This window comes from Pinus tabuliformis, chromosome 6 (genome assembly GCF_031772625.1).
Source record: "Pinus tabuliformis cultivar Carrire ecotype Pingquan chromosome 6, CPIR1, whole genome shotgun sequence".
NCBI lineage: Eukaryota > Viridiplantae > Streptophyta > Pinopsida > Pinales > Pinaceae > Pinus > Pinus tabuliformis.
In genome coordinates, this window is record NC_142292.1 from 1,081,811,802 (window position 1) to 1,081,955,980 (window position 144,179).

At 37.9% G+C, this 144,179-nt stretch overlaps 1 protein-coding gene and 1 pseudogene across 1 annotated transcript; one reads left to right on the top strand and one right to left on the bottom strand.

The window, feature by feature from the left end:
* Positions 1-9,844: 9,844 nt before the first annotated feature.
* LOC149262666 (COP9 signalosome complex subunit 5b-like) lies at positions 9,845-90,600 on the bottom strand (annotated as a pseudogene).
* A 42,099-nt stretch (positions 90,601-132,699) lies between these two features.
* Positions 132,700-135,731, top strand: LOC149262667 (uncharacterized). The gene is made up of 2 exons (XM_089386012.1): positions 132,700-135,304; positions 135,429-135,731. The coding sequence occupies exons 1-2, from the start codon at positions 133,100-133,102 to the stop codon at positions 135,621-135,623; spliced, it is 2,400 nt and encodes a 799-aa protein (XP_089242138.1). The 5' UTR covers positions 132,700-133,099; the 3' UTR covers positions 135,624-135,731.
* Positions 135,732-144,179: the final 8,448 nt, after the last annotated feature.

A 144,179-nucleotide genomic window follows, 5' to 3' on the forward strand; every position in this document is an offset into this window, starting at 1 on the left:
GTTGTTGTGTTGTTGAGTGATGGTGTGTTCTCAGTATAACATGTCCTCATCTCTGCATGGCAAAGTGCATGGAGTCTTCGATGGTCTTGTTATTTTCTTTATGGTACATGGGCGTGTGTCCCTTTAGCTCGCTTGCTCAATGTTCTTCATGTGTTCATTCAACCACAAGAAAGTCTTCAAGCATGCTCCTCTTTTCCATCATGTTTGTCGTAGCACCATGTTTCATCGATGTACTTGTTCCTGCAATCATTCATGATGAGATGACATCAAATCCAAAAATCTCCTAGTCTACCATGATGCATTGTTTTCCATTTCGGTGCAGGTGACTAGGAGCGGGACAAGGCAATGAGGTTTCGGGAGCATAGCATAGGCTAGGATACAGGGCTACGAAGCACTATCGGGAAAAACTACGCAGATGTCAATGGGAGACATATTTTCACAATCCAAGATAATAATGACAGTTATGGGGAAAAACACATATGGGAGGCAAAACTGCATAATTTCCGAGAGGAAGGCTAGGCAGGGTGTCAGGGAGATACTAGGCCAATATTTGTAGTTTTTCAGGGGAGCACTAGGTAGGTCACCCAGCTGGGATCTGTACAATTTCTCCAAGAAGGACAGTGTGGGTAGCAAGAGGCACTGGCAAAAAAATCTGCGCATTTTTCCAAAGGAACACAAAGTCGGGTTGCAGGAGATGATGGTGAAAACTGCACAATCCTGAGAGATAGTGTGGGCATGGATAGTTCTGTGCAATTTCTGAGATGATTGTAGAGCGGGGAAGAAGGCTCGGACAGGAAAGCTTTACATAATTTCTAAGTTGTTTCCAGAGAGGGAAAGAAGGGTTGGTTGTCACGATAGCTCTACACAATTCTTGGGTTGTTTGTAGAGTGGGCAAGATGGGTTGGCTGGACAGCTTTGTGCATTTTCTGAGTTAGATGCAGAGCAGGAAGGATGGGCAGGACAGGACAACTCTATGCAATTTTTTATCCAGGATTTTGTTTCTTATAGATGCATTGGATTACATGTAACTGAGCTTATTAAAATCATGAAACATAAGCTTATAAACGAAGAGTAAAAACATAATCATGCATGAGATCAAGACATAGAGATTTGATTACGGAGTTCGTCCAATTTGGACTACGTCTCCAGGCTCGACTCAATAGTGGGGAGGCCTTCATTTATTAAGTGGCATGAAAAGAGAATAATTACAAGTAGATTTTACATAAACACCCTTATACCTCCAATCTAGAAGATAGATGACAAATTGAGAACCCATCTCTAGAAACAGATAGCATCACCGAAATCCTGGTGAAAAATCGTGCCGAAATGCTTGTCCGAACGTGCAATTCTGATAATCTGGCTTCCTGCACCTCTTAGAACCTTTAGAGCCAAGAGAAAGTGTTGCTGCTCTCCAATGGTATTCTCATAAATCCCGCAGTTGCTCTCCCTTTCTATGACGTGGATAGTTCTTTATATAAGCTGGCTGTAAATCTCTCAATTCCTAGGCAGTTCTAAACCAACGAAAATTTTAGCAGGAGAGTCCTTTTTCTTTAATACAGAGGATCTCGGGTTTCACATAATATGTAGCAACAAACCTCATAAATATGGAAAAACTCTTAACCACGCATTTAACCCGACGACCTTTTACTATTGGAATTTTTCACATCGATGTTTCCAATTGGTGGACAAAATAAAATCCCATACATCAAGCACCTTATGATAACCATGGACCTGACAAACTATTAACCATGATATATAATATATCAAATCGGAGAGTCCATATCACAAATTGCAATCGGCGAAAACCAAAATTAATAGAACGTGCAACTCCTTCCCCTTTGTGAAACGTAATTGTGATATCTCAAATCGCAACATAAATCTCTAATTGCAATATATCGCATTGCAACCAGGACTTGCTTCGGGGGTCAATTCTTTCACCTTGTCCTTTTGCGATGGGTGATTGCGATTTGATCGCACCACAACCATGGCTTGCTTGGGGCAGATTTTCTTTAAGCCACAGCCTCTTCCTTTTGTGATCTGTGATATGCAGGACCAATGGTAGCTTGTCACTTGTCGCTTCCCCATTTGTTGAGAGTGTCTGCCACGTGATCTCCTCTTGCCACCTATCCAAGTCAAACATAAACTTTGACTTCCTCTAACTTCTTCATATGAACTCGGATTTGAGTGGCATTCACACTGTTGGAATCAGAATGATGAGCACTTTGATCTAATGCTAAGTTTATCCAAATTCTACCACTTTGAATTTTTCCTCCTACCATGCCACTAGTACTTTTTGAATATCCACTAGGATCAATCCTTCCCATTGAGAAGCTTTTGGTCCTCCAAAAGAATTAAAATAATCTGCAGTTGTTGTATACTTTTTTTGTACCACAAGTGTCCTAACAAGTCCATCCTTCCTTCTCCTTCACCTTTGTCCTTCAGAGCCATAAGTGACAAGCCAACACCTGCATCCCCTGCAAACCTGTAGTACAATACTATTGCAAATTACATTCTTAATTCTATTACCAATAATGAGCCAAGCATCCCATACTTGCCACGAGCTTATAACACATACTCTATGGTCAAGTTTACATAAAAATGGAAACAATACCCCAGCTATCAATACAAGGCCAAACATCATGGTTGCTTCAACAATTGATGGAAAACACATCATCACTACAACACAACACATGATTTACAAAATAAGGCCAAACACCTTTGTTTCTTTAACAAGTGATGGAAAACACATCATCACTGCAACATATGATTTACAAAAATAAGGCCAAACATCATTGTTGCTACAACAAGTGATGGAAAGCACATCATCACTTGTATAGTTTAACACGCTACACATGATTTTAAAACCAAGGCCATGACATTCTACCACACCTAGAAAAACCATCTTCCACCTTCAAAGTGAATGGGTCGTCTCCCTGTGGCTTATTTGTTGGTCGAACAATTGTTTCACATGGTTCGTGCACGGACACTTTGTCCTTGCAACGCTGCTCTAGATGGAGCCTCCGACACGTGGTTCTTTGATGACCACCTCTGTCGTAATGACTACAATAAGTCTTATTCCTCTAGATCTTCTTCACCTTCTTCTTTGCCTATTATTGAGAGGGTCTTTCACACCTCATCCTCTTTCATGATGCTATTCTCCTCTAGCACTCAGCAAACACATGGTTATGCAATATGCAAATACCGCAAGTTCTTCTATGCCATGATTTCTGTTCATTATTAACAATATGGTTGTAATCAAAATGAATATTAGAATATCGAGATTTATTATACCTTTCATGTTGGTCTCTGGTACGATCATGAGAACGAGAGCTTGCCTCAGCTCTTTTTCTGCAATGCATACAGACATAGGTTGATGATGATGTATTGCGATCATCCTATTTCCTCGATGGGTTCAACAATGTCGTGGAAGTTTCTGACACCTTTGAGCATTCTCCTTCAGTGTACCCCAAACTTGCAAATCGAGGTTTTTTCTCAACCTCCAATGGCCAAGTTATGCCTTGGCCATAAACACCAAGTCCTTCTCCCTTGTACCTCATCTTGGTAAGGAGTCTCATGCTTGTCCATGTAATGGGTATCTCCACATTTCCAAAAGAGATTATATTATGTGAAGATGAAACTGATGATATATAAACATCTTTTACCTCCACGGTCGATTTGGAAAGAATTAGTGAGGGCTTCTCTTCATCTGTCATTGATGGTTCACTGGTTGTTTTAGCGCATTCCCCAATCTCCTTCCTAACATGCCCAAGTCCTATATGTCAGGGTAATTCCACTAATTTTATGGGGTTTATGATGCCCTAGCCATTAATGTTGAGGCCTTTCCCCTCATATCCCATTCTCTTTAACAGTTTTGAGACGATACCTGTGGTATGTTCTTCAAAAGTGGCAAAAATCATTATCAGAAAAAACACGGAGTTGAATTGCTCTTTACCTCATGGGAGTTACGTTGTAGCTTTTCCAAAGCCTCGTCCTTAGCTTGCAGCTGGCATAGCAACCTTTATTTCTCTTCTTTCTCTTCCCGTAGTAGCCTCTTTAATTTGGCATTCTCTTCTTGAAGCCTCTAGTTAATCTCCTTATTCTATGGATGAGAAGACAAGGAAGGCGGTGAATAAAATGCATAAGCATCAGAAGATGTGGATGAAGCATCGCTTCTGGATCTTCCTTTCTCCTCCTCTCTTCTTTCCTCATACGCGCCATACATGATGTCCACCATTTGGGACATTCTCAGGAAGGTTTTGTGCATTTATTTATCATCCTCCATGGCTGCACATTCGGTCATTCATGCACGCAATTTCCTCTCAGCAAAAGACTACTTCTCTTCCCAACATGCTTCAACATCTGCCATGTCTCCTCTTAGTAGTGCACATCCTTTGAAGTTTGTTTTTAGTTAGCATACTCATGCAACTCACATCAACTAAGACTTGCTCTGATACCACTTGATCTAGGATTTTTTCTCTTATAGATGCATCGAAATTACATGTAACTTAGCTTATTAAAAATCATGAAACATAAGCTTACAAACGAAGAGTAAAAACATAATCATGCATGAGATCAAGACACAGAGATTTGATTATGGAGTTCATCCAATTTGGACTACGTCTCCAGGCTCGACCCAATAGTGGGGAGGCCTTCATTTATTAAGTGGCATGAAAAGAGAATAAGTACAAGTAGATTTTACATAAACACCCTTATACCTCCAATCTAGAAGATAGATGACAAATTGAGAACCCATCTCTAGAAACAGATAGCATCACCGAAATCCTGGTGAAAAATTGTGCCGAAATGCCTGTCCGAACGTGAAATTCTGATAATCGGGCTTCCTACACCTCTCGAAACCTTTAGATACTTGAGACAAGGTTCCAACCACCTTCCAAGAGCAAGTGTCGCTGCTTTGCAATGGTATTCTCAGAAATATCGCAGCTTCTCTCCCTTTCTCTGACGCAAATAGTCCTTTATATATGTTGGCGGTAAATCTCTCAATTCCCGGGCAGTTATAAACCAACGACAAGTTTAGCAAGTGAGTATCTTTTCTTTAATACAGAGAATCTCAGGTTCCACATAATATGCAGCAACAAACCTCATAAATACGGAAAAACTCTTAATCACGTATTTAACCCGATGGCCTTTTACTATCGGCATTTCCAATCAGCGAACAAACTAAAATCCCATACATCAGGCGCCCTGCGATAACCGTGGACTCGATGAACTATTAACCGCACTATATAATATATCGGGTCTGGGAGTCCATATCACAAATCGCAGTCAGCAAAAACCAAAATTAGTACAACATGCAACTGCTTCCCCTTTGGGAAATGCGATTACGATATCACAAATTGCAACATAATTCTGCAATTGCAATATATCGCATCGCAACCAGGACTTGCTTCGGGGGCCAATTCTTTCACCTTCTCCTTTTGCAGTGGGCGCTTGCGATTTGATTGCATTGCAACCATGGCTTGTTTAGGGCCAATTTTCTTTAAGTCATGGCCTATTCCTTTTGCGATATGCAAGACCAATGGAAACCTACCACTTGGTGCTTCCCCATTTGTTGAGAGAGTCTGCCATGTCATCACCTCCTGCCACCTGTCCAAGTCAAACATAAACTTTGACTTGCTCTAACTTCTTCATATGAACTTGGATTTGAGTGTCGTTCACACCGTTGGAATTAGGATGACGAGCACTTCGATCCAATGCTAAGTTTATCAAAATTCTGCCAATTTTATTTTTTGAGCCTTTTACCATGCCACTAGGACTTTTTGAAGATCCACCTGGATCAATTTTGGAGCTCAGTACAGCTCCAGGTCACAGCTCAAGTTCTTTCTTCGGCTGACCAGCGCGAGGCTTGATGGGAGATCTTGCGGGAAGTGAAATTGGATTGGATTTTGGGACAACTTTTGCGTAGTATGGGAGTGAGTCAGCTGGCTCATTTCCAGAATTGCATATAGTAGGCTGCCCGGAGGACAACCTCAAGCTCTACGCAGTTCTGGGCAACAGTGCAAGGTCATTGAGATTGGTCCCAATTGACGGAGGGATGCTCGGTTGACATATTTTTAGGAAAACTGGATAAGTGTGAAAGAAAACGTATTTGTGCAGACATGACACAGTGATCACACACTCAGCACGACTCGATGACAAAACACCTCAAACCAACAAGACAACATATGCTCAGTGAGACTGACTCGAAGGTTGAGAGAAACAAGTGTGAAAGTTGAAATATGTCTTCAGACGACCGTGACGACACTTATGTGACAGTATTTACAACTTAGGTTCTAAGTGCGACTGATGTCAACAGAGCGAAAACAACTCATACACACAAAGACAGACCTTGAAAATGCTAGAACAAACTCGCAAGGATGACCTAGCAAGCAACATGCCAAAATACGACTGGTGATCGATCAAGCGAAAAGGGTGTGAAAACTCAACAAGAGCTCATGGGATGAGCTCGAGTGTTTGCGACCATCAAGGGAAAAAACAAGGAAGGCTCCGAAATTTGGATGCAGGTCAAAATTTTGGAGGGTGTTACAGCTGCTACAACACTTTGCAGTACACTGGTTGAATACCAACTTCTTCGTTTTTGTTTATTTGCAGCACAGGGCCTTGGCCTTTTAGGAATTATTGATTCGTTGTTTAGGTTACTTTGGCTCCCCACTTACCCCATGGACAGACGTGGTTCACCTTGTACCAACTCAATCAAACACAGCAAAATTTTTAGCTAGATCATAGTGTTTCAAAATCGGGAAGGGTGGTTTGGTTCACGAGCTTATGATTCATAGAGTATAAGTTTTTGTCTGTGGTGTTACTCCACTGCCAGGAAGCCTAGATAGTACCCCGGTGGAGTCACGCAAGAACACAAGCATTTATCCACTACCAGCGAGCCTGGTCAGTACCTTGGTGGAGCTGCTTGCTTCACCTCTCTGCACAGGAAGCCTTTCTCTTCTTTCGCCTTTGTATCTTTTTGAAAAGAGGATTGTGTAGAGGCACTTATTTAATTTTGGGGCAGAATAGGAATCTTGACTTATTAAGAGTAGAAGAGTTTGTTCCTTCAGAGAAGCATATAAGATCTTTGATTTAGGTTTGCTCATTTAGGTTTTTCCCCTTCTCCGTCCTTACTAGTTGGATTAAGCTTGAGCACACAAAGGAGAAGACTGAGTACATGCATGGGGTTCCCAGCTTTTACATAGGTTCATGGTTTGACCAGAGCTTCCCTTACAGACAGTTCGTATTTTCCATCGAGGCTTCATCAGCCAAAAGTTACAACCAAGCACATAAAAGATAGACACAAGACTGGCCAAGTGTTGCAGTGTCACAAGACTCTTTAAACTCAGCCACATACTGATTCAAAAGCCAGAATAGTATAGGACAACACTTATTTACAAAAAAAAAATGACAAGGGAACCAAAACAAAACAAAGCAAACAAAGAAAAAAGACAAAAGTAAAGCAGCAAAACAAGACATCAAAGTAACAGAGCAACAGTAAGCATGCTATGTACATGGGTGGGGCACAACCCCAGATCACTAAAAATGTCATTTTAAATCTTGGCCATTAACAGGAAGGTTTTCAATCCTCTTGTCAAGTGATTGTAAGAAATACATGTGTTGGCCAAGTTTTTCATGAACCGTATATGGAGCAATCCATAGAGATTAGAACTTCATTTGTTTTCCTTTGTCTTCATGGGGTTTATCCCATTTCCCTGCAGACTTATGATCAAACCATATCTTGATATGGTTCTAGATTTGTTATAGTTCATACATCATTTTTTCCCTCAAGGGAACATACTTTCAGCAAGATTTGACAGGTGAAAAAGTCAAAAAACCACCTTTCTGCCACCATGTTGAAGGCCATGCTGCATTTTCTAGAGTACCTATGGGAGAATGCAATTTTTAGGGGCTAGGAGCAACCTTTTTGAGCTCCTAAAGAGTCCATCTTGTAGCATATATCCTCAGCTTTCCAATGATACATCAAGCTCAGAATTTGGGCTTTAGGAAGGCCTTCAAAAACTAGTTTCTCCAAATTCGTTGTGTTTTCTCCAATTTCGCAATGTTTTCTCATAAATTCATTGCATTTTTGCCTCTCGTAGTTTTTATCCAGTTTGGTCAGTTGGATTCGAATTTATATGGTGTAATTGATTAATCCTAATTTAAATCTGATGTAAAAGTGAGTAATTAGTATTGTTAAAGTTGTTTTTATGTAAATTTAGCCTCATTTATGAGAGTGGTTGGAGTCAAAATTAATTGGAGGAGTTGTTTTAACCTCCCTAGTCTTTAGGGTTTTGGTTGGAACACCTCATGGAGCAGTTCCTAGACTCATGGATTCAACCCCTGAGATCAGGGAGATGTTGTTTTGGTCTTTATGTGTCATTTTCTCAGACATAGAACAAGTTGGACATTAGAGGAGAGAACTATTGTAGCTTGTACTTGGACATTTATTGGAAATCAAAGGATACAGTTTGCATCTATTATCTGGGAATTCATGTGCAGTAAGTTTGTGATGTTTTTTTTTTCTCTATTATAGCTTCATATGAAAGATATTCATCTTCTCTTTCCATTCATCAGTTCTTCAGTGGTTTTCCTTAAAATTTATAAACAGAATTCTTTGCATAAAGCTCTGTTTTTATGGGAATATCATTATGTGTTAATTTCCTTCATGTTTAATGAATTCATGTGCATTTCTCATGCTCATTAGGACCCTTTTTCATCTTCCAAGCACTACACTACATCTAAAAACCCTAAATCCATCAAAGAATAATTGCTACCTTGCTCCTCCATATCTTTGTTGTTGTAAACCCTTGATCCTTTGACCTAGCTACCTAGTTTTTCTTCCTTATCCAGCATCAAAACCCTAAAAAATTTCAAAACCTATCTGAGCCTAGTATACCTAGCCTAAAATCTATTCCTTTTCTAGTCAATTCATTAGTTGTGATCATAGAGAGAACCCTCTCTGGTTTGGTAGGGGTAACTACCAAACTGAAAGTTTGGTTTGTGGTTACCTCCATCGATCTCCTCTTAATCTGGGACATTGTGGGGGAAATAGCAGTGTTGCCTTGATGAATTGGGGAATATTTCCCCAATTATTTCTAAGCCCCGCTGTTGGAATGGTTCACTCACTACAACAGGATGCAACAGGGCTGTTGACCTTCATGTTCTGTCATCGCATTGCTGACGGACTAGGCACTTGCGGGCACAAAATTGTGCATCCTTAAATAATGTAGGCCAGTAGAAAACGGATATCATGACTTTATGGGTAGTTGTGTTACCCACAAAGTCACCTCCAGTTGGTCTCTCATGCATGTCATGTAGTACTCTCTCTGAATCTTGTGCATCTAGGCACCTGAGCAAAATTATGTTATTGTGCTTTATGTAAAGTACTCCATGCACCAACTAGTAAGATAAGGCTTTGGGGTGAGGTGCCCTCTTCTGTCACATGGAAAATGGAGAGGGAAAGGTGTCATTCTCAAGGTACTAGCGCACTTCTTCATACCAAGAGCTACTGTGCGAAGTGGATGGTGCTCGCTCTATATTGTACATCTTGATTTCTTACTCCCAACCAGTGAGCTCTTCTTCTTCCTCTTGGACATGTACTGCTTCTGCTACAAGTCTGCAAAGACCATGACCCTTAACAGTGTGAACTAGCTTCATATCAAGATCATACTCTTGAAGTCTTGTCATCCATTTCGCATGCCTTTCACCCAACTCTTGTTGAAAAAGCAGCGCTCTGACTACTGGGTGTGGCACAAAGATTACGCAGTGATTTTTTAGCAGGTAGGGTCTGAAATGTTTCACCACCTTGTATACAACATATGTTTATTTATCCATGGTGGGATAGTTAAGCTCGAGTCCCTACATTCTCACGCTCATGAAGGAGATGGGATGTTCGTTCTTCTGCAGCGAGTGAATTGTTGGAAGCGAATGTATACAACAAGAAATCTTTGCTAAAATATGGGTTGTACAGCGCAGGTGCATCTGCTATTTCCTGCTTGATACTGGAAAACACATCCTTTTCCTTCTTACCCCAGTTGTAGATTGCATCCTTCTTGATCATATCTTGGATAGGTTTGATAGTCTGTGCATAATCTGAGATGAACATCCGGAGGAAGTTTATCTTTCCCAAAAAGGACTGAAAAGCTTTCTTATTGACTAGGTGAGGAATCTGAGTGATAGTCTGAATCTGTTCGGATCAACCTTGATCCCACTCTTAGATAATATTCCCAAGGAGGTTCCCCTCAGACACTGCAAATACACTCTTCTTGTGATTCAAGGATATCCCGTACTTTTGACATCGCTCGAATATCTTCTTAAGGTGGCATAGGTGGTCTGACCAATTTCTTGAAAATATTGTCACTTCATCAAGGTAGACCACCACGCTCTATCTGATGAGCCCATGGCAAGTGATGTCCATAGCTTGTTGAAAGGTTGCACTTGCATTCACAATCCCAAATGGAATTCTTCTGTAAGTGAACATACCCCTCTTGGTACGAAAAGTAGTTTTGATACTATCAGGTTCTGCTACTAGAAAATCTATCAAGGAGAGGAAACATTTCAGCTCCAGATACTGTCTGCAATATATGCTCCATAGACGGCATAGGGTAGTTGTCTTTGTCTGATTCTTTGTTAAGATTTTGGAAATCAACGCATAGGTGGATCTCCCCAAACTTATTTCTTAAAGGAACTAAATTCAAAATCCTCGTAGAATGATGAACCTTGTATATGATCCGAGCATCCAACAACTTAGTCAGTTCTTTCTGTATGAGGGGTTCAAGTGACGAATGGAATTTTCTGAGTTTCTGTTGAAATGGCTTGACCTTCTCTTTGATTGGAATGACGTGTTGGATTATTTGCATGTCATATGTTTTCAATTCATCGTATGTGCATGCAATTCATCCCAATACTGTCTAAACAGGTGAACAAAGGCTTGTCGCGCCTTTAATGTGCAACATGTACCGAGATTTAAAAACTTCAGATCTTTTTCTGTTCCCAAGTTGATATGTTCATGCATTAATGTGGAACTATGGGTTTTGGTGTTCCTGGGCCCTTTGAAGTGGTTCTGCAAGTCATAGAACTTTTCAAGCATCACCACACCCTTGGGGATGGGGTTTCATTTGCTGCCATCAGGTGTGTCTTGCAGAGACTGCTCATGAATGTCTTCACCTATGGTTGCGTCTTTGAAAATGTTAGCATTAGCCATAAAGTGTAGTATATGTTCATCATCATCAAAAACATGCAAGCTAGTTATGTTGTCGAGGATAGATTGATTATACAAAATATCAATAGTAAATCTATCCCTAAGTGGTGTCATCCTAGCAGCTACATTTGCCAGAGCATCTGCAACTGCATTGCGCATTCTTGGTATAGATATGATATTTAAAGCTTGAAAATTAGAAATAAGTTGTCATACTTCTTGTTGGTAACCTTTGAGATTAGGTGAGACACAGTGTATGGTGTTATGTACCTGTCTTACCACAATCTCTAAATCACCTACCACTTTAAGCATAGTTATATTGAGGCTGACGACTTTGTGCAAACCCAAGACGAGTGCTTCATATTCAACAATGTTGTTTTTACACTCAAACTCTAAGCGGCTTGAGACTAAATTCTTTCTTTTCCTTGGGTCAATCAAAACACACCTGACTCTAGAGCTGTCTTGTGTCTTTGATACATCAAAATACAAGGTCCACAAACCATCTGTATAGGGACCTCTTGTCATGTTGGTACTGATTACACTACTGTTACAAAGTATGGTTCAAGTTCCATTTTCACCAGTTAGGTAAGGAAGGAGACCCAACTATGTATCTGGTGGTGTGGGGTTCATTTTTGCAAGATAGCACCCCAGCTGCGTTTCCAAAAAACAATTGCCGAACAAAAGTTTTGCAAACTCCAACGGTTCATTCTAACCATCGAAGGGGGCAACATTATGCTTCATATACCTCTTGGACAACAGTCGAATATAGTTGCTTATGTCCTGATACGGAAGCCATAAGTGTGACCAGTATGTAGCAAAATATCCTTGCAACTTGCTGGAACAGTCTCTACAAAGCAGTAATCCATATGCTTCTGATATGTCCATTATCACAATGTTGATGCACTGGTGAACTAAATCGTCGGATGATAATTGGATGATCACATCTCGGAGTTCACCAATGGTTGGTACACATGTTTGATCAAGTTGGATGATCTCTACGGTTGTACTGCTCTGTTCTGCATTGATATTTTTAGAAATGGAGAGTGGCATGACATTGACAGATGTTCCAGAGTCAGTCAAACACTTGTGGACATTAAAGTTGAAAATTTTGAAAGATAACAAAAATGGTGGGCAGAGCGAGTTTTCTTGTTCTCTGTGAAGCGCATTGAGTACAGATGCAAGTGATCTGGGAGACTTACTTGATCACTTCCTGGAAGTGGCAGCATTGTCTATGGAGGTCTGCCCCATTGTGTGCAACAAAATATCCCGTTGACTCGTGAGTTTGGTGAGTTCGTACAGCGAGATGTCTGCACGAGTCATCTTCATGTCTTCGACAATGTTGTACTCTAAAGCTGGAAGGCTCACCGAGCTATCCAGGGGAAGACTTGTGTTTGTGTTTTTCGATGGAGTGTTCTGAGTGAGCTTCTCATGGACATATCTTTCGTTGGAGCTATATTTACAGACTTGTTTTGTGTTTTCTGTGTCGATGGTACCGGTGGGTCAACTTTTCTGAAAATTTGCTTGAATTTATCTTTCGGTACATCAATCATAGTAGGAGTCCCTTGACTTCTTAGGTTATATCGACCATTCTATTTTGGGGCCTCCTTCTCAGTGGGTATCTTCTTTTGGGCAGCGTTTAGACATTGATACACGTTGACCAAGTGCCTAGAACTAGGAGCTTCATCAGATGCAGTATCCTCTTCATCATCTTCATCTTCCAACTGAAACTTCTCACTGGCATTAAGATGATCGTTCATCCTTGAAGCCACGAAGCCCACAACTCAGTTCCAATCTGTACAGGTATTCTCTGAGTTCCATGCTTGGTGGAAATCACAGAAGTTATTGTTACCAAGTTGTTCCACTTGGAACACAACATTGGAACCCTGTGCAAATTTAGTCGGGTGACTGTTGCTGCTACCTGACGTCCCATTATTTATGTGCGCAAAACTAAAAGGTTTGTTGTTCACTGGTGTCTCGTTTGTTCCTTGCTTAAGTTCTACTACTTCAGTTGTCAAGGACTTAAGGAGATGAGTAAAGGTCTCAATTTCACTTGTTTCTTTTTCCTTCACCCTACTCACAGCAGCTTGGGACTCCCTGCCCGCATCTTTGGAATCCTTCATTAATTCATCATCCATAATGATTCCAATTGCGCCCAGGTCTTTCTCCACATCAATTTCCTCTTGGAAATTTTCGGATAGTGTTGGTTTCACAGCTCACTTGACGAATTATGAAATGTTGGTTTGCAGTGTAGATGTGTAGTAGTCGATTGTGATGGAGTCATGAGGTTTAGTATCTGTAGTGAACTTGTTCAAGATATGGTTAAACCTCTGGTTGAAGTCTTTCACTTTCTCTTTTGGCTCCATCTTAATACTACCCAACTCTTTCAACAACATGGCGGTGGTTTTATCATCAACAAATTTTTCAAGGAAACTTCTTTTGAGCATCCCACAATTCTAAATGGAGTTGATAGAAGGTTGTGGTACCATACCATCCAAGGTACCTGGAAATAGTCTACATGTAACGTCATCATAACGTACCTCGAGTGTTTGCAGATGTAGGTAAAATGTATCTAGATGGTCTTTCGCCTTCACTTCACTGTCAGGCTCATATTTTGTTAACAACTTCTTTGTTTTCCTTGGCATCTTGTGCAAGGAACCATGGAGTGCAAATGGGCCCTATGTCATCCATTCCAAATCTTGATTATGTTGGGTTTTGTTATATTCTTTCCACGACTAGCCCACGTAGTTAACAGGGGGTTGAGGGGCACCCGCAACCCCACTTTATTGGATGCAGGGCAGTGCCCCAGAAAATTTTGGTTTTGGACCCTATGTTAGGTTGGGTGGACCCACCTATGGTTTTGTGCATGATTTTTGCACATGTTTTTTGGACGCGATGGTTTTTCAGTCCATGGTATTGGACGCAATGGTTTTTGGTCCATGGTATTGGATGCTTCGACATGTATAAATATGTATTGTAACATTGAAAGGAAAATAATGAAAATCAAGCTAGTAGTCTCGGTTTTGGTATCCAGGGGAAAATCTCTGTGTATATGTGTTTTATGTGTTCTGCTTTTGCATTGTTTATTTTTTGTGTTTTACAATTCGTATGCAAGTAATTTCTGTACGGGGTTAAAACCTACATTTGGTATCAGAGTAGATTTGGCTTCAAGGGGACGCCTTTGTTGCTGAGGGGTTTTGCTCGGGCCTGCGGTAGACCTTGTTCAGTGGGAGATCTGCAATATCGATTCTAGTGGTGAAAGAAGATGGCGACCAGTGGAAAGATAGAGATCGAGAAATTTAATGGTCAGAGTTTTGAGTTGTGGAAACTCAAGATGGAGGATCTGTTGGTGGATAAAGATCAGTGGATCACGGTAGATCCGGGTACTAAACCAACGGGAGTGTCCGATGAAGAATGGAATAATTTAGATCGGAAGGCAAAGAGCACAATATGATTGTGTGTCTTAGATTCAGTATTGTTGAATGTATCAGGGGAAGCTACGGCAAAGGCTTTGTGGGACAAGTTAGGGACTTTGTACCAATCTAAGTCTCTGGTGAATAAACTGTTCCTGCGGAAAAAGCTATATAACCTGAGGATGAAAGATGGAGACTTGGTGGCAAAGCATCTGAATGCATTTAATACTATGGTAAGTCAGTTAGCATATGTTGATATTAAAATTTCAGATGAAGATAAGTGCATCAGGTTGTTGTGTTCTCTACCAGATTCGTGGGATAGTTTGGTTATTGCAATAGGTAGCAATGCAACTGCCTTGCAGTTTGATGAAATAGTCTCAGCCTTGCTGACAGAGGAGATGAGATGGAAAAATATGGAGAACCAAAATGGTGATGCCTTGTCTGTACGAGGACGGTCCCAGAACAGAAACAAAAATAAGTCATCGAGTGGGAGATCTAAATCTAGAGGGAGATCTAAATCTCCAGGAAAACCTGTAAAGGTGGTGTGCTCGAAACGCAGAAAGGAAGGGCACTTCAAAAGGGACTATAAATCTAAAGCTCCTGATAAAGGAAAGGGATCTAATGATGCTCCTTCTGTAGAGGTGAAAACCACCTCAGATGAAGGTGGAGATGTGTACTTGGCTTCTTCAAGTACACATGTAGATCATGAGGCATGGTTGATTGACTCAGGTGTGTCCTTTCACTTCACTCCCCATAGAGAGTGGTTCTATGAATTTGAGAAATATGATGGTGGTGATGTCTTCTTTGGGGATGACAGGAAGGCTAGAATCACTGGTCGTGGAAAAGTAAAGTTGAAGCTGCAATATGGAAGGGTTAGAACACTTCCGGGTGTTCTACATATTCCTGCATTAGCCAGAAATCTGATTTCTGTTAGTAAGCTAGATGATGCAGGTGTAAAAACAGTGTTCGAGAAGGATACCTACAATATGGTTCGAGGAGAACTGGTATTGATGCGGGGAGTTCGGATTGGAACTCTGTACAACCTACAAGGTAGCACTGTTGTTGATGGGTGCAACAGTTCCGTGGTTCCTGAAAGTGGAGAAGAAAATCTAGTGGTCTTTGGAGAAAATACCATGGTGTGGCATCAAAGGCTTGGACATATTGGAGAGAAGGGCCTTCGAATACTTCATGTTAAATGTATGGTAGAAGGTATGAGTAATAGCTCTTTGGATTTTGATTTCTGTGAAAATTGTGTATATGGGAAGCAGAATCAGGTGAGTTTCCCCTCTGGTAGTAAGAGGGCGAAACAGATATTAGAAATTGTGCATAGTGATGTGTTTGGACCTATGAAGGTTCCATCACTGGGTAAGTCTGTGTACTATGTATCATTTATAGATGACTTCTCAAGGAATACATGGATATATTTCCTTAAGAAGAAATCTGAAGTCTTTGACAGGTTTAAAGAATTTAAGGCTCTAGTGGAAAACCAGACAAAGAAAAAGGTAAAGGTGTTGAGGACAGATAATGGTGGAGAGTTTTGCAGTAAGGACTTTGAACAATTCTGTAAGAAGTGTGGTATAGAACGACAGAAGACTACTCCATATACACCTCAGCAAAATGGAGTTGCGGAAAGAATGAATAAGACATTGATGGAAAGGGCAAGAAGCATGCTCAGTGGTGTCGGGTTAGGACAGGAATTCTGGGCAGAGGCGGTGGATACTGCATGTTACCTGGTCAACAGATCACCTTCATCAGCGTTGGAGGATAAGACTCCACAAGAGGTATGGAATGGTAAGAAACCCTCTCTTTCACATCTCAGGGTATTTGGATGTGATGCATATGTACACGTTCCAAAGGAGAAAAGAACAAAGATGGATAGTAAATCTGAAAAGTGCATCTTTATTGGGTATAAGGATGGTTTAAAGGGTTATAAGCTTTGGAACCCAATCACACGGAAGGTTGTGTATAGCCGAGATGTGGTGTTCAGAGAGGTGAAAGATGTTATTAAACATGAATTCCAACGAAAGGAACCTGAGAAGATAGATTTTGAGGTAAAGGAGGAAGAATCAGACTTTGCAGCAGAGGAGGAATCAGAAGATGAAGAGCCACAAACTCTGGCTGTGAGAAGATCAGTTCGAGAAAGAAGGCAGCCTGAAAGGTATAGTCCATCTGCTTTCTGTTCAAATTTTGCTTTATCTATTACTAAGAATGATCCCAGAACTATGAAGGAAGCAGTAGATTCAGAGGATGGAAAACTCTGGAAAGAGGCGATGGTTGATGAAATGGCATCTTTGCACAAAAATGAGGCTTGGGATCTGGTGGAATTGTCGGCTGGAAGGAAGCCCATTGGCAGCAAATGGGTGTTCTAAAAGAAGACAAATGCAGAAGGAAAAGTGGAGAAATACAAAGCTCGGTTGGTAGCAAAAGGTTATTCCCAAGTGCCAGGAATTGATTTTGGTGATATTTTTTCTCCTGTTGCCAAGGTAACTTCTATTATATTACTTTTATCTATTTCTGCTGCTTTTGATTTTGAGGTAGAATAGATGGATGTGAAGACAACATTTCTTCATGGGGATCTAGAAGAGGAAATCTACATGAAGCAACCTGAAGGCTTTGCAGCGAAGGGTAAGAAAGAACTGGTATGCAAGTTAAAGAAGTCTCTGTACGGGTTAAAACAGTCACCAAGGATGTGGTATTAGAAATTTGATACATTTATACAGGGACTTGGCTTCACCAGAAGCAAAGTAGATCACTGTGTGTATTTTAAATTAATTTGTGACTGTGTTATTTATCTAGTCTTGTATGTGGATGATATGTTGTTAGTTGGAAATGACAAAGAAATTATCCAGGATTTGAAGATCCAATTGTCCTCCAAATTCGACATGAAAGATATTGGTGCTGCAAACTATATTTTGGGCATGGAAATTAAAAGAGACCAGGAAAAGAGGAAGCTCTAGTTAAACCAGAGTAAGTATGTCGAGACAATATTGCAGAGGTTTAATATGTAGGATAGTAAACCGGTGAAGGTTCCTTTTCTTGTAGGTTTGAGGTTATCTGCTGAACAGTGTCCCAAGACACAAGAAGAGGAAGAGGACATGTCCCGTGTTCCATATGCAAGTGCACTTGGTAGCCTGATGTATGCAATGGTCTGTACTAGACCAGACATTGCACATGCAGTGGGAGTATTGAGCAGGTTTATGTCAAAACCAGGAAAGGAGCATTGGACAGTAGTGAAGCAGGTTTTCAGGTATTTGTGTGGCACTAGTGATTATGGTTTGTGCTACTAAGGAAGATCAGGATTGGATAGAATGTTGGATATCCATGGCTTTGTTGATGCAGACTGGACTGGAGATCTGGATAAGAGAAGATCTACAAGTGGGTATGTGTTTAACCTATTTGGAGGTGCAGTCAGTTGGATGAGTAAGAAATAATCTGTAGTGGCATTATCAACTACAGAGGCAGAATACATGGCAGCCACTCATGCAAGCAAGGAAGCAGTTTGGTTGTAGAGATTATGTTCAAGTATGGGGTTAGTACAGGAAGCTATAAGGATAGATTGTGATAGCCAAAGTGCAATTTTCTTGGCAAATAACCCAACATATCGTTCAAAGACAAAGCACATTGATGTTCAGTATCACTTTGTGAGGGATATGATAGAAGACAAAAAGGTGTTGCTGGTAAAGGTGGACACTTTGAAGAATATTGCAGATGCATTGACAAAATCTGTGAGCTCTGAGAAGTTCTCTTGGTGTAGAGAGACAATGGGCATTTCAGGGCCGGAAAAATGACTAAACTCTCTTGTGGCCCCCTGTGGAAAGAAAACAAAAAGTGGGAGAATGTTGGGTTGTGTTATATTCTTTCCACGACTAGCCCACGTAGTTAACAGGGGGTTTTAGGGGCACCCGTAACCCCACTTTATGGGGTCCGGGTCAGCGCCTCGAAAAATTTTGGTTTTGGACCCTATGTTAGGTTGGGCAGACCCACCTATGGTTTTGTGCATGATTTTCCCACATGTTTTTTGGACGCGATGGATTTTCGGTCCATGGTATTGGACGCGATGGTTTTCGGTCCATGGTATTGGATGCTTCGGCATGTATAAATATGTATTGTAACATTGAAAGGAAAATAATTAAAAATCAAGCTGGTAGTCCCAGTTTTAGGATCCAGGGTAAAATCTCTATGTATATGTGTTTTATGTGTTCTGCTCTCGCATTGTTTATTTTCTGTGTTTTAGAATTCATATGCAAGTAATTTTTGTACGAGGTTAAAACCTACAGATTAGCCATGTATTCTTCTTCTTCGTACTCATCTTCTTCTAAATCGGACAATTCAACCTATGAATCTGTTGATTCGTCTCTGCCTCCACCTCCTTCGATACCTTCTCCTCCACTACTTCTGTCAGAACCTGAGCCCAAGAGTATGTTGTTAACTTCTTCTCCTTGTAATAAAACATGAGGTTCCTCTTCAGTCTCAATAGCTTCAGCCAACTCTTCAATAGTGGTGAGGATTACTTCTTCAACAGACAAGACTACCACTCCTGTGGGTGTAGTCTTTTATTTCCTTTACGAAGAGGGAAGTTTATGTACCCTTGGGACCAGTCCAACAGCTTTGGAAAACTGAAAGGTGATGGGACAGACTAAGCAAAGGTGATGATATGATATTTCTTGTTCTGGTCTGGGAGTTGAGGAGTAACCAACTTTAGAGTTGTGCGTGGGAGAGAGGGAGTTCATGTTACTGCCTTGACCAAATGATAGATGCATGGGGTTGAGAAGTCATTCAGCCATAAACAACTGACAGCCCTCCTTCTAGGACTAGAAATGTTGACGGTGCTCGACCCACCAACATTCAGGGGATCTCCCCGATATGAAGTCCCAACTAGACCTCACACCATTTGGTAGGAGTCCTATCTGGTACGATGGCTCGGTTGTCATTACCTTGAAGATATGCCTTATCTCTTTCTTGTCAGCACATGAGAGTGATATACTTGGTCTTCAAAAAGTGAGGTATGTGTGCTTGATGAATGCTTAGTGTAACTTGTGTCTAATTTCTTTCACTGTAGAGGGAGAGGGTGAGAGTGAGTCTCAGGTAAATACACACAACACAGCAGGATCTGCACAGCTTTCAGCAGAGTAGTCCACATGGATGCAGAAGTCACAAACTGATGCAGGAGCATTCAGCTCAAAAGAATCATTGTATTTTAGTAGACATAGGGGGGTCTTGTGTTTTAAGGAAGTTGGTTTCATAAGTGTTGAATTAATGTAATTATTAAGGTTTTGAGTGATTTTAATGAGAGAAGCTAGAATATGGATTTAATTAAGTATAGTGAGGCATATTTGTAAATGTTCTCGAGTGTTGGAGAACATGAGAGATTTAGGATAGTTGAAAGATTTCAGAATCAGTTGTAAATGTTAGATTAGGAGTTGGTTTCATGATTTGTGGATTAAAGAGGGTCCTTAGGGATAAAGATGAGATTTTAGGATTTTGTTGAGAAGTTTATGGATATAAACCAAGAATTGGTTATAAAATCCTTTTATATAAATGTAAGCCTGAAAGGTATAGTCAAGTTAGATAGATAGCTAGTTAGCTAGTTAGAGGTTATGAGTTAGAGGTTTTATTGTAAGCCTACAGGCAATTAGGAAAACAAAGGCCACTGATACAAAAGATCAGGCCAAGGAGAGAGTTCTTGTGCAAATACCTGTTTATTAATACAAACAACTCGATTCTGAGTTTGTGTGTGTGTATGGAGTAATTTAGTTATAATTTGTGTGTGAACTAGAGTAATTTCTGTGTAACAGAGGTTGCAGGTGGAATTCAAGCATAACACAGAGGAGAAGAAAGATATGAAGGATCGTAATGGATCACTTGAATCGATTCAAAGGATCACAGTTGAGATTCAGGAGTGACTGTGTTAAGAGCATGCAGAGTTAAGCTCAGGAGGAGTTGTGTTGCAGGATAACTAAATACTGAAACCCTCGAGGAACCCGAAACCATAGGGAACTTTGAGAAACACGTAAATGTGAAGAAAGTAAAGGCAGGAAGGAAGGAATTAAACGTGCACAAGAGTCGTCATATTGTTTAGATCGATGGATATTAATGGTGGAAGAAGAATGGCAGAGGAATAGAATTGGATCGTCAGATCAACAGATCTGTTAGATCGACTGTGATCAGCAACTGCGGGGTAGGATTGTACGGATTTCTTGATCGCAGCTGAAGCCCTGCACTCACTTCTAGCCATCGATCTCATATTCAATGTTTTAGATCACAGTCAACTATGGGGGTTAAGCCCATTTTAATCCGTGCGTTAGTTGAAGTCCCGCAGACCGTAGAATTGATTGCCTCTTATATCCAACGGATATCGGGTCTTAAACTGGTCAAACTTTAATTTCAAAAATAGGCCCGAAAATTTATACATCAAGGATTTATATTCCTTATCGACTCCATAAGGGCAGGTAATCCTCGTGCATGTGGTCTGTCCGATATCGTTGTTAACCGTTGGATCAAATGGGTTTTTGATCAATGGTGGAAGATCATTGATTAGTTATGTTGATCGAGTAATCCAACAACCATCAAATTGAATGGTAAGATCGACGATGGAGATTGAAGTTGATAAGGCTTGGGCCTAAGCATACCCAAGAAGTTTATCAACGTGAGTTAAGTGATTTGAGTTCCAGCGGATGAATGGGTTTATGTGGCGATACGACATGACAGCCGTTGATCTGATGGAGTAAAATCAATGGTGGAGGATGAATGCGATAAACGTGAGCATTGGAAAATGTGCAAGGTCATGGAATGGTGGAAAGGTAAGGTTTAAAGCAGTTTATGGAATATTTCTATTATACTAGAGTTATAATAGAAATTTCACAGTCAAAGATATTATGGTTTAAGTCGGGTTTTACCAAAGTCTAACCATGGTATGGTTAAGACGAGTGGATATTAAGAATTAACCAAAGGTTAAGAAGGGTTGAATAAAGTTCCGCTCAAAAGGATTAATTAAGATTAAGAGTATGGACAGTCAATTAAAACATTTTTGCATGAGATTTAAGAAAGGGGCCTTAAACCTTAATTTATGAAGGTTTGACTAGGCAGGGTAATTGAAATACCTGGGAAAAATGAGATTATTCATTTTATATGCATACTGTGGGTATTGTTGGCTTAGGTTGGCATCATTTTTGGTATCAGAGCAGAATTGTGGTTGAAACATTTGATATTAGAACAGTACAAAGAAATTCTGTGTGAAAATTTCTTTGAGAAAATTTAGAACAGAATTATGTTTTGAAGGTGCGTATATAGGTGAATGGTGATGAAAGCAGGCAAGAAGAGATCAGATTTTATTCTGACAAATAGTAGGCACACAGAGATAAAGTATAGCAGAATATTGGGAGAATTGCAAATGCAAGGGAACAGAGGACAATCCATTCAAAGTGCAGGTGAATGGTAGAACAATATCATGCAGAGATCTTGAAGGTGAGATGATATGTTTTTATTTTAATTTGATTTGAAGATTGGAGAGTGTGTGGTCTTTATATTGATGCATAGGTAGTAGCATAAGAAGGTTATCAGATTGCAACAACCTAGAGCAAGGAGTGCTCAATTGGTTCCAAAGGAAAGAACCAAAGAGAAGCCAAAAGACTGAGCTCAGAGGAGAGAAGCTTAGTGAGGCATATGTAGCAAGAAGGAGACTTGTTACTGCAGAGGTATTGTTGCAGCTCACAAAGGAAATTCCACAGAGGATGTGGGTAGACTTGCTAAGTAATGACGGAAGCTGATAAGACTTTCTAAGTGAAAGAAGAGGTGGTCAAAACCAATTATTTCATTATGATTGAAATACAAGAGGACGGTTGTGTTCTTAGAAGGTGCAGATGAGTTGAAGCCTAGAAGGAGTAGAGAGAAGTACTGAAAAGAGGTTCCAGAGATAGAGAACCAAGGGCTTGCCAAAATACCAAGTATAGAGGAAAGCTTGGTGAGGTAAGTGGCAGCAGGGAAGACTTGTTGTTGCAGAGGCTTTAGTGCAGCTCATAGTGAGTGAGTGAAGAATTCATAGAGATGGAGAAGAAGATGACTACTGATAGTCATAACAGAGGTTCTGAGGAATACCACAACAGAAGAAAAGTGAAGAAGGAGGATGCCAAGGCAAATGGTAAGAGAATGAGTAAAGAGGAGGTTGACAAGGAAATTGCAAAGGTAAAAGAACAACTCGATGCATTAAGGAGGATATCGGAGGAAAGCCAGAGACAAGGTTGGGTCTTGAGGAAAAGGGCAGTAAAGTGGCATAAGTTACAGAGAAGGCTACAACAGAGGCAAGTAAAGTGGCTGATGGAAAAACTTAGAGAAGATGAGTTGGAAATGGAAGTTTCCATTTGTGAACCAGAGCAGGATGAAGTTCTAGGTGAAGAAGAAGGAATTATTTTGTGATTTTTTGAACTGTTGGACAAATGCATACCAGTAGGAGAATGTAAAACCTTATATTGTTGAATCTAATAATTTTGATGTGATTACAGGTTTTGCATAGGATGAGCAATATTTTGAAGCTATCAAAAGTATGGAAGAGTATCTTTTAGAAGATAAAAACTTTGAAGTAAAGAATGATGGAGAATGTCTCTTGAATGAGAAAAGCAGTGAATTATTTTAACAGAAAGAATTTAGTAATATATTGATGTTTGAAGTTGTGACAACATAGGAAAAATTTCTTGTGAAAGGAGATGAAATTCAGTCTGAAGCACTGATATGTGAAGCAACAGTTGAGACTGTTGAACCTCGTAATTTTCAAACTCATAATTTGTGTATAAATACAGGAATCATAAGTAATGATGAAGTACTTATGAAGTGTCATGGAGAAATTGAGTTGCTGGAGTATTTGCTGGGAAATTCAGAGTATGACAGTGTGATTGCAGAGGAAGGAGTTCACTACAATGCACAAGAGTAGAAAGACATCATTAGAGCAGATGATGTAGAGGGGAGACTAACTGATAGTCTTGAGAATACATTAGAGAATTCTTTAAAGAGGTTGAATCAGCATACTAATGTGATGATAGAAGAGGAGAAATCAGAGCATCATACTGAAGTGTTTCCAAAGGAAGAAGAGGCACTGAGGCCTTATGTTTTTTATTTTAATAATTGTTTTGTGATTGCAGGTTTAGTTGCAGATGCTGGAGGAAATTTAGCACAGATGAGCAGCCAAGTAAAGATGGTAGAAGAGGATTTTGTGGAAGAATTGAATCCATGGAAAAATGATGTTCAATTGTTGGAGAGAATGTTGGAAAGTCAGGATTCAATGCAGAAAGAGATAATCATGAAAGAGGGTAAGGATGAAAGGAAGGCAGAAAAAGTAAGAGTAAGAATTCGACAACTTCGAAGAGAAGACCAACAATTTGAAGAGTTAGTGCACAACAGCAACAACCTGAAACAAAGAGAAAGAGGTAGAAGTAAGTGGCAGAGTATGGACCAGTCCAAGGATGTGCTGGAAATGGAGATTGAAGAATTATGGCAATTGATGATGAAACAGTCCATATGGAGAAGATTGACAGCAGCAAGATGGATGATCAATTAGAACTTGAACCTGATTGACAAGAAGAGGAAGATGAAATAGAAGACAGAAGACATACAGCAGCAGCAAAGGCGCAGAGCATTCAGACAACTACAAAATAAAGTTTGGGACCCTAGATGTTTTCTATCAACATATGAAGACACATGATCAGGAGATCATGAATGTTTTCTACTTTGGGAGCCTGATGTAGGAGCATTCAGCTTAGAAGAATCATTATATTTTAGTAGACATGGGGGGTCTTGTGTTTTAAGGAAGTTGGTTTCATAAGTGTTGAATTAATGTAATTATTAAGGTTTTGCGTGATTTTAATGAGAGAAGCTAGAATAGGGATTTAATTAAGTATAGTGAGGCATATTTGTAAATGTTCTCGAGTGTTGGAGAACATGAGAGATTTATGATAGTTGAAAGATTTCAGAATCAGTTGTAAATGTTAGATTAGGAGTTGGTTTCATGATTTGTGGATTAAAGAGGATCCTTAGGGATAAAGATGAGATTTTAGGATTTTGTTGAGAAGTTTACGCATCTAAACCAGGAATTGGTTATAGAATCCTTTTGTATAAATGTAAGCCTAAAATGCATAGTCAAGTTAGATAGTTAGTTGGTTAGTTAGTTAGAGGTTGTGAGTTAGAGGTTTTATTGTAAGCCTACGGGAAGCTAGGAAAATAGAGGCCATTGATATAGAAGATCAGGCCAGGGAGAGAGTTCCTGTGTAAATACCTGTTTATTAATACAAACAACTAGATTCTGAGTTTGTGTGTGTGTGTATGGAGTAATTTAGTTATAATTTGTGTGTGAACTAGAGTAAGTTCTATGTAACAGAGGTTGCAGGTGGAATTCAAGCATAACACAGAAAAGAAGAATGATATGAAGGATCGTAATGGATCGCTTGAATCCATTTGAAGGATCACAGTGGAGATTCAGGAGTGACTGTGTTAAGAGAATGCGGAGTTAAGCTCAGGAGGAGTGATGTTGTAGGAAAACTAAATACTAAAAGCCTGGAGGAACCCAAAACCATAGAGAACTTTGAGAAACCACGTAAATGTGAAGAAAGTAAAGGCACGAAGGAAGGAAGTAAACGTGCACAGGAGCCGTCGGATTGTTTAGATCGACGGATATTAATGGTGGAAGAAGAATGGCGAAGGAATAAATTTGGATCGTCAGATCGACAAATCTGTTAGATCGACGATGATCAACAACTGGAGGGGTAGGAGTGTACGGATTTCTTGATCGCGGCTAAAGCCCCACGCTCACTTCTAGCCGTCGATCTCATATTCAACATTTTAGATCACAGTCAACTGTGGGGGTTAAGCCTATTTTAATCCATGTGCTAGTTGAAGTCCCGCAGACCATAGATTTGATGGCCTCTTATATCCAACGGATATCGGGTCTTAAACTGATCGAACTTTAATTTCAAAAACAGACCCGAACATTTATACATCAAGGATTTATATTCCTTATCAACTCTGTGAGGGCGAGTAATCCTCGTGCAAGTGGTTCGTCTGATATCGTTGTTAACCATTGGATCAAATGGGGTTTTGATCAACGGTGGAGGATCACTGATTAGTTCTGTTGATCGGGTAATCCAAAAACCATCGGATTGAATGGTAAGATCAACGGTGGAGATTGAAGCCAATAAGGCTTGGGCCTGAGCGGACCCGAGAAGTTTATCAACGCGAGTTAAGTGATTTGAGTTCCGACGGATGAATGGGTTTAAGTGGCGATATGACGCGACAGTCGTTGATCTAATGGAGTGAAATCAATGGTGGAGGATGAATGTGATAAAGGTTAGTGTTGGAAAATGTGCAAGGTCGTGGAATGGTGGAAAGGTAAGGTTTAAAGAAGTTTATGTAATATTTCTATTATACTAGAGTTATAATAGAAATATCAAAGTCAAAGGTATTATGGTTTAAGTCAGGTTTTACCAAAGTCTAACCATGGTATGGTTAAGACAAGCGAATATCAAGAATTAACCAAAGGTTAAGAAGGGTTGAATAAAGTTCCACTCAAAAGGATTAATTAAGGTTAAGACTATGGATAGTCAATTAAAAAAATTCCGCATGAGATTTAATTAAGGGGCCTTAAACCTTAATTTATGAAGGTTTGACTAGGCAGGGTAATTGAAATTCCTAGGACAAATGAGATTATGCATTTTATATGCATACTGTGGGTATTGTCGGCTTAGGCTGGCATCATAAACACAAAGTGAACAGATAGTACGTACAACACCTAGCGGAGTAGTCCACACGAGTGTGGAAGATGTTGTAACAAGTTTGCAAGAATGAGTCTATCTAGTGTCCGACAAAGTAGTCTGCATGGGCAAGACATCGATAAAATTTGATACAACACATTTCCAACAGTGTATGCACTAAAACAACCGAAATAGTTCAACTATCTTAGTATAAGTTAGAGCAACATGTATTACAAGCGTCCAACGAATAGTCTTATAAATGAAAACAATACATGTGTGAAAACGTGTTGGCTTGTTAACAAGATTTTGAATCGAGCGAAAGTTCCAAGACACATCTATACACCATAGATCACTAACCCCAGTAGTGGGGCAGTGGAGCCACTACTTGCTCCTCAAAGAAAAGACTAGAGACTCTCAAGGCTATGTGGGAGGAGCCAAGGTGAAAAGTCCTTTGCTGATACAATGAGGGGGTATATATAGCCAAGGGGGTATAACTGACCCTTGTGACTCTTTGTCTTCCCTCATGACCATTTGACTTCCTATGACTTTTCGACTTTACATGACTCTTCGATTTCATATGCGGGTCTCTTGTACTTCCACTTTACATTACAATGATTACAACAAGTATATCCCATAGTAGTGATGTGGCCAACATAACTCATGACACAACTCGACATGACACTGCTGACATGTACTAGCTGAATTTCGTGTATGTGTCGAGTTGTTGTGCTACTGAGTGATGGTGTGCTCTCGGTGTAACATGTCTTCACCTCTGCATGGCAAATTATGTGGGGTCTTCGATGGTCTTGGTCTTTTCTTGATGGTACATGGGCATGTGTCCCTTTCGCTCGCTTGATCGATGTGCTTCATGTGTTTGTTTGATCATGAGAAAGTCTTCTAGCATGTGCCTCTTTTCCATCATGTGTGTCGACGTACCATGTTTCATCAGTGTACATGTTCCTGCAATCACTCATGACGAGACGACATCAAATTCAAAAATCTCCTAGTCTACCATGATGCATTGTTTTCCATTTCGGTGCAGGTGATTGAGAGAGGGACAAGGCACTGAGGCTGTGGGATCATAGCATAGGCCAAGATGTGGGGCTCTGGAGCACTGTTGGGAGAAACTACGCAGATGTGACTTGGAGATAGATTTTCACAATCTGAGATAGCAATGATAGCTACAGGGAAAAACCAAGATGGGAGGAAGAACTCTGCGATTTTCGAGAGGAAGGCCAAGCGGGGTGTCGAGGAGCTACTGGTCCAATCTGGATAGTTTTTTAGGGGAGCACTAGGTAGGTCACCCAGCTGGGATCTATGCAATTTCTTTGGGGAGGATAGTACGGGTAGAAAGAGGCACTGGCAGGAAAATTTGCATAGTTTTCCAGAGGAACACAAAGTCAGGTTGCGAGAGTTGTTGGTCAAAACTGCGTAATCCTGAGAGACAATCTAGGCCCAGAGAGTTTTTTCAATTTCTGAGTTGATTGCAAAGCAAGGAAGAAGGGTTGGACACAACAACTCTGCACAATTTCTGAGTTGTTTGTAGAGTGAGCAAGAAGGACTGGTTGTCAGGACAGCTCTGCGCAATTCCTGGGTTGTTTGCAGAGCATGCAAGAAGGGTTGGCTAGATAGCTCTACGCATTTTTTGAGTTGGTTTCAGAGAAGGCAGGATGGGTAGGACAAGATATCTCTACATAATTTTGGAGCTTTTTACAGCCCGGGGTCACAACTCAAGTTCTTTCTTCAGTTGACCAGCAGGATGCTTGACGGGAAATCTTACGGGAAGCGCAAAGTGGATCGGCTTCTGGGAAAACTTATGTGCATTTCTGGGAGTGAGTTAGCTGCTTCATTTCCAAAATTGTGCAGAGAAAGCTACCTAGAGGACAACCTCAGTCTTTGCGCAGTTCTGGGCAGCAGTGCAAGGTCACTGAGATCGGTCCCGGTTGACGAGGGTTGTCCGGTCGAAAAAATTTCAGGAAAATTGGCTAAGTGTGAAAGTGAGCGTATTCGTGCATACAAAAAAATGTGATCACACACTCAACATGACTTGACAACAAATCACCTCAACCAACAAGACAACATATGCTCAGTGAGACTGACTCGAAGGTTGAGAGCGACAAGTGCGACAGTTGAAATATGTCTTCAAACGACCGTGACGACACTTGTGCGACAGTGTTTACAACTTAGTGTGTGAGTGCGATCGATGTCGACAGAGCGAAAACAACTCATACACACAAAGATAGACCTTCAAAATTCTAGAACAAACTTGCAAGCATGACATAGAGATCAACATGCCAAAAGATGACTGGTGATCAATCAAGCGAAGAGGGTGTGAAAACTCAACAAGAGCTCATGGGATGAGCTCGAGTGTTTGCTACCATTAAGGGAAAATCCAAGGAAGGCTCTGAAATTTGGATGCAGGCCAAAATTTTGGAGGGTGTTGCAGCCGCTACAAAACTCTAGTACCATGTTGAAAAATCTAGGGCATTATAATTAGTTGATTTCTCTTATTTGGTGATTGCTTGTGAATGATTTTACTTGATTAAATTGTGATCTTCTTTACATTATATTATTAGTTTTCTTATTCATCAAACAGTAACCAATACAAGAACATAAATAGACAAGAGAAACAGCATGTAGGCTATGAGCTAGGTCCAAAACCTCTTACTCTCTGAGAGGAAAACCCGCACAAATTCTTCGTCTAGATATTTCAATTGATGAATACCAAGACCAAGACCCTTAACCTATTAGCCACTCCATGATCAAGACACGAGTCCTCTTCTGCTTTTTTCTTCTAGATTCTTCTTCCATTTCTGAGGCTACACTAGAGACTTTCACCAAGATAGAAATCTGAAATCCATCAATGTAATATCACTGTATTGTAAGCATGTCCGAGCAACATCATTGAGACTATGACTTAGCACTGAATCCTTCTTCCTGTGACAAAACCGAGGTTTATAAACAAAACTTTATCCAAAACATAGTTTTCTTATGAACAATGGACTCTCCTCAACATTGAAACAGTGTTGCTGCATTCCCCTTATCTTCTGCACTTAGGCAACTGTCCTTGTCTTCTGAAGTCATAGTTAGAGGCCACCGAAATTACAAATGTAGTTTCTCCTTCTTATCCGTCGTTACTGTGATCTCTAGATGAGAGGGATATGAATTCCCTTATAGAATTGTAACATCCTTGTCACCTTCACCGAAACAGAGATAACCGAGACTCCTTTTCCCTCTTCCCAAATTCAAATATATGTGAAGTTTATTCTCTGTGATTAGCCATCTGAACTTTTCATTGTGATTACCCACCGAAAACTACATAGGTATCCGAATTTTTGAACTATACTTATGCAAAGATCATACCCACCTATTTATAGTAGTTGTTCCATATACCCAAGCTGACATTACCATTTGAATCGATGTGACACTTCAGGTGAGCCAACATAGGTTATTACTTTATATTGCAAACCGACATCGAGTCAATAGGACTATGCTCTTCTTTTGGAGGGCTTTCTAGACACTAGATTGACTCATATACATTTTACATATGCTCAAGAAGATATCTTCATACATGACATTAATTCATTGATCTTAATGAAAAATCCTAAGGCTCTCAATGGGAGCCACCTAAAATAAAATCACTTGCTCATGAAACCCATGAAGCAAGGCAAAAATAATTTTATTATATCATTTACGAAAGTCACAATTACATGACATTACGAAGATCAAACCTAGTTACACGTTTTCAGCACATATTGCCTTCAGGTAATCTCATTCATGACTCAATATGATTAGAAACACCATATCGATTGAATATAACTAATACTTATTGTGCAGCACATAACACAAAGTATGTTACAGTAACAACACCCTATACAACATTGTAAACTTTTATGCAGTATTAGTAGGTGACAATGCAAATATCAAATGGGAGGCAAATCACAAGTTTCACTACTAAATGATTATCAATTCCTCTTCTTAATTGTATCCATGATATTGTTAATCGAATTAGTGCAGATATTACACTAGCTAAAGCTTCTATTAGGAATCTTGCAAGGAAAAAGCTATGGTAACTTCAGTTATTATACCAGCCAAGGAGATGATGTGTTAGGGCTGATATGGCAAAGGATTAGGTGACCTTCAGAGCAAAAATAAAGATCCTTTATCCTAACCTCAGGTAGGAACAATGCATTATCTAGGTGGTTGAATCAAAACACATTGGGACACATAATAGTTCAGCTCCATGTCCAATTACCTGTGGTTCAAAATTTAAGGTTTTCGTGGAGCCTAACACAGGAAGTGTGAATCAATATTGCAACCCTGAAACTATGTATAGATGAGTGACTTGAATATAGTTGAAAATCCCTGACTATTCAGACCCTCGACAGTGGAACTAGGCTCACCATTCACTATATCACAATTTGAGGATTCAAAGCATGATAGAGGGGTCAAATTCAGAAATAAAGGAAGATTCATTAAGGCCTAGAAGATTTCACTAAACTAGGGCATGGAATGTATTACACAGTTCAAGGAATGATTGTGATTAGTAATTAGTCACTACATGGTGCTGTGATTTTCTAGTGTCTCTCATCTATAAGCATGAATTGGAAAAAAAAAACAAGGATTATTTATGTTCCCATTGAAAATAAGAGGTACAGGTCTACATGGGAGGGCATTTACCTTGACAAATTTTGCAAATAATTTAATAAATGAATGTTACAAAGTTTAAAATCATGTAGCAAAGGCCAACATAGTAGATATGTGATCTTAGCGTCTTTGAAAACTCATTGTATAACAAAAAATGTTGTTAGCGGATGTTATAAAATCCAAAAAAAAAAATGTATATTGCTAAAGCCCAAGACTTTTGCATCATCCAAGATTTTTTGTGAAAGAGAATTTGTTTGTGAAAGAGAATTTTTTTGTGGAAGAAGATAAACAACATACGTGCTTGTAGTGTACAAAATCCTCAATTTTATTCAGAGTCATTATTTGATACTCATAAACAAGATCATTGGGAGGCTTGCACCTTTAAGGGTATGTTTGAAAAGCACCAATCTCAACTTTGCTAGCAGATATAGTTCTTGTGGGGTCTATAACTACAACTAAAAAAGGTTCCTTAAACTATTGATTAAGAATCTCTATATTCACATCAATACCAGAAAGCCAAAAACCATACCTAGGATGTGAGTGATACCACCCTACAACATTCTCCAAGTGTCCAACCAGCACATGTTAGATGCAGGAAAACAATCACTGGTCAATATTTGATAATGATAACATTTTAACAAGAAAATACTCTCACACCCAATGAATACTCACCACAACATAATCAATATACATATTCAAGAAAGATAGACAAATAACCTCCATGAATAGGAAATCATTTCATGGAAACTCGGATAACGCTGATAATGATGAATGTTTGATGAGTTCTTTATTAAATGCAAACTGGATCCATTTGCAATAGGCTCAGTTAGAAACCAGACCCTAAATGTCATGTTTTCATGGGATTATAAAGTTATACCATGGAGATTTTTGGATGAGGCTTTGACTAGAAATTTTTGAATGCACAATTGAAATGGAAATAGGGAAAGGAATGTAAGTAAAGGAGAAATTTAAATTGTTGAGAGATGAACTGAGAGACAAACTTAGCTTGGTGGAGATAAGAAAAGATTATTTTGTTAATGTGTAATGAATAGCCACAAAAGTATGTCAATGGGTGTGGCAACGCAAAAAATAGCTCCTTATTAAAGCAAGATGAAAAATGAAAAGTACTAATCTAAACTAAAAAAACCCAACATCTTAACCCTATGAGCAGATAGCAGAAGTCAAAGAAAAATGTACTATGAGATTTATCTAAAATCATGAATACATTGTAAACATATCAGGGTCCACTAGAGTTAGCTCCCTTAACATCCAAGGCCTAATGTGGAAAACGTCATACAGATGAATCTCCTGAAGAGGACCTAGAAGAATAGTTGGATTGCAGAATATGTTGTTGCCTAGAAAATGTAGCCTGCCACTGAGGCCTGTAAGGACTAGTCTTTCTACTAGTGTGAGATATAGAACAACGTTATTACTAGGGTGTTTGGGAAGTAGATATGACCCCAATATCCTCATCAATTTAGGGTCATAAGAAAGGCCACTATTGGTCCATTGTTTTGTCCCCCTCGTAGATGGGAACATCATAGCAAAGTAAGTAATCATGTGGGTGGAGATTGGTCTAGGTGTAGTTGAAGGATCTAATAAATTAAGCCAGAGCATCTTTGATCAAGATACTATAAGAAACCATAGAGGGTATATGACTCTTTAAATAGACAATAGATCCTCCCTCGGATCTAATAATAAGTAGGAAAAAATAATATTGAATGCACCTCTATCTCAAACTTATCACAACAACAACGAAGTGGAAAACTATGCAATTTTAAATTTTCTGATTCACAATACCACACTAATACACGAGTGGCAATGGTTAAATAAAAATAGAGACCCAAAAAAAAAAAAATCATGTGAACTTTAACTTTTTAGATGATATCTAGAGTTATTTAGAAGACATACTGCACTGAATATAACTCATTGTACAAGAGTACTAAAATACAATAATGATATTAATATGATGATCACAACTACTATAATTCTAACATTAAAAGAAACTTGGGAACAAATCACTCAAATTTGACCAAGTCAGTAAATAATTATTATGTAAATTATATGCTCAGTGTTCCTAAAGATGATGATGGTAAAAATTGTTCAAAACATGCAGCTAGAGGGTAAATCTGCCACTATTCTATCACTGAAATATGGATGTAGTTAAAATGGAAATAGATCCTATTTTAGGAACAATTCGATCAAAAATAAACCAAAATACCAAGAATCATATATAGATCCAAGATTCCAATATTCTCGAAAGAATTAGATTTGGATGCAAATGAAGGGTTCCCTAAGGAAAATCTAGTAACTATGGCACTATATTATCGAGCATGTGGATATGGAAGAATTCTTTCACATGTAACATTTATGGACAAATGTTTATAATAATACAAGACCACCTAGAATAAATTGCTCCCATGATAAAGGACACATTAATTGCCTCTTATCCAAAATGTACTCTGGAAACTACAAAAAGTAGTTAACTTGCTTGGTCATTTATAGAGTACTATATCTTTTTTTAATGTTTTTTGTCATTGAATTAATCAATATTTTTTTTAAAAGTCCAATCGTTTTTCAATTTTTACATCCAACTCTCTCTCAAGAGTCATTGTCTTGCAATATAGGTAATATGTGGTTGGTAGTTATTCTACTTTTAATCTAGATGTGATACCAATTTCACAATATCACATGAGATCATTAGTCAATCAATTATTATCTCCTTCAACACATAACTATCCTTCAATTAGCTTTCAATTTTTTAGCTTTAAGCTTTGGAAGTTACGCAACACAATCCACACAATCATTCATAACATCAATATCCCTACATTATGGATGGGAGCTTTAGGGTTTCCATGCCAAAGGAAATAGCAGGATTAACACACAACTTGAAAGTAACATATTTAACCAACCATTTCGAAGCACAGAGTTTCTCATTTTTTAATTGTCCATCTAAAATATCAGTATGGATCACTCCAAATGCAATAGCAAGCTAAATACAAATATTGAAAGCAGTATATGTGACCAAGAATTTTCAAAAGTGAGACAGCTCAAAGGTTAAAGTTAAATTTAATACTTTTCACAAATTCAACGCCCATAGATATATTAGGTGTCATGTCATCTATTGGAAATTAAGCAAGCCAAATCAGGATTATCTCATTTATTTCACTTTCCCCTTTATTTAGGAGTAACTCTTTTGCATAAAGCTAATGCAAATGCACACAGGGTGGCCTAATATGATTTTTCCATTAGTCCCCCTCCCCCTTAGTTACATTGAATCCCCAAGTTTCGTCAATTCCAATCAAATACAAATTGCAATTTCGAGCAAAAAAAAATTTGTGGTATATGCATACTTGACCATAAGAAAATAGATAATAAACAAATTGCAGATTCAAGAAATAAGAGATTATCACCAAGAAACCCTCAGAAAATAACTAAATAATTTATGGAGTGAGGAGAGGGAGGATTACTAGGGAAATACCTTCTTGTTAGTTTGGGCATAATCCACCATATATTCATAAGCATTCACCTGAGCATTGACTCTCATTCCAGTTCCCTCCTTGAGAAGGAAAAATGCATCCATGACAATTATGGTGCCCCCGTCAGTGTTTCCCTACATATGACCCATGACCTATAATGTACCTCCAGACCTAAAATGCACCAACATCTTCAACAAAGCTAGTGTTGATATCTTCACTTTCTTGAAGTAATGAGGATCCTTGGCCCATGGCTTGTCCTGCTAAATATTTTTCTGATAAATTTCATCATAGTAATATATTGAACCAAACTTTGGAGAAGGACCATCCATGTTAACAATAGTATTCTCAATCTTCCATGTTTTCTATATTATTTTAGCAGAAAAGAGAAGCACTTGAGACCTCCATGTGATCAGTGCCTACTTTCAAATTAGAATAACCTGATCAGAATGTACAAAATGAATCAATACCCACTTCAAAATTACAAGACTCGCATAAGAATTTGTGAAGAAACTCAGTCCCCAATTCAAATCATGCCACCCTATTCAAAAATCTTGAGCACCCAATACAATTTGTGAAAACACCTCAATGCCCACTATGATTTGGCATTAAACTTTGGATGCACACAAAGTCCTTCATAGGAGTAGAGGAAAATAACAATGATGGATAGGGAAATTTCAAAGCTTTGCACTGGTTTTCATTCAAATTTTGGTATAGAGGTTTTCCAAAAGAAATTTGGTTTTCCTATGTAACTAATTTTTGCACAGCACACAGGGTATAATTCAATTGGTGATCAACTTGTTATGAAGTAATATGTAAAGCATGAGATTCAAAGTTCAAATTCTTGTGGGTTAGACAAAAAAAATAAATCATTTCATATCTCACCCACTCGTTTCTACAACCATATATAATTTAAAACCTAATATTAAAGATGGACTTTCGTGAGCTCATGTCCTTGATTTTACTTAAATTGGAAAAGGGATTGATTCATCATTGGATGTATGAAACTTAAACTAGTTTGATTTTTCCCGAGATTGAACATACATAAAATTAAAACCGCAACAAAATTTTCAATTGGGCTTCTAGATGTTCCATAATTTAAAGCCTTGAATGTGAAGGCCTTCGACTTCACACATACCTAAAGGACTCTTTTGCAATAGTAGATTTTACTGGAATTTTCAAGGCCAAAGTAGCATTTTCCCTTTGGAATTTGATCTCCAAGTTCCTTTTCCATTCTTAAGTTGGTGGTTCCCATGACCATATGCTCACTCTTTGATTGTTGGGGTTTTGTCATGACTTCAAAGATCAGATCTTTAAGCCCATGTGTTACATGATTTTCATGAAAAAAGGGGGTAGGGATGTAAATATAAATGAGTCAAATTTGATTTATAAAGTGTTATATGTATTAAGTTTATATATAATATAAAATTTTGTGTTACAATTACATAGTAAATATTTTATTTTAAATATAATAATTTATTAATTATATTAAATTATATATTATAATAATAATAAAACATATAAAAACATTTTTTCATTACAATATTATATTAAATTAAGGTAACTATGAAGGTATGCAGTTTCACTAGCTTAACTATGAAGACACAAGGTTTTAGTAGGTGTGACAGAAAACTTCCATAAGTGAATAGACTCCATATTTGATGGTGAAGTTTCATAATGGGGGAAATCTATCGTGTAGATCAATTTTGGTTTAATCAATATAATTTCATTGCTTAGGAATATGCCATGTATCAAGCCAAATAGATGTCGTAGATTTCCCTCTAGTTTATATGTTATAGTCTCCTTCTTGTTTTTTGAAGAATAGATTACCAAATGGTCTAATATAATGAGACCTTAATATAAACCATAAGGCATATAACAAGAAATAATATATATTAATTTCCAGCTTACCAAATCTTATATAATTTTTATTTGTAAACAAATTTCTATTAACCGTTAAAACCCTTCTATATCGGTTTCAAACTCTCTTTCTTGTCCCTCCTTCCAAAGGGAGTATAAAGTTATTATATATTGTAAATTTATACTCTATATTATATCGATTATTATAATTTTATCACTATAGATGGATTCATAAACCCATTTAAGGGGGTCATGAATCCATTTACCTAAATTTTAACATTACAGACAGATTTAGAGACCCCCTTAAAGGGGTATCTAAATTTTAACACCGTAGATGGATTCAAAGACCCTTTTAAGGTGGCTCTCTGAATCCATCTGCAATGTGAAGAAGAATCACAAAGCCATATAACCATATGCACAGCAAATTAACACACAAAAAATAAACTGGCGGAAAAGGTAGAGAGTCATCATGTGGTCTCTCACGCTCATGTACTTCACATTATTCAAAAAGGGTAATAATACATTTAAATACATGAGTAAGTGGTCTTAAGATAGTGTGTCTATCTTAGACTCACTTGGTTGAGACAATTTCTCAACTTACACACTAATTTAGGAGAGCTAGTTGGAGAGAATCTCTCATCCAAACTAGACTCCTTAGTTTGAGGAATTCTCATGATTTTATTTATTTAATTTAATAATTGGATTTATTATTGATTTTTAAGAGAGTGAGGCTAACATTCCCCCCCTAATGATAAATCAAAAATGAACAAGGAACCATCTTCCAAGTTATCAAGTTGATCCTCAAAAAACATTTTCTTGAAAAACCACCAAACCTTGATGTTGAAGAAACTACAATATGAAGAGACCATGAGTCAGCTGCATGACTGATTCATCTCTGAATGTCTCTTGACAACTCCATCATGTGTGAAGGCACAAAAGGATCCAACTGTCCTTTGCTTGAAAACAACATCCGATGTCCACTGACACAATTTGATGAACGCCCATTGGCGTATTTGCTGATGATGATCACCCACTGGCTGATGGAGATGCCCACTGGCTGCTTCGCTGATGTTGTCGAGACTTTCAGTCTGACAACCACTTGTTAATTTCATTGACATTTTCCCCCCTTTGTCAGCTGAAAGGAGAGGCAATCTTCTCCAAAATATATCTAAATTCCCCCCTTCAGGTGTAGGAGTATTTCACTGGTGTACTCCCCCGTTCAACTACATGAGAGTACCATCTTCATTTTTATTGTTCGCTGCAATATGTGTGGGTGAAGTCAATTGTAAAACTTATACAATTTTTTTACAGTTGACGACCATTCCTAATGATCAATCCATGCATAATTGATCTTTAATCTGATAGATTGGTCTTGTTTGCAACAATTCTCTGATGAATGATCCTTCTTGCCACAATGGTGACAAGGATGGACATCAAAACATTGATCTTCCAGATGACCAGTTCTTTGACAATGAAGGCATTTTGGTTTGAATGCAACTTCAGTTTGTGTACATGTCTGTTTGTCTGCAACTTTCTCATGGCTTGTTGATTGTATTTGATCAAGAAACCCTGCACTGATGAACTTGATCAGCTTAGAATAATTGGGGATATGCAAGTTGTTTTCATCTTTGTCATATCCTAATCCTCGTCGATTTTTGTTACTTTGAAGTTCTTCCCATGGCTTGATGATTGGTTTGGAAGAAAGTTGAACTGGATCAAGGACCACTTCGACACTTGAAGTTGGTTGGATCAGTGACTTGGAATCATCATTGGTATCTTCATTTGGACGAATGAAAGACTTGGAAACATCACTCTTCTATTGCAACTCATCTCTTTGAAGTTGCGACTCCAGTTGAAGAAACTTAATCATTTCATGTGCATGTTGAAGATGCACTTGAATATTAGCAAGAGTTGTTTTGTTGATGTTCACCATGTCACTCGCTGATGATAAAATCAAATTGTTAAGAATTTGGGACAGTTGAATGCGTGTTGCCATGTTAGCTTCCTCACTTTGAATTCAGGCTCGCAGGTATTGTTGCTTATTGTTGATGCTTTACTTGCTAGAGTTTTATAACTTGGTTGTTTGAACTCTTGATGTCACACTCGATTGATGACGATCACTTTGCTTGAATGCTTCACTGACACTTTGTGAATGCTTCAATCAACTTCACACTGGCTCATTTGTTGTAGATGTTGTGTGTTGAACTTTCGCACTTGATTTTGACACGCTCGCTTGATTTGTTACTTAAAACATTGTCTTGATTTGATGCTTACTTTGAAGAATTCACACTTGTTTGATGATGATTGCTTGCTAGATGGCTTGCTTGAACTTACTTGATTTATTACTGACACTTTGTGCTTTATTGAATGTACTCACTGAATGTGTTGATTTAAAAAAGGAAGGCTGTCAAACACTGTCAAAAATGCACCCAAGATACAAATGACAAGTTCAATCTTGATGACTCAGTTTACCTGACTTAATATATTCACCTTAACAATTCAAATTAGGATGTCGGTTAAAACCGAGAATGCACCCGTACAATTCAGTTAAAAAATGTTTATCTGCAAGTGATACAAAAAGTGTTGATGATGTTGATGTTGTTAGGCTTGAAATGCTTGATTTTGTAGCATCCTTAACTTGTTGGCATGAATTATCTGTTGTGAAATGTTGTTGTAGAATATTATTTTTATCAGGTCGATGATGTGACGCTTTGTGCTTGTGTACTTAAGCTTGATTTCAAGAGCTTGATTAAGCATAATAAAAAGAGAGTGATTTGATAATCTAAACACAAGTCATGCACACGCATTCATTACACACGGTGTACCTAAGATCCCCTTATTCAATTTCGAGTAGATCTAGGACACAAGAACCACAAAAAAAAAAAAAAATATGATTTATTGAGTAGTGAATTACATCAACCTTCAACTTCCCAAGAAATGATAATGCCAAACTCGTAACCCTTTGAAGCAACTTGTCTTTAAAAACTGACTCAACCTTCTAGAAAAAATATTCACTTATCTCTCCAAATACAAAATACTTATAACTCCAAAATGAAAAAATATACTCCTTATTTCTCCAAAATGTACAAAAATCACCTCTTACTTCTCACTCCAAAAAACTTATCACTCCATAATACAAAACACTTATTTCTCCAAAAAAAAAATTACCAACATTTATTATCTAAAAAAAACTCCTCTCTCCAATAATAAAATTTTTCTTTTCAAAAGTAATAACATTAATGTCTTCCACTGTATTATGTAAGAGGCCAACTGCAATTGATTCCCAATTTAATTCCTGCACTTCAACAATTTAATTCAGTAAATTCGCTTCCACACACTAACGACTCCATCGATCACAATGCTCCAAGAAACAAATCTAACTGATCCAATGGTTGTGGCATTCGAAGAGAGTAGTCGTAGAACTTTGGTGCTCCTTATGCAGCATGCACTTTATTGCAATCACTCCACCGAGGAATTGACTAAAAGAAACAACATGATGAACAAAAGCCAAAGTTCTAAACTGAGAATGGAATTGGGTGTCATACCTTCCACAAATTCTGAGAGATATACATTGAGATTAAGGATCATGCAACCATAGGGCTTGACTACTAAATTCTCGGACTTGGGCGATTTAAAAGTGAAGCACAATCTTTCTTCTGACAATATTTCTAAGATTTAAGTTCAGAGATGGGGATTTTCCTTCCGTCAATCTCCTCAACTGACCTGCTCATGCCATGCTTCAATCACTTTCACGATTTTATTATTATTGAACAAATCCGCTTAGTCTTATGAAGGCCTCCATGGAAGAAAAAAGTCCATTACACAAAAAAAACCAACAAATTCCTGAAATTTTGAAAAGAAAAGGTTTGTGTCTCTGAGGAGAATATATAAAAGAACCAGTCTTTTTCCGGAGTAGGAGCATATATAGATAGGGTGATCTTGTTCTCTCTAGAAGTGGTATTATTCCCGGTATTCTAGATCCACTGTTACTTCTGGTGAATTAATTTCCTGAACCTCCGCAGCTAGAGGTGATCTCTACTTCAATTCTCAGCATAATAAACTTCTGGAAAAGTCCCAGAAATTGAAAACCTTAATTTGATTGGCACTTTGAAATACACGAGAGGTGGTCTAGTTGAGCTGATGAACTCAAAAGATGTTATAATATCGAATCTTGTTCTGATGAATTCACCTTTCTGGAATGTACATCCCGTCTACTACAGCAACGTTGTGGTCCAGGGATTGATGACTATAGCTCAATCAGCGGAGGATACACACTGAATATACATATCATACAGAGGCAGTATACACATCGAAGGTTAATAGTTGCGCCCTCATTCGATCCGCTTATACCAATTGTTTTGTACACCCATTCGATCCATGTCATCGTTCGAAGCTCAATGTAGGCCTTTGCACGCTGCTCCTCTAGCTTACTACACCAAGAGCTCTGAAAATATTCAACAAAAAAGTTCCACCATAAATGCAGTGCTTAATGGCATGATATTTGCTCTTTCATACTCACATTAAAATTTCTCGCAGTCGACTGCACACATCTGTGACTCCGCAGATCCAGAGGCACACCTGGCTGCCCTCACGTGGCTCCAAAATAATCCACGATCTCCCTCAAAAGGACGACTTAGCATCTGGTGTTGTGGAACTCAGGGGCGATTTCACTGGCATCACACACTGGTCAAGTGGCTCAGATCTTTCCATAGTTCTGTGGCTCAACGCACAAGACAGTCAAACTGCTCCACCAAAAGAGAATACATAGTATTTGAATGCACAATCGATTCCTCAACAGGCTACAACTCTGATACCACATGAAGAAGAATCACAAAGCCATATAACCATATGCACAACAAATTAACACACAAAAATTAAACTAGCGGAAAAGGCAGAGAGCCATCATGTGGTCTCTCATGCTCATGTAATTCACATTATTCAAAAAATTTAATAATACATTTAAATACATGAGTAATTGGTCTTAAGATAGTGCGTCTATCTTAGACTCACTTGGTTGAGACAAGTTCTCAACTTACACACTAATTTAGGACAGCTAGTTGGAGAGAATCTCTCATCCAAACTAGACTCCTTAGTTTGAGGAATTCTCATGATTTTATTTATTTAATTTAATAATTGGATTTATTATTGATTTTTAAGAGAGTGAGGCTAACACAATGTTAAAATTTAGTGAAATATAACACTTTAGTATCAAAATTTCATTTTTCGATTTCCTGAGTGACAATTAAAAATGACTACCATAAATTACTAATTCATATATTTGTTGTACTTGTTAGTTGGTCATATTTTTATACTTGGACTATAGTAGTCGTTTATGTTAATCTTTTTTTTATTTTGTTACTTATTATCTAGTCATATACTATATTGGGTCACTTATCATCCAAGCGTATACTTTATCTCTAGACTAAATTAGTCATTTAAGTTAGTCGCTTTTAGTTGGGTCACTTAAAATTTCTCAAATTTATTAGTAATTCACTTGAAATAATTGTGGTGACTAGTCACTAATATCTCATTTTTTACTAGTGCCACATCCACCTGGACCTTTCCATCTTCCTCTTAGGCACCTCACCTTGCTTCCAAATTGTCTCTGAATTCACTCTGTTAAGGTAGATGAAGGACATTGTGGGCATCAACTCTAGTTCAAGGTAGAACTTTGAGGGATACTAGGCTTGGCTAAGGGGTTCCCACACCCTTCATTCACCTCCTTTTACCTTCATACACCTTCCTTTGCCTTCAAGACACCATTTTTGTCCTCAAAAATCTCTCAGACTCTCCTTCTATAGCAAAACAAGGCCTCTTGTAGCAATATAAGACCTCCTGTAACACCTCATATAGCATACATGTAGCACTGTTTTCTTCAACCAGTTTTGCTCCATATTTTGACTCTGGCATAGTTAAGTTGAATAATGGCCCCCACACTATGATTTGATGATTAGGGAAGACTCTAGGACCACTCCAACCTCATCCTTTCATCACTGCAACCATCAAATAACAAAACAGAGTTAGAATTAGTATTTTTCTTCATAGGTATGTTAAAGATTGGATTCCTCATTTTCAAGCAAGTGTGAGTAGATAAATGATGTATGCAAGTAGGTTATTGATTTAAATTAAGTGTGCAAGTAAAGTAGCATGATTTACTTTTGCAAATAGATTATCCTTTTTCCTTTCATGCAATTTCAATCAGCATTTACATTTGATGAATGGAATTTTCACCTTTGTAGTTAGAATCATGTTTGTTTATGCTTTCATAAGAAGTTTTCACTGTAATTAGTTGGAGGAGTGGTCTCTGAACACCTTAATCTGATTTCATGAATGAGGGTGACATGAGTAGAACCTAACTTGTTGTGCATATAGCATTGTCACCTCTAAGTTTGTATGAACCTCAGGTTGATAATTTAAGTTGAAAAGCCCTTGGGAGTTGTAACATCCTTGGTGCAATACCAGGGCTCAATAATGTGCTCCAAACGAATATTGTATGAAAAAATTTTCCTCTAGGAAGTTCAATTGCCAACTAACCACTTTGAGGAACACAAACCTTTTGGTGATTCATCTTCTAGTGTTAGGATTTTAGACCTATAATGTTATTTCTTTATTTTAAAATACCATTCTTTCATCCTCTTGTAATATTTTTTTCAAATGCATGTAAATTCCATCTCTCTCTCTTTAGAGGTAGCTACCACCATTGTAGCCAATTTGTGTTCTACAATATTTTTTTATTTTATTTATTAATAGAAGTTGGGTTTACACTATATTATTATGCTCTCTATTATACTTCTCTTCGTTTGTATTTCATTTCCTTTCCTATATTTTTTTCATTCCTTGTACAACCCAGAATAGTGGTATTAGAGAATTCTTACCCTTTTTGTTTCTTCATGTATGTCCAATATGAGGTCAAGGTATATATAGTTGGTTCTTGAGCTAGTTTCACTTGGAAAAAATCACTCTTTCAAAACAAATCAACCTCTCATTGAAAAGGAAAATAGAGATGATAGAGTAGGACATCCCATCAAGTTGTTTCTCTATGGAGCACTCACGTGATGATGAACGATTTCACCCAAATTCTTTGTAAACTTCCCACAATGACCAAGGCACCTTCAAAAAGAGGAAATTTTGGAGGACACCATTAAGTTACAATTTAACTTTGATATCCCATTGTTTGAAGGCCAACATAAATGTTGATGCTTTGGATAAATAGTTAAATATGTTGAAGGGCTATTATTTTGTCCCAAAAAATTTGACAAGGAAAAGATCAACTTCTTGCTCTTGAAATCCCTTCCGCATGTTAAAGATTGGTGGGAAGGTTATTGGGATAGACACAATGAAGATGACTTACAAAATTCAACGAAATACCCACTTATGAAGCTTTTGTTGATGCCCTCAACGAAAAATTCTACCTTTTATATAATTATGATGACGAGTATACAAAATGGACAACTCTATGACATGAGATATACTAGCTAGTGATGAAGTACGCCAATATTTTCCATACCTTGCACTTAAATTTGCATATCAGAGACTCCAAGTCACACTTGGTTCCAAAGTATCGTAGTGGTCGACATAGCTACATCCAAATGAAGATGGATTTCTTGGACATCTTCTCAGTAGGAGTTGCTTATTAATATACTATCAAAATTTAGCAAAAATTGAAGTAGTGGAATAAGAGAGTCAAAGTCTACAAATCCATAAAAATAAAATCCTAAAAAAGGTAGCCCAAACTCATAGAACAAGGGACAGAGAAAGGAGATCCAACCTTGAGACAACCAGGACAAGTCACAGGAAAAGAAGGGTAATGGGAAGTCGAAAAAGGACACTAAAAAGTGGTGTAAGTTTCAAAAAATCCCTTGGATCAACACTGATGAATGTTGCTTGAATCATTCATTGTTGGCTAATATTAAATGAAAAAAATATACTTTGTCTTTTATTTTGATTCAAAATAGGATAAAGGAAAGTGGGCCATCAATGCAGAATCTAGTGCTACCGTTGTAAATGCAAAGATCCAAACAGAAGAGCCAAAGGATCATAAAGAAGGGGGTCGACTCTTCCATTTAGAGATGTGGGTGAAGGGTACCCCACTATATTTCACTATTCACAATCATTATCCAAAAGAACCTAATCTCGATTGAGCTCATCAAGAGACTGAGGCTATAAACAATGCCACACCCCCATCCATACATCATTGGTTGGTTGAACCATGGGTGAGATATCTATGTCAGTCATCAATGCTTCCTATCCTATAGAATCAAGACCTTCTAATATGAGGTACTATGTGATGTAGTCCCACTCAAAATTTATGTTTTTCTTTTAGGACAACCTTATATGTGGAAATTTCATGTTTTTTATGAGCCTTGTCACGTAGTGTCATTGTTACTCTAGGAGGTAAGCTCTATAGCGTAACAAAGGCAGTTTCAACAACAATAATTTGTTTGATATTGACAAAGAAATTCCAAAAGGTAACCTCTCATACTGCAAAGTTTGTCCCATTCATGGTTTACTCATAAGGTGGAAGGAAGTTCATTGTAACCACCACAACCTTAGCATGGGGCCTCTCTACACAATAAAAGTAGGTGGAAAATATTGTAGAGACATACAAGGATATTTTTTCTCCACCTATGGGGGTTCCACTACCCTAACAGTTTAAACACTCAAGTAAATTGATACCAAGTGCTACTTTACCTAATAGCCCAATATATAGATGTTATCTCTTTGATATTGAGGAAATAAATCAATAGATTCATGAGCTCATCCAAAACATCCATATTAGACTAAGCTCCTCACCTTACAAGAGTCCAATTGTGTTGGTGCATAAGAAGGACAGGACATGGAGACTCAGTATTGAATAAAGATCTTTGAAAAAAATCATTATCAAGAGTATATACTTGATCCCACAGATTGACAATATTCTTGATTAGCTTAAGGGTGCCAAGATCTTTAGTAATATTGGTCTAAATTTAGGATACCACTAGGTTCCAGTTGAAAATATTAATGTATGGAAGACAACCTTCATAAGTAAATAATTCATTTTCGAGTGGTTGATCATGACCTTTGGCTTGAATAATGCTCCAACAACATTCATGAGGATGATGGATGATATCCTATGGTTTTTCACAAACTATTTTGTGGTTGTATATTTGGATGACATCCTCATATTTAGCAAAACCCAATAAGAACATTTGTAGCACATTCAATAGGTCTTGAGCACCCTACAACAACACCAATTGTATGCCAATTTGGAGTAATGCTCATTCTGCATGCATAAAATTTAATATTTGGGACACATCATGGATGAACATGGGGTGCATGTGGACCCATCCAAGATCCAATTCATTAGGGATTGGTTAGCCCCAACAAAATTAATAAGGCTCTGTAGTTTCTGTTGAGAAATGTAACTAGCATCGATCTTCATAATTGTATTTGAGTCATGATGTCATGTAGTTGTCAAAAGAAAGAAAAGAAAAAATATTTATAAGAATGGATTTCATGATTTATTTATTTTTTCTAGTTCAAAGCAACCATTGGGTTCTTCTAGGGTTTGTGTCATAAGTTATAGTCCTTGTCATCATGTAATAGACCCAACTTGGGCTTTGTATATCAATAAATGAATTTGTAATTGAGTCAAAATTGTAAGTTTAGCCTCCTCCACCAAGTCAGCCTCAAGAGAAGAAAAGCCAGCCTCATGAATAGATTCAACCACCTTGAAACCACTATAATAGAATTTCTACTCAACCTATTTGATTATCAATTCAACAAGTTTCAATTTGCAGTTGCAAGAGGAGAAAAGAATTATGAAATACTTAGAAAGAGAAGGAGAATCATAGAGAAGAGGAAGGAGACACTTGTCAAGCAAAAGGGAGTCGAAATTCTCTATTTTCTGACACACATGTGAAGAATATGAGCTGTAGAAGGGTTGAAGTTGTAAATATACAATAGGGCCAAAAATATAAAATGGGAGGACCGAAATCTAAGTTTGATGCAGGATTGAAGCAATTTAACTTAAGTCAAATTCTGGAGTTTGGATAATCATCTTGGGAGGATGACTTGGTGGATTGGAGGAGGTATTTGTCTTAGTAAAAAGGTATTGGTTGTCTCATTTAAATTGGTTCTAAAGAATATAAGAGAATTTTTAGCTTTTCCCCTAGAAGAGGGGTTTTTCCTGTTGAAAATGGAGCAAGAAAATTTATTTTTGACTTTGCCTTGGTCAAACTAGATTAAAATTTGAATTTCTATTTCAGTAGAATACTTGGAGGTAGTTAACTAGGGTGACATGGCTCTTTTCACTCACTTAAATTAGTAAATTCGAGTTGGAGACACTTGGTTTAGTTCTACATGATGATTGATTGCTAATTTGTAGCAAACTATTTTAGTTAATTTGAGCTATTTTCAGTTTAACTAGTTCTAACTGTCATAAGAACTAGTGGAGGTCAATTTGTGGATGTGTAACTTAAACCACACTCAATGATCAACTAGTTAACTGATCAATCAACCCAAAATAATTGTTGCATGCAGAGAATTCGAATTACCTAGTTGAGATGGATATTCCAAGGTAGTGGACTATTATTTGTAGCATATTCCCATGTGTACAGGTAGTGCATGGAGTCAGAGATTGACCTAAGGCTATTGTGCAATTCCTTGGTGTGAAATTCCTAAAAAATAGGAGCAATTTCCCAATGGAAAAACACAAGGAAATAGGAGCTTGGGAAGGCTTGAAATTGGCTAAGTGTTGGGCCAGGTTCAGTTAGTCAAGTAGAGAGATAGTGTATACACTTGCAGGGTGTGCTTAGGCTTGAGAAAGCATTGTATTTCTTCTATTTTCTCTTATTAATGCAATATAGATAGTAAGGGGTTTTGAGCAATTGCTTTCCCCTAGATAAATTTGTGTGTTTGTGTGATGTTTCCTTTTTCATGTGAATGGTTCTTGTTTTAGAGGGTGAATTAAATTCCGCAAGTCAGTAGAGTAGCTTCGAGTCTTGTGATTTATTAAATTTCATGAGCAATTTTGAATCTACACATTAATTTCTAAATGGTATCAAAGCTGGAATCACTATAGAGTAGAGATTTCAAAGTTGTCATTACAGGAGATTCGAATTTGAAGATAGTATTGCATGTTTTCTTTGGGACTAAGAAGATGGATTTCAATGGACTAAGGTTTGAGTATTTCCTTGAGGGAAGCTTGAATTATGTTGCATAGAAGAACCATATGGAGGAAGTACTAGAGGATAATGGCTTCAAGGAATTCTTTGATAATGATAGTATGAAACTAGCAGCAGTTGATGCTCAGAATCTAGTAGATTGGAAGAAGTGTGTTGCCAAGGCGAGGAGGATCATATTGGAGGAATTACCCGACCATATTGTCTCTAATATCCATGCGAAAGTGAAGGAAATTGAAGGATCTTAGGTGTGATAACGATGGTGAGTACGTGTGGAATGAGATTAAATTTTTTTGTGCAAAGGAAGGCTTTTGACGATAGTTGACAACACCCCATAACCCACAACAAAATGGGGTGGTTGAGAGTGTAGGAATTTACAGGGTAAGTTCCACAGACAGAACACCAAAGGAAACCACTCACAAACAGATCACAAATCAATACACCAGTACTTTTGACGTGGTTAAAACCCTCAAAGAGGGAAACAATCCACGGCCTGAGCCAACGCGGCCACTTCAGGCAATTTATTAATAAAAGAATGAAATTTTACATAAGCTTCTCTCATGAACAGTTAACCTACAAATGACCCTCCATGCTCTTTAAATAGAGATCATGGACCAATTGGGTGTTAAGCCATGGATCAAGTGTCGGTAATACCGAGGAGAGAATGAACCGTCGGATCACTACATATCGTGACCGTCGGATTGTAAGTTACAAAATGTACATAGTAAAGAAACACACTTTACCTAACTCTATACTAGACCAAGTTATACATAACTATTTCCTATGTGTCAGAATATCCTAACATCCCCCCTTAAGAACAACTTGGGATAGGATTGAAGGATTTACAAATATGACACAATAGGAGAAGGAAGGAGGCACTAGAGCCTATCCCCCCTTAGTGACAACTTCCTGAACTCCAACCATAAATCGAAGTTTAGTGAACTTCGCCTCTGTGAGAGCCTTTGTAAATATGTCTGCAACTTGATCATCTATTGAACAATATTGCACTTCAAGAACATGGTCATGGATGAGCTTTCTGATGAAGTGCATGTGTAGTTCAATGTGTTTGTTGTGCTGATGTTGGACTGGATCTTTGCATAGTTGAATGGCACTTTGATTATCACACCAAAGTGTAGTCGGATGTTTCTACTGAAAGCCAAACTCTGACAGGATCTGACGAAGCCACAAGGCTTCCTTACTAGCTTCCACGGCACCACGATACTCTGCTTCTACTGAAGAAAGAAAAATGGCACCTTGTTTCTTGCAAGCCCATGTAATAGGTCTTGAACCAAGAGTGAACACATAACCTGCAGTAGACTTCCGATCATCAGGGTCACCAGCCCAATCGGAATCAGTGAAACCAACCAATAGAGGAGATGCTTCGGCACTGTAATGAATCCCAAACTAAATTGTACCTCGAACATAACGAAGTATTCTTTTAGCTGCTTTCCAATGACTTTCACGTGGGTTTTTCATAAACCGAGCAACAAGGCCAGCGGCAAAGGAAAGGTCAGGACGAGTATGGGTTAGATACAAAAGTTTTCCTACAAGTTGACTGTATAAAGTAGCATCAACTTCAAGAGAAGTACAAGTGACTAAAAGTTTGACTCCAGACTGAAAGGGAGAAGGGGCTGGCTTACAGTCTTCCATGTGAAAATGGCGTAGAATATCACAAGCATACTTGGACTAGGAAAGGGAAATACCTTCCTTGGATTGCAAGACTTGAAGACCAAGAAAATAATGTAAGTGTCCTAAGTCTGTCATTTCAAACTTCCTTTTAAGGCTATACTTCACATGGTTTATAAGGTTGGGATTACTACCAGTCAGGATAAGATCATCAACATAAAGAACAAGAATGATAAGATACTTGCCCACTTTCTTGCTGTAGATAGTATTGTCAGAATGACACCTAGAAAAGCCATTTTCTAAAAGAAAGTTATCCACTTTGGCATACCAAGCTCGAGGAGTTTGCTTGAGACCATAAAGGGATTTCTTAAGCCGACATACAAGGTTGGAGTCTGTTTGTATAAAGCCAATAGGTTGTTCCATATAGATTTCTTCATGCAAGTCCCCATGCAAGAAGGCAGATTTAACATCCATCTGATGGACTTCCCATTTGAAAGAGGCAGCAAGGGAAAGAACAAGGAGGATAGAGTTCATTTTGGCAACAGGGGAGAAGGTTTTAATGTAGTCAATGCCTTAAACTTGTGAAAAACCCTTAGCAACAAGATGAGCTTTATGTTTATCAACTTTCCCATCTGGTCCATACTTGGTTCTATAAACCCATTTGCATCTAACAAGTTTTCGTCCCTTTGGTAGAGGAACAAGATCCCATGTATCATTTGCCAATAATGAATGATATTCTTCATTCATAGCTTCTTCCCAATCTGGATGGCCTGAAGCTTCTGCAAAGCTGTCAGGATCATAATTCATTGAAGCTTGAGCCAGTAAAGAAGAGGCTCTCTCGAACTGAGAACGTGTACGTCGCTGATCTGTAGGATCACCGGCAAGATCACCTGCTGCATCCCGAGTAGCATGGACCCATTTTGGAAGCTGAAGAGCTGAAGGAGGATCCTGAGAAGGTGGGGGAGGATTGTCATCCTCGCTTTCATCATCTTAAGAAGAAATATTTTCAAAAGTAGAAGAGATAGGAAGAGGTGGCACTTCCGCCAAACTAGGTTCGTAGGCCGATATATTTTCAGCAAACTTTACATCTCTTCTAATGATAACATTCTTGGACTTAAGTGGAATAAGTATATATCCTTTGACATCTTCAGAATATCCAACAAAAATACATTTTTCACTCTTAGGTTCTAAAGCTTTATGTTTCTCATCTGGAATATGGGCCCATTTTTCACTTCCAAAAACACGAAAGTGACTTACATCTGGTTTAATTGAGCTCCATGCTTCTTCTGGAGTGATATTCTTTAAAACCTTAGTAGGAGTGCGATTTATTATGTAATTTGCACAGTTAATTGCTTTTGCCCAATAATTAAGACTAAGTCCTTTAGATTGAAGCATACAATTAGCCATTTCCTTTAAGGTGTGATTCTTCCTTTTAGCTACACCATTTTGTTGTGGAGTATATGGAACAGTATGTTGCATTTGAATTCCATTCTCAGTGCAAAAGTTGATGAATTTGTTGTTAACATATTCTCTGCCATTATCAGATCTTAGCTTAAGAATTTGATGTCCAAATTGTTTTTCAACAAAGGCCTTTAAGGCAAAGAACATGTTAAATACTTCACTCTTGAGTTTTAAGAAGTATACCCAAGTGCGTCTGGAGAAATCATCAATGAAAGTTAAGAAATTATTGTAGCCAGAGAATGAAACAACTGGAAGTGGACCACATAAATCACTATGCACAAGTTGTAAAAGGGCTGAAGTGTGCCAAGAGGCACGTTTTTCAAAACTTTCCCGATGATTTTTTCCGAGTACACATCCGGAACAAACACCATCTCTGCAAGATACCATTGGAAGAATTGTCACCATATTTTCTTTACATAGATTCTGAAGAGAGCGATAGTTTAAGTGACCAAATCACTCATGCCAAAGTTTGCTCACTTCATCATTATGAGCAACAAATACCGAGGTAATATTTGATGACCCAAAGTTGTGAAACTTATACAACCTTGTAGAATCATCAGCAATGCCAGTAGCTAAAATCTATCTAGGATCTCTTAGGTCCTTAATTACAACATCGTGAGGTGAAAATTCAACGATTTTACCTTCACCTGAATGAGTTATCTGATATACAGATAGAAGGTTGCAAGATAAGGTTGGAACACATAATACATCATTAAACTGACCATTGTCTATATGAACAGTTCCAGTCCCTACAACACTAAGAGATCTATCATCACCAACATATATATTTTTGGTGTTACAATCATTTAAAGAAGAAAACATGGCTTTGTTTTTGGCCATGTGATAAGAATCTCTAGAATCAATGAGCCACTCATGAGAATGAGAAGAAGAAGATACATTTAGTGCATAGCCAGACCGAGATGCTTGACAACCACAAGCAGAAAGTGTCATTCCTGAAGATGAAGTTGAAGTTGAAGAGTGCTCCAAATGGATATTATGCTTCTTCATTGCTGCTTCCAAGGCTTCCTTCTTCTTAAAGCATTTGGATTCTAAGTGGCCATCTCGATTACAAAAGTTGCAATGTCTATCAGTCTTCTTCCCTTTGTTTTTATTAGTCTTATCATTTTGTTGAAATGATTTTTCATTTTGAGGCTGAAATTGCTTAGGACCCTTGTTTGGTTTAGGACCATTCCTTTTAGGATACAACTTCTTAGGATTCTTTGAATTTGGTTGCTGCTGGGTGGGTAACGCTTTCTTAGAAGAGTTTCCAAGATGAAGAAGACCAAGGTGTAAGAGTTTTTCTTGTTCTCTTATTAAAGAATCAAAGGAAGGTGACTTGTAGTCTTGTCCTTGAGAAATGAAGGCTTCTCTTATAGAATGGAAATGGAAACAAACACAGAGTAGGGTGGTCCCAACTTAATAAGAATGGAATAGATAAGGTTACTATCTTCTTTCTTAACCTTAACACCTTCCAAGAGAAGTCTAAGGGTCTTGAACTTGGACAAAAAATCTTCAATGCAAGAAAAATTATCGGGGTCCAATGTAAGCAACTCATTTTCAAGTTGATGGGCTCTAAGTTCATTTTTGATTCCAAAAACTTTAGTAATCTGTTTCAATGCTTCATCAAGAGTATCAAGTTCTGCAATATGAAATCTAAGATCTAGAAAAATAGACATCCCTATCAACCCACGTGCTTGATCTTGCCTATTTTCCCATTTAGCTGCCTTATCTTCATCTTTCGGTTTGGTTTCTTAGCGTGAGGCTATTATGTAGAGACCTTTACTTCTAAGTAAATCCACAATGTAGGACCACCATTGGAAGTAGTTGGTGCTGTCAAGAATAACTTGGCATGGACTTTCCATTTTAACAGAAACTGAAGCTATAGATGCTGAAACTAAGTGTTCCAATGGAAATATCTCAAAAAATTAGGCTGTTTCAAAAAAATCGGCTTCCAGATGAAGAAGTTATGGCTTTTTGAAGAAAATTTGATGAAGATGTCGACGAAGTGCGGGAATGTGTGGAAATGAAAAATCTGCCCCCACAAAAAGGAAACTTGAACTCAAGACCTCTACTCTCATAAATTAGCTTTGGACCAAGTGATCTAATCAAAAAGTTTGAGAGAGAGAGAGAGAGAGAGCGGGGGAGGTTGAAGCTTTGGGTTGCGTGCTTGCTTTGAGAAAGCTCTTTTTCCCTACAAAACAAAAAACACAAAACCCAACACGGACATACAAAGAGCATACGCAGAAATGAAAGGTATAGATCCGGTAATAAAAAAACAAAATGCTAAATAAGCCGAAACCGAAATAAATAGAGAGAAAATAACTATAAACTGCAAATAAACATTGTATACCTCCAGATCTTAAAATTGACATAGCTAGGGCTACCGGAAACCTTTTCGCATGAAACGAAAGGGGTTCCTCACTGGAACAGATGCTCCTAACACAATAGAGCAGTCCCCTTGGCCCGAAAGTAGTCAGAAATAGTAGATCTAGGAAACGACAGTCAGATGCAGTTCTACCGGCTTCAGATTTGGATCACCAATGGACGCGGCCCTCAAATAGCTCTGATACCATGTAGGAATTTACAGGGTAAGTTCCTCAGAAAGAAAACCAAAGGACACCGTTCACAAACAGATCACAGATCAATACACCAGTACTTTTGACGGGTTAAAACCCTCAAAGAGGGAAACAGTCCACGGCCTGAGCCAACGCGGCCACTTCAGGAAATTTATTAATAAAAGAATGAAATTTTACATAAGCTTCTCTCATGAACAGTTAACCTACAAATGAACCTCCATGCTCTTTAAATAGAGATCATGGACCAATCGGGTGTTAAGCCACGGATCAAGTGTCGGTAATACCGAGGAGAGAATGAACCGTTGGATCACTACATATCGTGACCGTCGGATTGTAAGTTACAAAATGTACATAGTAAAGAAACACACTTTACCTAACTCTATACTAGACCAAGTTATACTTAACTATTTCCTATGTGTCGGAATATCCTAACAGAGAGGAAGAACAAAAGTATTGTAGGATAATCATGGGAAATTTTTTTCATGACCAAAGCCTACCTCTACACTTGTGGGATGGAGCATGCAACAAAACGGTCTATTTGCGGACTAGGAGTCCTCACAAGATTCTTGGCATGAGTACACCAGAGGAAGATTTTTCAGGGAAGAAATCAGATGTGTCACACTTCAAGATCTTTGGATCATCAGTTTACTGTCATGTTTCCAAGAAATCAAGGAAAAATCTAGAGCTGACAATAGATTTGGGAATATTTGTGGGGTACACAGAAACACCTCACAACTATCGTGTACTTGCCATCTCTCGGGATCATAATGGTTAGGAAGGATGTGAAATCTGATGAGGAGAAGGAAATGAGGTGTTCTCTTGAGAGGGAGCTTCAGTTGCATCTTGATCAGGGTCTTTTGGCTCCAAAGGAAGAACATCGTAAATTTGTGGAGCAGCCACAAGAAGAGGAGCAGAGAGTGGAGACCTCCACTCAAGCAGAGACATCTAGAGAATGAAGGAAGTGAACAAGAGAATCAAGCAAATTATTACAGCATGCTAGAGAGAATGTGGGAGCACCCACATCAAAGCGTAGGTAGAGGAGTTCATCAAATCGGTACACTGGCTATATAGCTCTAATGAGCAAGCTTGTAGAGATAGTTCGATCCTCATTCGAGTAATCTATAGAGAAACCAGTATGTGTTGATGCTATGGTAGAGTAATATGATTCCATTATCAAAACAAATGTTTGGGAAGTGGTCCCAATACCAACAAACCAATCAATGGTTGGTTTGAGTTGGATTTACAAGGTAAAACATGCAGCAGATGGTAGCATAGAGAAACACAAGGCTAGATTTGTTGCCAAGGGGTTCTCTTAGGTGGAGGGAATTAACTATGAGGAGACCTTTTCTCTAATAGCAAGGTACTCATCCATAAGGTCAATTATAGCACTGTCAATGCAAATGGGGTGGAAGATATACTAGATGGATGTGAAGATAACATTCCTCAATGGAGTTATTTAGGAGGAGTTATATATTGAGCATCCAAAGGTGTTTGAGACCTTTGACAAAGATTCGCACCTGTGCAGACTCAAGCAAGCATTATATAGACTCAAGCAAGCACCCCATGCTTGGTATACCAAGATTGATAGCTATCTCATTGGTTTAGGCTTCACCAAAAGTGAAGTAGTTGCAAACCTTTATCACATTGTTGTAAGAAGGTAAATTATTGATTTGTTTTATATGTCGATGACTTTATCCTTACTGGTGATGAGCAACTAATCAGATCTTTCAAGGAGGACCTTGCAAGAGAGTTTGAGATGAAGGGCATGGGCCTCATGCACTACTTCCTTGGATTGAAAATATGGAAATGAGATGGCGAATTGTTTGTCTCTCAAAGAAATTATGTCAACGATATACTCCATAGGTTCCACATGGAGACTCCTCTAGCAGGAAACTAGAGGAAAGAGGATGCTACTTCAGGTGAAGTAGAGAAGGCTACCATTTAATGGCGTCTTATGGGTTGCCTCAAGTATTTGGTGAACAGACAATTGAACATGTGTTATGGTGTTAACTAGATTAGTCAAGAAATGGTTGAGACAACCAAACTATATTAGAAGGAAGCAAAGCATGTGTTGAGATACCTCAGAGGCACTACTAAGTTTGGTCTTTGGTACAGGCAGATAGAGGGAGTGAAGCTACAAGGCTTCACAGATGCAGATTGGGTGGGGGAGTCCATCAGACAGGAAGAGAACTTTAGGAGGAATTTCAGTGCTTGGTCAATAGCAGTTTCTTGGTACAGCAGGAATCAGATATCTATGGCACTCAACTCAGCAGAAGCAGATTACATGGTCGCAATTCAAGTAGTATGTAAGGCTATCTAGATGAGAAATATTCTTGTTGTGTTATTTGGTCAGAAGATGGATCTTACTGTGATTTACTATGACAATCATAGTTGTATCAAAGATAATCAAACTCTTTGAGAATCTATTATTTCATGATTTATCCAAGCATATCAATAGTCAGTATCACCATCTACAAGATTGTGTACAAAGGAAAATAATGTTGTTGCAGTAAATTCTGACTGAGGAACAAGATGCAGATATTTTGACAAAGGATTTGTCAAGAGGAAAATTTGAGTTCCATAGAAGAAGGATTGGGGTATATGATAATCCCTTTCTTACTGAGAGGAGGTGTTGAAAATGCAACAAGAAAATCTAGTTTTTACTTTCCCTTGGTCAAACTAGATTAAAATTCGAATTTCTGTTTCAGGTGAATACTTGGAGGTAGTTAATTGAGGTGACATGGCTCTTGTTACTTAGTTAACTTAGTAAATTCGAGTTTGAGACACTTGAGTTTAGTTTTACATGATAGATTTCTAATTTGTAGCAATCTATTTCAGTTAATTTGAGTTATTGTCAGTTTAACTAGTTCTAATTGTCAAAAGAACTAGTGGAGGTCAAGTTGTGGGTGTGCAACTTCAACCACACTAGGTGATCAAAGAGTTAACTGATTAATCAGCCCAAAATAATTGTTGCATGCATAGAATTCGAGTTACCCAGTTGATATGGAGATTCCAATGTAGTGTACTATCAGTTGTAGCATATTCCCATGTGTATAGGTGGTGCATGCAGTTAGAGATTGACCTAAGGCTATTGCACAATTCCTTGGTGTGAAATTCCTAATAAATAGGGGAAATTTCCCAAGGGAACAACTGAAGTAAATAAGAGATTGGGAAGGCTTGAAATTGGCTAAATGTTGGGCCAGGTACAGTGAGAAAGGTAGAGAGATAGTCTATACACTTGCAGGGTGTGATCAAGCTTGAGCAAGCATTATATTTCTTCTCTATTCTCTGATTAATGTAATACAGATAGTAAGGTGTTTTGAGAATTTTCTTTCCCCTAGATAAATCTTTGTATATGTGTGATGTTTCCTTTTGCACATCAATGATTCTTGTTTTAGATGGTGAATTAACTTTCATAGATCAACATAGTAGCTTCAAGTCTTGTGATTTAGTAAATTTCATGAGAATTTTTGTATCTACACATTAATTCATACATTTCCCTAGCTGAGAGCCTACATCCTATGTCCTTGATCTTCATGTTTATGGTTTGGTAGTTGCTTGATGATAATAAGATAAAAGAAGACATAAATTAATTAAATAAGAGCTAAATGAAAATAAATAAATATGACAAGTAATTATCAAGATAAGGAAATCTTTCTACCTTTATGATTTTCCAACATGGTATCAGAGCAAAGGTGAAGTAGAAGAAGAAAATGGCAGCTTGAAGATCACTAAGTAAGGGTTCAAGAAACGACTTAAGGAGAAAGAAGAAGAGGAAGTTTTGAACTCTTGAAATGTTTAAGGAAGAAAGGAAGTCTTGAAATACCACAGACTTGGGCTAGAAGGATGAAGAAAGTATAGGTACCAATATCAAAGATAAAATAAAATATCTTGTGAAAAATATCTTGAAGGCAACATTGAAGGAAGTATAACTTGGGAAGCAGACACTTTCAAGAAAGGAAACCCTAGCCTTTATTCTAGGGTTTGTAGGTAGTCTAGGGAGAAATAAGCAACCCTAGTAAGGGTAGAAGTGAATTTTACATTCAAACCCTAGATTTTATGTTTTGAAAGATAACATCATAAAACTTAGGGTTTGGATCTAGAAACCCCAGGAATTTTTCCTCTCAAAATATTCCATAGATTAATGAAATATTCTTCAAGCATTCGTACTTGTATCTTTTTCTTGGTGGTACTTGTCAGTAAATGTTGCAGGTACTTAATAAGTAAGATATGATGATCTTATGAAGAGTGTGATGAATAAAGACTTGGTAATCAAGTTATATATTTGGGCACTCTGATAAAATTAGACTCATATGGATATGGATCATGAATATGTTATCATTGTCATAAGAGGAGACACTATAAGAACCAATGTCCTCAAAACCCAAAGAATAAGAAGAGAGAAAGAGACCAAGCTATAGTTGCAGTTGATGAAGCTCCACCAAAGAGGACAAAAATAGAGGACTCTGAAGTCAAAGACTCATTATATTAATTCTTTAGGGATATTATCCCTTATATATCCTTTGATTATAATATAGGCTATTGTTTTTTAGGTCTTGTAAATTTCTCTTATGTTTGACTCTAGGATCAGTCTTTATTTTTTATTTCAAGGGTTTATATATTAATATGTTTTGTTAAAAGGTTCTTAATTTGTTGAAGAAATGCCTCACAAAGATAGATTGATGCAAGATCAAGAGGGAGCTTCCACCTTTTCACAAAATTATAAGTTTCCTTATTTTCATTATTTTGTTGATTCCCTCTATACATATTTAGATTTATTTTCGATGCTTGATTATAATCCTTTCCTTTTGTTTGAAAGAAGGATTTCATGTATATTCTAAAGAAGAAAGGATTGTGGTTAGATTCAGAGGGAGCCTCCAAAGGGAAGACTTGATAAATGTTGTTGCAAATAAATCCCTTCAAGGTTTGTAAAAGAAGAAACTTGAGGTATGTGTAAGACTACAAGACTTATAGCAAGTCTTCATTATATAAGAACAATCAATCATTTTATCTTTTTACTAACTCTCTCATGTTTAGGATTTCGCTATAGAATCATAAAGATTATTACTTGTTAGGTTGATTAAAATTTAAATTAAATCAACCCTTATTGTGCTATCTATCTTTTGTTCACTTTGATAAAACCACAACATTTAGGGTTCACTATAAATACCCTAACCTTTTGATGTTTTGGATTTGTTGATGAAACCCTATCTTTTTAGGGTTTCATGAAGTAGGGTTTATGATAAAACCCTTGTAATAATTAATGTATGATCCTAGGTGTATATGTTTATGTATGGTTGAAACCCTAACTTGGTCTAGTTGTTGTCTATCTAGTATTAAAGTTTTTATCTAGGGTTTACAATGAAACCCCAATAGATATTGATATAAGATTATACGGAAAGATAAAAATTGTTTTTTCTATGATTGAAATCCTAACTTAATTTAGTTGTTGATATCTAAGGTTTAGCTTTAATAATGGTATCTATGATTTGTGACAAACCTTAGAAAAATTTTGTTGCAAAAGTCTAGGGCATGAAAAGTGTAACCCTTATTGATTATAAACCTAACTAGGTTTAGGTTTTGGATATCTAAAAGTTTGGCTTCGTATTCAAAGCTTTGATAACCCTAGATTATCCCATTGTGGTGACATGCTAACCCTATATCGATAAACTTAACTTCATGCTCTTGTATATTTTTTCTTGGTTGTACTTGTCGAAAATTTACAAGTACATAGTCTTTAAGACGTTGAAGATGCTTACCTACCTCATACTTGATGATGATGATGAGCATGATGAAAAGAGGGAGTTGTAAGAACCCCAAAGACATTGAAGTTTACATTAATGATTGATAATATTACCGTGTTACTAGATGAATATAAATAATGATGATGAATGCCATGAGGATGATTGAAATTGGAGAATAGCTAAAGCATTGCTGGAAGATGATATTGATGTGTCATGTTCAAGCTTGGATGTTTTGAAGAAGTGTCGAAGCTGAGTTTGGTGTTGCTGAAGAAGATTGGAGAAGGAAGTTTTTGTCAATATTTGTTTGAATACTATGATAATATAAGAAACATGAAAATGATTGAGGACCCTAGAGATTATGCTAGCATACCAATAACAAGAATAAGTATATTGGAAGTGATTAGGGTCATATGGCTATACTAATATGAAGTAGTTGATGTGTGGATATCTCCCTGAGAAGTTTTAAATAATTAAGAAGCATGCTTGGATTGATGGATATCTCTATTTTGGTTGAGAGGGAGAAATGAGTACCATTAAATTGCCTGGATGATGGTACTTGGAAGGACATCTTTGCCTAGTTAGTGTTGAAATTTCATGTTGTGATGTCTAGATCCTGGTGTGGGAGGGTATCTTGGTCTTGTGGAGCTCTGGTTTGGTGTTGATACCTCAATACATATGAGGGTTGGTGTCAGGGCATGGAGGCCTAGATGGTATCTATATCCTTTTGGATTGATACTAGGGTTGTAGCTTGATGGTACCTATAGAGGCAGTTTCCTTGATGACACCTTAGTCCTTGTTGGGAGGATACTTGGTAGTAAGGGTATTCCTAGTGTTGTGTATGTTGTTGTACTCTTCATATAACATTTAAAATTGAGGTCAAACTTGTACCTCTTGAACAATTATGAATACCTCCCTAGTTAAGAGGGAGTGTTGAGAAATGTAACAAGTATCGGTCTTCATAATTGTATTTGAGTCATGATGTAACGCATTTGTCAAAAGAAAGAAAATAAAATTTATTTATAAGTATGGGTTTCATGCTTTATATATTTTTTCTACGTCAACGCACCCATTGAGTGCTTCAAGGGTTTGTGTCATAATTTATGGTCCTTGTCATCATGGAATAGACCCTTATTTGGATTTGTATGTCAAGAATGAATTTGTAATTGAGTCAAAATTGTAAGTTTAGCCTCATCCACCAAGTCGGCCTCATGAAGGGATTAAACCACCTTGAAACCACTATAAATAGAAGTGCTACTCGACCTATTTGATTATCAATTCAACAAGTTTCGTATGTAGTTACAAGAGGAGAAACGAAGTGTGAAACACTTAGAAAGAGAAGCAGAATCAGAGCGAATAGGAAGGAGACACTTTTCAAGCAAAAATGAAGTCGAAATTCTTTATTTTCTTTCACACGTGCGAATAATATTAAGTTTTAGAAGGGCCGAAGTTGCAGGTCTGCAGTACGGCCGAACATTTGAAGCATGAGGACTGAAATCTGAGTTTGATGCAGAATTGAAGCAGATTGACTTAAGTTGACTTTTGGAGTTTGGATAATCATCTTGGAAGGCTGACTTGGTGGATCGGAGGAGGTTTTTGTCTTGGCTAAAAGGTCTTGGTTGTTTCATTTGATTTCGTTCTACATAAGATAAGAGAATTTTTGGGTTTTCCCCTAGAAGAGGGACTTTGCCCTGGTTTTCCTTGATCTTCATGTTTATGTTTTGGTAGTGTCTTGATGATAAGAAGATAAAAGAAGACATAAATAAATTGAAGAAGATCTAAAAGAAGATAAAATAAGATAAATAAATATCACAAGTAATTATGAAGATAAGGGAATCTTTTTGCCTTTATGATTTTCCAATAGTTTCTTGGGCCTTGCTAACTTCTACTAAAGGTTCATGTTGGGGTTCTCTAACATCACTTAGCCCTTAACTCAAGTGACCAAAGGTGGAGCTAAATGGTTTTTTTCCTAGTCTAAGTCAAACAAAAATCATTTGAGAATTTGAAACATCGCCTCTACTTTGCACCAATCCTCACCCTACTAGACCTGTAACAACCATTTGGGATTGAGACAGATGCTTCTGACTATGTTATCAATGTTTTCATAACTTAGTAAGGAAATTTAATGGCCTATCATGGTGAAACACTTTCTTATATTATCTGGAGATACCCCACCTATGACAAAGAGATGTACTCCATCATGCAATCATGTCGATAATGGAAGCATTATATTATGGGCAAGGAGACAATTATCCACAATAATCACAGGAATTTGTAATTTATGCAGACACAAGGAAAGTTACAGAATGATCTCCATCACAAAGGGTCTACATAGTTGCAACAATTCCATTTAAAAATCAGATACAGGAAGGGCATCACTAATCATGTTGCAGTTTGCCTCAGTTGGCCCCAAGTTGTGGCACTAACCATAGTTCTTAATTATGGTGGGAATGAGACCTCTAGGTGGCCACACTTATACAACAATGACTCTGGCTTTGCTAAAACATACTAGATTTCCATCACATGCAAACAAGTCCCACACTTCTACCTCCAAGGTGCACCCTTGTGCTACTTGGGCCAACTTTGTGTTCCTTCAAGTAATTGTGCTAAAAGAATCTTGGAGATACATTACAATCAAGTGGAAGGACACTTTGGTGTGGAGAATATAGTAGCAATATTTTAGAAGTATTTATACCAACCAAATCTACGATAGGATGTCCACTTGCATATTGGATCATGCATTGTCTATGTCATTGCTAAACCAACCATCAAGAAGCATGGGGTGTACAATCCAACCTACCCTAGAAAAGACCTAGGAATCAGTCTCTATGGATTACATGTTAAGGTTTCCTCCACCAAGCGTGAAAATTATTATGTGCTTGTGGTTATTGATCAGCTCTATAAGATTGTCTTCTTAGCACAATGCAAGAAGAATATCACAATAAAACCAAATCTACGATAGGATGTCCACTTGCATATTGGATCATGCATTGTCTATGTCATTGCTAAACCAACCATCAAGAAGCATGGGGTGTACAATCCAACCTACCCTAGAAAAGACCTAGGAATCAGTCTCTATGGATTACATGTCAAGGTTTCCCTCCACCAAGCGTGAAAATTATTATGTGCTTGTGGTTACTGATCAGCTCTATAAGATTGTCTTCTTAGCACAATGCAAGAAGAATATCACAATAAAAGTCACTACTAAGCTATTATTTGAGTTGTTTGGGTTATTTTGGGGATGTCTTAGACCATTATTTCAAATAGTGAAGATAGGTTCCTCGGTATCTTCTAGTATATACTATGGTCTCTGATGGATACCAAGTCGGCCAAATCAACCACCTTTCATCCCCAAATGAATGGATAAACAAAAGTGGTCAACACGATGATTGTGCATATCTTACACATGTACAACTCCAAGCATCCATGGACATGGGAAAAAATCCTTCCATGTGTTCAACATAGCTATAAAAAATCCCTCCATAACTCTATTGGCCACATTACATTTCAAGTGTGCTTCAAGTTCCAACCATTGGCCTCAATTTATGTATCTATTCATATTGCTTCTTCATCAGTAAATACCTTCCATGCTTAAGTCAAGGCAAATAGAGCAACCAAATTTGTTGAATGGATCCAATGTTGGAAGAATTTTCCATTGATGTCAAAGGGTGAATGAGCCCACACTTTTTTTGGTAAATTGTGTGCATAGGTTAATAATTTTGGATACAACGACCTCCTAGAGTGACATCCCTTGTCATGCAATTTTGTTTCATATGTGGCATATTTTGTGGGTCCTCGTGGTTGGCGAGATATTAACTTTTGAATATTGATGCCCCAGATGAATGGGTTTTGCACCAAATCATTCCTCATTAATTTATGGTTTTAATGTCTCATTACAACCTCTTCAAGAAAGTCAAAATTATTGGCCAAAATCCATGTGTCTTGATCAACTTGAAAGAAGATGATGTGGAAGTCAAAAATTGAATTTTTAAGTATCATAAACCTCCCCTAAACAATTGAGTTCATCTCCATAAATCCGCTTCAAATATAGCCATGTGTGTTCATAAAAATATGATGTTGGCTCTAGAAAAAGGTCACAATTTTTCATTAGTAAGTTCAGCCCCAAATTAGGCCTGCTCAACTACTATAAATTGCCTTGCCCTTGGGCAGATCTGAGTAAGAATTTTCATGGATATGAGCCAGAAATATAAGGTGAAAAAGTTTGAGTTCTGGCCTCATTTGAACATCTTGAAGAAGAGATATTTAAGGATTTTTCCTAAAGACATCACATCCTTTTGAGGCATTATTTTGAGACATATTTTGATTAGAATTTGAGGTATCTACAGCCCTCACCTAAGGCTAATCACAAGCTTATTTTGGGTCTACTTGAGGCCATTTTCACCCGCCCACCCAAACCCTCCCAAGGCATCCTATGCAGCTATCATAGAGGACAAATTTTGGCCCCCTTCCTCAAGTCATACCCTTGTTCAAGCCTCAATTTGGACCTATCATTTTCATTCCTATATTTTAGAGTATTGATTCCTCAATTCCAATCCTTTTAGAGTCTTGTTAGGGGTTGTTTTGGAGCTATATTTTCTCATTGTTGAAGTCCCTTGAAGAGAATATTTAGATATGATTTGGATTTGATCTTGAAGTTTATCCTAAAGGTGTCAAAGGCAAGTTAATGTAAGTTTGAATAAGGTGTATGGTTTCCCTAGAGAAAACTTTTGTAGCATAACTTTTGTACTTGTTAATTTCATACCTATAGAAGGCCTTGAAAGTTCTTGAGCAGTCCTTGAGGAGTACTTGAAGTTTTCTTAGCAAGCAGGTGTTGAAGATTTGTAGCAGATTTGAGAGAAGGCACTGGAGTCTTTCTTAAAGTGGAATTTGAAGTATTTCTTGAATAGACTTGAATAATTGTTTAGAAGTAGATTTGTGGCAGACTTATGAGATGTGATTTGTAGCGGATCTCTTTTGAACCAGATCTTGAAACTTATCTTTGAAGCAGTTCTTGAAGTCTTAAGGATCTCTTGTTGATGAAGTGGTGAGGTCGAATTTAAGGTTAAAGGCACTTATAGTTGAATTGAAGGTTAGAATACTTATTGGAGTAGTTCTGAAGTTTGTTGTATTTGGGTCATTGTCCCTGGTATGGGAACCTAAGAATATTCTTTTATATCATACTCTATAGGGTGGAAGGGTGGTGCTAAGGAAGGAAATTGTAGCTTCCTTTAGGAGGTTGTTGCCTCCTTCTAGTGGGAAATGGTAAATCTTGGGGTTATATCCCTTCTAGTTGTTGCTAGTAAACCAAAAGATGTAGATTCCTTTGTTATATATATATAGATATATATATATATATATATATATATATATATATATATATATATATATATATATATATATATATATAATGGGTTCATTTGATGTGATGTTATTGGTTAATCATTTTGATACTTACGTTTTTGAAATTTATGAAATATTGATTCACCCCCCTCCTAGTATTTTCATTCAACACCAACAACATATTCATGATATCCTATAGAAATCCAATGCCAAGAACAAGTAACAATATGACCAACATAGGGTTCCACATAAGCTTTAGGTTTGTGATAAAGGTGTGGTTGAATTTACAAAAATAATTCCTTATATGCATGTTACCACTCAAACTAGAAAGGGTCCTAAGAGGGGATCATATAGAGTAACTACTAGGTCAAATGGAAACAATGGAGCAATATCCCATTGTCACCTCAGCTATAGCTCCCTCCTCTTTACGTAATTTCACTGATGGGAGGAGACCCAATATAATATGAATCACAAGGATGAATAAGTTAATGAATGGGTGGAGAGTGATCCCTAGAACCTATTCACTAGAGAGACTCAATTGAGTTGCTTACTTACTTAAGAAGCAAAGTGATGGGCTCTCTAGGAAGGGTTAAGAGGATGCTTAAGCCTAGGTTTGTCGAATTTCCCTTGAAAAGAAGATTCATTGACCTAATAATCCTTATGGAGAAATTCTTTCTATGCATTCCTTGTGGAATTTGAGTTATAAAGTTGCGGGACCACAAAGAACCAAAGTGGGCCCAAACTAGGTCAAGGATGTGGAGTTGATCAACTCTAGAGGGGCTTGACCAGTTTAGGGAGGAGAATAGGATCAAAGGAAAAATTATCTATTGAACTTTAAATGTAATGATCCATGTGAGGACACTAACCTAAATCGAGCTTGGGAAAGAGATGGTCTTATGGCTAGGGATTTCTATATCTCGGGATTCCACAATCAGATTTGCCTCAAACTTAGAGGACCCCTTGAGAAAACCCCATTGCAATAGTGGACCAAAAATAAAGGGCTTTGAATGGCTAAAAAATATTTTTCTTGATGCCCTAAGTGACCTACTAGGGTTAGGCCTAAAATAGATGAAAAGGAGGTGTAAAATATATTTGTTTTGAAATCAAAGTTTAGATATGCTTAATTCCAACCAACAAGTTCCCAAGAAACTTTGTATTCTTTATATTACAGACGATGACTAATCAAGGAAATTCATGAACATTCATGTGCCTCTAGGACAATAATTCACCATATTTCCAATGGTCATATGAAAATCCCTCACAAAGACAAGCCCAACAACTTCACATAAAGAGAAGCTACACCAGCTTCATGAACGAAAATATTCCATAGACAATTTATGAGACAAAATTACAAATAAACATGAAAAAGGTACTCACAAGTATAAAAAAATTATTCCAATCATCAAAATGCAAAGAAATAGAAGCTCCAAGACAAGACATTAAGCTCTTCCAAAGATAGAAATGCATTTATATCTCCAATTCATCCATAAAAAGGCCTAGCGAAATTTCTAGAAGAAACAAATGATCCAGATCCAAGTGATGATGAAACTAAAATGAAATCTCATCAATTTGTATCCTTCCTAATGAGTTTGATTTGCCTAATTAGACCTAATTAAGCCCCAAATAATAAAATAATGTACAATGATGACACGACTTAGTGACAAGCCCACCAAGATAGCTCCATAATTCAAAGATAAGCCACTCAAAAGGGAAAATTAGTAAATACAATGAGTCGTTGGGCTCTTGAAGAGGCCTAGTGGAGTCCAAAGTGTGCCAAGGTGAGAGAATAGACTCCAAACGTAGTGAGGGTTGGCCCCTTGATATCCAAGTAAGTTGGTGTCCCTAAGTGGGTGTGGGGGTACAATGACATCCTCATGGGTCTCCAAGTGGATCAATAATGCTTGTAAACCATCTGTAAGGACTAGGATGATGACATAAGCCCTCCCTTTGTCTCCCGTAGTGAGACACATCCTCATCCGGACCCTATAACCTCTTCCAAGTGTGTGGTACAAGTGTGAAGTCGGTTGGGTATGGTGATCCAGGTGCATCATCCTCATCCAAAAAGGTGGGACACGGGCAATTACTGAATGGTGTTGGGGATCCATGAAGTGCTCTATGCTATGATTGAGGCCCCTGGCTCTCTGTGCTCACTCTACAAGTGCCACTCTAGCCCTCTAGAGGACTTGGGCCCTATATAGAGAGACCAAGCCCAAAATGGAGACCCACTTGCAGTCTTGCATAAGATCCAATGTGTCCCATTTCCCTCTAATATAACAAATCATTAGAGTAATCAAGTAAAATAGTTTACAAATCATGGAATCAAATGGAAACTTCATAATGGCATGCCCTTCCATAGTGGGCTTTGGCATGTATAGGTGTCTCCAATCTCAACAAAGGGGTTAACTAAGGACCCTATTAGGTGGTTTCAGCCTTTAAAGGGGTTGACGTGTCCATGGTAGATATATCAAGTGGTAGGTGGTATTTGATATAAATGGAATGGAGTGGGGATCGGGGGAAAGCTCCAAACCACATGCCATGGTACAAGGGTAGCTATAATAGGGGAATCCCACACTTGGGTATATGGGTGTAGGAGGGAGAAATCACGATACATGAGTTACCTTGACCTTTTTTTTTCCACCTTACTTCACATGCCTTTTGCCTTTGATTGATTTTTCTTCATAACTTCTCTGGGCTCCAAGTAATAATCGCATGATGTGTAGGATACAACAGTAGATACCCCCTTTAAGGCGGGGCAGTCCATTTCCCACCAGGGGTTGGGACATTCATGGGTTCCTTAATGTGGAGGGGGCTCATCTACGGCCCGTAGGAACTAGGGTGATGTCCATAGATAAGGGGTAGAGCTCATGTTCAGCTTCTTCCCACGTGCTAAATTTGTATGTCTAGGCTATATTTTAAATTTTGTGGTACATTTCATGCTGTAAGTGACCAAATTATGCTTTTTCTTTTCTTTTTAGCTAAATCAACCTCTAGGGCATCATTCCAAGCCCAATCCAAGGTGTGGGCAAAGGGAGGGGGAGGCTAACCCTTTGTGGACCCAGTGGACAAATGTGGACCCAGATGGGAAAAGTGATAAAAGGGGGTTAAAATTATTAGAGGGGAGCCATGTATATGGTGTCGAGAAGTGGGACCACACAACCAACTTCGGGATTTCTCCTGTAGTGCCAACCCTAAATCTAATAGTTAGTAAATGAGATCCCACAGGACTAGGATACAGGGTTAACCAGCAAATCAGGCAGAGGAGACAAGATTATAGACCTAGCCTACTATTTATGTTGAATCCCCCCACCAATCCATGCCCAAAAGTGTCTATGATAAGTAAACAAAATTACTCAACTACACTAATGAAAATCCATACCTTCGAGGTTGAGAGACCCACCTTCAAACATACGATCATGACAGATGGATGAGGGACCACATGGTTGTCTCAAGCAACAGAGATAATGGCACATCAAGCTATATGGTGGTTGCAAGGGACTACTAGTTGTCGACTGAGGACCATCTAGGAGAAAAAAAATATTCTGTGGATTCTACCCATAGGTGGTGGGTAACATCTGACTCCAACTGGGACATGATCTCTCAAAAGAGTGCATGAACGTACTCGAACAGGAAGTTCATTGTAGAAATTCCTACTGTAGATCACCTGATAATGCAATATACTAAAGCAAAATACTTGATCTACTTCTACAAACAAACTTGTGGAAGCTTAATCGATTTTGAGCAAGATCAAATAGAACACATATAACAGAGAATGAGAAATCAATCACACATGAACATAGAAGAATACTCTGGGGAAATCCTTAGTTAAAAACCCCGATCTCTATATTATCATACAAGTGGAAATATGTCCAGACTACACAAAGCTTTAGCTCACAAGCTATCCAGCTCTCAATACAATCCCTCAATGCAGCTCATTGAATGAATAGACACAACATAGGCCATCCTCCAGTCCTCTAAGCCTCCTATTTCCTTGCGCAGTTTCTCCTAGGTCCTCTAGCTACCACCTATGTGAATTGACCTCTCACACAACTCACCAAACTCAGAAGTAACTGCACAATCTCCAAGGAATGAATTCCTTCTGCATGCAAGAGATATCCTTAATGGAATATTCCTGCAGCTGATAGTACATTGTCCCATCATCTGATCTCAACTGGGTCTTTGACTGAACTGACATGCATGAGTTATTTATGAGAGAATATTCAGTTATTTGAAGTGCAATAGTTACATGCATGCATGCATTAACTAAGTAAACTCACAATCAGTTCAAAAAATTGTTTGAACTAACCTCACTGGACTTAACTCAGTTAACTGAGCTAACTAATTACAATTCAAAGTACAACTCATCATGATCCCCTTAATCAAGGGATAACTTCCTCAATCAAAGGGGAAATTGTTGCATGTCTTCACATAGACTTCATGTTTGATTTTCTACAACTAATTAACTCAAGGTGACTTAATTAATTATTTTACAAACAGCTGCTAAGATCAAATTCGAATTTTAATTCTCAATTTTAGTTCAAGGACTAACTAAAATTGGAATGTATCCTGAAATGCTATTTATAGCAGTGCTATTTTTAGCACTTCTATTTTTAGCATTTCTTGTTGCTATTTTCAACACTCCCTCTCAACAAGAAAGGGATTATTAGTCACCCCAATCATATCTCTGTGGAACTCGAACTTTCATTTTGATAATGCCTTAGTCAAAATATTTGCATCATGTTCCTCGGTCGAAACATACAGCAACAACATGATCCTCTTCACCACACAATCTCGAAGATGATGATATTGGATATCAATGTGCTTGGACCCGTCATGAAATACTAGATTCTCAAAGAGTTTGATACAACTCTTATTATCGCAATAGATCACAATTGGATCCATCGTCTGACCAAACAATCCAACTAGAATCTTCCGCATCCAAATGGCCTCACATGTTGCCTGACTGGCAACCATGTATTCAGCCTCTGCTGAGCTAAGTGAAACTGACCTTTGTTTCATACTGTACCAAGAAACTATAGTTGAACCAAGGTGTAAGATTCCTCCTGAAGTGCTCTTTTGGTCTGATGGACTCCCTACCCAATCTGCATCTATGAAGCCCTGAAGCTTCACTCCCTCTGTCCGTCTATACCACAATCCATACTGAGATGTGCCTCTGAGGTATCTCAGCACATGCTTCGTTGCCTTCCAAAACAGCTTGGTAGGCTGAACCATAGCTTGACTCAGTTGGTTCACCGCAAAGCACAAATCTGGTCATGTGTTCACTAGATACATCAATGAACCCAAAAGCTATTGATAAACAGTAGCAGCTACTACCTCACCTAAAGTAGCATCCTCCTTCCTCCAGTTACCAACTAGAGGAGTCTGCATGGGCTTGCACTTCTCCATGTGGAATCGCCTGAGTATCTCATTGGCATACTTGCCTTAAGACACAAATACTTCCCGATAATTTTGCCACACTTCCATGCCTAGAAAGTAGTGCATAAGACCCATGTCTTTCATCTCGAACTCTCTTGCAAGGTCCTCCTTGCAAGACTTGAACAACTGTTCATCATGTGTCAAAATCAAATCATCCACATGAAGATAATGATCAATGGCTTACCTTCTACCATGATGTGGTAAAGGTTTGCATCTGCTTCACTCTTGGTGAAGCCCAACCCAGTGAAATAGTTGTTGATCTGGTGTACCAAGCACGAGGTGCTTGCTTCAAACCATACAAAGCCCTCTTGAGTCGACATACATGTGACTCATGATCAAAGGTCTCAAAACCTTCTGGCTACTCAATGTACACCTCTTCCTCAATCTTCCCATTGAGGAACGCAGTCTTCACATCCATCTGATGGATCTTCCAACCCATCTGAGATGATAGTGCCAACATCGATCATATAGATGAGTACCTTGCTACGGGAGAAAAAGTCTCATCATAGTTGATCCCCTTGACCTGTGAGAAACCATGAGCAACAAACCTTGCCTTATGTTTCTCAACACTACCATCAGCTTCTTGCTTGACCTTGTAAAGCCATTGGGAACTCACCACTGACTTGTCCTCTAGTCTTGGGACAACATCCCAAACACAGTTCTGAACAATAGAGTCGTACTCCTCCACCATTGCATCAACCAAGACTGGTTGTTGCATTGCTTCCTCAAAAGAAGAAGGTTTGGTCTCGACACACTCCCCAACCAGGGCCATGTAACCAGTGTACTGCTCGGGTGACCTCCTATGTCTGCGCTGAGAAGATGGTTGTCCCACATTCTCTCGTGCATACATCATCAACCTGTCAGCTTCCCTTGAGTGTTTCTGCCCATCTCTGGAAGGCTCGGCATGAGTGGGAGTCTCCACTCCCGGATCCTCTGCATGCGGCTGCTCCTCATCAGTTTGAGGCTCCGCCTCCTTAGGAACTAAAAGTTCCTCCTCTGCATGCAACTTCAGATCCCTCTCAAGTGATACTCGTATGGATTTTTTCTCGTCAAACTTTAGATATCTGCGTACCACTATCCTCTGACTGGTAGGAAAGAACACCCAATAGTTGTGGGGTGTATCAGTGTACCCCACAAGTATCCCCAACTTAGCTGTTGGATCTATCTTCTTTCGGGCATCTTTTGTCACATGGTAATAAACCAATGATCCAAAGATCCTAAAGTGACTGACATCCGGAAAAGGCCCCCATAGGTGTCTTCATTCCCAGTATATGATGTGGGCTTCTGTTCTGCAAGTATATTGTTGTATTGCATGCCTCATCCCACAAATGAAGTGGTAGGCTTTGGTCATGAAACATCGCTCGAGCTGCTCCCACAAGCAATCTATTCTTCCTTTCAGCCACCCCATTCTACTGTGGGTTATGGGGTGCCGTCAATTCCCATTTAATTCCTTCTATTGCATAGAAGTCCTTAAACTGTTGGGAGACATACTCTCCACCATTGTCACTACGCAAGGCCCTTATTTTCTTTCTAGATTCTTTCTCTGCCAAGGCTTTAAACTCACAAAACCTTGAGAAGGTCTGATCCTTCTTATGCATAAAGAATATCCAACATCTACGAGAAAAATCATCAATAAAAATAACATAGTACCTTTGTTTAGCAGTGGAGGCTGTAGAGAATGGTCCACACACATCTATGTGAACTCGCTCCAAGATTGCTCCAGCTCTACTATCTCGATCCTGAAAGGAATATTTCGCATACTTACCCAAGGTACAACCTTTGCATGTATCCATCTACTCCAATTTTCCCTTGGGAAGTCCGATAGAAATCTGTTGCATGATCTTCAAGGCCTCATGGTGCAAGTGGCCCAATCTTCTATGCCATAGCTCGCCAACATCTTGGCTCTACACCAACTCTGCTTTGGAAATCAATGCAGCACAGTCATCTACCTCCAGCTTGTAGAGATTCTTAACTCGAATACCAATCCTCTTGGTCTATCCAGTGTCAATATGCCTCAAGAATTCCTTTCCTTTACTAAAGACTACATCATACCCTTTGTTTTCCAGCATAATGATGGACACAATATTCTTCTTTAGACCCGGTACATACTTTACATCAGTCAGGGGTGAGAGGAGCTCCATGCTCCCTCTAAAACACAATCGTACCTTCACCTGAAACACGGTACTTTCCACCATTACCCATATCGATCTGCATCTGGAGATCCTTCTCCTCCAAGGTACTGAAAAGATTCTTGTCGTCGGTCATGTGGAATGAAGCTCCACTGTCCAGGTACCAAACACACCCCACCATTGATGAAACCATACATGCGATGAGGGTGAAATCCAATTTGAACTATGAGGCCAGTGCCTCACCATCTGATCCCTTTGAGGATCCCTTCTTGGATTTCTTTTGTGGACAATTTGTAGCATAATGGCCCACCTCATGATAATGAAAGCATCTCACTTTCGATTTGTCAAACTTCTTCCCACCATGGGAAGAACTGGATTTGGAATGGGACGCCTTCCCTTTCCCTTTCCTCACCTTACTCGCTAAGGCTAGCTTGTCTTCATCATCTTGCTTTGATGAATATCCATCTCTGGTGCTTCTTCTTATCTCCTCCTACATCAGATCCGACCAAAGTCGTTCCCAATCTGGCAATTTCTCTCTTCCATTTACCGACTCTTGGTAGCTATGCTAGCTCTTAGGAAGACTGAGGAGAGCAAGACTCACCATGCCATCATCGGTTGTCATGATCCCTACACTTCTAAGCTCATCCCTGCAAGTGGTGAGCTTGTTCATATATGTAGAGATCATGTCACCCTTTTCACACTTGATTTTCCGAAGCTTGTCTTTCAGCGCCAGCTTCCTCTGATCACTATTGTTCTGATATAGATCCTTCAATGTTTTCCACATTGAAAATGGTGTCTCCTTCCCATGGAGACTCGAGACTATGTGGTCTCGAACTCCCTCTAGAAGGATTCTCCTCGCTCTAGCCACACATTTCTTCCATTCCACCAATTCTTGGGCATTAGCAGCTGCTGGCTTGGGGACTTCTTGACCAATGAAGTCCTTCAAATCGTTGTCCTCTAATACCACTTCCATGCGATCCTTAAAGGCTATATAATTCGAGCTACCATCAAGGGCATACTCAAGTCTTAAACCGTTGAACGACATTGGTGAAATTTGAGATGTGATAAGAATTCGAATTCTATAATCAGGGACTTCAAACTTGGAACTTTTCCCTTCTTTGTATATTGTTCTTCACTTTGATCACCTTTGCTCTGATACCATGTAGAAATTCCTACTGTAGATCACCTGATAATGCAATATACTAAAGCAAAATAATTGATCTACTTCTACAAACAAACTTGTGGAAGCTTAATCGATTTTGAGCAAGAACAAATAGAACACATATAACAGAGAATGAGAAATCAATCACACATGAACATAGAAGAATACTCTAGGGAAAGCCTCAGCTAAAAACCCCGATCTTTGTATTATCATACAAGTGGAAATATGTCCAGATTACACAAATATTTATCTCACAAGCTATCCATCTCTCAATACAATCCCTCAATGCAGCTCATAGACTGAATAGACACAACATAGGCCATCCTCTAGTCCTCCAAGCCTCCTATTTCATTGCGCAGTTTCTCCTGGGTCCTCTGGCTGCCACCTGTGTGAATTGACCTCTCACACAACTCACCAAACTCAGAAGTAACTGGGCAATCTCCAAGGAATGAATTCCTTCTGCATGCAAGAGATATCGTCAAATGGAATATTCCTGGCAACTGATAGTACATTGTCCCATCATCTGAACTCAACTAGGTCTCTGACTGAACTGACATGCATGAGTTATTTATGAGAGAATACTCAGTTATCTGAAGTGCAGTAGTTACATGCATGCATGCATTAACTAAATAAACTCAAAATCAGTTCAACAAACTATTTGAACTAATCTAACTGGACTTAACTCAGTTAACTGAGCTAACTAATTACAACTCAAAGTACAACTCATCCTGGTCTCCTTAATCAAGGGATAACTTCCTCAATCAAAGGTGAAACTGTTACATGTCTTCACATAGACTTCATGTTTGATTTTCTACAACTAATTAACTCAAGCTGAATTAATTGATTATTTTACAAATAGCTGCTAAGATCAAATTCGAATTTTAATTCTCAATTTTAGTTCAGGGACTAACTAAAATTGGAATGTATCCCGAAATGCTATCTTTAGCACTTCTACTTTTAGCATTTCTTGTTGTTATTTTCAACAGTCATGAGAACACCAGAAAACTCTTGGGACCACAAACCTATCACCTGCACATATCACAAATAGAGCACCAGGGGAAACATGTTTCTACGACATCTTATGATCACCCATGCTTATATCAAGCCATAAAAATCAACAATAAATAAATATTTAATCTAAATGCAGTTATTCTAGCATGATAATATCACATGATGATAGTAGCTATGAAAAAATGAGTATGCAATGCATCCTACCCTACCATGCATGTTACATTATGAAAATTATAAGTGTAATCATATAGCCAATGTAACCAGCATATCATTAAATCAATATAAAAACATTTTCCTTTATGAACCATCATGAGGCAGGGGACCCAAATATTACTTTTCTCAATGCAAGATTTTCTTGATGAATGGTAAGGGTGGGGGGTGGGAACATTTGAGGATACTGCATCAAGGTTTATGGATGAGGAGAGAAAGTAAGAATTCAACTCATGTAACCTTTCTCACAACGATCATATGGATAACTCAAGAACCAAGCTCATAAATTTTCAATGAATAGAAATCTCGGGTGTATCCTCCTCATGGAATGAAGAGATAGAAGGCTCATACATATCCACAATCACGTCATCTTGATTATTGATGAAGGAACAAGGTGAACTACTATCATCATATCTTGGGAAGAACCACAACCCGCTTTCAGGGCATTAGGAAGGCTCCTCAATTTCATGGCTCCCTAGAGATTCATCAAGAGGGGAATCAAACTCATCATGATCATTGGGTCGAGGATCATCATCTTGAAACATATAAAATAGGCCTCTCCAATGATCCATTTATTTCCATAGAAAATTTCATAAGATTCTATATTTGGAGTTGCGAGGGTGAACTTGAAATTCCTTGAGAGATGTTTGCTTCACCCTACAAGCATTGGCTTTAAAGTTCTATGAAGAACTAGGGCTTTGTTCTTCCAATGGAGTTGCCAAAAGGATATATCTGTAATGTCATATGGGAACAAGACACACGTCTCATGTCCCCGGAAATAGTGCCAAAATGTTACCACTCAAACTAGCAGAGGTCCTCGAAGGGGATCCTATAAAGCAACTACTAGGTCAAGTGGCAACAATAGAGCAATAGCCCACTATCACCTCAACTAAAGTTCCCTGCTCTTTACAAAATTTCACTAATGGGAGGAGACTCGGTATAAGAGGATTCACAAGGACGAATAAATCAATGATGGGATGAGGATTGATTCATGAAGCCTATTCACAAGGACGAATAGATCAATGATGGGATGAGGATTGATTCATGAAGCCTATGCGCAAAACCTACCTATGGTTTTTTGCATGGATTTCGCACATGGTTTTGGGCGCAATGGTTTTTGGTCCATGGTATTTTGTAGATCCGTTCAAGGGAACTACGGTTATGTTCTAATCCAGGGTTAATGGATTGGGGTTTATGGATGCTTCAGAATTTATATATATGTATTGTAACATTGAAAGTAACATAATGAAAAATCAATCTGGTAGTCCCGGTTTTGTGATCCAGGGGAAAATATTTGTGTATATTTGTTTTATGTGTTATGCTCTCACCATTGTTTATTTTCTATTTTTAGAATTTGTATGCAGGTAATTTATGTATGGGGTTAAAACCTACATTTGGAATCAGAGTTGTTTTGGCTTCAAGGGGATGCCTTTGCTGCTGAGGGGTTTTTCTCGGGCCTGTGGTAGACCCTGTTCAGTGGGAGATCTGTGGGACCGATTATTGTGGTGAAAGATGATGGCAAGCAGTGGAAAGATAGAGATCGAGAAATTTAATGGTCGTACTTTTGAGTTGTGGAAACTCAAGATGGAGGATCTGTTGGTGGGTAAAGATAAGTGGATCGCAGTAGATTTAAGTAATAAACCAATGGAAATGTTTGATGAAGGCTGGAAGAATTTGGATCGAAATGAAAAAAGCACAATATGATTGTGTGTCTTAGATTCAGTATTGCTGAATGTATCAAGGGAAGCTACGGTGAAGGTTTTGTGGGACAAGTTAGGGACTTTGTAACAATATAAGTCTCTGGTGAATAAACTATTCATACAGAAAAAGTTGTATAACCTGAGGATGAAAGATGGAGACTTGGTGATAGAGAATTTGAACGCATTTAATACTGTGGTAAGCTATTTAGTATTTGTTTATATTAAAATTTCAAATGAAGATAAGTGCATCAGTTTGTTGTGTTCACTACCAGATTCGTGGGATAGTCTAGTTGTTGAAATAGGCAGCAATGCAACTTCCTTGCAGTTTGATGAAATAGTCTCATCCTTGCTGACAGAGGAGATGAGACTGAAAAATATGGAGAGTCAGAATAGTGATGCCTTTTCTATACGAGGATAGTCCCAGAATAGAAAAAAATATAATTCCTCGAGTGGGAGATCTAAATCTAGAGGGAGATCTAAATCTCCAGGAAAATCTATAAAGGTGTGCTAGAAATGTGGAAAGGAAGGGCACTACAAAAAGGACTGTAAATATAAAGCTCCTGAGAAAGGAAAGGGATCTGATGATGCTCCTTCTATAGAGGTGAAAACCACCTCAGATGAAGGTGGGATTGTGTACTTGGCTTCTTCTTCAAGTACACATGTAGGTCATGAGGCTTGGTTGATTCACTCAGGTGCATCCTTTCACTTCACTCCCCATAGAGAGTGGTTTTGTGAGTATGAGAAATATGATGGTGGTGATGTCTTCTTAGGGGATGATAGGAAGGCTAGAATCATTGGTCACAGAAAAGTCAAGTTGAAGTTTCAAGGTGGAAGGATTAAAACACTTCAGGGTGTTCTTCATATTTCTGCATTAGCCAGAAATCTGATTTCTGTAAGAAAGCTGGATGATGCAGGTGTAAAAATAGTGTTCGAGAAAGATACCTGCAAGATGGTTCAGGTAGCACTGGTATTGATGCGGGGAGTTTAGATTGGAACTCTATACAAGCTGCAAGGTAGAACTGTTATTAATGGGTGCAACAATTTTGTGGTTCCTGAAAGTGGGGAAGAAAATCTAGTGGTCTTTAGAGAAAAGACCATGTTATGGCATCAAAGGCTTGGACATATTGGAGAGAAGGGGCTTTGAATACTTCATGGTAAAGGTATGGTAGAAGGTATGTCTAATAGCTCTATGGATTTTGATTTCTATGAAAATAGTGTATATGGGAAGCAGAATCGGGTGAGTTTCCCCTCTGGTGGTAAGAGGGCGAAACAGATATTAGAGCTTGTGCAAAGTGATGTGTTTGGACCTGTGTTGGTTCCATCATTGGGTAATTCTGTGTACTATGTATCATTTAAAGATGACTTCTCAAGGAATACATGGATATATTTTCTTCAAAAGAAATCTGAAGTCTTTGAAAGGTTTAAAGAATTTAAGGCTTTGGTGGAAAACCAGACAGAGAAGAAGATAAAGGTGCTGAGGAAAGATTACAGGGGAGAGTTTTGCAAGAAGGAATTTGAAGATTTTTTTAAGAAGTGTGGTATAGCATGGCAGAAGCCTAATCCATACACACCTAAGAAAAATGGAGTTGCAGAAAGAATGAACAAGACGTTTATGGAAAGGGCAAGAAGCATGCTCAGTGGTGTCGAGTTAGGACAGGAATTCTAAGTAGAGTCAATGGAGACTGCATGTTACCTGGTCAAGAGATCACCTTCATCAGTGTTGGAAGATAAGACTCCACAAGAGGTATGGACTAGTAATAAACCCTCTCTTTCACATCTGAGGGTATTTGAATGTGATGCTATGTACATGTTCCAAAGGAGAAAAGAACAAATTTGGATAGTAAATCTGAAAAGTTCATCTTTATTGGGTATAAGGATGGTTTAAAAGGTTATAAGCTTTGGAACCCAGTAATAAGGAAGGTTATGTACAGCTGAGATGTGGTGTTTAGAGAGGTGAAAGATGTTATTAAACATGAAGCCCTACCAAAGGAACCTAAGAAGATAGTGTTTGAGCTAAAGGAGGGAGAATCAGACTCTATAGCAGAAAAGGAATCAGAAGATGAAGAGCCACAAACTTCGGTTGTGAGAAGATCAGTTCGAGAAAGAAGGCAACTAGAAAGGTATAGTACATCTTCTTTCTATTCAAATTTTACTTTATCTATTACTGATGATGTTCCCAAAACTATGAAGGAAGCAGTGGATTCAGAGGATGGAAAACTCTAGAAAGAGGCCATGGTTGATGAAATGGCATCTTTGCACAAAAATGAGGCTTGGGATCTGGTTGAGTTGTCATCTGGAAGGAAAACCATTAGCAGTAAATGGGTGTTCAAGAAGAAGATGAATGCCAAAGGAAAGGTGTAGAAATAAAAAGTTCGATTGGTAGCAAAAGGTTATTCCCAGGTGCCAGGAATTGACTTTGGTGATTTTTTTTCTCCTGTTTCCAATGTAGCTTCTATTAGATTACTTTTATCTGTTGCTGGTGCTTTTGATTTTGAGGTAGAACAGATGGATGTGAAGACAACATTTCTTCATGGGGATTTGGAAGAAGAGATCTACATGAAGCAACCTGAAGGCTTTGCAGTGAAGGGTAAGAAAGAACTGGTGTGCAAGTTAAAAAAGTCTTTGTATGGGTTAAAATAGTCACCAAGGATGTGGTATCAGAAATTTGATACTTTTATACGAGGACTTGGCTTCACCAGAAGCAAAGCATATCACAACATGTATTTTAAATTAATTGGCGACCGTGTGATTTATCTAGTCTTGTATGTGGATTATATGTTGCTCGTTGGAAATGACAAAGAAATTATCCAGTATTTGAAGACAAAATTGCCCTCCAAATTCAACATGAAAGATCTTGGTGCTGCAAAATATATTTTGCACATTGAAATTAAACGGGATCGAGCAAAGAGGAAGCTCTGGTTAAACCAGAGGAAGTATGTCGAGACAATATTGCAGAGGTTTAATATGCAGGATAGTAAACCAGTGAAGGTTCCTATTCTTGTAGGTGTAAAGTTATCTGTTGAACAGTGTCCCAAGACACAAGAATAGGAAGAGGAAATATCACATGTTCCATATGCAAGTGCAATAGGTAGTCTGATGTATGTAATTGTCTGTACTAGACCAGACATTACACATGCAGTGGGAGTATTAAGCAGGTTTATGTCAAAACCAAGGAAGGAGCATTGGACAACAGTGAAGCGGGTTTTCAGGTATTTGTGTGGCACTAGAGATTATGGTTTGTGCTACCAAGGAAGACTAGGATTGGACAGAGTTTGGACATTCATGGCTTTGTTAATGCAGAATGGGCTAGATATCTGGATAAGAGAAGATCTACAAGTAGATATGTGTTTAACCTATTTGGAGGTGCAGTCAGTTGGATGAGTAAGAGACAATCTGTAGTGACACTTTCAACTACAGAGGCAGAATATATGGCAGCCACTCATGCAAGCAAGGAATAATTGTGGTTGCAGATATTGTGTTCAAGTATGGGGTTAGTACATCAAGCTATAAGGATAGACTGTGATAGCCAAAGTGCAATTTTCTTGGCAAAGAACCCTGCTTATCATTCAAAAACAAAGCACATTGATGTTCAGTAACACTTTGTGAGGGATATGGTAGAAGACAAAAAGTTGTTGTTGATAAAGGTGGACATTTTGAAGAATACTACAGATGCATTGACAAAGTCTGTGAGCTCTGAGAAGTTCTCTTGGTGTAGAGAAACAATGGGCATTGCAGGGTTGGATCAATGACTAAGCTCTCCTGTGGCCCCTTGTGGAAAGAAAACAACAAGTGGGAGAATGTTGGGTTATGTTATATTCTTTCCATGACTAGCCCCAGTAGTTAAGTCGGGGGGTTCGAGGTGGGGCAGAGTTTCCCCTTCATTGCATCAAGCACAACAGAGGGGTCACAGGAAGGGCAGCAACCCCCCTGTTAGGGGGTTTAATGGGGGTGGTAGACCCCCTTTATGGGGTTCGAGGCAATGCCCCAGGAAAATATTTTTTGGACCCTATATTAGGTGGGCGGACCTACCTATGGTTTTTTGCATGGATTTTTCACCTGTTTTTAGGCGCGATGATTTTCGGTCCATGGTATTTTGTAGATCCGTTCAAGGGAACTACGGTTATGTTCTAATCCAGGGTTAATGGATTGGGATTTATGGATATATATGTATTGTAACATTGAAAGGAACATAATGAAAAATCAATCTAGTAGTCACGGTTTTGGGACCTAGGGGAAAATCTCTGTGTATATTTGTTTTATGTGTTATGCTCTCGTCATTGTTTATTTTTTGTTTTAGAATTCATATGCAGGTAACTTCTGTACGGGGTTAAAACCTACACTAGGACCCCTGCTAGTTAGAGTGGTAACAATGTCCCCATAGGAATATTAGACCAATCCAATATGGGCCTTACACAAGCACAAAGGTTGTGGGTGAAAATTATTTTGAATTAAATATTCCCCTTTCTTTGGCTTGCACCTAATATTTTGTGTGGAGTTGCTTCAGCCATATTTTACACCTTTGTTGAACACCTTAGAGACAATTGAGCAATTGGCCCCCACAAAATTCAATATTAATAGCATTGAACAAGATATATTGTATTGGATCATGGACACCAAGACAAATGATACCCACTAGCAACACATACAAATATACCAGCTTGGTAAAGTAAGGAAACCTTTTCACTAATACAAGTGGTTCACCAGGGGCAAAATTTAGCATACGTTTCCCCATCTGATGAGAGAACTTGACACAATGGAGAGCATTACTTCCTGAGGGGGAGGATTTATCTAGGTGGATATCGGTGGCCACCGACCTCCTCAGCTAACTCAACATTTCTCTACCTTCTTATCATTTTTCTATGGTTTTTGGGATCCCAATAATTTTAGGGTCGTTTTTAGGCCTTGTTACCCACCAAAATGGGTAAATACATAGGAGAAAATTGTTCTCCTACATTTGATAGCCAGCCATCTAGCAACCCCTAATAACCACTATTTGACAATGATATGCCATGTGCCTCTCCATTTACATCAGTCATATACCTCATCATCTAGTATTACCACATGGATGAAGGTGGGTTGTTATCCAAAAGGAACTTTGATTATTTTTCAATTGGGTGCTTATACTTGTTTATTTTGGGCATTTAGTATTGATAAAGAGGTGATCTAGTAGATTGACCAATCTTGACTGTAAATTTTTCTCTCACCCTACCAGGGGGGTTAATTTTTAACACTAGTCTATTGGGGCCTTTGTCAACTCCTTTGGGTTATAAGGGCGGCACTACTTGGAAAACCCATATTGAGATAGTGTGTTACTTATCCTCTATACCATACTTGACATTTTCCATCACACATTACAAGACCACCTACCACATACATTCTTTAGGTCTAACTTATCATTGGTTCACATGGGTTTGGCACCCATATTTCCACATTTCTTTAGTGCGGTCGGAAAACATATCCCTAGAGGTTGATGTAGCTAAATGAATGGAAAAGCATATCATGGCCACAACGAAATAAAAAGAAAAAGAAAAAATCAAAATGCAAAATATGGTCGGGACATAAGTTAGCATATGGGGAAAATCCTAGTAGGAACTGTTAGCTTTGTTGGCGTTTGGCCCAAAAATAGATCCAAAACACTCCCTAAGTCTCCAAAGTTTGCTTAAGATCATCCAAAGATCGAAACAAGCAAGGAAGGAGAGCCCTTGGAAGGGAATAAATTCACTATCGAGAGGCAAAAAATGCATTAGAACAATCAAAAACCATTATCGCAGGCTTAAAACTCAAGAATGCACAGTAGTCGTTAGATCTGGCCAATCAACGGCCCAGATCTAGCGGCAAATCGCAATTTGGCAGCCGCAGGTAGTGGAAATCGGCGCTGGATATCGTCGATCAACGATCGCCAATGATCGGATCGGAGGGTCACAATCGGCAGAGGCAAATCGGCCATATCAGTGCAGACAATATGGAAGTTGCAACTGCGATCAGTGATTAAATGTGGACCATCGATCGCGCGCGCAAATCGACAGCCCATTACATCGCCAGATCGCTATCGGCGGAAACCATGGGGCAGGGCCTTTGCATATACATATGGGTGACCCGATAGCCAGACCCGACGGCATTATATATGATGTTTTATAATATTTGAAGTCCGCTGATTGGCCATTTTTAATGTATTTCGTGTATTTTCGTTATATAATGAAAACACGAAGGGAGCCTTGAGGCAGTTCGATTGCGATGATGCCCAGACCCGAAAGGGTATGGGAAGTAAAATATATATTATTTAAAATTCGCCAAAGCCCATTTTCATGCATTTTTTAGTGTTTTTCGCATATTTCATAATACGAGGAAAATACGCAGGAGCAGGCTTTTTGCGACTCGCGATGGCAACAAGGGTGGACCCGAGAGATTAATAAACTATTTTTGAGGACTTTTGAAGTCCAAAATACATAGAGAAGGCAGTATTTATCAGTGATTGTAGCATTTTCTGTATAAAAACAGAAAACAATCATTGGAAACGTTTAAAGGGATTTCATAGGCCCGAAGAGCCATTCCACCATAGAGCAGAGGCCGGAAGGGGAATAGACAGCGCAACACAGCCACATCAACTAGAAATGATCATGGAACCACAGCACAACACAGCCAGAACAAACATAATGATTGTGGGGCATCTCTAGCACAGGAGAACTCCCAGATAGCGCAACAAACTACCCAAAATATCTGAAAGCGATTACTCTTATGTCAGAAGTAGAAAACTCCGAGCCATCTGCCTAGTCAGAGATCAAATATTTAAACAAGACAGAGGGATAGATTAAGACCTCTCAAGCCTCAAAAGGCTCATCATCATTGTAAAGAGCTATAAATAGCTGAAAACTAAATGTAACAGAGGTTCAACTTTTGGAGATTATTACTACTATGTTCCTTCAAGCTTCTCATCTTCATTCTAGCAATATAAGCTTCTTTTGATATTACATGTTCAATTCCATTTTCTTTGTTTTTCTATGCTTGCACATGAATAGGTTATTCATGTTTTCTGCTGTGTCTAATGCCAGATAAATGTCATCTTATTTCTGCATTGATAAACTAGATTTGCAAGTTTCATTTGCTTCCTGTAGCTGGCCATTCATATATGTTTATATATGCATCTACTAGTACAGTCAGTATTCTCCATCTTTCCGTTGAATCTATAAACTATTGAGCATTAGTAGAGTAAAGCCTTGTATTGTTGAGGGTGTTCATGCATGTCTTGAGTGAGAATAGAGCTGAAATGATTATCTGACTTGATCCAAACCATCATTCATTCCAATAGTTTAGAGAACAATATTGAAGATTATATGTTACCAGGCATCTCCGATCTGCAACCTAGGAGAGTTTCCTGGAGTGATAACATAATTGGCACCGTTGTCGGGGAGAGGAAACTGAAGCTCAACTTCCCTGGGAAATGACATAGATCCAGCTTTGATTATAGACAAATTCTGGGCACTTTTTTGGTTGTAATCATCTATCTGGCGACTCTACTGGAGGCCGAACCTCTTGGCGACTCCACATCATAGTTCTAGCTCAGTTTGTGAGGCATACTCGGAGAAATCCTTAGAATTCACAATCTGACCCAGTACCTAACCCTAAAAATATCATCAAAGAAAGAAAGTTATTGCGGAAAGGAGCAGCAGGTTCAGGTAAACCTAAACAATCTCCTATATCTCTTCAAGGAAGGCCTATAATAGAACAAATACATGTTAAGAGTATAGCTTCTAATACTAGCAGCGAAGAAAAACTCTTAGAGATTCGTAAATCTCCTTATTCTTTAGGTTTTCCTTTTGTTGTATGCCCAAAGGAAACCTCACATCATATCCATCATACTCCTTTAGTCTTATCAGTCACTCCTCAGCCCTCTATGATTCAGACTACCAGTACTCTTTTAGCCACCACAGCTATGGCAAGTCCACAAGCACCTACCAAAATGGAAAGAATCATAGCTGCTAGGTATGGACCTCTAATACTGCCCACTCCTTTGAATGGTATGCCTACTGGAGAATATCAGAAGTATATGCCTAAGTTCACTGGGACTGAAGGTATTACAGTTGAAGAACATCTTGAGTCATTCTATAGCTACGCTGATAACCAGGACATTAGTGAAGATGATGTCTAGATGAGAGTCTTTGTCCAAAACCTAGATGGAGAGGCTAGAAAATGGTTCAGAGAACTGACCCTAATATCTATAGTAGATATTGAGGCCTTAGATGATGCATCCCTAAAGCATTGGGGGGATAAGAAGGATATCCTTTACTACCACACTAAGTTTAGGAACTTACAAATGGAAAATGGTGAGATGTTGTCTGATTTTAATAAGAGATTTAACTGCATGTACAGCAAGATACCAGCTGAAGTAAAACCCACCACTACCTCTGCTAGACTCATATATGCAAGTGCCTTTGATTCTGACTTTTGTTTACTGTTGAGGGAGAGGTGATGTGCTTCTTTGGCTGATATGTAAGATGCAGCCCTCGAAGTAGAATCAAACATCATGGCTGCAGAAAATCTCAAAGGTAATGCTGATAGAAGAAGACAGAGGAGCGAGCCTTCATCATCTTTAGATCCCAAGATTGATAAAACGGCCAAGATTATAGAGTCATTAGCCTCTGAAGTTTCCAAATTAAAGGTTGATCAGCATTCTGGGAAAGGAAGGGTTACTAATACCTTTGCTCCTCCAAATCCAAATCCATATAGAAGAGCAAATGAGCATTTGCAGATTTTGCAAAGAAACAAAGAGGCCAATGAAGACCAAAGGGTGAAGACCCCTTTTCAAAATGCAATCATGGAAGAAGAGAAGTTTGAGGAACATGATGAGATTCAGTATATGGAAGAAAAAGGCAACACCACTTTTTTAACCAAAGCTGCCTATGAGAAGTCATTATTCAATGACCAGATTACCCAAGATTGGGATGGTGAAGCTGTTCTACAAACTAAATATCAGCAAAGAGATAATCTAAAGTCAAAGATGAATAATGTCAAGGAAGCTCCTGCTCATAAAGTTGTTGTCCCTACAGAACAGCAAGCTAATAAGCAGAAGCAACCAGCAGTTGATCCTATCATCCTCAAATCTCTAGCCATAGAGGTAAGAGGCCTTGACAAGTCCCCTTCTTCTTTCAATTTTCAATCATAAATTCAGAAGACAAGAATACATATGCCTCTGATTGAACCAGTGAAGAATGAGTGCTTCAAGAAATCTATCCTTGAGGCTCTTAAGCCTAATGCCATCCAAGCTTCCATTGAATATGTAAATCTGCAATATGACCAACTAGCTACTATTCTCAGCCCAATGATTGAAAATTGTGAAGACAGCTCCCCATCATTCTATGTCTCTCTGACCATTCATGATAAAATCCTTCATAATTGCCTTCTGGACACTGGAGCTAGCCATAATGAAATGCCCAAGGCTGTCATGGATAAGCTCGGTCTTGACATTACCAAGCCTTATCAGTTGGCCTCTATGCAGCTTAAAAAACCAATTTGCTAGATCATAGACGAAGAAGGCCCATAGATTTGGGACATGTTATTTGATGGGGCTTGCTCTAAGGAAGCTGCAGGAACAAGTGAAGTCCTTGTGTCCCCCACAAAGGAATACATTGATTCATCTTTTATATTAACTTTTCAGGTCACAAATGACACAGCAAAGTATAAAGCAAACCTTGTTATTCAGCAGGTGTACAGAACCTTCCAAACAAAACATCCAAGGCTGAAAGCATACAAAGATCAGGGCAAATATAAACCATCTCTGCCTAATAATACCAAATGTTGGAAAGTTTTTGAAGTAGAGGATCAAATCAATAGGCTTTTGTAAGTCTTTGATGAATTTGTTGATATGCACATTGACCAAAAGAGAGAAACCTTTGATAGAAAGGTAAAAAGGGTCAATTTTCAGTTTGGTGACTATTTTCTAAAAAGGGATGCATCAAAGGAAGGATATGTTTTTGATGGCCCAGTCAATGGGTTGTTCTTCGAACTTTATTTCAGTTAAGGATTTCAAGCCTTGGTATTGTAAATATGTTGTTTTCAAGTTTTAATTCATGCTAAATAGACTCCATGCCCAATGCAACACTAGGAGGAAGATTTGATCTTGTTTTTTACAAGAAAGGCATTGTTTTGTAGTTCTTGAAGCCTCACAGGGAGGCTTTCATCCCCAGAAGGAGTCAATGTTAGCTTTGTTGGCGTTTGGCCCAAAAATGAATCCAAAACACTCCCAAAGTCTCCAAAGTTTGCTTAAGATCATCCAAATATCAAAACAAGCGAGGGAGGAGAGCCCTTGGAAGGGCAGAAACGCACTATCGGGAGGCAAAAAATGCATTAGAACAGTCAAAAACCATTATCGCAGGCTTAAAACTCAAGAACGCATAGCAGCCGTTAGATCTGGCTGATCAACGACCCAGATCTCAATGGAAAATCGCAAATCGGCAGTTGCTGGCAGTGGCAATCAACGCTGGATACCGTCGATCAGTGATCGCCGATGATCGAATCGGCGAGTCGCAATCGGCAGAGGCAAATCGGTGGTATCAGTGCAGACAATATGGAAGTTTCAACTGCAATCGGCAATGTAACGTGGATCGTTAATCGTGCGCGAATATCAACGACCCACATTACATCGCCAGCTTGCTATCAGTGGAAACCATGGGGAAGGGGCATATACATATGGGCGACCCGATAGCTGAACCCGACAGCATTATATATGATGTTTTATAATATTTGAAGTCCGTGGATTGGCCATTTTTAATGTATTTCATGTATTTTCGTTATATAACGAAAATACGAAGGGAGCCTTAAGGCAGTGCGATTGCGATGATGCCTGGACCCGAAAGGGTCTGGGAAGTAAAATATATATTATTTAAAATCTTCCAAAGCCCATTTTCATGCATTTTTCAGTGTTTTTCGCGTATTTCATAATACGAGGAAAATACACAGGAGCAAGATTTTTGCGACTCGTGATGGCAACAAGGGCAGACCTGAGAGATTAATAAACTATTTTTGAGGACTTTTGAAGTCCAAAATGCACAGAGAAGGCGAGATTTATCAGTGATTTCAGTGTTTTCTGTATAAAAACATAAAACAGTCATTGGAAACATTTAAAGGGATTTCATAGGCCCGAAGATCCATTCCACCACAGAGTAGAGGCCAGAAGGGGAATAGACAGCGCAACACAGCCACATCAACCAGAAAAGATCATGGAACCATAGCACAACATAGCCAGAAAAAACAAAATGATTGCGGGGCATCTCTGGCATGGGAGAACTCCCAGACAGCGCAACAAACTACCCAAAATATATAAAAGCGGTTACTCTTCTGTCAGAAGCAGAAAACTCTGAGCCATGCTGCCTAGTCAGAGATCAAATAGTTAAACAAGACAGAGGGATAGATTAAGACCTCTCAAGCCTCAGAAGGCTCAGCATCATTGTAAAGAGCTATAAATAGCTGAAAACTAAATGTAACAAAGGTTCGACTTTTGGAGATTATTACTACTATGTTCCTTCAAGCTTCTCATCTTCATCTTTTGTTGTTACATGTTCAATTCCATTTTCTCTGTTTTTCTATGCTTGCACATGAATAGGTTATTCATGTTTTCTGTTGTGTCTAATGCCAAATAACTGTCATCTTATCTCTGCATTGATAAAAAAGATTTGCAAGTTTCATTTGCTTCCTGTAGTTGGCCATTTATATATGTTTATGTATGCATCTGCTAGTACAGTCAGTATTCTCCATCTTTCCGTTGAATCTATAAACTATTGAGCATTAGTAGTCTAAAGCCTTGTATTGTTGAGGGTGTTCATGCATGTCTTGAGTGAGAATAGAGCTAAAATGATATTCTGACTTGATCCAAACCATCATTCATTCCAATAGTTCATAGAACAATATTAAAGATTATATGTTGCCAGGCATCTCCGATCTGCAACCTAGGAGAGTTTCCTAAAGTGATAACAAGACCTCTACCCTCTTCATTAGCCATCACCTGAATCCTGAGCACGTGATGCTCCTTCACATCGAAAGGAACATGTTGTGACCCTAGAGCCAACCTCTGGCTGAGAAGAGGTCAATTCCTAGGACATCTATACAAAAAGATAATAAGTATTGCTTGTTGTCCCATTATGATTATTCAGAGATTATTTTCACTAGTAATGCAGAGGAAAGCTTCTTTAAATAGAAATACTTCTCAGGATGGCCTCACTAATTATGAAAATGAATTAAAAGTTGTAACAAGGTGAGAGATAGAAAAATGGAAGGTTCAAAACAAAATGCTACAACCACATAATATTTATTTAAACCTTAGTAGAATGCATGAGAGACTTCAAGAATGTATGTATGTGTGGAAAAGTGGAGTGCAATTTTAAGGTTATTTGATTAAAATTTACAAGTACTATGAGCAAAGTAAATTTGTATTATAAAAATAACCAGCAGCTTCATAACATTTTTCCAAAAGAAGAGGAAACAATAAATGACTTACAATAGCAGGAAACACATATCATATCCAAAAATCAGTTTGGAATCATCCAGGAATCTTTTATTAAACTCAAGAAAATTTAACATGTTACACAACAATTTTTTCTCTCTCTAAAGTCAAAATTCGGAAACCAAAAAATGGTTCTCTAGAGTATTTTTGTAGTGACATTAAAAAGATGACAGCTATAAAATTGTTAACTACCATAAATTGCTTAAACTATTTTAAAAACTACTCTAAGCCCTATTCGGTCCTCCTAAGGACTTAAACTTTAAAACTTAAAATATATTGACTCAAAATTACAATATATAATATATTTTGAAATATTTTATGAAAGAAACTATGTGGTTGATTTTCATTGGATGACTTGTGATTTTTTAGCAGGCTCACTTGTAGAAGGTCCAGGTTTAGCTACTTCACTTGGTGACATCAATGCTCTGCACTTTTTCCATATTGATAAATTTGAACTTGGGCACTTGATAAACCTGACATGAGCCATTCTGAAATTGGTAATTTGGTTGTAGGTTGGTTTCTCTATGAAGAGGGTTTTGACCAACCATAGCAACTAGAAATATCTCTGAAAATAATTCACAATGGTAGAGCCCTTCAATATTGTTGTTTTCTCATGTGAAGAATCAATCTTACTTTTTGCCTCGACCAATAGTGTCTCATATGTCTCCCAGGGGAGAAGATTACCTTGTTGATCCCAACATGAGGGAAATCCTACCCTGATCCTTTTGTCAAAGTATGTATTGAATTTCAAAATAGATTCCTTGATCTCTCCCAACTTTTCCTCTATATTTTTTCTATAAAGATTCTTTTGTACCATTTTATTTATTTCCAGAACAAGAGTTGTTATGTCTTCAATATCCATAGTTCTTAATTCTTGAGATGATTTAGAATTAATAAAATCAATCATTTTCTTTGCTAACTAGGCACTTCGTTAGGATTTTCTTTTACTAGAAGAAAATGATCATTGCTAAATCTCTTACAATGGTTTTCTCCTTTGCCTTAATCAACATATAATCCCGTATTACTTTCACCTTTTAAATGATTTCATTCCAAATTATCTCTCTGGATTTTATCAGATACATATAGCCTTTCAGCGTCTCCTTCAGTTCTTTGATCTCATCACATGCTATCAGATAGTTCTTCTAATGTTGTGATGCACTTTCCTTTGCCATATTCAGTTGTCTCTCTTTAATCTTCAAGTGCTCTCTAGTTTTATCCAGAATCTTCTAGATTTTCTTCATTTCATCCTATTAAATCTTTAATTTTGTCATTACCCTGGTAAGTTTATTAGAAAGGTCTTCGGAATCTGTCTACACAACAATTGTGCACACATGAGTGTTTATTTTATAATGCAAGATTACATTCAATTCTCTCAAAATGGCCACTTCCATATTCCTTTCAAGTAATTGCTAAGTTATGAGTTCCTTCTCTTTTTCAATAAGAGCTAATTCTAGAGCCATAACATGTTCAATTGCAGGCAGCGTCAACTTCCTCCTCAATACTTGAATCTCTGGTTTTTCCCCCTAAAAAATCTTTTTAACATCAGATCTATCTTCTGGGTTTACTCCAAGCTTGACAATTAACTTCTTGAGTTCCTCATTCTAGGTATGAAAAGCTCTAGAATTGGATTTTTCTTATTTTAATTTATTTATTACCTTCCCCAATAAACCTTATGCTTTATTTGTTGCCAATGATGCCTTACTTAAATCATTGTAAATAAGTTCCCCAGTTCTATACAGATTAATTTTGTTAGGCAATGGAATATTTGTTGCATCCACAGTTAAGTTTACAATTTTGAATCCTGCTGCAGAAGAAACTATCAAAGCAGAAGGATGAGAAAAATAAAATTTGATTTGATTTATTTCTAAATCCCTGGCTGACAGTAATCTGGTATGATACTCTTATATTGATTAGACTTCAATCCGAGAAGCCACATTCTCCCTAATATTTTTATTTTTCTCTTAAACCTGTTCAAATGAATCCTTCAAGGCAGTAATAGAAGTTTATCCAGCTCCTTTAGGAATAGGAGAAGAAGGTGTGCATCTCACTTCTCCTAACTGTAATTGAAAACCAATTGAAGAAGAGGAACTTTCTACCACAGGCTCAAATTCCTTTCCCTTTTCATGTAATTTTGATTTCTTGGAACTGCGGTTGGTTTCTTCATCTAGATCAATGACCTCTTCAATTCCTCTCTTAAATCCTTTCTCTGCAGGGTGGGGAGTTTCAACCTCCATCCCCTTCTAGGCTTCAAACTGACCACCATTAGCTAGTTCTTCTATCTCAGGCCTTCATTCATGAATGTATGGAGCATAGTAATTATTCATCCTTCTTCTTGAAATAATTTCATGAAGATCATAGGACCATTTGTATCCTTGTTGAAAGTAGATGTCTCGAAGCATTTTATCAACTTCCTCCATAGCCTAAATATTATTTACAATAAAATGCCCAACAGTTTTGGGCAACTTGAACAAATACCCTTTCTTTGTTGGTACAAAATGAATTTAATCTACATTTAAACTTTGTCTAATGAATTCCAATGCAAATAGTCTCATTGGTACAAAATATGGGAGTCTATAAGGGGAAACCTCTGCTCCATACAATCTAATTTCCACATAATATTAAAATTGAAACTAGACTCCTAGTTTAACATCTTTGTTGAGTTGTAAAAAGGATTAGGCTTTTGGCAGGAGGCATGGTGGAACAAATATGTTTATGATAGAATAGACAATTGGCATAAAAGAGGCAATGAAATATGGAAAACCCTCATAGTTAGTGCGACTTTGTACAATTTCAGTCCAGTTCACCATTGATTGTTTTCTTTTATGAGAATCCATTATGTTCAAGCCAAATTCATGAATCTTTCTACATGAACATAAAGGAATAAGTGAACCAACAAAGGTGGGAATTTTAAGCAACCAATAAGATTCAGGTTTGACAATTGAGAATTCACTAAACCCTCCCAAAAAGTTGGTATATGAAGAGTCTGATCAGGAGCTCAGGACCAAGTGTCGTAAAATGGTCAAAAATGAAAGTGCTCAAAACTGGTTTGAACCTAAACGACTGGATAGACGTCGTCTTCTTGATTTCGGCACCGTGAACAGTTTGGAAAACGGTCGTTGTATGAGAAAGTTATGCCAAAAAGAAGAATGGTCCAATAACATTGAAATTTTGACATTTTTCAAAAAATTTAAAATAGAATATTCTTTGGAATATTTCGTTTTGGGCAGCGAATGGCAAGCCGCCACGTGGCAGGCCCAGAGGCCGCCACGTGGCCCAGATGACATCAGCAAGTATGTTGGGGCGCATGTTTAAAATTTTTGGGAGTTCTGAGTATTGAACCCGCGACCTAGAGTCTACAACAACCACGCCTTACCAACGCGCCACCGGGGTTACATTTGTTATATGCGTGGCGGAAATGTTTTATAAAGTTTGGTTTTGTATTAAGGTGGGGCCCGTTGGGTGCCAGGCCCCATCCATGTGACCTCAGGCCCAGAACCTAGGGCTTAAGCCCCGACCGCCAGCACATTTAAACAGTCACGTTTTATGTTTAATGTGGGTTCACATGCAAACAGACAAGGCGTTGAACGTTCAGTTAACAACCAGTCATGGCACGCAATCCTATGCAGCTTAACCGCCAAGCTATAAACGCGGTCACATGCCCATTAATCACAAACGGTAACTGCCAGTTATGATGGCAGGAATATTGGCAGAGCGCCAAATTTGGGCAGTCCCGCCATAATTGGCGGAGCTAACTGAACTTCCAGTACAGTTAGCTGGAGTGATTCTAGGCCAAACTGGAGGAAATCTTAAATGGCCATAACTTTGGCTAGGAAAGTCCTTTTTGGACGAATTTTTTTTTTATTTTTGGTATCTTCGACCTTCTGAAGCCATTGGTATAGGTTTCACAGCCATCTAAGGTCATTTGTAGGTCTTTTTTCTTCGTTGAAGTTCCAGGAGCCACTAGGGCCAAATCAGTTTGGGAGTTGCATTGGGAATTGTGCAGCCAGTGAATGTGGAACGAAGGTCATTCCTGAAGTTTTTCAGCATTCTGAATCCATTTCTACAGCTCGTTTTGCCTGTTAAGGCATTATTCTCACTCTTTAGCTTCAGGGAAGCTTTTAGGGCCACTAGGGCCATTTCAATGCTTGAGCTATTTGGGGCTATGTTCATCCATTTTTGGTGATTCAAAAGCCTACGTCTGCTATTTTTGACCTTCTGAGTCTAATGGCAGGGGTTTCAAAACCAATTTAGGTCATATTTGTTATAGACAATTTTGTGCCTTACAGCAATAAGCATGAATTGTCAATAATCCAAGGGATCCAAAGTTCCCTAAACATGATGTTCCTACCCCTAGAGGAACAAGGTCAGCAAACCAACAGCTCTCAGATCAGTTCTCCACCTGAAAACACTCAAAAACAAGCAATCCTGAAATCAAAGCAGGTGCTCCACTAGGCTTCTGCGCTGAAACACAACTGCTCCATGGTGTACCTGCGTTGCAAAGCAGGTAGAACAAAGCCCACCTGCGTTGGGCGAGTTTGGACATGTGGCACAGTGAGTCATTGCTTTGGAATCTTCCAAAAATGACACTTGGGTCAGGTATTTCGCCTTGTGATGAGTCAGAGGCTTTGTTTCTCCAAGTGGAAGCAAGGTTCACCAAGTGGACTCAAGAACTGAAGATCAACTGAAGATTAACTGAAGAGAGAGAGGACACAAGGCAGCTACACATCAGTTGCAAGCTGACTCATCCTTTCTCAATTCATCTATATATTGAGCTCTCTCCTATGAGCTCAGGAGGCTGGAATTTTGTGCAAAGTAATGATATGTTGTTGGTTTCATTCTTGAGTTATTGGGTGATTGTTTGAGAGAGGTGAAGAAGAGTAATTCTTTCTGCTGGGAGGTGTTGCTGGGTTGGAGCCTGCAATGGTTGTAATCCTCTCAGAACCCTTATTTCTTCATTAATAAAAGCTATTGAGGTTCTTCTATGTGCTCTTGTTTCAATTATGTATTGTGATGATTGCATGTTTGGTTTACACTAATCCATGAACTAGTTATGATTGCATGCCTCTTGTAGTTTCCTTCTTTGTCATTGTGCAGGATCTCATTGCAGCTGGGCGAGCAGAAGGACAAAGAGCTAGGAGCAAGCGGCCAAAGAGGAGAGTTTGGATTCGACATTAAGCGCAAGGCAACGGTTAGTGCTTTCTCCATCCTCTTTTGCTTTCATAAAGAAGTAAACCTTCAGTAGTTTGTTTTACAGTTGTTGCTAAGGAACTGTCACCCTTAGAGTGGGTTAGGGTCATCCGAGTCGGATACTTTTCCCTACAACAAACTGGCGACTCCGCTGGGGATCATATCCGTTTGATTGTGTTTGTAGTATCTTTTCTATTCATTTCCTGAAGAAAAGAGTACCAAATCGAAAAGCTTTTGACTATATCAAAAGCGAAGTAGAGGGCAGCTACTCTTGCTCATTTTCTGAGCAGATTCATGATTTGAAGAGCTGATCTACAAAGATCCTTGTAAGCTCTTAGTGATAGCTTTATACCTTCTAAATCATCCCTTTGATTATGCTTGACTGAATGCTTCTGATTTGAGCAAAAACCGTGCATTTTTGAGAAAATTATGACCCGGAAACTGTGAAAACGCAACTCTCGTTTTCCAAAGCAGGTAGTACACAGGCTACCTGCTTTGCAACGCAGGTCCCGAACTAGCTACCTGCGCTGAGAGCCAGTTTGACTGTGCAGAGCCTGCGTTGACCCAAATTTGCTTAGTGCATTTGGGGTTTCCTCCTTTCTCTTGCCTGTTTTCACTTAGTTTTGCTGCTAGGTGTCAGTCTTGTGCCTGTTTTGAAACCAATATTACTTGCCATCATTCCGCCTCTGTTATATAACGAAATTGTACTTGTTCTTTGTATTTCTTACTCATTTACAATTTCCCATAACGAAAAGTAAACGAGTCATGCTTTAGGACTCTTAGATCTGAACCTGTGTTAGGCGTTTTGCTGGTCTAAAGAGTTAGCTTGTTTGCTGTCCATAACTGGTTAGTCATTTTACTTTCGTTCGTATGGTTTGATTTCATGTATTTCCAGTGATTAAGCAAGTGAATCTTAAGGTGTCTTTTGATTTTGGACAAGCTTGTTTACTTTCGCTTTAAATCGAAATCAAAGTTATATAACCACTTTCTTTTTGTATCCATCCACATTAAGAAAGGGAAAAGAAAATACATGCATTGTGCATTTTGCATTTGACTGTGTGCTTGACGATTTAGAAAAAATTGCATTTTAGTGTGTGCTCTATGATCTGTGTGAAAAGATTTGCCTTTCTTTTCCCTCAGTAGTTAAGGTTTTCAAAGTTGAAAGATTGAAAAGTTTGCTTCTCATCTTAGACTGCATTCAGGAATTTGTTATATACATCTCGTGGTGATCCTTAAAGGCAAACTGATAAGCAAGATCAACATTAAAATAAATCCAATTTACATAACAACGCTTTGTAACATAACGCAAACATCTAGAGGTCTAGGTAGAGACGTGTTCCGGCGTCGTTAAACATAGTGACTGTCGATCTCTACGAAGGTGGGTGATTCCTCCTGAGAGTCGGTGGCACTAATACGGACTTGTGCTCCCACGTACCGTCGAGTATATATTGGGAGACCCCTATAGGCAATTATCCTTTATCCATAGGAAGCCGTGTCGACCGCCCTACTGATCGCGATGCAGTGAACACAGCATTCACGAAGATCGACCACCCGTACCGTAAAACGTATTCTGTGGTTTCACGAAAAGTTTGGCACACCCTCTGCCTAGAACTCCAGAGCAGTTTCTTTTGGCCTTTTTCAAACTCTATAACTGAAAAAGTCCATCCGAGCATTTGTCACTTCGGGCTCGTTAAAACATCGAAGGCGACTAGAGTCATCTTTAGCTTTTTCTCGACTCTTAAAACATGAAAAAGCAAGTTTGTGTCTAAAAGCGTCGTTAATAAAATTTATTTTAAGCGGAACAAAATCACCTGTTATTCCCACGTTGATCTTTCAGTTGAAAAGTATGGAGCCCACCAACCAAGGATGCAACCTTGGCGGAAGTCCAAATCCCTTCTCCTCTGGGGGAGATGTTGGTGCGCCTCATATGGCGACGTTGTCACTTCCAGGATTGACAATTGGCCTACCTGTATGGCTCTTTTCAACTAATGTAGTCCAGATCGCCACTAATCCTGAGCAGTCGAATCAACAGTCAGACCAGTCTAGGACTACCCACCAGCTTTCCACTTCTTACAATACTTCCTCTGATCCTTCATCTTCGCAAGGTAGAGCTGGCAAAAGTCAGCCTCCCAAGGAGAAGAAGGAAAGGAAGAAGAGAGAAAAGAAGCAGAAGGAGCCTATGGCGAAGGCGACTGGAGGCAAGCAAAAGACAGCTGACAAAAACCCACACACTGCACCGACCGGGCCTAAATCGCCGTGTGTCATTTGCGAAGGGGCCCACTTCCATCGTGATTGTCCTTGTATTCCCCGGATACTAAGGGACTGGTCCCCAAGATTGCACAATCCGGTAGCATCAACCTCTGGCAGTCATGTTGAGTGCAGTCCGTCAACTAGCGAGAGTGAAGGACGAAGAGGGAGACCAAGATCACCCTGTATATTGTGTGAAGGCGAGCATGCCATCCACAGATGTCCATTCTTAGATGAGGCAAAGAGAGTTTTGGAAGATCGTCCGGTTTCGCCGTTACGACTTCCTCCTGGATACCAAAAACTCGCGCCTAATCCCTCGATAGTTGAAAATCCAGTTGACCCACCCAAGTGGTCAGCTGAAGTGTCGGTCATTGAGAATGAACCTACTGAATCCAGACCAGACGAAAGTCTAAAGGTCGAAACGGCAGTTGACCCAGTTCTTCCTTCAGAGGTTTCATCGTCCAATGACTCCGTCATTGAAGACCCATCTTCAAATGACACCCTCACTGAAGAGGATAAGGATGACACCGTCCATATTCTTTTCATCAACACAGACTCTGATGAGCATCAGGGCAATGCGCCCATTCCTTTATCGCAGGAAGGAACATCGTCAGGGTCGTATCCGGCCGTATATTCGGTCCCACCACCAAGCAACCTAGTTGTATCCTTTGATTGGAATCAACTAGGCAGACCCCGGTTACCAGCCAGTATCCCATTCAGAATCATAGTCCAAATCTACAGAATGGTGATGGCTGGAACTATCATTGATGAAGGGGCATCTGTGAGTATCCTTTCCTCTGTTGCTTGGAAAGCACTGGGTTGCCCGGCGCTTTTACCTGAGATGAGAAATCTATCAGGTTTTGATAAAGGAACCAATCACCCGTTAGGGATTCTCCCCAATGTTCCGGTTACATTGAAAGGGAAAGCAGTTCGCATGAACATCATGGTCGTCCAGGGACCCTTGGCATATAACTTACTCCTTGGACGAGACTATATATATTGCATGGAGGCAATAGTGTCCTCACTCTTTAGAGTCATGTGTTTTCCGCACGAAGGAAGAATGGTCTAGCTAGTAGACCAACTTTCATTTCCAGGATCACGCATTGCAAATAGTCAAATACCATCCCTTAACGGTTTATTCGCTCAAGGAATGCCACCGCCCCCGGTTCTACTTCCCAATGAATGCGAGTAATTCGGAAAGAAAGAACTGGGACCCAGGGGGCATGCACCCTGGCCTGCCTCGGGCAGAGAAAACCTTAGGTATAAAGTTAATTTCCGCAGAAGGATGGACTAGTCCGTACCCCGTCCGGCAGAGGAAGAGAGGGTTGTTCTAGGGTAAAATTCTTTTGTCAAAGTTATGTGAGCGAAGCAATCGCTCCCTTTGTCTAAAGAAGTGGGCTCTCCTAAGGAGGGGGTCTATTTGTGGCAGCAAGAAGCCACCATCTTTGAATGTCAAGCCTCACCCATTAAAACAAGCTGTTTTGAAGGATAAGTAGGGGCAGTCTTCAAAGAAAGAGATGAAATTGCTGCAACAAGTAGTCACCATCCTTAGCAACCTAATGATAGACATCGCCGAAAAGAGAGTTTAGTTTGCGGCAGCAAACAAAACCATTTTTCGGATAATAAGTAAGAGATGGCAGAATCTCGAAATTATACTTTATACCTGGGGGCATGCAAACCTTTCGGAGTGCAAGCACGGGACGACTATTTATTTTTTAAATTTTTAGGTCCTCCCTTTAAACCTGTAGGTCTAACCCGTTAAACTCGTAGGATTAGCCGTTTCTAGCTTGCATAAAGAAAGGATGAAGGGCAAAAGTTAAAACCTGCCAATTTGGAGTAATTAGTAAGGTATCGCTCCTTAAATAAGATTACCTCACCTAAAGCATTCCTTGTATTAAGACTGGTATAATTCGAGCAGTTTTAGCAATGTTCATGCTCGTTAAAAAATAAAAGCAATCATCGAGCAGTTTTTGTGCAGAAGTTCATGCTCGTTAAAAAATAAACGTAAATTGTGAGCAATCTTTCCCTAGCAGTTCAAGCTCACCCAGAAAAAATGAACCGGTAAACAACCTCGAGAAATGTAACCTTTGAAAGCCATATTAAAAGCCCTTGGTCGTGTTTATATGCCATCACCTCCATCTGTTCATTTGGCCAATCGTTCACCTCCATATGTTTGCTTACCCATTTTGAGGAACAGCTGCGAAGAGTGATTTCACTTAGCCATCCTTGTGACACTGCCGTGATTGGAGAATTCCAACCTGTACCTGGAATCTGCTGCTATCCCTGTTCATCACTCGTTCCTCAAAAGACGAGTCTTCTTTGAGCTCTTTTCACTGACTCGTAAAATATGAAAAGTTTGCCGAGTTTTGGCCTTCCAGCTCGTTAAAGCGACCGGAAAGCTATCCCTCCTCTAGATTTTAATCTTTTTGGACCTGAGGGATTATTGCACAAAAAGATCGAGCGCTTGTTTGTTCGGCTCGTTAAAGCAACCGAAAATTCATCCCTTCTGTATTGTTTTAAACTTTTTCGGACTTAAGGGATTAGATGACGAAAAAGGAATTTTGGAGTTAACTTTTCGTACCTTTTCAGACTCTCTAAAAATGAAAAGGACCGAGTTTTCCTTGTCGTTAGACTCGTTAAAATGATTAAATAGCGACAAACTTGTCTTTAGACGAGAACGAGTTTCCCTATCGCTAGGCTCGTTAAAACATAGCGATGGGCTTGCCCGAAGGGCAGGTTATAGAACAAGCATATGTTATCCTCCTCAAGCTTGACAAAAATAAAGAGGTACTGGTCAGCAATGACTGGGGAAAAATTGGGAGAACCTCACAGCATTAATGGTAGCAAGTCGCTCTTGAACATGACACTTTGTCCTCCGTAGCACATCGGGTTGGGTTGTTTCATTCACCGGTCGCAGAATCATGGTCCTCGCCACACCATCCACCATTGGGGTAATGCTACCAATCCATCACATCAGTGTCGTTATATGTTCAAGAGATGTGGTTCTGTAAAGAGTCAACCGTGTTCCACCCACTGCCATACATTATCCTTCATCCACTTCATGACCGCCACCCTGAATCATACATCACAGTTTGTTTTCACCTCATCATAATCACTAGCTCCGTTCCGTGTCACTGATGTGGGATTCATTAAGGCCCTCCTTTGACGGATCGCTCCTTGTCGACATCAGCTCATTATCCAAGGAGTTGATCTAGGAACACCCCCCTCAGTACTTTGAAGCTTGCATGCCTCAATGGCAAGTTTCTCACTTCCGGCGACAGGTATACATCAATGACCTTCGACCAGAAGATTTTGCATGGTGGTCGACGCCAAGTCCTTTATTCCCACCATGTAGATTGTACTGCCGTACCTTGAGGGTCATCATCCTTATCGGTGATTCCTCTCGCGCTTGTTAACGGTTTACATCATTGACCGGTAATCAAGCGATGTCTTTCCATGTTCGACTTCAAGAAATTCTCACATGGATCGACTTGTACATCGAGTGAAGATCGGAAGAGTTTGAAGACCCCGGATCTAGTTTCATCCATCCGGGCTGCGATATATATTCAGGACATAAAGACATTTGATATGTACATCATTACAGCAGATGATCATCCTTCTCAAAGGATGATAATTTCGGCAGAGGAATATCAGTCTACATCAGACGATCGTCTGTTCTATGTACCAAAATGTATTTATAAAGCTGAGCATGGGAATGCCCGCCTCAGCTAGATCATGAAAAATGTATGAAAAATAATGTATTGTATTGTATCTTATTACAGGACACTTCTCAGCAGATTGAATGAACTTCGGATCCTCTCAATAAAGCATTTCACCCGATAAACGACCTCATACTTTAGGGGGCATCTGTTATAGACAATTTTGTGCCTTACAGCAATAAGCATGAATTGTCAATAATCCAAGGGATCCAAAGTTCCCTAAACATGATGTTCCTACCCCTAGAGGAACAAGGTCAGCAAACCAACAGCTCTCAGATCAGTTCTCCACCTGAAAACACTCAAAAACAAGCAATCCTGAAATCAAAGCAGGTGCTCCACTAGGCTTCTGCGCTGAAACACAACTGCTCCATGGTGTACCTGCGTTGCAAAGCAGGTAGAACAAAGCCCACCTGCGTTGGGCGAGTTTGGACATGTGGCACAGTGAGTCATTGCTTTGGAATCTTCCAAAAATGACACTTGGGTCAGGTATTTCGCCTTGTGATGAGTCAGAGGCTTTGTTTCTCCAAGTGGAAGCAAGGTTCACCAAGTGGACTCAAGAACTGAAGATCAACTGAAGATTAACTGAAGAGAGAGAGGACACAAGGCAGCTACACATCAGTTGCAAGCTGACTCATCCTTTCTCAATTCATCTATATATTGAGCTCTCTCCTATGAGCTCAGGAGGCTGGAATTTTGTGCAAAGTAATGATATGCTGTTGGTTTCATTCTTGAGTTATTGGGTGATTGTTTGAGAGAGGTGAAGAAGAGTAATTCTTTCTACTGGGAGGTGTTGCTGGGTTGGAGCCTGCAATGGTTGTAATCCTCTCAGAACCCTTATTTCTTCATTAATAAAAGCTATTGAGGTTCTTCTATGTGCTCTTGTTTCAATTATGTATTGTGATGATTGCATGTTTGGTTTACACTAATCCATGAACCAGTTATGATTGCATGCCTCTTGTAGTTTCCTTCTTTGTCATTGTGCAGGATCTCATTGCAGTTGGGCGAGCAGAAGGACAAAGAGCTAGGAGCAAGCGGCCAAAGAGGAGAGTTTGGATTCGACATTAAGCGCAAGGCAACGGTTAGTGCTTTCTCCATCCTCTTTTGCTTTCATAAAGAAGTAAACCTTCAGTAGTTTGTTTTACAGTTGTTGCTAAGGAACTGTCACCCTTAGAGTGGGTTAGGGTCATCCGAGTCGGATACTTTTCCCTACAACAATATTCACCTCGAAATTCTCCATGCAAGATTAAAGGGCCACTAGGACCAATTGGAGAAAGTACTGTAGAAGGTACAATTTCACTGTTTAGTGTTTGGGAAAGAGCATGTTTAGCTAATTACTATCTTCTGATTCGGTATTTACAGTCAGATCTATCTTTTGAGACACTCATATTCTTGTATTAGCCTTTGTAGCATTTTTAATACAAGAGGACAAGCCTAGTTTGAGAGGCTTGGTCCAGCAGATGTAGCCCAGAAGGGGTGAACTGCTTCATCATTTTGATGTCTTTATTCGCTGAAGATGATATGCTAAACAAAACTGATATAAAGCATTAAACAGCAAATATACGTAACTTGCATACACACATAATCACCTATTCAGCTGCAGAAAGTTATTTGTCTTATTCCGCAAGACATCAAACTTCAAGTATGTGTATGTCAAAGACTTCTAAGTGTTTACCTCGTTATTTTTTTAGGCAGAGCCTGTAGAGGGCCAGGTAGCCTCTGGAACTCATCCTCTCTTTAGAGGTGACATGTCCGGTGAATGCCCCTACAGTCTATCTCTGTATAAGAAATAAGAAGTTTTCACATTTTCAGAGGTCACTTGGAGTGTATAGCTCACATTTGAAATTATGGGAAATGGATACCTTGCACCCTTAAACAAGTACATTCCATTTTCAGATCAGAGTCACTTCAAGTTGCATGACCAAATTAAAAATTCCTATAACTTCACAATCAATAGTAGAAATATTTTCTTTCCCCAAAACCCTGACAATTACTTGCAAAATTGGTTGAACATCTTCAGCAAAACTATCTAGGGGAAACACAGTTAGTTCTAGAGATAAAATGTGTCTAACTGGCATAAGATGGAAAGACAATTTGGCATAATCTACTCCAGACAAGTTTTGGAAACCAAATACTAGGGTTGCTTCAGAAAAAGAAGTATAATGCTTAGAATGTGGAAAATCAAGGGCCTGCTAAATCAACAGGGTGGAAACTTGGAAAATATTCTCCCCCAGTGAGTTCACCACAAAAAAAAATCTGGGGATAAAGAGAAGTCAACCAAGTGATAAATTTTGGGAAGAAAAAGGTCCAAGGGACAATTCTAGAAAATAATCCTAACTTTACAACTTTAGAATATATAGGGGAATCTATTTGACCAACGAGAATGTTATGATGCAGTTCCATCAAGTTTAGTGTGCAGATAGGGTCATGAATGTCGCTTTCAGTGTCCATAAGAGGAATGTGGGTTGCAGAACCCATCATAGAGACTTTCTTCGACATTTTTGAACAAGTGTACATGGTGGATAAATACCTGGTAACCTTAAGCTGATGTTGGAATTTGAAATTGACAAGTTGGTGGACGCAAGTGTACTTTGGTACGCTCCAACACTAACAACAGATAAACAGATTATGAGCGTAAAAACAAGGTTTTATGGGTAAACGAGGGAAAAATGAAATTTAATGTAGAAGGGACAGATGTACAGCATGATATCATACTGGTGACGCCGGGAGGATAATGTGGCAATGATGACGTGAGGTGACGGGTGACATGGAGGGTGACATGGTATTAATCACACTCGCATGTTAAAACTCTCTCGCTTGTCGTGGAATCAATGAAATCCACATACCGCCCATGGGAGCACCTGCAATGGTAAGCGGTCCCACTGGTTGGTGGTGCCCTAGACGATCATGATCATTTATCATGGAAAGGTTTTTTAATCGCCAAACCGTTTACAAGGGCACCAATGTCAATAACCTCTACGTTGTTTATGTTGTCGAATTTCTCAAATGGGGGAGGCCCAATGGCAATGACAATGTCACACTTTAAACTTTCCCAATCATTAACCTTTCTTTTCTCCGTTGGGTCCTATTAGCCCTAAGGTGCAGTGTTTTTATTTTGAAGAATAAAGGAGGGAAATGGTCTACTTTCAGAGTGCATTAAAACATGCACTAATGCACAAAAGCCCCTGAAAACCTTACCTTTCCATCCATATGCGCCCCTTTGCACATTTCTCGAGGTCGTCCCATACCTTCATGTCCCCTATCATCGATCTTCCCACTGATCTGACGGTCCACACTTCATCTGACCAACATTATACGCTCACCTGCTTCGACCAATCACCACCGTTAGATCATTTCCACCAGATCTAACAGCTATCGCGCATATCACTCGGGCAAACAAGAGAGAGGGATACCTGCCCAATAAAGTGATTTCCTCTCTCTCCTCTGTTGCTACGTGGCACTCAATGAATGGAATCGGGTGGGCTCCAACCTTTACCACTTACCACCCGATGACTACCCGATATAAACCATTTCTGCTTGAGTAAACCACTCTCGGGCGTTATCCTTTGAGCACCTCCTCCGCCCGATAGTCGTTCGATCTATCCATCTAAGATCTGACAGCTTGGACTTATTCCGATCCTGCCACTACTTAAATCCTCCGGCAATTGATCTCCTATTCCCATTCCTCCCGATCCAATGGCCCCCGTACCCCACTTCCCACCAGTCACCCGAGGAGGAAATTTGTTGGCTTTGTCATTGTTTTTGACAGTCAGACAGTTGAACTAAAATAACAGAATGCATGGCCTAAAGGGGAAAAAACAACAGTACGATGCAGCCGAACCAAGAAAAATGATCATGGAACATCGCTAGCACAAGCAAACCACCTGACAGCATGGAAAATTTACCAGAATTTGATTACCGTGTTTGTTAGAAACAGAGCTCTCTAAGCTCATGTTTGTCTAGTTATGGAATCAAGTAGTTAGAAGATAGAGGGGATAGATTAAGACATCTCGAGCCTTAGAGAGTTCAAGAGTATTGTAAAAAGCCTATAAATCGCTGAATGTTCGAGGTAATAGAGGTTCAACTATTGGACACTGTGGATACTCTGTTCCTCCTAGCATCTCATCTTCATTCCAGTAATACAAGCTTCTTTTGTTGTTACATGTTCAATTGCCATATCCTCCTCGGTTCTAAGCCCGCACTTAAATAGGTTATTCATGTTTTCTTCTGTGTCTAATGCCAGATAACTATCATCTTATCTCTACATTTTTAAATTAGATTTGCAAGCTTCATTTACTTTATGTAGGTAGCCATTCATATGTGTTTATGTATGTATATGTTGTTACAGTCAGGATTCTCCATCTATTCATTGAATCTATAAACCATTGAGCATTAGTGGTCAAAAGCCTTGTCAAGCTGAGGGTGTTCATGCATGTCTGGAGTGAAAACAAAGTTGAAACAGTCATCTAACTTGATCCAAACCCCAATCCATTCCAATAGTTTAGAGAACGATATTGAAGATTTATATGTTACCAGGCATCTCCGAGCTACAACCTAGGATAGTTTCTTGGAGTGCTAACATAATTGGCGCCATTACCTAGGAGAGGAGACTGAAGCTCAGCTTCCCTGGGGGATGACACAGATCCAGCTTTGATGATAGACAAAGCCTCGACACTATTTGGGTTGTAGTCATCTATCTGGCGACTCTACTAGAGGATGAACCTCTTGGCAACTCCACTCCATAGTTCTGGCTCAGTTTGTGAGGCATACTCAGAGAAATCCTCAAAAGCCATGAGCTGACCCAGTACCTAACCCTAAAAAAATCATCAAAGAAAGAAAGTCGTTACAGAAAGGAGCGTCAGGTTCAAGTAGCTTTAAACAATATCCTATATCTCTTCAAGAAAATCATGTAATAGAACAAATACATGTTGAGAGTATAGCATCTAATACTAGCAATGAAGAAAAAATCTCATAGATTCATAGAGCTCCTTATTCTTTAGGTTCTTCTTTCATTGTAAGCCCAAAGGAAGCCTCTCCTCCTATCCATCATACTCCTTTAGTCCTATCAGTCACTTCTCGACCCTCTGTCATTCAGACTTCCAGTAGCCTTATAGCCACCATAGCTATGGTGGCACCGCAAGCACCTACCAAAATGGAAAGAATCATAGTTTCTAGGTATGGACCTCTAGTACTGCCCACTCCTTTGAATGCCATGCCTACTAGAGAATATCAGAAGTATATTCCTAAGTTCACTAGGACTGAAGGTGTTACAGTTGAGGAACATCTTGAATCATTCTATAGCTATGTTGATAACCTGGACATTAATGAAACTGATGTATGGATGAGAGTCTTTGTCCAAAGTCTAGATGAAGAGGCTAGAAAATGGTTCAGAGAACTGACCCCAAGGTCTATAGTAGATATTGAGGCTTTAGATGATGCATGCCTAAAGCATTGGGGGGATAAGAAGGATCTACTCTACTACCACACCGAGTTTGGGAACTTAAAGAGGGGAAATGGTGAGTTGTTGTATGATTTTAATAAGAGGTTTAACAGCATGTACAACAAGATACCAGCTGAAGTAAAACCCACCACTACCTCTGCTAAACTCACCTATGCCAGTGCCTTTGATTCTGACTTCTATCTACTGTTGAGGGAGAGACGATGTGCTACCTTGGTTGATATGCAGGATGCAGCCTTGGAAGTAGAATCAAACATCATGGTTGCAGAGAAGCTCAAGGGGAATGTTGATAGAAGGAGACAGAGGGGCGAACCTTCATCACCTTCAAATCCCAAGGTAGATAAAATGACTAAGATGATAGAGCCATTAGCCTCTGAAATCTCCAAATTAAAGGTTGAGCAGCACCCTAGGAAAGGAAGAGTTCCTAATACCTTTTCTCCTAGAAATCCAAATCCATATAGAAGAGCTAATGAGCAGTTGCAGATTCTGCAAAGAAGCAAAGATGCCAATGAAGACCAAAGGGTGAAGACCCCTTTCCATAATGTAGTCATGGAAGAAGAGCAATTTGAAGAAGATGATGAGATCCATTGTCTGGAAGACAAAGATAGTGCCTCCTTTTTGACCTTAGATGCCTATGAAAAGTCATTATTCAATGACCAGATCATCCAAGAGTGGGATGGTGGAGTTGTTCTGCAAACTGATGATCAACACAAATATGATCTGAGGTCGAAGATGAATAATGCCAAAGAAACTCCTGTTCAGAGAGCTACTGTCCCTGCAATACAGCAAGCTAATAAGTAGCAACGACTGGCAGTTGATCCCATCATCCTCAAAGCTCCAACTCACGAGGTAAGAGGCCTTGAGAAGTCTCCTTCTCATTTCAGTTTTGAATCAGAAATTCAAAAGCTAATCATACCTATACCTCTGATTGAACTAGTGAAGAATGAGTCCTTCAAGAGATCTATCATCAAGGCCCTTGAGCCTAAAGCCATCCAAGCCTCCATTGACTATGTAAATCTGCAAGACGACAAATCGGTTGTTGTTCTCAGCCAAATGATTGAAAATTGTGATGACAACTCCCCATCATTTTATGTCTCTTTGACTATTCATGAAAAAATCCTTCACCACTGCCTTTGGACACAGGACCCATCCATAATCTAATGCCCAAGGCTATCTTGGATGAGTTGGGTCTTGACATTACCAAGTCTTATCATGACTTGTTTTCTTTTGACTCTAGAAAAGTGAAATGTTTGGGATTAATCAAAGACCTAGCCATCACCTTGTCTCAGCGGCCCATGAAGAGCATGATGATGGGTATTGTGGTAGCAGATGTACCCCCAAGTTTGGCATGTTGCTTTATAGGGGTTGGATCAAGAGATTAAGTGGAACATTGAAAAATGATCTGTCCTATGCTACTATCCCAGTTTTTGGAGGTGAGAGTAGGAGATTATAGAGAGAAGCTCAGTTGGCTTATATCATTAGTGATGAAAGGAATCCCACTAAGCATCCCATCTACGTTGTCGACACTGATTTTGGAGCCTGTATTCTTCAGATTGAAGAATCCCATTGGCCTCCATGCAACTTAGGAAACCAGTTTGCCAAATCAAGAGGAAGAAGGCCCACAAATTTGGGACATGTTCTTTAATGGAGCTTTCTCTAAGGAAGCTGCAGGGGCAGGTGTATTCCTAGTGTCCCCAACACAAGAATGCATTCATTTATCTTTCAAGTTAACTTTTCAGGTCACAAATAACATAGCAGAGTATGAAGCCTTGATATTGGGCTTAAACGCTGCTAAAGAAATGGGCATCAAAGGTCTGAAGGTGTTTGGAGATGCAGACCTTATCATTCAGTAGGTGAATAAAACTTTCCAAGCAAAGCATCCAAGGATGAAAGCATACAGAGATGAGGTATGGAAGCTCAAGGGTTCTTTTAATAGTTTCAACATTTCTTACATCCCTAGAATGAAGAACCAGCTTGTTGATTCCCTTGCTATGTTTGCTAGCACGTTTATTCCTCCTTTGCCTCCTAAATTGACTTATGAAGTTCAAGTGAAATATAGACCATCTCTACCTGACAATGTCAAATACTGGAAAGTTTTTGAAGATGATGATGAAATTAATAGGTTTTTACAAGTCATTGATGAATTTTCTGAAATGCACATTGACCAAGAAAACGAAACCATTGAAGAAGGCAACGAGTCCAAGCTAAAGGACGAGATTGGTTAGGATAGCATTGTTCAGCTGCCTAGTAACCATATACCCAAAGGATTGGTGCCCCTAGAGACGCTGTTTGATCATAATGATGTACCTTATAAGCCTGCAAAAAAGGAAAATGAGTCTGCAGTTCATAGACATAATGTAGGGATTCCAGCCCATCCAAAGTACATAAATCTGTCCACTCACTTGTCTTCTGCCCAAAGTTCCGAGTATTGCACCCTAATGAAACAATTTGCTGATATTTTTGCTTGGGAGTACAGTGATCTTAAGACCTATGACACCAACATCATCCAACATAAGATTCCACTGGAGAAGAACACCATCCATTTTAAGCAGAAATTAAGACCTATCAGCCCTCTCTTATTGCCTTTGATTGAAAAGGAAATCAAGAAGTTGTTGGATGCCAAGATCATAGTTCCCCTAAGGAATTCAAAGTGGATAGCTAACCTTGTGGTAGTAAGATAGAAGAATGAAGAAATCAGGGTTTGTGTTGACTTCAGGAATCTGAAAAAATGCTCTAAAAAGGCAATTACCCCCTGCCTAAGATGGAACACGTGCTGCAAAAGGTTTCAGGGGCTAGAGTCATGTCTTTCTTAGATGGATTTTCAAGTTACAATCAGATTGTTGTACATCCAGAAGATCAGGAAAAGACCGCCTTCACTACTCCTTGGGGCACTTTCATGTACTCCAAGATGCCTTTTGGACTAATGAATGTTGGGGCTACTTTTCAGAGGGCCATGGACATAGCCTTTGTGGGAGAGAAGGACAAGTTTGTCCTTATTTACCTTGATGACATAACAGTCTTTTCCAGCAGTCACAAGGACCATTTGTAGCATTTGAAGAAGGTGTTTCTAAAGTGCAGACAGTTTGGAATTTCTGTGAACCCAAAGAAGTCACAGTTTTCTCTAGAAGAAGGCAAACTTCTGGGACATATTGTTTCTGCTGAAGGTGTGAAGATCGATCCAGCAAGAGTTCAAGCAATTCAGACATTGTCCATCCCAAGGTCAAAAAGGGACATTCAATCTTTCCTAGGTAAGATTAACTTTGTCAGGAGATTTATTCCAAACTTTTCAGAGCTAGTGAAGCACATCACTTTCATGTTGAAGAAAGGATCAGAAATAAAATGGACAGATGGTGCAAGAAGCTCTTTTGAAGCCATCAAACAAGCTATCATGGAAGCTCCCACTTTAATCAGTCCAGATTATACCAGGGAATTTTTTATCTTCTCTTTTGCCTCTTATGATACACTTGCAGCAATTCTATTGCAGAAAAATGATGAAGGTGTAGAGCACCCTGTGGCCTTTTTCAGCAAAAATCTGAGGGATGTTGAACTAAGGTATGACCTTATTGAAAAACAAGCTTATGCTCTCATAAAATCTTTAAAGGCATTCAGAATTTATATTTTGCATTCCAAAGTGGTTGCGTATGTACCTTCAGCCTCAGTAAAAGATGTCCTAACTCAACCAAATATTGATGGAAAGAGAGCTAAATGGATTGCAAAATTCATAGATTTCAACATAGAGGTGAAGCCCACCAAGCTTGTCAAAGGTTAGGGCTTGGCTAAGCTTATGGCTAAGGAAAATTGCAGTTTGTTAGACATCAATTGCATGGGTTCAAATTCAGGTGGTGAGCAGACAGAAGAAGCAGCAAAAGAGCAAGAGCAGAATCAGTGTTTGGCTGAAAATCTAGCCACCTGTGAATGGTATTCCAGTATAGTTCATTTTTTGCAGAAGCTAGAAGTCCCTCCGGGGCTTAGCTCAAGTCAAGCCTGGGCCCAGATCAGCCAAATTCTGCATTAATAAAAACCTACTTCATTGGAGAGACCCTTCAGGGATCCTCTTGAGATGTCTAAACAAAGGACAATCTGTGGAAGTCATGAAACAGTTCCATTCTAGCATTTATGGAGGGCATCATTATTGGAAAACCACAGGCCACAAGACCCTGAGAGCTGGGTATTATTGGCCTACTCTGTTCTCTGATGTGTTTTTCTTTTGTGAAGTCTTGTGACAAATGTCAGAGGTTTGCAGGAATACAGCATGTAAAATCTCTTCCCTTGAAGCTAGTGCACGCCAATGGTCCCTTCTAGCAGTGGGGCTTGGACTTCATAGGTGAGATCAATCCACATTCTAGTGGCCAGCACAAATGGATCTTGGTAGCCACTAATTATTTCACCAAATGGATTAAGGCTATACCCCCTAAAAATGCTAATCATCAAGTTATCATAAAGTTCTAGAATGAGAATAGTTTCACTAGATTTGGTTGCCCAACCAAACTAGTCATTGATAATGCAGTAGCTTTCAGGGCAAAAGAATTGGTGGACATGTGTGAATCCATGGGAATTCAATTGGTGCATTCTACCTTATATTATCCTCAAGGCAATGGCTTGGCAGAATCATCTAACAAGAGTCTTGTAAGGATAATCAAAAAACTGTTGGAGGACAACAAAATGAGTTGGCATTCCAAGTTGAAGTTTGCACTGTGGGCTGACAGAGTTACCAACAAGAAGTCCATAGGAAATTCTCCATTTAAGCTGGTTTATGGCGCTGATGTTGTTTTTCCTATCCAGCTATTTCTCCCTGTGGCCAAATTCTTGCAGGAAGAACAAGATGAAGAGAATGACATGGCGAAGAGAATGAGTAACTTAGTTGAATTACAGCAAATCAGAGAACAACTAGTTGAGAAGTCAAGAATTTATCAGAAGAAGATCAAAGAAACCTTTGATAAAAATGCAAAAATGGACAGTTTTCAGGTTGGTGACTGGGTTCTCAAATGTGATGCATTGAAGAAAAAGAAGGGCAACCATGGTAAATTTGATGCCTTATGGACGGAACCGTTTCTCATTGCTCAAGTTCAGATGAAAAATACTTTCATTCTGCACAATTCAGATGGGGGAGGTGCTTTTGATGGCTCAGTCAATGGGCGGTTTTTAAAACTTTACTTCGTATGAGGCTTTAAGGCCTTAATATTGTAATAGGTTTTTTCAGTTTTTGTTTTTTATGCAAATAAACTCCATGCCCAATGGAACACTAAGAGATAAGTTTGTTTTGGTTGTTACTGGACAAGCAGTAGTCTACAGTTCTTGAAACCTCACAAGGAGGCTTTCATCCCTAGAAGGAGCCAGTGTTAGCCTTGAGGTGCCGTGCTGCTATTTTGAAGACTAAAGGAGGGAAATGGTTTATTTTCAGAGTGCATGAAAACATGCACTAATGCGCAAAAGCCCCCGAAAACCTTACCTTTCCATCCATATGCGCCCCTTTGCACATTTCTCGAGGTCGTCCCATACCTTCGTGTCCCCCGCCGTTGATCTTCCCACTGATCTGATGGTCCACACTTCATCTGACCAACATTATACACTCACCCGCTTTGACCAATCACCACTGTTAGATCATTTCCGCCAGATCTAACAACTATTGTGCATATCACTTGGGCAAACAAGAGAGAGGGATACCCACCCGATAAAGAGCTTTCCTCTCTCTCCTTCGCTGCTACGTGGCGCTCGATGAATGGAATCAGGCGGGCTCCAACCTTTACCACTTACCGCCCGATATAAACCATTTCCGCTTGAGTAAACCGCTCCCGGGCGTTATCCTTCGAGCACCTCCTCCACCTGATAGTCGTTCGATCTACCCATCTAAGATATGACAGCTCGGACTTATTCCACTCCCGCCATGACTTCAAGCCTCCAGCGATTGATCTCCTCTGCCCATTCCTCCTGATCCAACGACCCCCATACCCCACTTCCCACCAGTCACCCGGGGAGTAAATTTGTTGGCTTTTTCAGCGTTTTTGACAGTCGAACAGTTGAACTGAAGTAACAGAATGCATGGCCGAAAGGGGAAAAACAACAGCACGATGCAGTCAAACCAACAGAAATGATCATGGAACATCGCTGGCACGAGCGAACCACCTGACAACGTGGTGAAATTACCATAATTTGATTACCGTGTTTGTTAGAAACAGAGCTCTCTGAGCTCATGTTTGTCTAGTTATGGCATCAAGTAGTTAGAAGACAGAGGGGATAGATTAAGACATCTCGAGCCTTAGAGAGTTCGAGAGTATTGTAAAAAGCCTATAAATTGCTGAAAGTTCGAGGTAATAGAGGTTCAACTTTTGGAGATAGTGGATACTCTGTTCCTCCCAGCATCTCATCTTCATTCCAGTAATACAAGCTTCTTTTTTTGTTACATGTTCAATTTCCATCTCCTCCTCAGTTCTAAGCCTACACTTGAATAGGTTAATCATGTTTTCTTTTGTGTCTAATGCTAGATAATTGTCATCTTATCTTTACGTTGATAAATTAGATTTGCAAGCTTCATTTACTTTCTGTAGCTAGCCATTCATATGTGTTTATGTATGTATTTGTTGGTACAGTCAGGATTCTACATCTATTCATTGAATCTATAAACCATTGAGCATTAGTGGTTGAAAGCCTTGTCAAGTTGATGGTGTTCATGCATGTCTTGAGTGAAAACAGAGTTGAAATAGTCATCTGACTTGATCCAAACCCCAATCCATTCCAATAGTTCAGAGAATGATATTGAAGATTTATATGTTACTAGGCATCTCCGAGCTACAACCTAGGAGAGTTTCCTGGAATGCTAACAGGTCCCACTAATGACAGAATTTTATTTAATCGTGCACAAACTTTGACCCGACATTAATCCCATTTATTAAAAATAAGCCACTATCCAAATAATTTTTATTGTTTTTATCGGCTTTTTTTGTGTTTTTTAAATATATGATTTTTTTCTTTTGCATTTTGAACGTAGTGAAAGATGAGCTACAACACCCAAGAAGCATGAAGAACATGCTTTTACCTAGAATACCATCAATAAGGAGCATGGAACCCATGCTTTAAAATAATAACATTTTCTTTTCTTATTTTGTTTGTTACATAAGATACATATTGAAATGAGTACAATAACAATTATGAAGACTGAACTAGTTACATTTACAACACTCCCTCTTAACTAGGGAGGTATTCATAATTGTACAACCAATACAATGGCATTATCAAACTAAAGAGTTCTCATAAGAAGAGTCGGATTGATAAGCCAATTGTAAGCATTGGCATTATAACCAACATTGTCTTTGAGGCCTAACTAGACAAGCTCATCTTCATTTAAGAGCATTATGTTGGGAGGCTTTACGTGTGATATTGCACTACCTCTACAAGGCACATACACCATCCGAATGTTCACAAGGTATATCCTTTTAGGACTATTCTTATCTTGGATCCCAAAACCTCAAAGAATATTGGTCCTCTTTGACCACTCTTATCTTGGATACCTATCTTATCCTCAAAGAGTGTCAGTCCCTTTCCTTTCTTGGATGCTTTATCCTCAAGTAAGCCACAAATGCTTATCCAATCCTCCACCATTCTAGGCTCCAAGACCTTCACTTAGACTTATGGTTGATAGTCATGGTCAAGTGCATGACACATGGAGAAGAGAATGTACATGTGATGTCCATCATCACTCCCTCTCAACCATAAAATATATCCCTATTCCCTCTTGACTTGGGAATGGATCCTTGCTCCTATACAAGGAGACTCCTTTACTCCCTCTCTAATCTGGAGGAGATTCCCGACTTCCTTTCAATTTTGGAAGTAAACACCACAAGCCTCATCGCTTCTCTCCATAAGAGTATTAGGTACATGTCCTTTACAGTTTCATGGCTCCCTCTTTCCTTTACATCTCATTATATCGAGCTTTCTTCCTTCTTGGGTATCATGGAGCCATATTCTTCCTTGTGATAGGATCCAAGTCATTATTCTTTCACGTTAGTTTCATATTTTCATCATCAATGAAGGCATTATATTGAGCCTTTCCAAACTTATAGCTTCCTCATGAAAGTGATATCCTTGTTGTTGTATGAACTTGACATTCAAGTTATCCTCTCACACTTGCTGCCTTTTAATCCCAGGATGAAAAAATCTTAACTTCATGGTTTCAAAATCATATCTTGAGCTTGCATCAACATTCTTCATGTATTCCTGCAATATCCTTCCAGGTAGCAAAACAATATGTTAACTAGATAACCAATAAAAAAATTTAGACTTACCTCACCGTGATGGATTTCTCATCAACATCCTCATGGTCCATCACCATATAACCTTCCTTCATGCATCAGAGTGCCCAAGAATCGAACTCGATTACCAAGTTTCAATTTTCATCTAGAGATTATACTGGATGTTACTATTCTTATATGATCTAGTGAGAAAGTCTTAATTCTTTACTCATTCTAGAGTAACTTAAATTCTTATCTTAAGCATAATATAGCCATATTAATCATATTTTATGACCAACTTCTCTTATAGGATTATGTATGCATGAGTTACTTCAAATATGTAATTTTATGCTTTCATCCAATCATCTAGTTATATGCCCTGAAATCAGCCTGCAACTTGACCAACTGCAATCCTTCATCCTTCAAAAGTATTGTTTCCATACTATATGGAATATATACTATCTTTGTCATAATGATTCTTCCAAGAACCTTCCAAAATGATGGTTCTTACAATATCATGATAATCCATCTTAGAAAAATGACTACCTCTAACCCAACATTGGAGAATGCATGGATGAACAATAATATGCAAAATATTCCAATTTTAAAGACTAGATAATTCATACGAAAGCAACTCAACCAAGTAGACTATACATATGCTACTATCACATGCTTCTATCTATGATGACCTACTTATACAACAAGAACCTTCAAGAGTAAACAACAATACATGTGTATTTTAAAGGAAATACCAACTTCATAAAGAACATGACAGAGAGGATGACTCCTTCAATAGTAAAGATATTTGACATATTTCTTCGGCTTCTTCTCAAGTTATCCCATTTCTTCAGTTGTTTGAGCTTCACTTCTTTCCTTTCTTTTTTCATTTTGTTTGTTTTGGAAATCCCTCTTAAAGTGTCCAAATTCATTATATCCAAAGCATTGAACCTTGGACATATCTTGTTTTTGCTTCTACTTTACAAACTTTCCCTTCTTCAACATCTCAGTCCTCGCAATGAAGGCTTGAGACTGTTCATTTGATTCAATATCATCATTTGTCTTGATCCATGTTTCCTCTAAGATACATTGAGATCACAACTCATCAAAAGGGGTTGAGTCTTTCTTAGGGTATATGCTTATTGCAAAACTGCTCCATTCTAGAGGCAAAGCATTCAATACACATATGGTCATTTCATAATCATAAATTGTCTCAAGCCCCTTTTTTTTTAATTTAGTAAAAGTTTGTTAGAATCACAACTTTGAGTTATGTACTCTACTCAATCTAAGTGTTTTAGGGTTTTTTTAGAATGTTGAATTTATTTAAATACTTAAAAAATTATTTTAAGCAACTAACTATCACAATTTCACCCAAATTTATATCGCGCACTAAAAAAACAAAACATTGAAGACTTACTCAATAATCAATAAAGAAATTAAAAATAAAATAGCTTGGTTTTTCACTATAAACTTAAATACCCATGAGGAGGATCATAATATGATCCTACTTAATAGTGAATTGCACTTAAATAATGCTTTGAGTATTAAACACAAATTTGACTATTGATTAATGATCATATAAATATAATCGATACATGAAATGAACATATTTATAACTTAATGACCCTAAAAAAGATAATGAAGGCTTGAATATAAAGTGGGTTATTAATTTTGATTGAAGATCTTATACACCAATGCTCCTAAAATCATTTATAAACCAATGTGAGAGTTGTTAATGATATGAAGTTCACAAGCTCTTGGGATAATTAACAATATTTTTCATCAATGTTGAAGTACTTATTAACAAAGCTTCAACACCCCATTTTACCATGGTATTATTTGCTAGTATTATGTGAGAAGCCTCATGGTTTTTGAACAACACGTTGTCCAAATTGAATAATGATTGATAGCAAACTTTGTTTACACTAAATCAAGCTACTATACTATAAAATTTATTAAAATGGATAATTTTTTGAATTTCAACAAATTTCTTTTCACGTTAGCATATTATAGAAGTATATATACAATATTATCAAAATTCATGCTTGCATGATCATGTCATGTCCCACTTCCATTAAGGAATTATGAAGATAGGTTTGAAACTAGAGACTAGGCTAGATCTTACAAGTAGCTCTATTTTAGAGGATGATGTGGGAACGAGGTGATATAAATTAGGATTGGATTCTCCACTGCCACAATACATAATTATGATTAACAAAACAACTCAATTTACCATTAAGTAAAACCTAAATCGACTGGATTATAAACCTTAACGCTAACTTGAATTTAGTATTTTTACTTTAATTTAGCTATATTTAAAATAAGAGGCAAGTACTAGCTATTATGTAGCACTTGTTACTACACGAGATTACTCCTTTAATGATCGGTAAATTGTCGTGGATATTCCACTCGACAGTTCGTCACAACATATCTGATAAAATTATATTAAAAAACTAAGATTCTACACTATTACAGTTTTATTTAATTTCTAGATTTGTAGATTTTACTGTAATTAATGCATGCACATGAATGGAAATTATGCAGAAAAATAGAGAACGGAAAAATAAGCTCACACAGACACATAACACACAATATATGCTCTCTAGGAAAACCTTTTCGGAGAAAACCTTGCTAGAAGGTGAGGTCGCTTCGCTCTCTTTCTCTATCTGGAAATATGGTTGCAGGTACAAAGAAGTAATGCCTGTGGCCAATAGGCTGCTATAGTGCACAGATCCTCTATGTGCTCTACTTCCTATCTCTTCTAGCTATCTTTTCTCAGCTATGGAACAAAATGCTCTTGAAAGAATTGAATGCCTCTTCCTCCCTCCTAGTGGCCTGATTATGACACAACTCAAAAGACTACTAATGGTTAATTTTGACTACATCAACCCTTAACTAGAGTTACAATATAGACTCTTCTAGAGTATTTTATACCATAATCACATGGCTAGTCCCTTTTTCAATGAATAATGGGGCCTGACGCGACATCCTCCCAAACTATAGGTGTGAAAACAAGAAGGTTAACTTCTATGTGGCATAACTTTTGTATACGGACTCTGATTAGCATGCTTCTTACACCGTTGGAAATATATTTGTGTGTAGAACAACATGAAATGGTGCTATGATAAATGGAAAAATTATACCCCTAAAAAACGTCATTTGATGCCTTAAAACGCTCCTGAAAAGTTTCAGACCTCATTTTGCCAAACTGGGTCTCGCAGGTAAAAACAGTAATGTGAGTTGATTCCTCCAATTTTCCCACTCCAAATGCATCAAGATCGATGAAAAATAATATAATGATCCAATCCAGATCACACCTTCCCATTTTTGGAGTATTTCGGTCCCAAAAAGCTTCTACTAAATGAGGTGGGGAAATTTTTCCTCCACCTCTCTAATATACCATTTAGCTTTGCCTGGAAATTGTCCCTTCAACCCAATATGCCAAAGGTAATGTTGCCCCTATCTTGTAGTTCTGGACCTCTTCTGCAAAACTATATCTTATGTCAACTTTTCCTGAGCATCTGGTGCCAAATCCTCCACAGAAGGTAGAACCTGTTCCTCTTCCTGATCTAGCATGGAAGGCTCATAGAGTTTCAAATTCTCTACATTCACAACTGAGTAAATGTGCATATATGGTGGTAAATTGAGCCAATAGAAATTATCACCCACCTTTTCCAGTATCTCAAATGGACCATACCTCAGAGCCTTGATTTTCTTACCAGGCCCTTATGGCCTTTCCTTGTTCAATTGTAACCATACCTTGTCTCCCACCTTGAATAACTTCTCTATTCTGTGTTGATCATGCTTGGCCTTATACTTCTCTTATGACTTTTGTACTATTTCTTGTTCCTGTATATGAATTTTCCTTATCTTCTCTATAAATTTTTAGCCCTCAAATCATCTCCTGTAAGATCTTCCCTCACTTTGATTTTATTTCAAGATGTAATTACCAACAGTGGTCTTCGTCATGGCCCTCTTTCTTGCAATGTTTACAAGAGAGATTTTCAACCTCCATCTTAGTGTAGTTTGCTTTCTTTGCTTTTCCTTTTCCCTTTCTCTCCTTTCTGACTGTGGATTCTGATGATACCCCAACTCCTAATTTACCTGCTTCAATGTAAGTTTCTTGTACTTCCACTTCATCCAGGTTAGTAGGACTGAACATAAATAAAGTATTACGAATATACTCATTGTAGGTTTTAACCCTGTACAGAAATTACTTGCATACAAATTCTAAAAAACAAAAAATAAACAATGGCGAGAGCATAAAACATAAAATAGATATACACAGAGATTTTCCCCTCGATCCCAATATCGAGACTACTAGATTGATTTTTCATTATATTCCTTTCAATGTTACAATACATATATATACATGTCGAAGCATTCATAAACCCCAATCCATTAACCCTAGATTAGAACATGATTGTAGTTTCCTTGACTGGATCTACAAAATACCATGGACAGAAAACAATCGTGCCCAAAACCATGTGCGAAATCCATGCGCAAAACCATAAGTAGGTATGGCCACCTAATATAGGGTCCAAAAAAAATTCTTGGGGCACTGCCCCGGACCCTGTGCAGGGGGAGCTATCGCCCCCATTCTTACCCCCTGATAGGCGAGGTAGCCACCCCTCTGCCGCAATGTACAGGAGGAGCTACCCACCCCCCCCCCGCCCCGGTAGTCGTGGAAAGAATATAACACAACCCAACATTCTACCACTTGTTGTTTTCTTTCCACAGGGGGCCACAGGAGAGCTTAGTAATTGATCCAACCCTCCAATGTCCATTTTTTCTCTACACCAAGAGAAATTCTTAGTGCTCACAGACTTTGTCAATGCATTTGCAGTATTCTTCAAAGTGTGCACCTTTACCAGCAACACCTTTTTGTCCTCAACCATATCCCTCACAAAGTGATACTGAACATCAATGTGCTTTGTCTTTAAAAGATAAGAAGAGTTCTTTGCCAAGAAAAATGCACTTTGGTTGTCACAGTATATCCTTATAGCTCATTGTACTAACCACATACTTGAACAAAATCTCTACAACCAAATTGCTTCCTTGATTTTGTGAGTGGTTACCATGTATTCTACATTTGTAGTTGAAAGTGCCACTACAAACTGTCTCTTACTCATCCAACTGACTGCACCTCCAAATAGGTTAAACACATACCCACTTTTAGATCTTCTCTGATATAGATCTCCAGTCCAATTTGCATCAACAAATCCATGGATGTCCAAAACTTTGTCCAATCCTGGTCTTCCTTGGTAGCAGCAACCATAATCACTAGTTCCACGGAAATACCTCAAAACCCACTTCACTGTTGTCCAATTCTCCTTCCCTAGTTTTGATATAAACCTACTCAATACTCCCACGACATGTGCAATGCCTGGTCTAGTACATACCATTGCATACATCAGGCTATAGATTGCACTTTCATATGGAACATGGGACATGTCCTCTTCCTCCTCTTGTGTCTTGGGACACTATTCAGAAGATAACTTTACACCTACAGGAATAGGAACCTTCACCAGTTTACTATCCTGCATATTAAACATATGCATTATTGTCTCGACATACTTCCTCTGGTTTAACCAGAGCTTCCTTTTTGCCCGATCTTGTTTAATTTCCATGCCCAAAATATAGTTTGCATCACCAAGATATTTCATATCGATTTTGGAGGACAATTGGGTCTTCAAATCTTGGATAATCTCTTTGTCATTTCCAACCAACAACATATCATCCACATAGAAGACTAGATAAATGACATGGTCACTAATTAATTTAAAATACACACAGTGATCTGCTTTGATTCTGGTGAAGCTAAGTCCCCATATAAGTGTATCAAAATTCTGATACCACATCCTTGGTGACTGTTTCAACCCATACATAGACTTTTTTAACTTGCATATCAGTTCTTTCTTACCCTTCACCACAAAGCCTTCGGGTTGCTTCATGTAGATCTCTTCTTCCAAATCCTCGTGAATAAATGTTGTCTTCACATCCATCTATTCTACCTCAAAATAAAAATCAACAGCAACAAATAAAAGAAATATAATAGAAGCAACCTTGGCAACAGGAGAAGAAATATCATCAAAATCAATTCCCAACACCTAGGAACAACCTTTTGCTACCAACAAAACTTTGTGTTTCTCCACCTTTCCTTATGCATTCATCTTCTTCTTAAAAACCCATTTGCTACCAATGGGTTTCCTTCCAGCCGACAACTCCACCAGATCCCAAGCCTCATTTTTGTGCAAAGATGCCATTTCACCAACCATGGCCTCTTTCCAGAGTTTTCAATCCTCTGAATCTACTGCTTCCTTCACAGTTCTAGGATCATCATTAACAATAGATAAAGCAAAATTTGAATAGAAAGAAGATGGACTATACCTTTCTGGTTGCCTTCTTTCCCAGACTAATCTTCTCACAGTCAGAGTTTATGGCTCTTCATCTTCTGATTCCTCTTCTACTGTAGGTCTGATTCTTCCTCCTTTAGCTCAAACTATATATTCTCAGGTTCCTTTGGTAGGCCTTCATGTGTAATAACATCTTTCACTTCTCTAAACACCACACCTCGATTATACACCTTTCACTTCTCTAAACACCACACCTCGATTGTACACAACCTTCCTTGTTTCTGGGTTCCAAAGCTTATAACCTTTTAAACCATCCTTATACCCAATAAAGATGCACTTTTCATATTTACTATCCAACTTTGTTCTTTTCTCCTTTGGAACATGTACATATGCATCACATCCAAATACCCTCAGATGTGAAAGAGAAGTTTTCTTACTAGTCCATACCTCTTGCGAAGTCTTATCCTCCAACGCTGATGAAGGTGATCTGTTGACCAGGTAACATGCAGTCTCCACTACCTCTGCCCAAAATTCTTGTCCTAATCTGGAACCATTGAGCATGCTTCTTGCCCTTTCCATCAATGTCTTGTTCATTCTTTCTGCAACTCCATTTTTCTCAGGTGTGTATGGAGTAATCTTTTGTCGTGCTATACCACACTTCTTACAAAACTCTTCAAATTCCTTCTTGAAAAAATCTCCACCGTTATCTGTCCTCGGCACCTTTATCTTCTTCTCTGTCTGGTTTTCCACCAAAGACTTAAATTCTTTAAACCTATCAAAGACTTCAGATTTCTTCCTAAGGAAATATATTCATGTATTCCTTGAGAAGTCAACTATAAATGATACATAGTAAACAGACTCTCCCAATGATGGAACCGACACAGGTCCAAAAACATCACTATGCACAAACTCTAATATTTGTTTCGCCCTCTTACCACCAGAGGGGAAACTCACTCGATTCTGGTTCTCATATACACAATTTTCACAGAAATAAAAATCTAGAGAGCTATTAGGAATACCTTCTACCATACCATTACCATGAAGTATATGAAGGCCCTTCTCTCCAATATGTCCAAGAATTTGATGCCATAGCATGGTATTTTCTCCAGAGACCACTAGAATTTTTGCTCCACTTTCAGGAACCACAAAATTGTTACACCCATCAATGACAGTGCTACCTTGAAGCTTGTATAGAGTTCCAATCCGAAATCCCCGCATCAATACCAATGCTCCTCGAACCATCTTGTAGGTATCTTTCTCGAACATTGTTTTTACACCTACATCATCCATCTTGCTTAAAGAAATCATATTTCTGGCCAATGCAGGAATATGCAGAACACTCGGAAGTGTTCTAATCCTTCCACCTTGCAAATTCAACTTGACTTTTCCGCAACCAACGATTCTAGCCTTCCTATCATCCCCTAAGAAGACATCACCACCATCATATTTCTCATACTCGCAGAACCACCCTCAATGGGGAGTGAAGTGAAAGAATGCACCTAAGTCAATCAACCATGCCTCATGATCTACATGTGTACTTGAAGAAGAACCAAAGTACACATCCCCACCTTCATCTAAGGTGGTTTTTACCTCTGCAAAGGGAGCATCATCAGATCCATTTCCTTTCTTAGGAGATTTAGATTTACAGTCCCTTTTGAAGTGCCCTTCCTTTCTGCATTTCTAACACACCTTTACAGGTTTTCCTGGAGATTTAGATCTCCCACTCGAGGACTTATTTTCGTTTCTGTTCTGGGATTGCCCTCGTACAGACAAGGCATCTTTATTCTAGCCCTCCATATTTTTCTGTCTCATCTCCTCCAACAACAATAATGAGACTATTTCATCAAATTTCAAGGCACTTGCATTGCTACCTATTACACTAACCAAACTATACCATGAATTTGGTAGAGAACACAACAAACTGATGCACTTATATTCATCTGAAATTTTAATATCAACAGATAATAATTGGCTTACCACATTATTAAAGGCATTCAAATTCTCTTTCACTGAGTCTCCATCTTTCATCCTCAAGTTATACAACTTTTTCCATATGAACATTTTATTCACCAGAGACTTAGATTGGAACAAAGTCCCTAATATTGAATCTAAGACACACAATCGTGTTGTGCTCTTTTCCTTCTGATCCAACTTCGCCCAGTCTTCAGCTGACATTGTTGTTCATTTAGTACTTGGATCTACCGCAATCCACTAATCTTTATCCACCAGCAGATCCTCCATATTGAGTTTCCACAACTCAAAACTCTAACCATTAAATTTCTCGATCTCTATCTTTCCACCGCTCGCCATCTTCTTTCACCACAAGAATCGATCCCACAGATCTCCCATTGAACAGGGTTTACCACAAGCTCGAGCAAAACCCCTCAACAGCAAAGGCATCCCCTTGAAGCAAAAACTACTCTGATACCAAATGTAGGTTTTAACCCTGTACATAAATTACATGCATATGAATTCTAAAAATAAAAAATAAACAATGGCGAGAGCATAAAACATAAAACAGATATACACAAAGATTTTCCCCTAGATCTCAATACTGGGACTACCATATTGATTTTTAATTATATTCCTTTCAATGTTACAATACATATATATACATGTCGAAGCATACATAAACCCCAATCCATTAACCTTGGATTAGAACATAAATGTAGTTCCCTTGACCGGATCTACAAAATACCATGGACAGAAAACCATCATGCCCAAAACCATGTGCGAAATCCATGCACAAAACCATAGGTAGGTCCGCCCACCTAATATAGGGTCCAAAAAAAAAATCCTAGGGCGCTACCCTGGACCCCGTGCAAGGGGGCTACCACCCCCCCGTGACCCCCCCACGCGTGGGTTATTTGTGGAAAGAATATAACACAACCCAACACTCAGGTAATCCTCCTATGTATTTCATTAGAGTTTCTTGAGTATACAAAGGAATATCTAGCATCAACGCCTTCTTACAAAACTCATTTGTATATTCCTGCTTTGAATTACCTTTCCTAACTTTTAGTCATTGTCATTTTTTTAAAGTTTTTTCCTTATATCCCAATGGATAGAATTGTTTTCTAAGTGCAACAATAAAATCAGACCATGATGGAAAAATCTTACCGATATGCTAAGTACTTTTTTGTAACTTACTTTGCCACCAGATCAATGTTGTGCCTTCTAAACGAAGCAATGCTAGCCTGATTTTGACTTCATCTTTAGTGATGTGTTGCATGCTACAGTAAACCTCCATTTGCCTCACTTAGTTGTCAAGCTTCTCAGCATCAACTTCTCCATTGTACATGGGTGACTTGAACTTAACATCGAGCTTCAACAGTGGTTTCAAATTTTTAGATGGGGTCAAGAGAGAAGTGATAGGGCATTTTTGATCACTTTCATCTTCTTTTCTAGATTGTGATGGTTGTCCTTCTTTGTCTTTAGGTTTTGCGTCTTCATCTGTTGCTTTCTTAAACTCTCGATACATTTCTTCGACCATGGCTCACAAATTGATGAAATCATCCACAAATCCTGCATCAAATCCAAAAGGATGATCATTGCTTCCTTCTTCAGCCATCTCTTCTCCTCGAGTTGTCCTTCTTCTCGAGCCAACTTCTGGATCTCCTTCAACAAGCTCTCCTTCACCCAGATTTGATTTGATCCTGGTGATCATGCACACTTATAATTCACAATTATCAATTAAGATTTGATACTTAAATGATCCCAGATCTGATATTTTATTGAAATGTGATTTATTATCTTTTAAAAAATGTTAATGCATGACTTTTAAAAACACCATTAAAATTTCTTTAAAACTTGAAATTGAGAATAAGAACTTGAAAATAGAAATTGCAGCAATTCAGAGAATATAACAGCAAGAACATTAACACAATGACACCAAAAGTTTGTTAACGGAGTTCAGCTATCTTCAAGCCTACATCTTTGGGCCCTGATCTTCAGTGGGGAGGCCTTTATATTAAATCTTCAAAACCATAAATACATAAAAGAAAATTTCTTCAGATACAATCCTGAACAATCCTGATGCAATCTGCTCTGTCTCAAAATCCTGTAACAACTCTTGGTTATGAAAAAGGCTTCCCGGATCTCCCAAAAAGTGCCTTCAAAGTTTTTCAGTCTCATTGTCTGTTCCCACTCAAATGCTTTTATGCTGCATAAAAGACCACCACTCCTCCATTTGGCATATTGGTGAAAACCTTAATTTATAAGTAGGAGGTTGGGGGATCAAATCCCAACCTCACTGTCAGTGGTTCAGATTTGCAACTTGTTAATATTATTTTTAATACATAATTGAAACAATAATAAGGGGGCAGGATCCCCCGGACCTGCCCCTCCCTAACCTTTATACATTGCATTCAAACTTTTGAATGTATCAGTGGCAGATGCATAGCAGATAGGATAAGGTTGGTTATAATATGGCGGAGGTCTAAGGACATTAAGGAACCCGTGATTATCAGATAGGATAAGGTTGGTTATAATATGGCAGAGGTCTAAGGACATTAAGGAACCCATGATTATCCCAACCCTTGGTGGACAATGAACTCCCCAACCTAGGATAAGGTTGGTTATAATATGGCGGAGGTCTAAGGACATTAAGGAACCCATGATTATCAGATAGGATAAGGTTGGTTATAATATGGCGGAGGTCTAAGGACATTAAGGAACCCATGATTATCCCAACCCTTGGTGGACAATGAACTCCCCAACCTTAAGGGGATATTGACTACTACATCATTCAGATCATCCTCTCATCCCCTGGAGCCTCGAGCAGTTATATAAGAAAAATAAATAAAGGAAAAAGAAATATGAAGAAGGGTGGAACTAAATAAAGGCAAAAGAAATATGAAGAAGGGTGGAAAAACAAAGTTCGAGGTAACTCATGTACCACGATTTCTCCCTCCTACATTCATACACCCAAGTGTGGGCTTCCCTCATCATGGCTACACTTGTACTATAACATGTGGCTTGGAGCCTTTCCCTTATGTCCCACTATGTTCCATGATTATATCACATGACACTTACCACTTAAGGGATGTACCATGGACTTGTCACTCCCTTAGAGGTTGAAATCACTTAATAGGATCCTTAATTAACCTCCTTCTTAAACTTGGAGACACTTGTACGTTCTAAAGCCCATTATGGAAGGGCATGCCACTGTGAAGTGTCCACTTGGTTCCCTGATTTGTAAGCTCTTTTACTCAATTACATTGATGATTTGTTATACTAGTGTTGTTAAATTGTTTTTAAAGCATTATAAATAGTTTTTAAACAATTTAAGACATTTTTAAATCATTTCAAAGCATTTTAAAACATTTTCAAAGCATGTTAAAGTATTTTAAATTCATTTTAAAAACTTGTAAAGCATTTTAAATTATTTTTAAAGGATATAAATTGTTCTTAAAATATTTTAAATTGTTTTTAAAACATTTTATATTGTTTTTAAATCATTTTAAATTGTTTTTAAAACATTTTAAATCATTTCAAAAACATTTTAAAGTATTTTAAATCATTTTAAAATATTTTTAAAGTATTTTAAATCATTTTAAAATATTTTTAAAGCATTTTAGAAACATTTTAAATTGTTTTTTAAGCATTTTAAATTGTTCTTAAAGGATTGTTTGACCGGCAGGAAAATTTCTGGCTCCGGCCAGCCACTCTAATTTCGAGGTCTGCCCCTCTGGGCAAGCAGCCGCCTCCGTATGTACTGCCACCACCAGAGCATAGCATAGGAATACCAGGGTATACAATACAATATACGCATTAATGGCAAGCTAATTTGAAATTTGATTTTGAATTTATCTACCCGCTCAGCCTATGTTCGAATTTGAATTTATCTACCCGCTCAGTCGATGTTCGAATTTTAATATATCTACCCGCTGAGCCGATGTTCTTATCAACTACTGCAAGGAGAACCTGTTGTCTATAATCTACACAGAAAATTTCTTTGGCATCCTGTGTGTCTTTTTAAAGCACTCGACACTCTGGTTTCTCATTTTTACGATAATAACGGTTATGAATTCAAGCGCTGTTCATGAGAAGGTGTATGGAGGGACGCTGGAAGACTTTAAACTTCTGCTAAATTTGGCCATGAGTGCTTTTGCAAAACATCACCTCTTTGACGATCGTCCAAGCCTACTAGAATTGGTTGACCAGTGCTTGTTCTCCTAAATTGCCCACAAGATGAGTCTGTCTTATTAGAAAATTCTACAATTTTCAACAACGATTCTGCATGCGGAATAAACTCAAAGAATCATTAAATCTTAATGCCCAGGGATACGAGTTACCTCCAGCCATTGGTGATGTTTTGATGAAGGCCACAGTCCACTTGCTTGCTTCTTCTTCAGCACTCCAGCTTCAATCCAAGCAAAAGAAAAAGAACACAATAATTCTGAAGGCACTTCCAAGCTCTGCTATCTCAGCTAGATGGTGTAAAACTGAAGGGGTTTGAGATATGAGCTTGGGGACCAAACAGATGAACATATAGCTAAGCTTCCATCAAGCTTCTAATAGCTATGTGTTAGATGTCCACAAATCAAGTTAGAGAACTCGAATCAAAGTGATGGACCACTTTAGTAGCTCCTAATAATAAATTTAGTAATTGCAGTTTCTTTTCTTAACTTAAGGAAACTACTGCAGTTGGTTTCCATAAGTTAAGGAAAGACTGCAATTCCTTAATTGTAGGCAGCAATTGTGCAAAACTTAATGGAGCTAACATTCTCCCACTTGGTCCATACTTCCAAACTTAATGTCTTAACTTAAAAACCATTGATAATCTGTATTAAGTAATAGATACATGAATCATGGCGATAAGTCCTCTAATGACGAGTATTATCTTCCATGTATTACTATGCATTTATTCTTATTATAATTTATGTGGCAACAATTTCTTAATGAATAAACCTTATGTTTATTCTTGGTCCTTCTGAAATGAATTTTCTCAAATCAACTTAAGGTGCACATGAATATGAGAAAAAACATCACAATAATTAAGAATTTCATTAAAAATAGCATTGTCCATACAATGAAAAACTACATAATGGAACCAAGTCCCATATTCAATACATGATCCTTGAATTTAAACGGTGGCATGCCCTTAGTCAAAGGATCAGCGATCGTTAACTCAGTGTCGGTGTGCTTAATGACCACTTTCTTTTCTTTAACACGTTCCCTTATAGCTAAATACTTAATGTCGATGTGTTTATTTCGACTCCCACTTTTATTGTTTTTAGCCATAAAAACAGCAGCTGAATTATCACAATATATTCTCAATGGCTTAGATATAGAATCCATAATTCTAAGCCCAGAAATGAAATTCCTAAGCCATACAGCATGTAAAGTAGCCTCAAAACAGGAGATGAACTCGGCTTCCATAGTGGAAGTGGCAGTCAAGGTCTGCTTGGCACTCCTCCATGATACAGCTCCACCGGCCAACATAAAAATGTAACCTGATGTTGATTTACGTGAATCAACACATCCAGCAAAGTCAGAATCTGAGTAGCCAATTACTTCCAAGTTGTCCGTCCGTCTATACATAAGCATGTAGTCTTTGGTTCCTTGAAGGTACCTCATAACTTTCTTTGCAGCTCTCCAGTGGTCTAAACCTGGATCACTCTGATATCGTCCCAACATTCCCACAACAAATACAATGTCAGGTCTTGTGCAGACTTGAGCATACATTAGGCTTCCGACAGCAGAAGCATATGGAATGTTCTTCATTTGTTCCCTTTCACAGTCGTTCTTCGGGCATTGGTTCAAATTGAACCTATCACCCTTCACAATGGGAGCTACACTTGGTGAACAATCCTTCATCCGAAATCTCTCTAAAATTTTATTAATATAGGTTTCCTGGGACAGACCCAAGATGCCTTGAAATCTGTCTCTATGGATCTCAATGCCAATGACATAAGATGCCTCACCCATATCCTTCATATCAAGATTTATAGAGAGGAATTGTTTCACCTCATGTAGCAAACCCTTATCATTGGTTGCTAGCAAAAGGTCATCCACATATAAAACAAGAAAACAAATTTTACTCCCACTAACCTTCAGGTATATACATTGATCCATAGTGTTTTCTACAAAACCAAAAGAAGAAATTACATTATGGAATTTCAAATACCATTGGCGAGATGCTTGTTTTAAACCATATAATGACTTCTTGAGCTTGCAAACCAATTGCTCACCATCACTAGAGGGGAATCCTTCAGGTTGTTTCATGTAAACCTCTTCCTCTAGATCTCCATTAATTCTATCTATGGAGATATGACCTAGTCTCCGGTGCCATAATTTAGAGGAATCTTCATTAATAACACATCTTTTAGTGCCAGTGTGAACATGCATTGAATCATATGTGACATTGCTTTGTAAATTAATGCAGTAAAGACCATTAGACAAAAAATACCATTCCCAACATAATCAGATTTATAGAATAGACTGAAAGATTTTTTTTTTGAAAAGTTTAAGGAATATCCAAAAAGTACAAGCCTTGAAACTGAAATCAAGTTTCTAAAAAAACTTGGAACATAAAAGGTCTTTTCTAACTCCAAAACAAAACCACTACTTAAAGTTAAATAACATGTTCCTATGGCTTCCACATGCGAGCCCGTCTTGTTTCCTGATAAGATGCTTTGCTCACTTCCCACTGGCTTCCTTAGGTTTTGCAAACCCTGCAAGGAATTCGAAATGTGAATTGTTGATCCAGAATTAATCCACCATGTGTTAATATTAATGTTAACCATATTAGATTCATAACAAACAAACAAGATTAAATTACCTTTGTCTGCAAGCCATTTCTGAAATTTGGCGCGTTCCTTCTTCATGTGTCCCTTCTTCTTACAGAAAAAACACTTGGAAACCTTCTTGATATCATCTTGGGGAGGTACTTTACCTTTCCCTTTCCGATTGGCTTGAGATTTGCCCTTTCCACACGTTGCCAGCATTGCACTCTCTCCCAGTTCCATCACCAGTCTCTCTTCCTCTTGAACACACATGGTCATGAGTTCATTAATTGACCATTTATCCTTATGTGTGTTGTATGAGATTTTGAAAGGTCCATATTGGTGCGGAAGGGTGTTCAGGATGTAGTGCACTAGGAAGGACTCCGATATTTCAACCTCGAGTTTCTTCAATTGAGCCACAGTGTCCCTCATCTGCATGATGTGCTCGCGCACACCTTTCACACTGGTGAGCCTTAGGGATGAGAACTTCATGATTAGGGTGCTTGCTAGTGCCTTGTCTGAAGAGACGAATTGTTCATCAATGGCCTTCAACAAGTCTCGGACCTTATCATGCTGATCAACGGAACCTCGAATACCAGCTGAAATTTTGGTCTTAATGAACATCATGCTTAGACGATTGGATCGTTCCCATCGTTCATAAAGCGTGATGTCCGCTGCAGTGCTGGTATTAGTGAGTGCCGATGGTTCATCTTTCCTGATAGAATAATCTATGTCCATCCACCCTAGATGAAGGAGAATCCTCTCCTTCCAAATCTTGTAGTTATCTCCCTTAAGTTCGGGAATGTCACAACGAATTTCAGAGAAATTTGCAGGTTGTACTACTGCATCAAAATAAAGAATCACATGCTTATGTTAAAATTGAGGCTTAATAAACTTTCATGTTTTACCAATGTAAATCATGTTAAAAAGAATTGAATCAAATGACATAAAAATTGCCTATGGGCTAAATTTTTAATTCAAACAGATTCAATAAAACTTTATGATAAAACTTATTAATTCATAACTCCTGTGGGTAGGTTATGAAATTTTATCCTAATTAATCACATAAATATAATAAAGATTCTTGTGGGATAAAATTCATTATATTCAGTGTAAATCATGCTAAAAAAGAATTGAATCAAATGACATAAAAATTGCCTGTGGGCTAAATTTTTAATTCAAACAGATTCAATAAAACTTTATGATAAAACTTATTAATTCATAACTCCTGTGGGTAGGTTATGAAATTTTATCCTAATTAATTACATAAATATAATAAAGATTCCTGTGGGATAAAATTTATTATATTCAGTGTAATTAATTACAATTTAATGTCTAAATAATCTTTATGTGATCTTATCAAACAAAATATATAATTTCATTTAATTAAAGATGCTGTGGCTATTCTCTAATTAATTAAAATTATATGGATCACTAGACATTATTTTGCTGCATAAACAAAACTTAACCAGAGAGAAAAATAATGTTTACTGAAAGGAGTAAGTCAAATGACATTTTAATAAACTCCATATAACTGTAATATTTTTCCAGCAAAATCAAAATTAAGGTTAAAACAGTCAGCATTACCGAAAATGACTACTTTGATTGTTCAATTTATAAACTTAACCCGGAGATTGACTGAAGCAGCATTGATCTACTTTGCACTTGCATAGCAAATGTAGTTCGAAGGCCAGCTGGCTTGACTTCAGGCTCCGTCCTTAAGTTTATAAAACAACAAAAATTGACCAGCAAACAAGCTATTTTGCTCACAAGATAAATCAAATTAAAATCAAATTTACATTCCTTAGTCTAATTGTCCCATAATTTATTTAAGACTAATTCTTAAATTAATTACAAAATGGGCTCTAAACAATTTGAAAACAAAACTGCAAATTTGAAATATTATTTATATATATTTATATAAAATTTCATGTGAGCCTCCAGCCCTTATAGAAAAGAAAGATTGAAAGATACTTTTACATTTAAAACACTAAGCATAATATTGGAATCAATCTTTAATTACATGGAAATAGTGTTCTACTATATGGTACTATGAATGAAAAAACCTTCGTGGCTAATTTTAGGTATTGCGTGTGGTCAACACCAAGCAAGTAACATACTCCATTTTATTACAACTTAATGAGTAGGTTCAAAATCAAAATATGGTCTGCCACAATTCCTTTATGACCTGCTTAATAATGTGCTTCAAACAATATTACAATACTTCCATATGTTTCTCTCACATTATATATTGCGTATATATTGTATACGGTCTATAAAACTTGTTATGGGTATAGCATAATTTTTAATCATAGTCATTTAGTTTGTAATGTTCTTCAAGAAAATTTGAGAACATCTATTTATATGAAAACAAACCCTTATTTCTTGGACTATACCTAATCATTATTATGTTAAGGAGAGTTCATTTACGGTCTATGAAGCTGCTATTAATTCTCATAAATGACACGCTCAACCATGATAGAAGTCAGTGTAATTGTTGTATTTTATAAAAATATAAATAAACCCAAATTAAATCGTAGAGTATTGAATCGATAAAGAACCTACTTGATGTTCACAGGTTTGCAGTCAAGTAATTATAGTGGTATAGAATTTATCTACCATACTTTTGATTCCAATTGGCTGACAACATATATATATTCCACTAAAAAACCATATATATAAAATTATAATTTACTTTACAAGGTCCAAGCAATTACAGACATTGTAACGATGATAACAATAGTATTATAATTGGTTTAATATATTTATACGACAATTGCAACAGGTTAAGTTATTACTAAAAGTTGATGTTCAGCGATTTGATTAGCAAACAAGTTGTTCAATCATTTCTCACCGCTGTTCATTGCATGAAGACGTTTCATTTCCTCAGCCACATGAAGAAACATGTAATAGATGCAAAAACGAATGTGAACAGAAAACGTTACCAAAAATATTATTCAACAAATAAAGGATCGGCCATCGATTGCAGGGCGCCCTCCATGTAAAGGAAACCAAGTAGAGCAACATAGCTATTAATTTAAAAAATTATTACGGTAACGGTAAACCTATTGAGTGTGCTGAAATCTCATCCCCAATGCCGATATAAGACGAAGAATATGACATTGGCATAAAATCTGAACCGTCTATTCAATCAAATGCTTTACGGAAATTCATGAATTATTACTAAGAAAACCGCAGAGGGCATATGAAACCCAATAATGTGATTATCATTATAAACTCGAAAGGAAACTGTTACAGTTACCATTTTGTCCATCAAAGATTAGATGTAAATAAGTGCGAACTATGATAATTTCAAGATTGAAAACATTGTCTATTGGATCTAGCAAACATATGCACCAAGCAGGCGAGAGAATACCATCATCGCATGATACAAAACGAAGCAGAAGCAAAAACAAATCATGAACATGCTTATATGGGAATTTGAGAAGCTTTGTTCTGACATGCATATTTTGTCTCCTTAAAGACCCCATCAACAGAAAGATCCAATATGGATCTTACTGATATGAAGAAAGCTCCAGAGTTCGGGAATGTTATTCAAAAGCAAAAACTCAAAAATAAAACACAAAGACAGGCATTGAAACAGTACTTTTAGATGCTGGAAAATTGTTTCGACGCAAATTTCATTTGCCGATTGGTAAAATCTCTTTACGCATTTGGCCAAACATGCATATGCACATAATACACAATGCAGTATTTTTACAGTAAGCTTTATTTTCCTTGAGAGATCAAATGCATGCATATAAACACAATCAAATGCGTATGTCAGAACTAAGGTGCTATGGCCAACTACAGCAAGGCAGAGTTAAAAGGGCTCTGATACCAAATATTAGAAAATTCTACAATTTTCAACAACGATTCTGCATGCGGAATAAACTCTAAGAATCATTAAATCTTAATGCCCAGGGATACGAGTTACCTCCAGCCATTGGTGATGTTTTGATGAAGGCCACAGTCCACTTGCTTGCTTCTTCTTCAGCACTCCAGCTTCAATCCAAGCAAAAGAAAAAGAACACAATAATTCTGAAAGCACTTCCAAGCTCTGCTATCTCAGCTAGATGGTGTAAAACTGAAGGGGTTTGAGCAGGGTTGCAGGAATCGCCCCCCCCCCGGAGGATCCAAACCCGGAACCGCGGATCGGAGCGAACCGTCCCGGAATCCAATTTGGAAGCGCGATTCGGAGGAGGAGGTGGCGCGGTTCCGGAATTTAAATGCGATTCCTGCCTTTTGGGTTGCGGCCACCCCGGAACCGCGGATCGGAGGGCGGTTCGGGCACGGGGTGGCGCCACGCTTCCGGCCCGGAACCGCACGCCACCCGCACGCCACCCAGGCGATTCCGGAAGCAACCCCGCGGCCTCCTTTTTTTTAATTTATTTTTTTTAATTTGTTTTAATATGTGACTTAACTAGCATGAGGGGGTGGGTTAGGTTAGTTTAGGGTGAGTCTAGGGTGACTTTAGAAAAGAATAAAGCCCCCATTCTCTTCTCATTTTCTCACTTTGAGTTTATGAGAGTTGGAGAAGAGAAGAGAGGAGAGGAGAAGAGAAGAGAGGAAAGGAGAGGAGAAGAGAGGAGAGCTTGGAGGAGTGAAGAAGGAGGAGCTAGGAGAAGGAGGAGGAGCTTGGAGCAAGAGCTTGGAGGACTTCATCTACAAGAGCTAAAGAGGTAAGTTCAAACCCCAAACTCCCTTGTTTTTTTGAAAAAAAAATTGTATTTTTCTCCTCCCTCTCCTACTCTTTCCCATTGTTTCTACTTGCTCCTTTATTTACAGGTTGTCCACCACCTATATCCATATTCCAAGATGGTGTTCTTTTGGCTTCTATGTATCATTCCACTCTTGGTTTTAATGATGGCAAGGGTGAGGAATAGAGGGGAAGAGGAAGGGGATGAACTTGGTCCTAATAGTAGTGACCCAATGTATGATGAGGAGGAAGGGTTTGAAGAGGAAGGGGATGAACTTGAAGAGGACACTGAAGCACAAGATGGGAAAGGTACATCAAATCCCTTGTGGAACTATGTGACCAAACTTGAAGGGGGAAAGGGTGGTGGATCTTACAAATGGATGTGCCCTCATGATTGTCATGGAGGAAAACCATATACGGGTTCATATACCCGTCTGAGGAGGCATTTTTGTGGGGTGCTAGAGAGTGATGAAAAAAAGGGTTCTGTGGGGGTAGCCATTTGCCCAAAAATTTCAAGTGAACAAAGACAAAAATACATCAAAATAGAGATGGCTGCACAACAAAAAAACAAGAAACAAAAAACTCATTCAGAATCAAGTGCAACCTCTAAATTTGGTAGTTGCCCATCTCCTTATGGTACTTCTGCAACCTCTGGAGGTAGAAAAACAATAGGGGATTTCCTTAATGTTACTGGGAGGGATGATGTGGATGGAAAGGTAGTCCGTTTTCTTTGTGCTTGCGGTGTACCATTCAATGTGCTTCGATCTCCCTATTGGCATGACATGGTAAAGGCCATCAATGAAGCCCCAAAAGGATACAAGGCCCCCAACTATGAGAAAGCTAGAACAGTGTTATTAGAAAGAGAAAAAGCTAAGGTTCAAAGAGCTTTGACACGTTTTACACATGAGTGGGTGGATTATGGGGTATCCATTGTATCAGATGGGTGGACAAATATTAGAAACCAACATTTGATAAATGTTCTTGGTGTTTCTTCTAAGGGTGCAGTATTTATTGCATGTCATGACTCCTCCTCCATCAGTGCAACTGCACAAAACATTGCAGATCTCCTATTGAAATCAATCAAAGATGTTGGTCCGAATAATGTGGTTCAAGTGATCACAGATAATGCAGCAAATTGTAAGGCAGCAGGAAAAATTATTGAGCGTACTCATCCACACATCTTTTGGTCTGGGTGCCCGGTTCACACATTGAACCTTTTGATGCATGATATTGTGAAACACAAAGAATGTGGGTGGATTGCTGAGGTTTACAGGAAAGGGAAGCAGCTCATTAAATTCATCACAGGGCATACAAGGGTAAACTACTTCTATGGCACTTACTCCAAGTTGCAATTGCTTAAAATTGCAAAGACAAGATTTGCTAGTTATTACCTCACCTTTAGGCGGCTAGTGAAGGTGAGACAAGCTTTAACTAATCTGGTGTGTGCTGAAACATGGGATGAAATTAACCAGTGTACAGATGGTGCTACTGCTAATGTAGTCAAGGACACTGTTCTTGACACTTACTTTTGGTCACAGGTTAAATATGTTTTGCAATTCACCAAACCAATTTATTACATGATCAAGTTTGCAGATTCAGATCGACCAGTAATTGGGGAGGTGTATGAGCAAATGGATAGCATGTTGGGGCAGATTAAAGACATTGTTGAGCCTAGAGATACCACCTTGTACAATTATATTCGTGAAGAGGTGGAAAAGCGATGGGATATGCTAAATGTTCCATTGCATGCATTAGCATATGTTTTGACACCTAGGTACTATCATCCATCATGGCTTTCAAAACCAGCACCTGGGGGGGGAAGCAGGAAAAAACCACACCAAGATAAAGAGGTTCACGAAAAATATATGGCTGCATTGAGTAGATTAATCCCTGATAATGAGGAGGCTGCATTGGTACGGAGACAGGTGAGCAACTATACGCTCAACACTGGTCCATTTGGGAGCATGCATTCAATTGAAGATCGAGAGCATTTTTCTGCTCTTGAGTGGTGGAACATGCATGGAGGGCCTACTCCACTTCTACAGAGTTTGGCATTGCGGGTGCTATCACAGGTGGTAAACACTTCTTCTGCAGAGAGGTGTTGGAGCTCTTATTCTTTCATCCACAGTGTTAAAAGGAACAGGTTGAGTTTAGACCGGGCAGAGAGCTTGGTTTATGTTCATTACAACTTGCGATTGTTGTCCCATTACTGTGAAGATGCAAAGTCTAATAAAGACTTGTTGACTTGGGACAAGCATCCAGAGGAGCCCAATTTGGAGGATGGAGTGTTGCAACTAGAGCAATTAGAGGATGCTCTTATCCAGGTATGTCCATTGTGGTATGAATTTTCCAATTTTCCCTTATAAAGCATTTCTCTAATTCATGTTTTTAATTTTTTTGTTAACTAGTGTTTTTTTTTTTTTGCATGAATTTTTTGAGCGATTCTAGGATGATGATGACCGTGTTGATATGCCACCACCCCCACCCCCATCTGGTCCTAGGTTCCATGGTTCAACACCAACAGCAGGGGGTTCTTCTTCATCAGTTCCAGTGCCACGACTTACACAGGGACCATCTTCTTCATTGCCACCACGTGGAGGCACGCCATCACGTTCTATTCGTGGTGGAAGGAGGAGAGATTAGTAGATATATTCACAATCTACTTCTTTTTGTCATAGTCTATAGATTACTCATTAGACTTGTAGACTTGTGAATTTGAATTTTGAACCTTTTTGGCTTGGCGGTGACCAAGTGACATATTTTGTAAACATTATTATTTGAATTTTGGACATGACAAATGTTGACAGTTGCTCACTTGCTAGATAAATCATAATATGCTCTATGTTTTATGTTTTATAATATGCTTAAATGTTTTATGTTTTATAATATGCTTAAAAATTTGATGTATGTTTGTAATAGCTAGAATATAGATGATTGTTGTACATACTAGTAACTACAATGGAATCATGGATGCCATATCTATCTTGATTTATGCAAAAATATGCATGTTTTCATGTCTTCTACAATTAATTTGGTATTTGGGATGTTTGTTTTGAGTATAAATGCAAAAAAATATATAAATATATATATATATATATAGCAGACGCTTCCGCGGACGCTTCGCTCCCTAGATTTTTGGAAAATGACGCTTCCGCGCTTCGCGCTTCCGCTTCGCTCCCGCTTCGTGCAACATTGGGTTTGAGATATGAGCTTGGGGACCAAACAGATGACCATATAGCTAAGCTTCCATCAAGCTTCTAATAGCTATGTGTTAGATGTCTACAAATCAAGGTAGAGAACTCGAATCAAAGTGATGGACCACTTTAGTAGCTCCTAATAATAAATTTAGTAATTGCAGTTTCTTTTCTTAACTTAAGGAAACCACTGCAGTTGGTTTCCATAAGTTAAGGAAAGACTCCAATTCCTTAATTGTAAGCAGCAATTGTGCAAAACTTAATGGAGCTAACATGTATTTGCCACGGTGTTCAAGTTACAAACGCTGAATCAATTGTGGAGGCTGTGGTTATTCTATAATATGTTAGAGTATACAGATAGATTAAATATCACGTAAATTTATTTATGTATTTCTGTAGGGTTGTGGTCTATTGTTGTATATGCTTTACTATTGCTGCAGCCTTGTAAGCGAGCGCACAGTGGTGACATTCAAGAGTTTTTGTTCACTGATATATCTATATGTAGGCTTCCATGATACTGGTTTTTGTTGACTGATATATCTAGCTTCCATGATAATGCCACCGAAGTTCAGCTGAGGATTCTAAAAACTCAACATGGTATCATTCAAGCTTAAACAACAAAAAGCCTCTAAGGAATCAAACATGATACTCGTTTCTGATTTTCTGGTTTTGTATCAATTATGGTATCATTTTTATTTACGTAAATATTTTCGACTGTGAATTCCTGGTTTTTAGATAATGGTTTATGTACAAATCAAAGATCAAATGTATTATGCAAGTGTCGGAATTAAACAAAAACGTTAATGTATAATTGCTGGAATTAAACAAAAACGTGAATTTATAATTTGCAAATTCTTGTTAAAAGAGTTTAGGTAGGTAAATAATTTGTTTCTCCACTGGAGTGATGGAAGTTTTTAGAGATAATAATTTATAATTCTATAAGAATAAAACATTAATAGTTCTATTTAATCTATTATAGATAATAATAATAATTAGAAATTACCATTTTTTAATATTGTATCCTCAATGCGAACAGAGTGAATGCAAACGAGGTTTTGTAAAGTAGTTTATTTCTAGGTCAAATCCATATGTTGTGTATGCATTCTAGAGAATTTGCTTTATAATTGGGTGAACTTGGAGCATACTTGTCCGAATAGACTTTTCTTGAAACTATGTAAGTCTCACTGTATCCTTCTCAATGCGAACAGAGTGAATGAAATCTTGAACCTATGTAAGTCTCATTGTATCATTCTCAATGCTAACAGAGTGAATGCAAACCATTATAACGGTGGAAGTAAGGTTTTGTAAAGTAGTTTAATTAATTTTATATTTATTTGTTATTGTATATGATGTTTAAAGATTACTATTTTTAATAATTTTCATATTAATTATTATTATTTTTGAAATAAATATATTAATTTACAAATAATCAATATAAATATATAAATTTCATTAATTAATTATATCTTTTATCATTTAAAATTCTTTTAAATAAAGATATTCATAAGATAATTTTCTTACATTTTAAATTTTTTATATATGTCAATTATCAATATTACAGTTCTCAATATTTATATATCTCAATTATCATAACTGACACTTCTCAATCTCACATTTGGGTTCTTCTATGGCTAATATAAAATTATTGATAAATAAAGTCTCTTACAGTGTAAGAGGAATATAGATTTTTTTTATACTCAAATGTGTGATGGCCATGAAAAGAAAATAGATAAATAAAGTTGTTATTTACTTCATGGAAATATAGGGTGTTTTTAAAAATATATTTTATTTTTATGTTTTTTTATATTTCATTTATATTTTTAATGGTAGATTTGTTTGATAAAAAATTGAATCAATTCATATGAGTACTTTTTTATATATATCTTTATAACTTTTATAATTAATTGAATTAATTTAATGAGAAAGATATATGTTTTGGTTTTGAAAATTATATGTTTAAAATTAGATAAAAAGTTTATAAGTTGTAGGTACTAATTATATTAGTATTTATTTACTTACATATAAGGTAGAAGTGGTGAGAAATATATATGTACATATATCACCTTTATTTATGTTTTTATAAGTCCAAGACAAATATGAAAAAATAAATGAAATATTAGAAAAGATAAAATAAAATAATAGATGAATAGATTATAATATCTATCTTTACATAATTTTAAATTATGATTAATATTAATTTAAACTCTATCAATAAAAAAAAATTATTTAAACTTTATTAGTTAATTATAAACTAATATTTTAACATTTTTCTTTGAATACCAATATTCATAAGATAATTCCTTTACATTTTAAAATCTTTAAATATGTCAATAATCAAAATCTTTAAATATGTCAATAATCAATATTGTGATCTCTAATCATCTTGATATTTGGGGTTCCTCCATAGCTTATATGAAATTATTTCTTTACACTTTAAAGGGAATATAGGTTGTGTATTTTAAATTCTAGTGTGTAATGGCCAAAATAAGAAATTGGATAAGAAATAACTTTTTGCTATACTTCAATGGAAATGTAGAGTATTTTTAAAAATATATTCTATTTTTATGTTTTCTTTAATATTTCATTTATTTTTTAATATTTCTTTTTACATCTTATCATTATAGGAAATGTATAAATAATTTTCTGCTATATTTTAATGGAAATATAAAATATTTTTAAAATTAAATGTTATTTTTATTATTTCACTAATATTTTTGTGGGTTGATTTTCTAGAAGCCTGAATTAGCTAAGAAGATTTGGTATTTAATTGTTGCCTTGTTAAAGCTAATATACACTTTTTATAATTCAAGATATTTCTATAGATATTGAATTAATCTAATGATAATAACATGCAGTTTCCTTTTTGAAGGTTATACAATTGAAATTAAATAGGATTTGTAAGTTGTAGGTACTAACTATATTTATACTTGTTGAGAATAATACTATGGGAGAACCATGTGTTGTAGCTATCAAATACCAAAAAAAACAAAGCAAAGGCTAAATCTAGGACAATATATAGTAAATGGGGGACATTATCCCATATCCCATTCTACAAATTATGACCACATTATGCATGGGAATTGTATGTTGTGTCATAGTGAGGTCCCCCTTTGTGATATTTATGAAGTGATGATGCACAATTATTTTCTCCACACTCTCTCACATGTGAATTAATATATATGAAGGAACAAAGGATGGTTGATAAATATAGTTTCACGTTTTGAGCTATGGATTTGTTCTAGACTCTTCTAGGGTTTTTAGGCTTTTCTCATCTAGATCATTCATTTGGTTGATGGCACCTTGGAATATTTCAACCTTTATTTTAAGCTCACCTCAAGTTGTCTTTGTTTATTTCTATGTCAATAAGATATATCCTTACTTGGTTTCATGTCCATTTAATTTTATGGGCACTATTTAATGGAATCACCTATATATGACATGTATGTAATCCGTATACACATCATATCTCTTGCCAAACATCAATGGTTTCTTATAAAGAAACAAGCCATTTAACAAACAAGAACCAACAACCACTATTGCATCAATGGTCGTATAACATATTTGAATAGCCAAGATTCTTATACACATCATATCATGCATAAGATGATATAATGCCATAGGGTAATAGGGAAGTGAAGAAGGGCATGCGTATTTTGATCCAAACATAGTCATTGGTTGGCTTAAGGTTGGCTTAATCTATAATCACTGAATCTTCTTGAACTGTAAAACCTAATAGGAAAATTCTAGGAGACTTCACTGAAACATAGTCACTTCATTTATGAATAGTCTTTAAGTTATGTGAATGCTTCATTTCATGATTTGGTAGGCCTTTAATAAAAAACACTTGACTTAGATACAAGGAAGGTACTTGAGAGGTGAGACTCTCTCCGTGAATTACACATGGAATTCTGATTATTTTTTTCTTCGAGGAAATATCAAGGCAGATCAACCCGAAGGTATCACATCCCATTGACTTATTAGCAAAGCCTAACCTCGAGGGTGTCAAAGAGAATTGACTTTGTGACCTCTCAATAGCAATGTGATTTAACAACAGGAACTCGACTAATTGAGCTAACCCTCGAAGTTAAGAAACTCTAAATCTATACCATTGGTTGAATTAAATAATGCATGTAAAATGAATTGATAATCTAATTAGGATGCATATGCATGTGATGCATAACACTACCCTACTTTGATTATTGTTGTAGTAAATAATAATAATTCTTAATATTAATCTTAAGGAATAATATTAATAGTATTCACTTATTCACATGAGGTAATATATCATAATATAAAACTAATATGTAAATATTATAATATGGAAATGTTTTTAATTAGTATAATTATAAATATCATTACAACCATTCTTGCATATCTTATTATTTCTATGTTTTTTTTGTTTCTTCTATGTGTGTAAGCTTCTATTTATTAAACTAGAGAAAATGACCAAGTCTAAAGAATTAACCAATGTAAGTTGATTTTAAACTCTTATCTATTTAGCATGATCTAGAAGGGGCAAATTTACTAAGGTGTAATGTATTATTATTATTTAATATGAAAGATTTAATATATGACATTAAATTAAATTATTAAAAAATTTACCTTAAGCATTGTGGCATTCATCAAAGGTTATGTAAACAAAATTGAGCCAAAGTTAACCACACACTATAGCCAACGATGCTTAACGAAATTCAACCACACACAATAGTCAATCATTGTTAACCAAATTCAACTTACAATCAACCATACTTAGCCCTTGTGGTCTCTACTTAATGAAATTCAAGTATTACACTCTAGTGTAGTTACTTTTACTTAACAATAGTTAATTTGTGATCATACTCAAACTTGTGTAACCATAGTCAACCACTATCAACCATAACCAATTATAATCAACCACAATTAACTAAAGATAACCATACTCAATTTTCAAGCAACCATAGTGAACCATTAAGAACCGTAATGATCTAGAGTTAACTATTGTTAACAATAATTACCCATAGTCATCAAGTCCCACTAGCATAACCAGTTGAGGATGTGTCTCATCAGCAAGGCGACCCAGGATCAAACCTCACGGGGGGTGGTTGTGCCTTGTGCTAGGGGGAGGAGACATGCTAAAAAATCCATTCAGCGAAGGGTTGGTGTGGCTCAGGCCAGGTGCGATCCCCGCGTGACTTTGATGGTTTAGACGCCCCTGGGTTGTGGCTTCTCAAGCCATAGGGCAAGCCTGGAGAACCACATACAACTTGAAAAACAAAAACAAAAACAAAATTACCCATAGTCAAACAAAATCAATAATAGTCAATTAGTAAAACAAAACCAAAATACACAACCTATATTCCCTTTAAAGTGTAAAGAAATAATTTCATATAAGCTATGGAGGAACCCCAAATAGTAAGATGATTAGACATCGCAATATTGATTATTGACATATTTAAAGATTTTAAAATGTAAAGGAATTATATTCCCTTAAAGTGTAAAGAAATAATTTCATATACGCTGTGGAGGAACCCCAAATATTAAGATGATTAGATATCACAATATTGATTATTGACATATTTAAAGATTTTAAAATGTAAAGGAATTATCTTATGAATATTGGTATTCAAAAAAGGTTAAAATATTAGTTTATAATTAACTAATAAAGTTTAAATATTTTTATTTTTATTGATAGAGTTTAAATTAATATTAGTAGTAATTTAAAATTATGTAAAGATAGATATAATAATCTATTCATCTATTATTTTATTTTATTTTTCTAATATTTCATTTATTTTTTAATATTTCTCTTGGCCCTATAAAAACATAAACAAAAGTGATATATGTACATATATATTTCTCACCACTTCTACCTTATATGTAAGTTAATAAATACTAATATAGCTAATACCTATAACTTATAAACTTTTTATCTAATTTTAAACATATAACTTTCAAAACCAAAACATATATCTTTTTCATTAAATTAATTCAATTAATTATAAAAGTTATAAAAATATATATAAAAAGTACTCTTTATGACTAAATCCTATGAATTGATTCAAGTTTTTATCAAACAAATCTACAATTAAAAATATAAATGAAATATTAAAAAAAACATAAAAATAAAATATATTTTTAAAAACACTCTATATTCCCATGAAGTAAAGAACGACTTTATTTATCTATTTTCTTTTCATGGCCATCACATTTGAGTATAAAAATAACCTATATTCCTCTTAAAGTGTAAGAGACTTTATTTATCAATAACTTTTATATTAGCCATAGAAGAACCCAAATGTAAAAATAACCTATATTCCTCTTAAAGTATAAGAGACTTTATTTATCAATAAATTTTATATTAGCCATAGAAGAACCCAAATGTGAGATTGAGAAATGTTAGTTATGATAATTGAGATATATAAATATTGAGAAGTGTAATATTGATAATTGACATATATAAAAAAATTAAAATGTAAGAAATTTATCTTATGAATATCTTTATTTAAAATAATTTTAAATGATAAAGGATATAATTAATTAATGAAATTTACATATTTTTATTTATATTGATTATTTGTAAATTAATATATTTTATTTCAAAAATAATATAAAATAATAATAATTAATATGAAAATTATTTAAAAATGAGTAATTTTTAAACATCATATACCATAACAAATAAATATAAAATTAATTAAACTACTTTCAAAACCTTACTTCCACGGTTATAACGGTTTGCATTCACCCTGTTAGCATTGAGAAGGATACAGTGAGACTTACATAGTTTCAAGATTGCATTCATTCTGTTCACATTGAGAATGATAGAGTGAGACTTACATAGTTTCAAGAAAAGTCTATTTGGACAACTCTGCTCCAAGTTCAGCGAATTCTAAAGCAAATTCTCTATAATGCATACACAACATATGGATTTGACCTAGAAATAAACCACGTTACAAAACCTTACTTCCATGGTTTGCATTCACTCTATTCACATTGAGGATACAATATTAAAAAATGATAATTTCTGATTTTTATTATTATCAATAATAGATTAAATATAACTATTAATATTTTATTATTATAGAATTATAAATTATTATCTCTAAAAACTTCCATCACTCCCATGGAGAAACAAATTATTTACCTACCTAAAATCTTTTAACAAGAATTCACAAATTATAAATTCACGTTTTTGTTTAATTCCAGCAATTATACATTGATGTTTTTGTTTAATTCCAACACCTGCATAATACATTTGATCTTTGATTTGTACATAAACCATTATGTAAAAACTAGAAATTTATAGTCCAAAATATTTATGTAAATGAAAATGATACCATAATTGATACAAAACCAGAAACGAGTATCATGTTTGATTCCTTAGAGGCTTTTTGTGGTTTAAGCTTGAATGATACCATGTTGAGTTTTCAGAATCCCCAGCTGAACTTCAGTGGCATTATCATGGAAGCTAGCTATATCAATCATCAAAACGAGTATCATGGAAGTCGGCATATAGATATATCAGTCAACAAAAACTATTGAATGTCACCACTGTGCGCTCATTTACAAGGCTGCAGCAATAGTAAAGCATATACAACAACAAACCACAACCCTACAGAAATGCATAAATAAATTTACGTCATATTTAATCTATCTCTATACTCTAACATATTATAGAATAACCACGGCCTCCACATTTGATTCAATGTTTGTAACTTGAACACTCGTAGCAAAGACAGACTCAGCTTGTGGGCAATTTAGGAGAACAAGCACTGGTCAGCTAGTTCTAGCAGGCTTGGACGATCGTCGAAGAGGTGATGTTTTGCAAAAGCACTCATGGCCAAATTTAGCAGAAGTTTAAAGTCTTCCAGTGTCCCTCCATCCCACAGCTGGCTCTCATAAACGTATTTAGGTATAGCTCCGCTTACCGATGAACGATGGGCTGCCTAGTCGTAAACATAAGAGTGGATGCCTTAGAATTTGTTGGAGTCCACACAGAAGCTTCAACACCTTCTCATGAACAACG

Bases quoted from the DNA above. Each gene is read 5' to 3' on its own strand.
- LOC149262667 (XM_089386012.1), top strand. From the start codon at position 133,100: ATGGTGTTCTTTTGGCTTCTATGTATCATTCCACTCTTGGTTTTAATG. The intron at 135,305-135,428 runs GTATGTCCATTG...GAGCGATTCTAG, and splicing joins TAGAGGATGCTCTTATCCAG to GATGATGATGACCGTGTTGA.